This window comes from Sorex araneus, chromosome 4 (assembly GCF_027595985.1).
Source record: "Sorex araneus isolate mSorAra2 chromosome 4, mSorAra2.pri, whole genome shotgun sequence".
In the NCBI taxonomy this organism is placed as follows: Eukaryota; Metazoa; Chordata; class Mammalia; order Eulipotyphla; family Soricidae; genus Sorex; species Sorex araneus.
The window spans coordinates 204,401,971-204,546,149 of NC_073305.1; the positions used below are offsets into that span (position 1 = coordinate 204,401,971).

At 44.0% G+C, this 144,179-nt stretch overlaps 2 protein-coding genes and 1 non-coding gene across 3 annotated transcripts; 1 reads left to right on the top strand and 2 right to left on the bottom strand.

The window, feature by feature from the left end:
- Positions 1–21,370: 21,370 nt before the first annotated feature.
- LOC101546916 (integrin alpha-X) lies at positions 21,371–43,735 on the bottom strand. The gene is made up of 30 exons (XM_012934348.2): positions 43,678–43,735; positions 43,056–43,146; positions 42,268–42,380; positions 41,911–41,981; positions 41,692–41,806; positions 39,124–39,254; positions 38,893–39,038; positions 38,483–38,636; positions 38,064–38,214; positions 37,804–37,877; positions 37,508–37,637; positions 37,279–37,421; positions 36,977–37,117; positions 36,675–36,884; positions 31,651–31,781; positions 31,363–31,520; positions 31,109–31,263; positions 30,344–30,475; positions 29,988–30,061; positions 29,644–29,785; positions 25,878–25,994; positions 25,708–25,787; positions 25,509–25,592; positions 24,059–24,137; positions 23,850–23,957; positions 23,651–23,734; positions 23,354–23,467; positions 23,106–23,207; positions 22,151–22,261; positions 21,371–21,469 (listed from the first exon to the last, which is right to left on the bottom strand). Exons 1-30 carry the CDS (start codon positions 43,733–43,735, stop codon positions 21,371–21,373), a joined length of 3,498 nt encoding a protein of 1,165 aa, XP_012789802.2.
- Positions 43,736–72,855: 29,120 nt separating this feature from the next.
- LOC101550876 (integrin alpha-M) lies at positions 72,856–121,046 on the bottom strand. Its single transcript, XM_004615903.2, has 30 exons — positions 121,001–121,046; positions 120,217–120,322; positions 103,336–103,439; positions 102,935–103,005; positions 102,724–102,841; positions 101,530–101,660; positions 101,015–101,160; positions 100,212–100,365; positions 98,428–98,578; positions 96,442–96,515; positions 92,605–92,734; positions 92,100–92,242; positions 87,189–87,329; positions 86,880–87,089; positions 84,370–84,500; positions 84,112–84,272; positions 81,729–81,883; positions 81,015–81,146; positions 80,780–80,853; positions 80,482–80,623; positions 80,278–80,400; positions 78,875–78,954; positions 77,831–77,914; positions 77,478–77,553; positions 76,773–76,880; positions 76,509–76,592; positions 76,236–76,349; positions 76,058–76,159; positions 75,367–75,477; positions 72,856–74,904 (listed from the first exon to the last, which is right to left on the bottom strand). The coding sequence occupies exons 1-30, from the start codon at positions 121,026–121,028 to the stop codon at positions 74,833–74,835; spliced, it is 3,456 nt and encodes a 1,151-aa protein (XP_004615960.2). The 5' UTR covers positions 121,029–121,046; the 3' UTR covers positions 72,856–74,832.
- On the top strand, positions 87,571–87,708 carry LOC129404636 (small nucleolar RNA SNORA72). The gene has a single exon (XR_008630014.1). It is a non-coding gene; the product is annotated as a small nucleolar RNA SNORA72 (small nucleolar RNA).
- Positions 121,047–144,179: the final 23,133 nt, after the last annotated feature.

Sequence of the window (144,179 nt, forward strand, 5' to 3'; positions counted from 1 at the left end):
TTTTCTGCATCAATAAAATAGAGCTAATAATAAGATTATTATAAAATTATTGCAGAGATACAAGAATCTAACATGTACAATAGAGTCAGCAGCTATTACCATAATCAGTAAGCACAGGGCATTTTTCTAGCTCTGAAATCACTTGCCTTGAGAGTAGTTTGTGCTCGTCATGTGGATGAAGGCATTACTCCCAGCTGTAGGGTATACATGCATGAACAGACCTGCTAATAATCTTAAGGCTGTTAATGGATCCAAGCTGAGTTCCTCACCAGGAACTGCCCCAGTTAAAAGGGAGTTGCCTTGCCCAAGATTATACCTCCTGCTCCTAGAGATAACTTCTTTATTATTTTTTTATTAGTGAATTACCATGAGGTACAGTTACAGACTTACAAACTTCCGTGCTTACACTTCAGTCATACAATGGTCAAGCATCCATCCCTCCACCAGTGCCCATTTTCCATCACCAATGGTCCCAGTATCCCTCCCACCATCCCCACCCCGTTCCCCCTCACTCCACCCCGCCTCTATGGCAGGACATTCTCCTAGGGATAACTTCTGCTCCAACCATACTCCACATGTTCTCCTATCACGGTCCATCATCTCCCTCTCCCAGTCCTACCTTCCTCACCATCTCAGAGGCCCCAGCCCTGAGAACATTCCCCCGTGAGCCTCAGAGTTTGTTTACTGAGAAATGTGATCTAAGACCATAGCTCTATACAAAGATGCCGTCCCTGCCCCTGTGGAGTCCAAACGAGAGGAACAATGACACGATTTCTTACTAGGCAGGGATGTAGCTCGGCCCAGGGATTGTGCCACCAGCACCCACAGCCTGTGCTGCTCCCACAGTGGCAGGAGATCAGGCCAGCACAGTGCTCTGTGATGAGGAGCAGCTTGCCGGACCCACTGAGGTAAAGCTGCCTTTCCTTGCAGCCTACTCTCTCCCCACCGAGCCTGTTCAAGCAGCAAATGTTTCACCCAACACTCAGAAGAAACGCAAGATGGCTTCCCGTCAAGCCTCCTCAGCAAGTAGAAAATCCAGCCACCATACAAAAAGGCCCAGAAAGGCCCAGGTGCTTCCCATTTCTCTTCTTATCTTACACACACACACACAGAGAGAGAGAGAGAGAGAGAGAGAGAGAGAGAGAGAGAGAGAGAGAGAGAGAGAGAGAGCGAGAGAGCACAGGAAGCTTCTGTCTCCACAACTTGAATTTGTGACCATTTTTCACTAAATCAAAAGCCACCCCCATGTCCTCGCTCAGGTCAGGACGGTGGTAAGTTCCTTCCAAATGCCTCTTGAGATTCCTTTTACTGTCTGCAGGCTCCTGACTACCTGAGCACCTCTCAGAAACCAGCCCAGCCTGTCAGGCCAGTTAGGCAGAAGCTGAGGCTCTGGCACTCTCTCTGCACTGGGAACACACCACTCTGGGCCTGTTTCCTCATCTATAAAATGGAAACTATTTCTATTTACCAAGAATCTTGAAAGGGGGCTGGAGCGATAGCACAGTGGGTAGGGTGTTTGCCTTGCATGCAGCCGACCCGGGTTCGATTCCCAGCATCCCATGGTCCCCTGGGCACCGCCAGGAGTAAGTCCTGAGTGCATGAGCCAGGAGTAACCCCTGTGCATTGCCAGGTGTGACCCAAAAACAAACAAACAAAAAGAATCTTGAAAAGATATATATATAGGTGCCAAACACATATATCCACAGTGCCTGGCACTTTTACTTCAACCTGCTTTGTCTGCCCCTGGTTTACATACCTATGTCCCATGTTCATCAGGCATCCCACTTCATAAGCCCTGATGACATATCGGAGCACTCTATATCCCTGTGCTTATGTGACACAGCCCCGCCCCAGCTGCACACACATTTCAGTAGGACATAGTATCACTAAAAGTCCTGACGTTCTTCTCTGTTCTCTCTGTCCACTCAGCTCCAAGCTTTACCTGAGGTATAAAGTCCACCACACCTGGCACCACAGCTTCCCTGGCCCACCCATGCTCAGGAAGCTCTCAGAGGGGGACCCAGCCCGCACATGAGTCCATTATCTTCCCTGTTTATCTCTCCCTCCAAGCCCCATCACCCCGGAAGTGTCCACACAGAAGGGCTGTCTCCAAGGCACCTACCTGGCAGGGTGGTAGGGAATGTCTGGATGATCTACAGCTGGGAGCTAAACAGGAGGCATGAGGCTTCAACATGTATGTTCGCACAGGCTCTGTACATGGTTGGCCCCAAGCCTAGGGGAGAGGGATGTGTGGTCAAGAAAGCCCTCCAGAACACCCCCTCCTCATTCCCTCTAATTCAACCTCATCTCGCCTCTGTTTCTCCCCTCCAGAACCTCCTGGGACCCTGAGAAACTCACCAGGATCCAGGAGCGGTTGGTGGAGACTGCGAGGGACAGACCCAGGGACATGTTTATAGTCTCTGGAGGGACTAAGGAAAGGAACAAAGACAGTTACTTTTACCGGCGCACTCTCATCTAGGAGGAAAGGCTGGGCCCTAAGGAGAAGGTACTGGGGTGAAGGAGAATTGAGAGCCCCGATTCTAAGATGAGTCACTTACTGTATGCAGTGATACAGGCTGACACAGCCAGTGGCCACCACACACTCATACAACTGTCCTGTTTGGTTGACTGCCACCACCTCCAGGGGGGCTCCCACCATGAGTTTGAAAGCAAAACCATAGCATGTCGTCATGGGGAGAGGGGAGAGGGCACTTTGAGTAAGGAAGTATCACCAAGCAATCAGGAAGTGTCAATCTGTGTGGGAAGATATTGGCAGTCGCCACTTCTAAGACTATTCAAACATTAGGATCTGTTTAGCCCACATATGCAGAAAGACTGTGCTGGACTTTTTGTTTGTTTGTGCATACATGCTTGCATGTATGACTTTTTCTAATGACAACAATAACTACTAAAAATAAAAACAGATGGGCTGGAGTGATAGCACAGCGGGTAGGGTGTTTGCAGGTGGCTGACCTGGGTTCAATTCCTAGCATCCCATATGGTCCTGAGTGCAGAGCCAGGAGTGACCCCTGTGCATCGCCGTGTGTGACCTAAAAAGAAAAAAAAACCCAAACAAAAAAATAAAAATAGCATTTCCAGTGTATGTAGATTTTGTTTCTGAACCATAACTCTGAGCCACCTTGAATTGCTTGAGAAATTTTCCTGAAGCTCTAGCTTCCCCTGCCCCCAATTTTATTTTATTTTTATAAAGTTGTTCATAATAACTTATTACATTTAATATTCCAACACCAATCTCAACACCATAACACCTTTCCACCACTATTATTTCAGATTCTCCCACCACCACCCAAATCTGACCCCAAAGCAGGTCCTAAATAATTTATTTTGTATGGCTTGTTATAAATAATGTGTTTTAAATGATCCAAAAAAGTTTCCTTAGAGGAAAGATTGTTGTATCTCACTCTAGAGCCATTAAGCCCTTTTATAAGAGATTATTAACATGTTGTTACATGTTGAGCCTGTGTGCTAATATTTATTTAGTTTTTGGATTGCGATCAATTGCCTTCTATCTTAGCACCCTCAAATGTGGTGTACTGCTCTTGGTACATCAGTGGAATAGAGTTTATGAAATCTTACACGACTGCATTTGCTGCTGCACGCTCCAGGGATTCTAAAATTTTCAATAGGGTGATACAACTGGAGATGACTTTGGGATGCACAAGCATCTCTGTAGCTTGTTACTCTCTTCCAAGATTTATTTGTGAGTCTCTGCATCATGGCCGTTAATGTGAAGCTCTAGCTTTTAAGACAGGGGTGATTCTGCAAATACTTGAACAATTTAAATATAATGTAAATAATTTCAATTTGTACACCTTAAAGGAGTTCTGAGAATCTACATCTATTTCTAAAATTATGCAAATATGAATGTATTTCTAAACTTACTTGAGAAGAGATACATTTTTTAATTTTGGTAAAAACTCCTCATTCAGATAGGAAAATGGAACAAATGCTCATGTATTTTCTTTAATTTGCCAAGTGAAGCTTAGTTAAATGGATACTTAAAAGTTCCTTCTAGAGGCGTGGTGTCCGACATTTTGTGGGTCCGTTGAGAAGGTATGAACTTTGGCGCGGAAAAAAAAAAAATGTGTGCTTTGAACTTGAAACAGCCGCGGGATACAAGGCCAGCCCCAGTCGGGGCCCGTGCTCGGCTCCGGCCGGCGCCCATGCCCCTGCAGAGCCTGTGGATGTGGAACAAGCGGGAACCAGAGACAGCTTTAGGAATTGGGGTTCCAGCAAGTGCTTGCACCCATGTATGGAGACTGTGAACTAACTTTGGCTACTGCTGTTCCCGGAAGAGAAATGATTCATTTTCAAACTTAAATCTTCGCGGACTTAATTACTATAATACAGAAATTGTAAACCGCGTGGCCGCTACCGCGGCTGCGCGACATTTTATCTCTTCATTCTCATCAATGGAAAACTTATTATCAAATATTTCCCTATTAATAGAGCTGTATTCTTAGGGGATAAATTCCAACAAAAATAGTGAGTCTGTTTTGAAACTCTAACAACAATAGTGAGTTATGTGTTGAAATCTGGAATGTAATCAAGGTAAAGAGAAAAGGAAGTGAAATTATCACTCACCTACGGGGTGGGTTGGGGGGTGAGGGGTGGGATGTAATCTGTTTTTTTCTTTTGTTTGTTTGTTTGTCTGTTTTGTTTTTGCTTTTGTTTTTGTTTTTATTGGTAGTGGAATATGGGCACTGGTGAAGGGATGGGTGTTTGAACATTGTATAACTGAGATATAAGCCTGAGAACTTTGTAACTTTCCACTTGGTGATTCAATAAAATAAATTTAAAAAAAAAGTTCCTTCTAGAGGGTCATTGCTCTCTAGAAAGTTGAAATCCCTGTGTATCCTGCACTTGCTGATGAAAACCTAAGTAGATGGTTAGAGAGAGAGAGCCTTTTGGTACTTGCAGCTTAAATGGGTGAACTGTTTTTAGGTTTAGCTGTTTAGCTGTTTTTTGTTGTCTTTTGGGGGTATTTGTTGTTGTTGTTGTTGTTTGATTTGGGGCCACACCAACTGTGCCCAGAGCTTATTCCTGGCTTTGTGCTTGGAGATCACTCCTGATGGGCTCAGGGGACCATGTGGGTTGCTGGTATGATCTTGGGTCAGCCACAAGTCCCCTGCCCACTGTGCTATTTCTCCAGCCCCACAAACATTTAGTTTTAAACTAGTGATCAGCATGTCTTTCTTTACCCCAGTCAGTTCCCGACAATAGGTTCAATCTTTGCAGTTCAGCCAGGAATTGAAATCAGGAGAACCAATTCGTTTATCACTGTATCACTGTCATCCCATTGTTCATCGATTTGCTCGACGAGCACCAGTAACGTCTCCATTGTGAGACTTGTTCTTACTGTTTTGGGCATATAGAATATGTCATAGGTAGCTTGCCAGGCTCTGCTGTGCGGGTGAGATACTCTCAGTAGTTTGCCAAGCTCTCTGGGAGAGACGGAGGAATCAAACCCAGGTCGGCCGCATGCAAGGCAAATGCACCTTACCCACTGTGCTATCACTCCTTAGCAATAAGAATGTCATCCACCATATATCATTTAATTTTTTGGTTAAATGGTTTAGTTATTCATAACCAATCAATAGCTTTATAATCAATTTTTAAAGAAAATGGCCTACATACAAGCAGATGTTGATAGAAACTGTACAGTGACTAGTTTTGGTTTATTTGGTATTTATAACCAGGAGACTGAAGAAACTGGGGACCGAGGGAACTGGAGATTGTCTATACCTGATCGAGGTGATGTTTATTACTGAGCTTATTTACTGCACTTTTACCTTTCCCATTGGTAGGCTTCAACTTATAGGTTAAACTTCAAAACAAAACAAAACTAGCAAAGAGATCACACGGCTACTTCTCCCGGGAGCATAACATGAGGCCCCCATAGCTATGCCACTGGACTCCACTCCAGCTGCTTCACTCGGGGCACCCTAGAGGGGGCTGGTGAGAGCCCTCCCCCTCCCAGGGGATCCAGCCCCAGCAGCTGACCTCCACAACCCAATCACCGCCATGCTCAAGGCCGCTCTCCATACACTCATGCCAAGCTTAACATATGAGTGAATATATTTCTGTTAGTATAGTGGGTAGGGCGTTTGCCTTGCACATCATAAGACACTCCTAACCTATTCTCCATAATTGCCACACCATATTTGATGGGGTACAGACAGTAGGCAACAAATCATCACTGTATCACTGTATCACTGTCATCCCATTGCTCACCAATTTGTTTGAGCGGGCACCAGTAATGTCTCCATTGTGAGACTTGTTACTGTTTTTGGCATATAGAATACACCATGGGTAGCTTACCAGGTTCTGCTGTGGGGGCGAGATATTCTCGGTAGCTTGCCGGGTTCTCTGAGAGGAACAGAGGAATATAACCCAGGTCAGCCAAGTGCAAGGCAAATGCCCTACCCACTGTGCTATCGCTCCAAGCCCCAATCCCTGTCCCAAAACACAACTGAAAGAATATATATATATAAGAAAATACAAAATATATTCTTTCAGTTGTGTTTTGGGACAGAGATTGGGACTTGGAATGGAAACATCTCGAATTTGGTGGTGGGAAGGTGTAATGGTGGTAGGATTGGTTTTTGAATATTAAATGTAATAAAATATTGTGGACTAACTTATAAAATAAAAAAACTAGCAAAATCCTGGTTCTAGGCACTTTCTTATCTTTTTTCTATGTTCCTGGCCTTCCAGGTAGGTGAGAACTAGGAGAGATGGGCGTTTAGAACTTAGTCATTTCTTCTTCTTGGCCCAGCTGAATCTCCCTATGCTCTCAGGCTTCATTGTCCAAATCAGCTTCTCTGAGAAGCCTTGCTAAAATTCCATGCTAAATCTGATTTCCCCCTTCCTATGCCTTCCAGACTTGGTTTAACTTATGTCACACTGTGTCCCTCTCTCTGAGATCTGAGAATGTAATACTCCTGCAGGTTTAAGGGTACTCATGGGACAGAAAGGACTTCACAGGGCAGGTGACCTAAGCCATTGGATATAGGGAAGCAGTGGACACTTATATATCAAGCAACTGAGAACCCTCCCCTCCCCAGGAAGTGGAGACCTAGATAATGCAGGAGGCAAGGCTATGGCTCGCTCTCCCCAGCTTCTCTCTGGTTCCATGGTCTTTACTTACAAAACACAGATACAAAGATTAGTAACTTCAAGAGGGATACTTTGAAACATTATTCCAAGTAAGGGCCCCCCATTTAAGTACAGGACTATGGGTGACTGCTTTGGTCACATGCCATGGAGAGAAGATTAAAGGCCTTCAAGAGGCAGGAACAGGCTGTCCCTCCCCATCTCCCCCCCATCCGGTGACCTGGCTGTCACAGATATCCAGGACATCCTATATTATTCATAACAAGCAATACAAAATGAATTATTTATTATGTGCCTGTGGGGCAGGCTTTAGTGGTGGTGAGAAAATTGGAAATAATGGTGGAGGGAAGGTGTAATGGTGGTGGGACTGATGTTGGAATATAGGATGTAGTTAATTGCCATGAACAACTTTATGAAAATAAAATTTAAAAAATTAAAAATAATAAAGGCCTCCAAGAAAGGACACAAGCTCTGTGCAAAGACACCTTTGTATCTTTGGGTATCAAGGCCCTCGGGGGCGGGGAATGGACAATCTTCTCAAACCAGGCTGCTCTCCTCACAGGTGTGTCACATGGAATCACCTTACTGCAGGCAACTGGAGAGGAGAGAGCCTGCCTGGACCCTCCAAACTGGGCAATGCTCTGTCCAAAGCTGGCTTCTTCCTCTTGGAAGACTGTGGGCTCCTCCACATCCAAGTTGAATCCATGGTAAGAGGAAAGGACCAAGGAGCATGACAGTGGGAAGGGAAGTCAGAGGAGCTTTTTCCTCTGCCCTTCTGGCTTCTAGGAATCTTGTTATCTCCCTCCAGCGATGGTTACCCATATTCCCATGATCTTCCTATGCTTTTCTTGATTTGCCATCTGTATGATTTATCTTTCTAGGCCTCCCTCAGAAGTAGTCAAATCACAATGCAAAGAGATGCTTTGAAAGCAATCCACAGAAATGCTCTCTCAAGAACTCTTCAAAAGTCTTCACCCACAGTCTGATCTTATTCTTGCATTCTCCTGCTATGTTCATCAGAAAAAAGTTCCTTAAAGATAAAGTGACTGTGTAACTTACTGTATCAACTACAATCTTCTGAAAGTGAAAGACACACCATTAATAATTACATCAGAGACATTAGGACTGCTCCAGCTAAAGCAGGGTATATGGTTATCATACTTAAGAACTAAATTTCTTTTTTTTTTTTTTTTGCTTTTTGGGTCACACCCAGCGATGCTCAGGGGTTACTCCTGGCTCTGCACTCAGGAATTACTCCTGGTGGTGCTTGGGGGACCATATGGAAGAATTAAATTTCTGACCCTTATTCACTGCTGGTGGTAATGAAGACTAGGCCAGCCTTTCTGCAAAATAATATTGACACTTCTCAAGAGATTAGAAATTAAACATCCATCTGATCTAGAAATTCCAGGTTTTTTTTATCCTTAGGGTCAAAAAGTTCCACTCAGAAAAGACATTTGCTCTTCTACGCTGATAGAAGCACTATTTACAATAGTCAAAACTTGGAACTAAGCTAAGTGTCCAAGAACAGAACAGATGACTGGATAAAGAAACTATGGTACACACACCCAATGGAATACTATTCAGCTTTAAGAAAAGATAAAATCATGCAATTTTCCATTTATGTGGATGGATCAGGAGAGTATCATGCTGAGTGAAGTTAACCAGAAGGAGAGGAATGACACAGAACTGTCTCTCTCACATGCAGGATATAAAGAAACATGGCAGAGGAATAGCAAATGCCCAAAGGTAACAGAAACTGAGACTTGATCTTCAGCAGGAGGCTCACCACAAGAGAAGAATGGGCAGGGAGTAGGTGGGCACACACTGGGACAATGGTGGAAGGAAGCAGACACTTGGTGGAGGGCCTGGTGCTGAAATGTTTTGTATATGAAACCCTACCGATACCAATAACGGTTTCATAATCTATAATGCTAAAAGTAAAATAAATTTTAACTAACTTTTCAGAGAGTCTCTTGCCCGCACACCTGGCTGTCTTCTCCGGGGCCCCTCAGAGGGGATGGGCTCCAGTTTCCCTCCCCACCCCGACCCAGAGCTCCCAGCGGCCAAAGACCACCAGAACCTAGCTACAGCCATGCTTGAGGCCCCTCTCCACACGTTCGGACAGGCCTCACGCATGAAGGTACCGGCAGAGGAACCCAGGTGTGTGTAATCCCATCAACGGCCAACATCCAGAGACTTAAAAGTGAGCTCCCAGAAGCGCGCGGCCGCCCTACTTCTCCCTCTGGGAGAAACTGGCAAGCTTCTGAGAGTTTCCTGCCCACATGGAACAGCCTTGCAAGCTTCCCATGGTGTATTCGTATGCTAAAGCCAGTAACCAGCTGGATCCCATTCCCCTGACCCTGAAAGAGCCTCTAATGCGGCATCGTTGGGAGGGCCAAGTCAAGAGAGACTTCTAAGATCTCAGGGAAAGGACGAATGGAGAGGTTACTGAGCCCGCTTGAGAAATCAACGATGGACGGGATTTTGTGATTCGTGAAGTTTTCTGATCTACTCATAGACAGAGACTATAATATCCAGACTGGGGACTAAATTTAAAATCCTGTGATTAATTATTTGTAACCGTGTGTTCCATGTCCTCCTCCCTTCTAAGCAGGCTCTAAGAGAACAAAGGAAGATATCTCTTGCAGTCTTTACCCTGTTAGTTGTGCTGTGCGGTGAGAGGAGGTAAGTAATTACCATGCATTGGTGAGAGACCAAGAACTGCAAAGCGAATCATCAGGAAGCATATGGGATTCCAACCCACTCTCCTGACGCTTGGCTAATAATACACATCTCCCATGATGACTAAGCTCCCAAACCACAGAGAAAGACCCTTTATGTTTTAAGGGATTTTTCTGACTTTTCACTCCCATGCAGCCTCTTTTTTTCATCATTTCTATGAGAATCCTCAGTTGTCTCTGTATTGAGAAATCAACTCCAATCTTAAGAAGAGGTAACTTAAAAAAAAAAAAAGAAAAAAAAGAAAAATTTTTTTAAAAAAAGAATAGGTAACTTATTAGAAGGTCAAGGATCTAAGGTCAAGCATATAAACTTCTAAGCTAAGCATCTAACATTAAGCATTTTGTTGTTGTTGTTGTTGTTGTTTTGCTTTTTTTGGGCCAAACCCGGCGATGCACAGGGGTCACTGCTGGCTCTGCACTCAGGAATTACCCCTGGCAATGCTTAGGGGACCATAGGGGATGCTGGGAATCGAACTCAGGTCGGCCAAATGCAAGGCAAACGCCCTACCCGCTGTGCTATCACTCCAGCCCCTAACATCAAGCATTTAAATTAAATTAAACTTCTAAGACTGTCAGACATCTAACATAGGATTTTCCAATATCTAAACCCTGGGGAACTAGGAAGAGACTGGCTGTGTAGAGTTCTGAGTGCTGGACCCTACTGAAATCCACACAAGAGTGCCTCACATCTTATATTTTCCTGACAGTAATTTCTTTAGTTTAAAAGCAGCTTCTATGATCTGACACAGAGATGGATACCAGTGTTCTCAGGCTTAAATGTCTTAGGAGAAAAAGAAGGAGGCAACTGTTATCCCAAGTTCTCTCTTCACCTGTCTCTCCCTTACAGGATTAGTGTGGGTGCTATGTGGATGAAAGAAACCCTGTCCAAGAGGAAAAGTCACAGAAGTCACTGAGGGAAAATTTTGGAGAGACCACCAGGGTCTGGCAAATTGGTCAAGTCTTGACTTTAGAAAGATAAACTGAATAACCTGTGCAAGCTTATCTGAGAGACCACTAATCCCCAGCCTTCTCTAGCAGATGGTGACTTTCCCAAAGTTGCTCCCAGCCCTGAGGGCCCCACTCACCACCCAAGAAGAACATAATTCTGAAGGCCATCACTGAGCAGTGCATTGAAAAAGTAGAGGGCCAGTCAACGAACACTGAAGGGTATTCAGTGCTGGGGAAGAGTTGAAATGACTCAGTCTTAAAGGGTGACAGGAAGGGAAAGTTCTCTATTAATTACACCCCTAATTCAGGAGGCCAAAGACTACTTAGTAAGATCTTTCTTACTCTCCCAACATTACCACAAAGCCAGAGGTATGGCTTTGTTCTCCAGGACCTGGCTACCTTGAAATTTAATCTTTCCCAGCCCTGGAGCCCTACTTGGTAACCCAGGGGATCTGGTAGATCTATGCAGCCTCAAAAAACAGACCGAAACTTAGAGGGAAGTTAAAAACATAGTTTTAGAGGTTCCACTAGGCTCAAGATAGGCAGACCACCACCTCAGCAGGCTACCACATCAGACAGCAGAGTTAAGAGGAGCAGGAAGGAGTCCTTCTTTAAAAAGAAAACCCTGAGGGGCTGGAGTGATAGCACAGTGGGTACGGAGTTTGCCTGGCACCTGGCCGACCCAGGTTCGATTCCCAGCATCCCATATGGTCCACTGAGCACGGCCAGGGGTAATTCCTGAGTGCAGAGCCAAGAGTGACCCCTGAGCATCGCTAGGTGTGACCCAAAAAGCAAAAAAGAAAAGAAAACCCTGAAAGAGGAGGCTGGATAGGGGCTGGAGTGATAGCACAGCGGGTAGGGCATTTGCTTGCACGTGGCTGACCCAGGTTCAATTCCCAGCATCCCATAGGGTCCCCCGAACACCTACAGGAGTAATTCCTGAGTGCATGTACCAGGAATAACCCCTGTCCATCACTGGGTGTGACCCAAAAAGCAAAAAAAAAAAAAAAAGGAGCCTGGATAATCAAACTGGTAATTTTATACAACGTACTTACTAGTCAGCAATAAAAGAGAAATTACAGATCTGTAATGATATGGACATGAGTGGATATCAACTTTCTTCATAGGTGAAAGAAGTCAGACCCCAGAATCTATGTTCATCTAAACAGACAGAGGTAACCTATGATAGTAGAATTAGGATAAGAAAGGGAAATTTTAATATTTGTATTTTAATTTAACACTCAACACTTAACACGCTGTCACTCTAAACTCCTGTTTGTTATAATTACTGTAAAATTAAGTATAAATGAATGTTTCTCAAAATTACAAAAATTATTTGATGTATAAAAGCTCAGAAAAACATTTAGAAGAATAAAATATATGACAAAAGCCTTAACGGTAGCATAAATTAAGAACATATGTGGCATTTAAAACACTTAAGTGTGTATTAAATGTCAAGTACAGGCATAGAATATTTTTCTACACAAAGTCTTGAGTTTACTTGAGATGGGATTAAATGGGAAAACACAAAAATTAGACCCCTGGAAGGGCATTGATGGTACTATTTATAGGAATGGGGCCAAGGCTGTGATTTTTGATTTGGAGACTGAACTGACCATCAAAGCTTTCCCTTTTAGGGCCAGGAGGATTGCCCCATAGCTGGAAGCCTGCTTCATGAGCAGAAGGGAGAAGGCAGATGGAATAGAAAAGGGATCACTAAGAAAATGATGGCTGGAGGAATCAGTTGGGATGGGAGATGTGTACCAAAAGTAGATAATGAACCAAACATGAGGAACTCTCAGTGTCTGTGTTACAAGCCATAATGTCCAAAAGTAGAGAGAGAGTATGGGGAATATTGTCTGCCATGGAGGCAGGGAGAGGGTGAGAAAGGGGGGTTACACCGGGGATATCGGTGGTGGGGAATGTGCACTGGTAGAGGGATGGGTGTTTGGTTATTGTGTGATTGTAACCCAAACATGAAAGCTTGTAACTCTCTCACGGTGATTCAATAAAATTAAAAAAAAATTTCTATAATAAAATAACTGTCATTCTCTTTACTCTTAGTAAATTTTATATTTGCAGGATTTACCTATTTTATTTAAATTTTAAAATGTGTTAGCACAGAATAATTTATCATATTCTAAATTTATATACCTCTAAAGTTTTTGAAAAAAAATTAATTTATAAATTTACCATTGACTTGGGCTGGAGTGATAGCACAGCAGGTAGGGCATTTGCCTTGCATGCGGCCAACCTGGGTTCAATTCCTCTGTCCCTCTTGGAGAGCCTGGCAAGCTACTGAGAGTATCCCGCCCACATGGCAGAGCCTAGCAAGTTACCCGTGGCCTATTCAACATGCCAAAAACAGTAACAAGTCTCACAATAGAGACATTACTGGTGCTCGCTAGAGCAAATTGATGAACAATGGGACGACAGTGCATGTGAAAATGTGAAGACATATCTTATAGGCCAAGACCCAGGATCAGTTAGGAAAAAAGACAAATTTTTCTTACAACCAAAGGCATTGATGCAGGAGTGGTGATGATGTGTCTCCTTTTTCATCCATGGTTCCCAGGTTCATCAATATTTTCATTAGTGAAATACTGAGTAATAACAATGCTCAGACCCAAGAGTTAGAAAACAGAAAAGTTTACTGGAAAGAAGAGAAGCAAACTCCATAACCAGGGAGGAAAGAAGTATAGGACTAAAGTAAATATGGCTCATTTTTCACTCATAGCTCATGGATTCTTCTGTAGCTTCTTTTCTAGGGAATCCACCCTTCTCTGGACAGATACTTAGATTTCTGTACTAGGTGGTGTCTCTGCTTCTTTTCTCAGAGTTCAGGATATGTCAAAGGGATGTAGTCTTCAGGACTTTGAAGAGCTAGGATATCTTTTCTTTATTTTTAAAAAAATTTTTAATGTTTTAAACTTTTTACTGAACCATCATGAGATAAGTTACAAAGCTTTCATGATTGAATTTCAATCATACAATGATCGAACACCCATCCCTCCACCAGTGCACATTTTCCATCACCAATGTGTCCAGTATCTCCCCCCCCGCCATCCCACTCCTCCCCCAGCTTCTATGGCAGACAATTTCCCCCATATTCTCTCTCTACTTTTGGGCATCATGGTTTGTAATACAGGGATATCTTTTCTTAAGTTTTATTATTTCTCAAAATTACATTGCCAAGATCCCTTTACCTATCTAACTACAACAAAGAGGTCAATAGTTTTTACGTAGAACTGACTTACTATTGAAAAGAAATTTGATTCTACAAAAACCTGATAAATTGTATCTTACCATAAGTAGAACAGAAATGTTGTAGGCAGATCAATAGGGAAGCCCTTATAATTTACTTTAGAGGAAATAAAAAATAAAATAAAATAATAAAATTTAAGAAGAGATTTCCTAGCCCTTAGACCACATTTCTTTGAATGCAAATCCTGAGCTCTCTTGCATGCAGAAAGTAGACTATAGACCAAACATGATGGCCATTCAAAACTTGCATTTCAGACCACAACACCCTAAGAGAGAGAGGGTAAAATGAAATGTGCCTGCCACAGAGGTGGGGGGAGGGGGGAGGAATGTAGAGAGGGGATGGGAGGAATACTGGGAACATAGGTGGTGGAGAACAGGCACTGGTGGAGGGATGGGTACTCAATCATTATATGACTGAAACATAAGCACAAAAGTTTGTAAGTCTGTAACTATACCTCATGGTGATTCATTAAAAAATAAAAAAATATTTTAGATCCTGAGCTCTTTGGAGAGGAGAAACTGAAGCACCACCTACACGCACAATCCAAGGCTCTACCCAGAGAAGGGTGGACCCCTCAGAATAGAATCTACAGAAGAATCTCTATCAATAGAACAACAGATAAGATTATAAGCAGACCATAAACAGTGCAAGGCTTTTCTATGATAATGCCCTGATTTAGCACTGTAGCACTGTCGTCCCATTGTTCGTTGATTTGCTCAAGCGGGCACCAGTAATGTCTCCACTGTGAGACTTGTTACTGTTTTTGGCATATCAAATACACCACGGGGAGCTTGTCATGCTCTGCTGTGTGGGCAGGATACTCTCGGTAGCTTGCCGGGCTCTCTGAGAGGGACAGGGGAATCGAACCTAGGTTGGTCGCATGCAAGACAAATGCCCTACCTGCTGTGCTACCGCTCTGTCCCTCGATGCCCTGATTTAGGTCTTTGTATTCAGAAAACACCTGAAAAAAAAAATTGGAGAAATTTTATAAAACCTTTTCCGCAAAGCAACCTGACTGTTCTCATTTGGAGATGTCTCTCGATTGCTTGTCTCTAAGCCTCTTTGCTTGCTTGCTCTTTCAAGCTCCTGTTCTCTCTTAAACAAGTATTCTTTCCTTCTCCCTGGCCACACTGCATCTTTCTGAAAGGTCATAGAACTCACTGGGCACAGAGAGAGGGAGAGGGACAAGTAAAGTGAAGAAACAGGAGGGGTTCACTGGGGTGCGCTCCCAGGCGGACCCTACTGACCTGTAGTGAGGCTGGGGTAGTGCAGAGCCCTGAGAGAGGCTAATGGGATTTTAAGTTGTCTTGGGTGGGAAAGGGAACCTGTGGGAGTGGGAGCTTGATTAAGAAGCATGGAATGCAGCCTGGGGGCTACCAGGCTTGGGACGGGCCATCATCAGGCCATTAAGTCCTGTCTTCAGTGTGGGAGGGGACAGGGTGATCTTTGACGAGGGGAATGTGTGGCTATGTCATCAGCCGGCCATTTGGTCCTGAGCAAACCTTCCACTTTCTAGTAAGTTTTGTTCAGTAAAACTTAATAACTTGATTCTCTATTTCACCTCCTCCTGAAACTGATTTCTTTTCCTGCAAAGAGCGATTCCTCACTCCATCCTGAGTCCATGGCTTCCTGAGAAACTGGGTGTCGGGAGTTAGCTCCCACACCAGGCCAAACAAGTCCATTTTGGGCACAGCTTAAAGATTGCCTCGTGGTCCTGTGGGATGTGAATGTCTGCACCATGTAGGTGCTTGCATCTGACTTTACCAGTCCTAACCCAAGCCACGCATTTCCCTGAGTGTGAACGGGCAAGGTGATGTAGGCAGGTAAACAGAGAAGGCCCCCTCCCAAGGCAATGGCAAAAGCCAACCTTGCAGAAAACAGGAAAAAGAGGAACTAAGGCCTGATAAGACCCTCACCTGATGCCAGCAACAGACCCACAAGAAGCTCCTGCAGGAACAAAAGGCCAGGAAAGGAATTTCAAAGAAGACCATCATCATTCCCAACCCCCCTGGTAACCTCCTTAGACCTCCTTAGGCTTGGACTTTTACCTAAGTAGAAGCCACCTGGGGACAGGTTGGAGAAACCCTATAAAGGTCACCTTGGCTTTTCTGGGATATATTCCCAGCAGTGGTATTGCTGGGTCAAATGGGAGCTCAACCCCTAATTTTTTGAGAATCGTCCATATTGTTTTCCAAAAGGGCTGAACAAGTCGGCATTCCTCACCAGCAGTGTAGAAGGGTCCCTTTCTCCCCACATCCTCTCCAACAGCGGTTGCTTTTGTTCTTTTGGATGTGTGCTAGCCTCTGTGGTGTGAGGTGGTATCTCGTGGTTGTTTTGATCTGCATCTCTCTGATGATTAGTGATGTAGAGCATTTTTTCATGTGCCTTTTGGCCATTCATATCTCTTCCTTGGTAAGGTTTCTGTTCATTTCTTTGCCCCATTTTTTGATGGGGTTGGATGTTTTCTTCTTGTAGAGTTCAACCAGTGCTTTATATACCATTGATATCAACCCCTTATCTGATGGGTATTGTGTAAATATCCTTTCCCATTCTGTAGATAGTCTTTGTATTCTGGTCACTGTATCTTTTGCAGTGCAGAAGCTTTTTTAGTTTAATGTAGTCCCATTTGTTGATCTCTGTTTTTACTAGATTGCTTAGTTCCGTGTCATATTTGAAGAAATGACATCTGCACTTATATGTTCATCGCAGCACTGTTTACAATAGCCAGAATCTGGAAAAAACCTGAGTGCCCTAGAACAGATGACTGGTTGAAGAAACTCTGGTACATCTATACAATGGAATACTACGCAGCTGTTAGAAAAAATGAGGTCATGACGTTTACATATAAGTGGATCAGCATGGAAAGTATCACGCTAAGTGAAATGAGTCAGAAAGAGAGAGACAGATATAGAAAGATTGCACTCATCTGTGGAATATAGAATAATAGACTATAAGACTAACACCCAAGATTAGTAGAAATAAGTACCAGGAGGTTGTCTCCATGGCTTGGAGGCTGGTCTCTCATTCTGGGCAACTCAGAGAAGGGAACACCAAGTAAAATGTGGTCGGAGGTCATGCGGGGGAAGGGTGATGCGTGCCGAATATAGACTAGAGACTGAACACAATGGCCATTCAACACCTTTATTGCAAACTACAACACCTAATCAGAGAGAGAGATCAAAAGGGAATACCCTGCCATAGTGGCAGTGTGGGGTGGGGGGGAGACGGGACTGGGGAGGGTGGGAGAGATGCTGGGTTTACTGGTGGTAGAGAATGAGCACTGGTGAAGGGATGGGTTCTCGAACTTTGTATGGAGGAAACATGAGCACAAAAATGTATAAATCTGTAACTGTACCCTCACATTGATTCACTAATTAAAAATAAATAAATTATTAAAAAAGGTCACCTTGAACAAAGGAAGGGTGCACATATGCTGCCCAAGCCCATGTGCTGCTTGTGCCGACGTGGCCAAACACACATGGTGCCCGAGCACATGTGTCGTCTGAATCTCCCCTCTTGAGATGTGTGCTTTTGTGATTTCATGTCTGATTCCAGGGTATGTGTAGGGGCTCTCTCTGCCCTTAGAGAAGCCCGTGTCCTCTCTTAAACAAGTTACTCTCTCTCTCCCCCTCCACACCTTCAAAAATTTCCAAATAGGGGCTGGCGTGATAGCACAGTGGGTAGGGCATTTGCCTTGCACGTGGCCAACCCAGGTTCGATTTCCAGCATCCCATATGGTCCTCTGAGCACCACCAGGAGTAATTCCTGAGTGCAGAGCCAGGAGTAACCCCTGTGCATTGCCAGGTGTGACCCAAAAAGCAAAAAAAAAAAAAAAAAAAAGGAAAAACTCTCCAAATAAAATCTGTTTTGCTTCTTGCTTGTCTACTCCTGAAATCCTTTCTGTGAGCGAGACAAGAACCCAGTAACCCTGGGTCGCTGGTGGCAGAGGCAGATCAGGAGAAAGTGACTATCTTTCTCCTTCCCAGTCCACATGAGTCACCCCTGGGATCCACTGACATCAAAAGGAGGTAGAGTAGAGAGCTAGAGGCACTCGTTTCTTCATTCTACCCCTCCCACTTCCCCACTTTACCAAGGCACTGGCAACAGAAACATTTTTCTCTCTTATTGACACGGTTAGTATGTTCTCAAATACTTCATGGCTATTCGTAGTCTGCATAAACACAGGAAGCCAGGCAATGCTTTTATCTTCTAGTTCATAAATTAAGGTACTGGTTATGATTCTATATATTTTCCAGAATATGAGAGGCAATATTATTTTAGAAATCAATATTAACTTCAGTGAAAAGGAGCTGTTTACTGTCTTGTTTAAATGATACTAGTCTGCTAGCAGAGTTAGCCAGGAAGTGTCTAGGGAAGTTTAGGATTATTGAGCATCTGGGGTAAGCCCCTGCACTGCACATACAGATATCACATTTCACCAGCCCCACAAGCTGGCCATCAAACCACACCTGGCTTCCACTTTTTCTACCCAGTGTGGGAGATGACCCCTGCCACCTGATTTCTCAGGGAACTATTGACTCCGGCTGGAGGAAAGAATGACTCTTTTCAGGAAAGGAAAGTTAGTCTTGAATCTTACTTAGGTTGGATTCTTCACCTTTCCTTCAGAGAAACGAATTTCAGGAGTAATAGATCTGGAGACCCTGACCAGCTCCGACGGAGGGACAGAGATGAATTAAGTGAAGAAATAGGAGAAGTTTATTTGGGGTGTGCTCCTGGGCAAACCTGACAAGCCACTGATGAGGCTGGAGTAGAACTGCAGCCCCTGGGAGAGACTAAGTGGATTCTTAAGTTGCCTTGGGTAGAAAGGGTGAAAAAGACCAGCGGGAGAGGCACACTTGGTAAGCATGGGATATAGCCTGGGAGCCACCAGGCTTGGGACAGGGTTTGTGCCCTGTCTTTGGTCCCTGAGGGAGCAGGTGATCTTTGATTTCGGGAATGTGTCATTATTTCATCACCTGGCTGCCATTTGGTACCTGAGTGAACCCTACAAGGAGGAGAAGAAAAATGAAGTAAAACAGTTTTATAGAGAGATGATGAAGAAGAAGAGAGATTGGAGGAGGGAGAAATGAAAATAAGACACAAAAGCTAGAAACGTAACACAACAAACTACATTGTCCCCTGAGGGCTTCTGTAGCACGGTCACCAAGACAGGATCATTGTCAGGTAAGGTGCAAGACACAAAACCAAAAGAGGCGCAGTAGCTAGGAAAAAAAATCACTTGCAAAACAATGGACCTGGCACTTTAGACCCTGTTTCATATATAAAAATGTTATATACCATATTTATAAATGAATTTGGGGTCCTAAGGATGGCTGAGCAACAATAATCACGTGCCTTGCCAGCCTGAGACCAAGAGTTCAATCTGTGGTACCACCCACATGTACCAAGCATCGTCCCGCACGCAGCCCTGCTCTCTGGGATTGCTGGCACTGCAGACTGTCCAGTGCACATCAGCAAGTGATGGGAGCCCAGTGTTCCCTTGTAGACATGAACTCCCACCAGCACACAAGTATAGCTCCCCAGGTGGCTTAATGCAAAGTTGGGGGGAGAGAGGCGGCAGTGTGGAGAAGGAAATGTACTGCTTTCCTCTCCATTCACCCCTGTCACCTGGGGAAGTGCCTGGGAAATTTAGGATGAAAGTCTATGAGGAGCTGCTGCAAGGCACAGATGCTCATGTCCCACCAGAGAGAGGTGGCACCACAGTGACCTCTGGAAAGCAGACCTACAACCAAGCAGGTGTGACCACCAGCCATCGCAACCACAAGAAGGTTGGGGGAATATATATATACATATATATATGTACATATATATACACACACATATATGTATATATATTTGCTTAATGATGGCGATTTTAATTATTTGAAGATAAATATATTTGGATCATTATATAGCCTATGCCTTATATAAAAATTAGTTAAAAATGATTCCAAGATCGATGTATAAAAGCTGCACTTTAAAATTCTTAAGGGGGCTGAAACGATAGTACAGTGGGTAGGGTGTTTGCCTTGCACATGGCTGACCTGGGTTCAATCCCCGGCATTCCATATGGCTCCCCGAGCACCACCAGAGTTAATTCCTGAGTGCAGAGCCAGGAGTAACCCCTGAGCATCGTCAGGTGGACCCCCAAAGCAAAAATAAATAAATAAAATAAAATTCTTAAAAAATTTAAAGGACAGTCTTTTAACGTGGCCAGGATTTAATAGTTATTATGCTCAAGGCACAAATAATAATTGTATCAATCAATTGGAATGTATCAAAATTTGATATTTTGTATCAAATCATAATCAATAGAGTGAAATTATGATATAAGCAAAAATGTTCAAAAGTCAATGTATTTGATACAGGGTAATTATCAAAAATATATAAAGAACTTCTATAAGTTAGCACAACAAATAAAAACAGGGAAAATGACATAAACACACATTACTTCTATTTATTTATAATAAATATATGACAAGCACATGGAATAATAATCAAAATCACTAATCACTAGAGATAGTCGTACAACAGCAAACCTGTACTTGACACCAGTAACACCTAAAACTTGATAAGATGGTAAATTTTGTGTTGTATATTTTAAACTTAAAAATAAAATATTAAGTGAACATTTTTCTCCCCGACATTACTTTAAAATGATAATCTACTTACCAATGCTGGAAGCTAAGTTTATAAATTCCAACATGCAGATATTTTATTCCCAATTCAATTTGGGAAATATCTGAAATTCCCAACACAAAACTGATACTTTTACAAGAAATAAAGATGATATAGTGGAACAGAATATTTCATGCTGTGTGCTCCAAAGCTTGCCTTCTACCAATGGAAATAGATTACCAACATCAAGGGGCAGATTTCAGATATTGTCCGTTTGCAAGTAATCACGAGTCACTGAATGTAGAGGAGGGGTTATTTTTCCAGAATAAATTTTAGAAAAATCATCAGTTGCTACTAGAGAAAGGGGGAATTAAACTTAAAGTTATTGTCCATGTATTTCTAGAGAGAAATTAAAAGTCAAATCCTCAGGGGGAGGTGCATCGCAGAAGTTCTGTTCTAAGGTTTCCACAAAGAGTTTTGACAGAAAAAATGACCTTTCTCCAATAGAGCTTTTTTTATAGACACACTTCTTCCTCCCAGAGAAAGAAAGCATCCCGATCCCTATCCTCAATCAAGTGGGGCCTTTCTTCTGACTGACGTGAGACAGTCAGGAAACTTCTCAGGAGACAGAAATCCAAAGGAGACAGAAAGTGCTTTCTTATTGGGTCACTTGGAGATCTGATGTTGCGTTTTCCAGGTTAGTCTGTGCATTTTCTTCCTCCATCATTTCCTTGTAATGGCGTTTGAAGAAACCAAGCTATAACAGAGAAAGAAGAAAATCAGAAGTACTGTAGAAGAAGAAAAAAGGTGGAGGGGAAGGATCACAATTTCAGTAACCCCTCCCAGTTCAAGCATCTTACTGCATATTTCATGCAAATTGTGCCACCTAGACTTAATCCTTATTCTAAGTAAAATCATTTTCAGAATGAGAAACTGAAGCACTTTCCATGCAGCCACAGAATCAGTATTGGTGTCAACATCAAATTCAGGACTATATTTTTATATTGTAACCTGCTGTCAAAGAAAACATGGAGAGGGCCGGAGCGATAGCACAGCGGGTAGGGCGTTTGCCTTGTACGTGGCCGACCCGGGTTCGATCCCCGGCATCCCATATGGCCCCCCAAGCACTGCCAGGAGCAATTCCTGAGTGCAAAGCCAGGTGTAACCCCTGAGCATCGCTGGGTGTGACCCAAAAAGCAAAAAAGAAAAAAGAAAACAATGAGAAGGGTAAGCAAGAGCAGAAAAGAAAGGGCAGAGAACAGAGGAGACCTTAGAATCAAATAGGAAGGCACAGATACAAAAGCCCATTGTGGACAGTTTGATACTACGTGTGACCTCTCTGCACAAGGTGTCTATCATGTGCAGTGACATAGCAAGAATGCTTGCCTGAAGAGCGGGATCAAAGATGGGTGGTGTAGAGTGGGATGAAAACACTCACCTTGTACAGTGCAGCTGTGATGAGAGCCAGCAGCAGCAATCCTCCCACAGAGCTGCCCACGATGAGGGGGATGGGGTTGTAGACCTCAATCTGTTCCAGCACCATCTCCAACTGGAGCAGAGGTCATGACCCCATTAAAAAAATGTCAGGTCCCTTTATATCTCACTCTCTTCCCATAATGGTGTTTGAAGAAACCAAATCATGGGACTGAAGCAATAGCACAGTGATTAGGGCACGTGGCCGACCCAGGTTCAATTCTTCCATCCCTCTCGGAGAGCCTGGCAAGCTACCGAGAGTATCTCACCCGCACAGCAGAACCTGACAAGCTACCTGTAGTGTATTCAATATGCCCAAAATAGTAACAAGTCTCACAATGGAGACGTTACTGGTGCCCATTCGAGCAAATTGATGAGCAATGGGACAACAGTGCTACAGTGCTATTCCCATATAATCCAACCTCGATCTTGCCGCAGCAGCCAGCAGTGAAGAATCCGGGCCAGCCGGCACCACAAGCCGGAGAATGCTCCGGACCCCAGACCGGGCCACAACACCGGGGTGCCAGATGGAGAAGGTGCAGCATCCCCACCTTCTCTAGATGGAGTCCTGGCGACACTGAGCTTCTACTAACAGGGCTCCGGTATGTGGGACTGGGACCATTTCTCCAAACCTTGTGGGGGCCCTGGAACTGGGAGGCTCCATCCCAGCTTCCAGCCCGCCCCTGGCCCCAGAAGTCACGCCCCCATATAATACAACCTCTATCCCACTACTTGTTCCCCATGCCCTGCTCAAGGAGTGAGATGCAGAGGTACTTATGGGCTTAGGGACACCATCCTATCAAAAGATTTTTCATCCTCCCTCCCTCTCAGCTTGTGAGCAGCCCCTAGCCCCAACATTGTAGATTCAGCATCAGTACCCCTCTTTCCAGTGTGGTCACTGCCTACCACACAGTCATTACCTGTGTTTTCAAAAATGGCTCCTGCCCTGGAAACTGGGAATATACAGATCTGTCGAACATGATTTCAGCCACACTCACAACCAAGATCTTTTTCTGTGATATCTGCAAAAGTTAGGAGATGGAGCTAAAAAATAGCCTTGAGGAAATTTCAGAACTTGAGAAATTCCCCGGCTTGAATATGGGCACAAACACCCCAGAAGCCACTGAATCCAGGAGAAGGAATCTGTTATATTGTTGGGTCTACACACCTGGCTGACCCATCCAAAGCTAAGGTTGCCTTTCAGGATGAAGTCAAGTTCCTCCTGGATACCGAAGGAGGGTATGTCACAGTGGAACCTAAGGCAGTTGGCAATGGAGCAATCCTAGGGACACACAAGTAGCACAGGTTAGGAAAATATGGATTTGAAGACAAAAGAGAGTGCTAAATTATCTGATTGGAAGGGAGTAATCACTTCTGAATTCAAGAGGGCTGTGCAAATACCTATCTGAATCAAACCCCGATGTTATATGGCTTAGAGCGGAAGACAATCCTGACCTCTCCTTACCAACACAGGCTTTTTCTGAATTTGGGTCAGGAAGTTGGTCTCTGTAGGTGCTGTTCTCTCTGAAGAGCATCGAAAAGATGAGTTCTGGGGGAAAGACACAGAAAGCAAGCAACTCACTGGGCAAGCAGAAATTCATGAGGGACAGAAGCAATTCAGTTTCAGGGCTTCAGTGGAGAATCCTAGCAGAGTTCATAGGCACCTGGAGTTGAAAGACCTCCGGCTTCATCCACACAGCCATGCGATTCAGTTCGACAGGAACCCAGATGTTGATGCTCACTGCCAGGTCCCTTTGCCCCAGGTTGCTCACCTACAAAGTCTACAGTGAGGATAAAGCCCAGGCAACACAACAATAATCTCTCGCTCCTGGGGTTTAGCCCTCATGCAGTCTCCTGAATCGACATCACTTGCCTGGAACCTATGCTGAACCATGGAGATTTTCTCCTTATCTGAGGCCGAGAAGTTGAGGTACCTGGTGGATTGTTCATGACTGGGGAGAGAAGAGACAAGGGTGGATTTGGAGGAGTTACATGAAGACCTGAAAAGGTTTTGCCTGACCTCTTCGGTTTTGCCTAACAGGACTGTGGCCAATAGGGACATGAGGTGGCCTGGAATGAGGTGAGTGACTTGGGGTGATATGAGAGTTTAAATAATAATTTTGTAATATCATAGTGACTAAATTTTAAAAAATAAAGAATAGAGCTGGAATTCAAATTGGATACAAGGTTCTTGAATAAGCTTCCCATAGAGAATAGACAGGGGTGCAGTGGTATCCCACTTATTATCCCTCTTATATACTGGGATATCGGAAGCCAGGTCTACTCCTCTGTGCCTGTTTTCCTTTAAGGCTTTCATGAGCACTCAGGATGATATCGGGCGTCCATGTGGGACATAACTAAGGATTAGAGAGACTCAGGCTGATCACTGTATCACTGTCATCCCGTTGTTCGTCGATTTACTTGAGCGGGCAGCAGTAATGTCTCTATTCCTCCCAGCCCTGAGATTTTAGCAGCATCTTCTTATTCGTCTTTCCCAATATTGGAGGCTCTTTCAGGGTCAGGGGAATGAGACCTATTGTTACTGATTTTGGCATATCTAATATGCCACTGGTGGCTTGCCAGGCTCTGCCCGTGCAGGCGGGATATTTTCAGTAGCTTGCCGGGCTCTCCAAGAGGTATGTCTGAACTCCATCAAATATGGTGTGGTAATTATGGAAAATAGGTAGGAAGTATCTTATAATACATCACGCGGCTGCAAAGTGGAAGTGCGGTCCAGAATGGAGCATGGTGGCTGTTGGGTAGTGGAGGTCGGCTACTGGGGCTGGGTCCCTTGGGGCAGGGAGGGTTCTCACCCATCCGCCTCTGGGGCGCCCCGGGTGAAAACAGCCTGGCACGGGGTCTAGTCCAGACTCAGACTGATGCTGTTGACAGATCATTTCTTTCTGTCTTTCACAGGCCTCTTTGTGTACAGCTTATCCTCTGCTCCCTTGGCTTTTATGGGTTTGGGACACATAGGTGAGAACCACCCAGTGGCTGGACCCTTCTCTGGCTCAGCATAACTCCTCATGAGGTCAGCTCAGGCCCATGCATTTTGGCCCAGTAGCCAAATCAGCTCTTCATATGGTGGTAAGTCTCACCTCTACCCCTACCTGTTCCACACCATGGGTGCCTGTTCTCTGCTTGAAATTGGAAACAGTACAAATTCTAGGCCATCACTCCTAACTCTGCTTTCTCATCCCTGTATTTCCTAGATATACTTTCTGCTGGGAATAAGAACTGTCTCCCCAAAGAAAAAAATTTTTTTTCTTCTACGAAAATTTTGAGAATAAGAGTGGAACTCGTTTGACATTGCGATGTGGCACCTTCTGATCACCGTGTCGACAGCATACTTCACAGGAATCTTAAGCTGAAAAGTGGTCTTGTTGGTCCTGGGAGTGTTATTCTCACTGGATAATGAGAAGGAAGAAATCCAGTTGGCAAGGGTCTCAGAGAAAGTGATTGGGGGACAAGGGTGGGGAGGGTGGACAAAGAGACACTATTCCTGGGTCTGACCCACCTCACCTGCTTACATTAGCCCTCAAAAGTAGCTGGTGTCCCAGTTTGGCATTGGGAGAAACGTCAAAAGCGGCCATGAAGGTGATCTAATGGAGAGAGAGGAAGTGGAGGATGGCGTTTACTGGTGGGATAAGAGTGGGACGGGGGCATAAGGGATGAACAGAATCAAGGTAGACCTGAGTGTTCTCCTGGAAGATGAAGTGGTTCATGCTGCAGCGGGTGCTCCAGGTGCCCTGGCTTCCAGCTGGGGAACTTTCACATGTCAAGTGTGGGGAGCGTTTGTGGAGCTGATTCTAGGCAAAACCAGAGAAAAATAATGATGAACAGTGACTGATTCAAAAATCAGTACACACATTAAAAAAAATCTGTCAAATTTTTTATACTCTAACAATGAATTACAGAATTAAGAAACCGACCTTATTTATCAAAAAACAAACGACTGGGGCATAAACTTAATAGAGGAGGTGAATCTACTTAAGGCATTGTTAAAATTATATTCATGGATTTGAAGGATTAATGGTTAAAATGACCATGTTGCATAAATCAATTAAAAAATTCAATGACGTTCCCAGAAAATTCCCAATAGGACAAACAATTCTAAAATTTGTATGGAACTCCTTCCAAAAAACTAAAGTAATTCTGAGAGCATAAAAAGAAAAATGGAGATCTCTTAATACCTGATTTCAAATTGTACCTAAAGTTGTTTTTTTAAATAAACAGTTTGGGATTGAAACAAAAACGCATACATAAGTGTAACAGAATCAAAATACCAGAAATAAACCCACACATATATGGACAGTTAATCTGCAAGGGAAGCAAGGTCAAATAATATTAAAAAGAAAGTCTATTCAACAAACAGTGCTATGAAACCTAAACAGCAAAAAGTTAAACTCTTTATTAAAAAAAATTACTCACAAAATTAGCTCAAAAGGATTAAAATATAGACATAAGAACTAAAACCATAAATAAATTAATGAAAGCACAATGAAGGCATTAATAAATATAGATCACAAAGATTCTTTGGAGACTTAATTTCAATAGGAAAGAAATAAAAACAAATAATTAAATAAGACTGCATCAAATGTAATGTGCTTTTTGTTCTTTTTTGTTTGTGGGCCATATGCAGCATTGTTCAGGGCTTATTACTGACTTTGTTCTCAGGAATTATTCTTGGCCATACTGGGGGACCACATGGGATTCCGGGGATCAAGTCTGGGTCAGCGGCGTGCAAGATGAGCACCCTACCAGCTGTACTATTGCTCCAGCTACTAAAAGTGTTTTATACAACTAAAGAAGCCACACTAAAAGATTAAAAGGCAACCTTCCCAGCGTTGAAAGATATTTTCACTGTTTATGACTGATGAGGGGGTGATATAAAAAAATATAAAAGAGCTCACACAACTCAACAACAGAAAGAAAAATTAATATGGGCAAATTAGACACATCTCCAAAGACATACCAATGGCCCACAGGCATATTTTAAAAATCTAACTTTGTTCATTATTAGGGAGGTACAAATCAAACCCACAATGAGATGCTACATCACACCTATGAGAATAACCTTAAGAAGACCCCAAGAAACAACAAGAGTTGGCAAGAGTGTAGAAACAAGGAATCCTCTACAACTGTTATTGAAAATGTAAATTGATATAACCTCTCTGCAAGCAATATGGCAATTTCTTTAAAATAGAATTTCTTTAAAACCAAAATGGAGGGGCCGGACCAAGAACAAACCAGACTGGAGCAGAAGCTTTGCATGCTTGAGGCCCCAAATTTTATTCCTGACACCACATGGCCTTATGATTCCTGAGGACAACTCTTGGTGGTCCTGTGACTCCCAAGCAATGTTGGGCCTAAACGATATCACATCGGTTGACCCTAGAATTGAATTTGACAGGTGATTTCCAGAATTAGCCCCAAGACCTCTGGGCACTGTTTAGAGAAAAATTACTTCAAGAAAAATAAGAAAACTGAAACTATTCCTAGTGCATTCCATTTGAACAATATGAAAACACTAATTTAAAAAGATATATGGAGGGCTAGGGCGACAGTATAGGGGGTCAGACGCTTGTCTTGCATGAAACCAAACTGGGCTTGATCCTTGGCACTTTATGTGGTCTCCTGAGACTCGCCAGGAATGATTCCTGAGCACCAAAGCAGGAACAAACCCCGAGCACTGTCAGATGTGGCCCCAAACAAAACAAAACAAAACAGAAAGATATATATGCACGTTTGGATTCATAGCAGTACTGGTTTCCAATGCATGAAAATAACCTAAACAAATAAGGGCATTGTGCAATTTCCTCAGTGGAATACTACTCAGCAGTTTAGCAGTTTAAAAAAATGAAATTGTGTCCTTTACAACATGGATGGAACTTGAGATTCTATAATAATAAGAAATATCAAGGAGCTGGAGTGATAGCACAGCGGGTAGGGCGTTTGCCTTGCACGAGGCCAACCCTGGTTTGATTCCCAGCACCCCATATGGTCCCCTGAGCACCGCCAGGAGTAATTCCTGAGTGCAGAGCCAAGAGTAACCCCTGTGCATCGCCGGGTGTGACCCAAAAAACAAAAAAAAAATAAAAAGAAATATCAAGAAGTGAAAGACAATCATTAGGTGGTTTCTCTCATGTGTGAAATCAAAATAACCACAGCAAGTTAACCCATAAATCATAACAAAAATCATTCAAATTCTGCAAAATGTACATTGGTTATCCAAAGTGGGAGAGGATGGGTAAGAAAAGAATAAAAGGAGACTATGATGGAAGTGGCACTTGAAGATTGGGGATCAGTTCAGTAAGACTTAAATGTGTTACAGAGCTATGAATCCGTACTCCGTGAGTTATTTACTATTGCAAGTCAATGATATGTCAATAATTTTTAATGTGGCAAAATGTTAATAATTGTTGTATGATGCTTATGATATTTTTGTTTGTTTTTATCTTTTTCAAATGTTTAACATTTTTAACAAAAATTTAAACTTTATTGCTTCTCCTTTATTCTCAATAGTTTTGAGTCTAAATTATATTTTTATCCCACAAATAAATGCAGTCATTCTATATCTGTCCTTCTCCTTCTGACTCATTTCACTCAGCATGATACTCTCCAAGTCTATCCATTAATAGGAAAATTTCACGGCTTCATTTTTCCTAAAAGCTGTGTAGTATTACACTGTGTAGACATACCATAGTTTCTTTATCCATACAATTTCCAAACAACTATCAATTTTAAGTATAAAAAATTATTGGAACACAGTCTCGCTCATTCCATATATTTGATCAAGAACTGCATTCACTCTACCACAGCTGGGTGACACGGGTATAGTAGGCACTGCTTGATTGATAAAGTTGAAGTCTGAACTATCGAACCAGTAAGAACAGCATACCAAACACTGGTATATAGGAACCAATGCATTCAACTACTACTACAAAACAGTGTTGTTAAATATTTGAAAGACATGATGTTCTTTACTTTATAAGGAGAATCAAAGAATTCTAGTCAAGTTTCATCTCTCACATTGGCAGTGTCCTGAGAAGTCAGTAATTTCTGACAGTCATTTCTGATCTTAGAAAGAAATACCCTGAGTTGAGGAGCTGGAGCAATAGCACAGTGGGTAGGGCATTTGCTTTGCAAGCGGCCAACCCAGGTTCAATTCACAGCATCCCATATGGTCCCCTGAGCACCGCCAGGAGTAATTCCTGAGTGCAGAGCCAGGAGTAACCCCTGAGCATGGCCAGGTGTGACCCAAAAAAGCAATAAATAAATAAATAAATAAATAAATAAGAAATACCCTGAGTTGAATACAAGATGAGAGATACAAGCCACAGTCAATGAAACCTTATTTATCCACCCATGATTAGGCCGTAAGTCTGCTTAGAAGAGAGTCTAAGCAATGACAGCCTGAGCACAGAAGTCAGCAGCTTCCTTCCTGAGAGTGAATACCTGGATTCCTTCCACGCGTCGATAAGACAAGTCTGCTGGGTAGAAGAAAGTAATGGCAGTTCCATAGGAGTCCTCGCCATCATTCCATATAGTTACTTTTATGTTTAGTTCCAAATTACTTCCCACCAACAAGGTCTTCAACCTAGGTGTTAGGGTAGAGAGAAGAAGATGATTATGGACTTGGACTAGAAATAGTCTGGGACTGAGATGGTGGGGAAAGGATGGGAACAGGAGGTCTGGTTTATAATCATGAGTAAAAATATTAGGAAGAGCCAGGGGCAGGCCCTCCAGGTTCCAGGCAGGAGCCTGAGGAGCCTGTGAGGGTCTAAGAGAACTGAACTCACCCAGGGAAGTCAAGGGCGATACCAAGGTCATCCTGGCATACATGGTCAGCTCCACAGTTCTTCTCAAAGGGAAGCTAAAAGCAAAGGGAGGGGCTGGAGTGATAGCACAGTGGGTAGGGCATTTGCCTTGCACGCGGCCGACCCGGGTTCAAATCCCAGCATCCCATATGGTCCCCTGAGCACCACCAGGGGTGATTCCTGAGTGCATGAGCCAGGAGTGACCCCTGTGCATTGCTGGGTGTGACCCAAAAAGCAAAAAAAATTAAAAATAAAAAAATAAAAGCAAAGGGAAAGCAGGATTTTCCTCCTCAAGACCTGGAATTTATCCCATCCTCCCCTCCAACTGAAGGACTCACAGAGGCCATGAAATATCTTGGTTCATCCATGGCCAATACAGGCCGGAGGTTTCTGTGAGAAGTGATGGGCTTCCCTTCCAAGGAGAAGTTGAGACGCAGGATAATGGGGGTCACTGAGTCTTCCACACAGCCCTTCCAGAGGACAAATGGACATTGAAGAGAGCAGGTAGCTGAGGACACCCCATCGTAGTCATTAGTATTATCCTATTTCCTTGCTGTAAAACAATACTCCCCTGTGCCCCGTAACTGCTCACTTCTCCCATTCCTCCAGTTGTACTAAGCAGAATCTCTGCTGTCATCTTCCTTGAAAACCCCTCTTCCAGCTTCCTAAATAGCCCTCTCATTCTCTTTGGCTCCTCTCCACCTTCACTTGCTCCAAAAGGCTCTCTCTGCTCTTCTCCCTATGTTTATCTTTCTTCAAGGCACCCATGTTACTTGGCATGTACTGTCTAGGAGCTTGAGTGATTTAAATCTTCCTCTAACTCCTTCTTGGGGATGCCTATTTTGTCCCTACTCTGTCCCCAGGGCCTCAGGTAGGTTCTTTCTCTGAGAATGAGCTTAATGTAAGAATTACAGCTGTACTTGGCTGCCATCCTTTTCTTAATCACTCATCAAGCCAACAAGTGTTATTAAGTACCTCCTTCATGCAAAGAACCAAGCTGGGTTGAGCCACGGCAAGAACCAGCACATCCCAGTCTTTCCTCACTCACATGCTGTTAGCCTCAGAATCCCCTCAACCCTCAGGACTTTTTTGAGTGTGCTCACCAGGAGAAGCAACTTCTGGACCTCACAGTGACGCCCTAATCCAAGAACTTGCACACGAGTGAGATTCCGCGTCTTTGTCTCCTCAAAGATGGCACGGGGATTCAGACGGCCAGGGTCCAGGGTCAAGTCAAAGCTCACAGAGCTTTGGAGGTTACCTAGAGCAGAAAATGGGGAACAAAGAGTCAAGAACTCCTCAAGTTGGCAAGGAGTAAGATAAGATACAAGAGTTCTGGGTCAGAGAGTAGAGGACTCACCTAGCTGACTCTTGGGACTTTGGTAAATTTCAAGGCAGACATTAGCTTCCCCTAGTGTCTGGACAGGGGCCATTTGCTCCTGACACTCAGATACAGATCTTGGAATCTCAGGAGGGTTGATGAAAATTTTTGGCAACACCCTGAGCACAGGTCTTGTCCTGTGGACAGAACACTGAGCTGATGACAGGCCCCCGGTATAGGGAGGATAAACAGGGAAGTGGAAGAGATTTGTGTGTCTGAATCAGAGCAAGGACTGTCTGAGGAGCTTCTGAGAAGGGCTGTTCTCACCTGAGCAGCAGTGCATGTCCCCGGGCCCCCACAGCCAGGTCATTTAGTCCATCCTGGCTTAGGTCCTGACCTCCACTGAGTGATTGTCCAAAATACTGGAGTTGGGAGGAGATCTGAGAGCTGGCAATCCGCTGGCCAGAGAAAAAAGGGAGAACTGGGTTGGAGATGAGGTAAATAAATAGTAAATAAACATAAGAGGACCAGGTAAGTAGAAATGTAGGAAAGACTTAAGGTGTCACAGGGACTGGCACACATTCAAAAGAACAAAAGCAACAAGTGCTGGTGTGGATGTGGGGGAAAAGGGACGCTCTTTCACTGTTGGTGGGAATGCCAACTGGTCCAGCCTTTCTGGAAAACAATATGGACAGTCCTTCAAAAACTAGAAATTGAGCTTCTAACTCCACAATACCACTTTTGGGAATATATCCTGAGGGTACAAAAAGGCACAGTAGAAATGACATCTGTACCTATGTGTTCATTACAGCATAATGAATATTACAGCATGTGTTCACAATACCCAAGATCTGGAAACAACCAAAGTGCCCAAGAACAGACGACTGGTTAAAGAAACTTTGGTTTCTTTAAATCTACATGTAGACAATAGAATACTGTGCAGCTGTTAAGAGAGAGGAAGTCATGAAATTTGATTGTAAGTGGATAGACATGTAGAGAATCATGCTAAGTGAAATGAGTCAGAAAGAAAGGGACAGATATAGAAGGACTGCACTCATTTGTGGAGTACAGAATAACATCACATGAGAGTGACACCCAAGGACAGTAGATACAAGAGCCAGGAAGATTGCTCCATAGTTGGAAGCCTGCCTCATGAGCGGGGTGGGGGGTATGCGTACTGAAAGTAGAGAATGGACCAAACATGATAACTTCTCAGTATCTGTATTACAAACCATAATGCCCAAAAGTAGAGAGAGAGTATGGGGAATATTGTCTGCCATGGAGGCAGTGGGAGTGTGGAAAGGGGAGGGTATACTGGGGATATTGGTGGTGGGGAATGTGCACTGGTAGAGGGATGGGTGTTCAATCATTGTGTAATTGTAATTCAAACATAAAAGCTTGTAACTATATCTCACAGTGATTCAATAAAATAAAATGAAATAATTTTTCAAAAAAAGAAAAAGAAAAGACTTCAGGTGTCTCTAGGGAAACAAATGTCTCCAGGGAGTGCCTAAAAATAGGTGAGAATGAGGAAATGATGACTAGAGAAAGTAGAATTTTCCTAAGACTACAGAAATGGAAATGGGAAGTGGGGTGGAAATTGATCTCTTGACCCAAGTTTCCTTCTTTCATTCATATCAGGTGCCTCGGGTTCTAGTTCTGACTTCTCCACTTACAAAGAGAGGGCTTCCATTTATGAGTCAAGATTAAATTCTTCGGTGCCATTCTATATTCCCCTTAGATGAGGATAAAATGTATCTCACAGAGGAATTACGAGAACTTAGTTGATCCATGGGGTTCTTGAAAGAGTACCTGGTGCATATCATAAGCTACACTGCTCAATGATTACAATGATAGGAAAGGCCTCAGAGCTCATTCAGTTCCACCTCTTATTTTGCAGACAATGCCACAGCCACAAAGTCTTGAAGAGACCTACAGCAGACATGAAATAGGATTCCCTGGCTGTAAGCCCAAGGCTCCTTTCTACTCCCCCCTTGTCCTCTTTAGAACAAAAAGAAACCAAGCCAAGAAGTGGAATGGCTGTACCCAAATCCAGGATCCACCTTCCTGGGTCTCACCTCCTCTGTGCCCCTATCATGACCCATCTCTGGGTCGATCAAACATTAAGAATAGAAATGAAGAATAAATATTAATAGAAACACTAAGTAATAAAGGAGAAAATGTCAATGACTGAGGGAGTCTACGAAGGAAGAAGAGTGGAAATAACACCAACACAGTCAAGTGTGCAGGAAAGTCGATCTCAACACATTGGTGTGTGGCCCAGCAGCAAGGTGGGAGGGCAGGGTGAGCCCTTCCCTGCCAAGGAACTGGTGAAACCATTTTGAAGGAAGGAAAATCATGATGGACAGCAAATCTGGAAAAACTTCCTCATTGAGTCAGGCCTTCCAGGCATAATCAAGTGTCACCTGTCATCAAAGGTCTATGTGCCTGTGCCACTGAGCCACATGACAATAGATCTTATGATTCTCAACAAGAATTTCCCCTTCTTCTTAAGTTCTTTATAATCCCTTCACAGTTGTTACCTGTTTTCATAATAGCCGATTGTAGCAATAGACACCTATTATATATGGCAGGCACATAATTATGTGTATGCTACATGGGTGTTAGATGTAAATAGATATATGTTTTATACATGCATTCCTATGTACTAGCTCATCCCATCCTTGCAATGGTGGATGGTTAGGAGTGTTTAGGATTGGTTCTATTGTAATCACCATTTTACATGAGGAGGAACTGAACAGAGATAGGTGAAAAATGACCAATGTCACAGTACTGGCAAGTGACAGAACTGTAGACATTTCCTGTTTCTGTAGACATTCTTTTTCCAACAACTTTTTCAAGATATAATTTACATTCAAACCCTTTTAAAGTGTACAACTTGGGCTAGAGTGATATTACAGCAGGTAAGATGCCTGCCTTGCAGATAGCAGATCTAGGTTCAATCTCTGGTACTACATGTGGTCCTTCAAGTGCACATAGAGATTGAGAACATAGCAGAGATTAAGGCCTGAGAACACTGTCAGGCGTGACCCCCCCAAAACAATCTGCCTGCACTCAAATCCAATCTTAGCCTGATTTCTCTCTCTAGAATTTAGTTTCGTCATTCCAGCGCTGTGGAATCAAGCAATCTACTGTGACCAGCTTCTTTCACCTAATAGGATGTGTTCAAGCTCATCATGTTGTTGGTTATGTCACTACTTCAGTTTATTTTAAGCATAATAACATTCTATCTTATGAAATTCCACATATATTTATGTATTCATAGATTGATGAGCATTTGATTGTCTTCACATTTTGGTTATTGTGAATAATATTCACACTTAACTTTTGGAATGGCAGCTTTGGGGGAGCATTTGGGGAAGCATTGATTTTTGGCCCTGGTGTTACCCAGGAGTTATTCTTGGATCTATACTCAGGAGTGATATCTGGCAGTTCTCAAGGGACCATAAGTGGTTCTAGGACTTCAAATCTCATTGGAAGACAAACACCTTAACCCCTGTACATCTCATTGTTTCCATTGGGTCCATTATTAACTTTTTATTTGATCTATGCTTTCAGTTTCCATGGGTAATTACATCCTACTCTTAGAATTGTAATTGCTGGGTCATCAGTAACTCTGTATTAAGCCTTTGAGGAATGCTACGCTGTTTTCCAAAGTTACAGCCACATTTGAAATACTCCCCTGGTGTATGGAGATGACAAATCTTCCACATTCTTTCTAACAGGTGTTAAGATCTGTCTTTTTTTTCTATCCTTCCAGTGAGTAAGACAACTAACTGATCATCTTTCCACATGTACCTTGATCCCCTGTATATCATTTTGGAGAAATGTCTTTTCAAACGCACGTATGAGGGTTTTGTGACCGAAATCTCCAGGCTCTCATGGAGTTGGAATGGGTGACCTCCCCCCATCTCTTTGTTTTTCTGGGAGTCTGGTAGTCATGCCCATAAACTGCTTCATATAAGTTCATTAATGGCCATGATCCATAGATTCACAAATAAATCTCGAAAGAGAGCAACAGACTGCAGAGATAACTCAGATCCCAAAGTCACCACCCAGTTAAAATTTTAACTTCAGCTCTAGCACCCTATTTAAAACTTTAGTTCCTGGAGTGACAGCTCATACTCTAGTCTCTGATATACCAAGAGTAGTACAACACATTTGATGGGGTGTAAAGTAGAAGGCAACCTATTTCAATCCTATGTAAAATATACAAATATATACATATATGAATATATACTATATATGCACACAAGGGTCAACCCATAACAATATGTTAGTAATCTCTTATACAAAGGTTTAATGGCTCCAGGGTGAGATTCAACAATCTTCACACACTTTCCTCTACGGAAATTTTTTTGGATCATTTTAGTGGATTATTCATAGCAAGCAATACAAAGTAAATTGTCTAGAACCTGCTTTGGGGCAGGTTTGGGTGGTGGTGGGAAAATTTGAAATAATGATGGTGAGATGGTGTAATGGTGTTGGGATTAGTGTTGGAATATTGAATGCAAAAAATTATTGTGAACAGCTTTATAAAAATAAAATTTTTTAAAAAATTTCTTTTCAGATAGGGTGTTTGCCTTGCACACGGCCGAACCGGGTTCAATTCCTCCGCCCCTCTCGGAGAGCTTGGCAAGCTACCGAGAGTATCCTGTCCGCACGGCAGAGCCTGGCAAGCTACCCGTGGCATATTCTATATGCCAAAAACAGTAACAAGTCTCACAATGGAGACGTTACTGGTGCCCACTTGAGCAAATCCATGAGCAACGGGATGACAGTGATACAGTGATGTCTTTTCAGATCATGTGCCTGGTTTGTCACTGGGGCTTCCTTTACTTTTGACAAGAAATGAATTTCTGCCTAGATGGGCATTTGGCAGTTTACTTACAGAAGACGGGAATGAAGAAAGCCACATCACTTTCAAGGAGAAAAAAAGTGGGCCACAAGGTCTACATTGTTCCTTATCCATTATACATCTGGACAAGGCAAGTCATTTCTTTTCTTCGTTTATCTGCTCTCACTTGTTTCACTTCATCTATAAAGTGGCTTTGATAATACCAGACCTAAGTACCTCAAAAAGTTGCAGGTGGATTAAACACGTAATGGGAAACCCACTTTTCTACTAAATTCTCATACAAAGCAGGATACATACCCGTCAATGTTTCCTTTTCTCAAACAAAAATCAATGATTTTTCTTGCTGCCTACTTTACCAGTGTCACTTTACCGAAGGACGTTTGTGAGGGAGAGGAAAAGTTTTCAAGTGGCCATGTGGAAGACACGAGAAGCAAGAAAAGGTTGTAGTGGCGGCATCTGTGACCACACTCACCTGGCTGTGGGAGGGGCTGATGCCCAGGTCGGGGGTTCCATGAAACAGGTAGACAGCACCCCTGTTCTCCTGCTCTCCTGGGGCTCCGATGGCCACATCCATTAGCTTGTCCCCATTCACGTCCCCCAGCACTGTCAGGGCTGCCCCAAAACGGCCCCAGGGATGACCTTGAACCCCTTGGAGAATTTCCTCACAGTGCCACCTAGCCCCCTGATAAACAAAACGTGTCAGCCTTCACCCAGGCAACCCTGTCCCCCTGCCCCCCAACCCACCCCCACAGCCCAGACCTCTTCGCTACTTACCCACTGATGCAAAGGGCACACAGACACCTGCCCCCCTCGGGTCTGCTCATAGTAGTGGGGGGCCCCGATGAGGACCAGGTCGGTGCTGCCATCTCTGTTCACATCCACAGAGCAGAGGGAGGCCCCAAAGTAGGAGCCAATCTAGAAGGAAGAGGCTGGTGTCAGCCCGCCTTCCCCTGCCAAGGGGCACCCCTTCTGGGCCAGGTACTTCCTCTCCTCAGCACCAAGTTTCAGACGCCCCTCATCTCCTCCCTCATCACCTCTGCAGACCCCAACCACCTTCATGTTCCATCACACCTGACCTGGGTCCCTGTGACTTCCTTATTCAGTGTCCATTGCCCTGCCACCTTGGTGAAGATGACAACCTTCCCGGTATGCTGGTAGCGGGGAGCCCCCAGGACAAGGTTCTGCATCCCCTTCCAAAGGGCCAGCTCAGTGGAGTAACCTGAGGGGATCAATAGCTAGAGTAACCCGAGGGGAGCACCAAGTGCTCCCACCTCCCACTCGTCACCCTTCACAGCCTTTCCTCACCCAGGTAAGAGTCCCTCATGTCCACATTTCCCCGAGACATGTTGATGAAGGTGGGCCTCATGCTTGAAGGGTAAAAAAAGGCACCTCCAGACCAGCTGAAGCTCCCTACAGCCCCCAGGACTGGTCCTTCCTGAAAGGAAAAAAATTTCTGGATGAGCAATCGGGGGTGAAAAGCAGAGATTTTGTTCCAAATAAAGGCCTGCCACTGGCTCCACTCACTCACCTGTGCCCACCATTCCTCCCCTCCTCCCTTATTCTACTCATCCTTCTTCAGTTGTTGAAAAGTCCCAACTCACAGGCGTGATCATAGCACTGAAGCCCTCCTGAGACATCTCAAATTCAAAGGAACTGCTGCTTGTGGTTTGTGTACCTGGGGGAAGGCATGTCATTAGCTGTGTGACAGAGATAAGCGCTGCCTCAACTCTCAGGGGATCTACTACTGGAGACAAATACCCAAAGGGAGGTGTTGGTGTCCACGAACAAAAACCACTCTATGGGTGGGGGTTAGAAACGAATTGCTTCTAATCTGAAACAATTAGTCCCATCTCTGACGTACCCTCAATAGCAAAGATCTTCTCTTTCAGTTGATTCTGAATATCTTTCAAAGCATCAAAGTTCTCCACTTGAAATATATGTTCATTAGAGGGCTCTGACGCAATGGCCTCTAATTCTTGGCGTGAAGATCTTCTTCTAAAAGCAGATCCCACCTGCCATCAAACCAACTGAGTGAAAATAATTATAAACCCATCTGCAATTCCACTAATTCTTCATGCTGATAGTCCTCCCATAGCCCAGAAACTCCCACAGGCAAGCAAAAGAGCTTCAAGAGCACCATGGAAAGGAGGATACGGATCAAGCAGTGTTTCCATCCTGAAGGTAGTAGAAGCTGAGGACCTGGCATTCTGTCTTTGAAATGGAAGATGTCCTAAGGAAAATCAAGGGAAGAAAATGATGAAGGGCACCCCCACATCTTACCCCAACTGCATAGCGAACAATGCCCTCTGCCTCCGCCTGGGGGATGACATCCTCATAGTTCAGAGAATCAAGCTCTTTCCTCCCATCAGTGATGACGATGAGGATCTTGGAGGCATCCTTTCGGGCCCCATTTGAAGCAGTGAACAAACGTTGTCTATCAGGAAAGAAGAAAATTCAGAGGTCTGTGAACAGAGCTGTTGCTAGCAGCTGATGCTTTAGGGAGAATGCAGTGCCGCTCCTGGTCCAGGGGCCCCTTGTTCCACCATCCCCTATCCCACATGGCCCTCAGCATGGCAAGGAGACTGCAGGCCAAACAGAAGTTCCTATAGGTCTGTTTCTTGTGGAGACAAATGTACCCTCCAAAAGACCCAGAAGTTTTAGGGAAGTAGCTGGTAAAAATCAACACTCACGTGACCCTTTGAATGGCTGTAGCCGTGTAAGTGTAGCCTCTCAGCTGCCAAACCTTGTCCAGAAGTTTTATTGGGTCTGACTCCTTTGTGAATTCCTTGAAAGTGAAGTGCACACGGAACTCATTGGAGAACTGCATCAAAGAGAACTGTGGAGAGACCACATAGGATTGCATAAGGATGCTTCACCAGAATTCCGTGCCCACCTCTCATCCACCACCACCCAAAGTTCACCTGAGAGCTGGGTCTTGGGAACTGCATCATCACAGACTTCACAAATATCAACATCTTGCGAAAATTGTCAGAGTTGATGCTGCCTGAACCATCAATCAGGAACACAATGTCTTGCTCTTGCCTGGGGCACTCTAGGAAAGGAGGTGGCCCTCGTAAGCCCAGGGACCTCAGCCTCTAGTCTCCAAGAGCTCAGGGCTTCCCTAAATCCTGCCAGGAGCAGAACCATTGATCTTCTGGAGTCTCTAAGGAGGCTCCGTCTCTGACTCAACTGCTCACACCACACAGCCAGACTGGTTGATGAAGAACAAAGGATGTTCCTCCAGTCCAGGTGGGGCCTCTCTAGAAGCTGAGGTCTACCTCTATTACAGGGGCCCTTCCCCAAAGTCCTCCCTCACCTCTCCCCCATTATCCACATCCAGCATGAGAGGACCATACTCTCACCCTGGTTATGTCCATTCTTGTTGAATAATCCCAAACTGTCCTTTCACTCAACATCTGTGATGGGGCCCCAGCCAGCAGCCACACTGGGCTATTCTCAGCTTCAGTGTGACCCCACAGGGTCTCCAAAGAGTCAGAAAGAGCAGATTCAGTTTCAACCCTAACTCCCATCTTCCCCTTTCTGTCCTGAAGGACTCTTAACAGAGATAGTGGTGCCCTGAGTGGTGAGGTCTTGAGGCTCTGGAAATAACCCTCCATTCAGTGACCACATATCAGTTTCCAAGAGGGTCTGAGAACATGAGACCGAGGAGGGGCCTCAGTCAGCTGTGGCTGGGTTTGAAAAGCTCACCGTTCATGTCCTTATCTCCCATCCTTCTCAGCACTAGGGAATCCAGGCCCCATGCCTCAACATGCACACACATGTACATATACACATATATCAAATCCACATATGTACACACAACCATAAATATACAAGTGCATGCATACATAAACAACATACCTAATATATGCATGTGTTCACATAGACCTAGCACACTTGTGTGCTTCCATGCAAATATATTCTCTTGTAGAACCCTACACACATGTACATGAATGCAATTGCATATGTACATACACATGTATACATGCAGTCATGCTTATACATAGATACATATAGATAGATGGGTGTGCGTAGATGCATGTGTGTGTGCATACACTCATACATACACAAAAACACAGACACATGCAGATACACACTCTCTCTTCTCAGACTGTTTGCATCATCACCACCGTTCCCATCTGCTGCACAAATCATTTGGGTAGCCCAGGAAGTGCTGAGTGAAAATATATCCCCCTCTCTCAGAATAACTAGCGACCAGCACTGATTAAGCACTACGCAAATCACTACCCTGCTCTGAACCACGAGATGTCCTCTCTGCGCAGGGAGTGCCACTGCTTCCATCTGATGAACCAAGAAGCTTATGGTTGGAGTGGTAAGGTGACAGGAAAGTCCTGCCATGGATGGTGATGGGGCAGGGTGCCAAAGTACAGTGTGTCCTCAACCCAGGTTTAAAACCTCTCAAACAAGCAGTTAATATTTTCCCAGATCCTTTTTATATTCATTCGGCTCCAGTGTACCCCCAGTCAGATATACATGGACTTCTTAAAGCACCAGGAAAGCACAGAGACTGGAACACATCCAAATGAACAAGAAAAACCTGTTCTGGCACAGATTCAGGGAGAAAGGTACTCTCATTCAATGCTGGGAATGCCAGCTGGTCCAGTCTTTTTGGGAAACAATATGGACATTCCTCAGAAAACTAGAAATTGAGCTCCCATATGACCGGGCAATACCACTTCTGGGAATATACACTGGGAGTCAAAAAACAGAGCAGAAACACCATCTGCACATCGATGTTCATTGCAGCACTATTCACAATAGCCAGAATCTGGAAACAACCTGAGTGTCCAAGAACAGACAAATGGATAAGAAATCATGGTATGTTTATACAATGGAATATTACACAGCTATTAGGAAAATGAAGCCATGACATTTGCCTATAAATGGATGGACATGGAGAGTATTATGCTGAGTGAATGAGGCAGAAGGAGAGGGATAGATATAGCATTTATTTATGGGATATTTAAAAAATAGTATAAGACTAATATCCAAGGCCAGGGAAAACAGGGCCAGGAGGACTAGTCAGTGGTTGGATATTACCACAAGTGTGTGGGGTGGGGGCAGAGGGTAGATAAGATAGAGGAAAGTACATAGAGCAGCAATACTTGTAAATAATCACTCTGGACAAGAACTGAGCATTGAAAGTAGGTAAAAGGATATACATGATAACCTTTCAGCATCTGTATCGCAATCTATAAAGCCTAAAATGAGAGAGAGAGAGAGAGAGAGAAGAAAGGTGCCAGCCATAGAAGCAGACTGGGGTGGAGGGAATGAAGGGGTGGGAGGGGAACTGGGAACATTGACGCTGGGAAGTTACACTGGCGGAGGGATGGATGTTGGAGCATTGTATGACTGAACCCAATCATGAACAACTTTGTAACTGTATATCTCACAATGATTCAATTAAAAATAAATAAAAAAATAAATAAATACAATTTATAAAGCACAGGGTAGCCCTGAACACTTACCCTGTAGGTCACTGGGGAGCATCTTGACTGTTGAGAAGTCAGACTTCATCAGGAAGCAGAGCCCAGTTAAGTACAAGTTCTCCCTACAAGCCTGGTGCACCGTAGGGCCACAGGCCTGGGGACAGAGGGGTTTCTTGAAGCTCCTGCCTCTGCCCTACCCTTTCACCTACACCCCAAACCCAGAAGACCAAACACCCCATGTTTCAAGATAAAACTCACCAGCAGCTGAGAAGATCTGGTGGCAGCTGCCAGGGATAAGCCCAGAGACATGTTCACAGCTTCCTGGGGGACTGAGGGGACAAATGTGCACATGTCCCCTTAGTATGAGGGAGTCTGTGTAAGATCTGGTCAGGGTCTAGGAGACAAGGAGTCCTTACAGAAAAGGGGGCTTTCGGGTCTTCATGGAGCTATAGGAAAAGGGGATTCAGGTCTGTGATGGGGGAGGCTTTCGGTGGGTTAGGAAGTCTGTCTACAAGGATAACTGAAACTGGGAAGATAGGAAGGGGAATTTCCTGTGGTTCCCAAAGTACTCAGAGCAAGGGTCTAGATCTGGGTCCCAGGACACCTGTGACTCACCCTGGAGGAGAATTTGTCTACAAGTGGCCCTGAGGTAGTCACACCTGTAGAGGCCACCCGTGTGGTTGGCAGCAGTTATCTCCTGGGGGGCTCCCACCATCAGATCAGAAGCCCTGCAATCAAAAACATGGAAGTTGGTAGCGATTGCCACTTCAGTCAGTCTGTACCTTTGTCTCCTCGTCTGTCAAGTGCATTGTTATCTTCATGGATATCTTATCTTAAACGGGTAACAATGTAAGTTCTGCATGGGAGGGACTTTTGCCTGTTTTGTTCTCTGGTGGGGGCATATAGTAGGTGCTTAATAAATGTTTATTGAATGGTTGATTCCAACCTCATATCATTGCAGTGAGGACTAAGTCAGTGCTGGGCGTTTGGTGCACAGTAAATGTTAGCATCTGGGGCTGGAGCAATAGCACAGCAGGTAAGGAGTTTGCCTTGCACGCGGCTGACCTGGGTTCAATCCCCAGCATCCCATAGGGTCCCCCAAGCATCACCAGGAGTAATTCCTGCGTGCAGAGCCAGGAGTAACGCCTGAGCATTGCCGGGTGTGACAAAAAGCAATAAATAAATAAATAAATAAACAAACAAACAAACAAATGTTAGAAGCTGCCCTATTAGTAACAGGGAAGCACCTGCTCTCTGTCCAACTCTCCTGAGCTTTTGGAAATGGCCACATCAGACAGGGAGGAAGCCCAGGGCTACAGGGCAGGGTGGGGGTATCACAAAATCCTGTGCAGGGAGCCAGAGACCTGACCCCCTGCCCCAGTCTTCACCTGGGGTAAGTAGACTGAACCACACTGTGTCCAAATCCAGGCCTGTCCATGCGGAAGATTGTTGGCTGCTCCGTGTCCAAGTTAAAGCAGAAAGAAGAAGTCAAAACTTTGAGAAAGGAGACGAGAGACTCTTAGTCTTCCTCTTGCTTCAGCTCCTAGTTTGAACCATCTCCCCGAGCCCTCACTCTCCCCTCCAGACCCAGTGCGGCAGTATCTCATGGTCTCCCAAGAACTATCCTGCTTCTCTCCTTGAAATGTTCCAGTGACTGTTCTACACTCATTAGCAAGTATTTGTTCTCCATTTCTGTAGGAAACACCCAAATTTCAAAGACATTCCTTCCCCTTCCCTAATCCAATGGTTCCTAGAAAGGAGAGTTCAGGAAAAACTAGGGATCACAGGGATGCTGGAACTGAGCACAAGTTCATTTGTCCTGCCTGGTGAGAATCTCTGAATTGTCAGTCTTCTAGTATTTCCTTCAGCACCCAATGAATTCCCCCAGCTCTGTTCCTCGATATCCTCTGTTTTTGGAATCCAAAGATTAAGCAACTCCAACCCCTTCTCCTAAAGTAAGTTCATATGATGCTTTCTCTGTTCTGTTCCTCTCTGGCCCCCTTACCCCCCAGGATCCCAGCTTACCCATCAACAGGAGGGGGGAAATCCCGGTCACGATGACAGGAATGGCAGACATGGGCATGTTAGCTTCTGAGACACCAGACAACAGCTGTAGAGACTAAGATGGAGAGGGAGCTTGTGAGACAAGAGGTGGCCGAGTGGCCAGAGGGAAGTGTTCAGTATGACTCAGAGGTGCAGGGTGAAGAACGCAGCTAAAAACAAGCATTTGCTGTTTGGGGGCCCACACAGCCCACATACACCCACCCACTTCCCAACCAGAGGTGACAAGATTACTCCTCTGACCTAGACTTGAATGTTACCAAGAAAAATGTAGTCACAAAACTTGCTTACAAATGGACGGACATGGAGAGTATCATGCTGAGAAGAATGAGTCAGAAGGAGAGGGACGGACATAGAATGATTGCACTTGATTGTGGGATGTTACAAAACATAGCATGAGACTAATACCCAAGAACAATAGAAACAAGGGCCAGGAGGACTGGTCCAAGGTTGGAAGCTTGCCACAAATTGTGGAGGGCAGTTAGGATAGAGAAGGGACCACAGTGACAATGATAGTTAGAAATGATCACTCTGGACAAGAGCTGAGTGCTGAAAGTAGGTAAAGTGATGGGGCTGGAGCGATAGCACAGCGGGTAGGGTGTTTGCCTTGCACGCAGCTGGCCCGGGTTCGATTCCCAGTGTTCCATATGGTCCCCTGAGCACCACCAGGGGTAATTTCTGAGTGCATGAGCCAGGAGTAACCCCTGTACATCACCGGGTGTGACCCAAAAAAGAGAAAAAAAAAGTGATATACATGATAACCTTTCAGTACTTGTAATGCAAACTATAAAGCCCAAAAGAAGAGAGAGAGAATGAGAGAGAGAGAGTAAAGAAAATTGCCTGCCACAGGCTGTAAAGGGGAGAGGGTTGGTGGGAGGTAAACTGGGGACATTGGTGGTGGGGAATGTACTCTGGTAAAGAGACTGGTGTTGGAACATTGTATGACTGAAATCCAATCATAAACAAAATTTGTAGCTGTTTATCTCACAGTGATTCAATTAAAAACATAAACATGAGGGGCCGGATCGATAGCACAGCGGGTAGGGCGTTCGCCTTGCACATGGCCAACCCGGGTTCAACCCCCGGCATCCCATGTGGTCCCCCAAGCACCGCCAGGAGTAATTCCTGAGTGCAAAGCCAGTAGTAACCCCTGAGTATCGCTGGGTGTGACCCAAAAAGCAAAAAAAAATAATAAGTAAATAAAAATAAACATGAAAAGGCAAGACTTGGATGTACAAAACCTCCTGACCTGATCCACCTCTACCAGCTTCCATCTTTTACTGGCAGAAGGTTCTCCATGACTTTGGAAGTTTGGTTTATCTGGGTACAGGGAAAGGACAGGTGCTAAGGTGTCATGGAGAGCACTCATGGAGACACTCAGGGTAGGAAGCTTTCACTTTAGACCTAGGAATCTCTGGGCCAAGGAATCTGGCAATAGGCCCTGGAGAAGTCCAATCTGGGTCCTTGCTTATTTGTTTGTTATTTACTCAGCTGGTTTTGGCATATGAATACGCCACAGGGAGTTTGCCAGGCACTCCCATGCGGGCAGGAAACTCTCGGTAGCTTGCCAGGTTCTCAGAGAGGAAGAACTAGGCTATAAGATGTCATGCAGCTGCGAAGCCCCTAATGCAGCACCATTGGGAAGGACAAATATAGAGAGGTTTCTAAAATCCCAGGGCTAGGACAAATGGAGACGTTACTGAGACCGCTCGAGAAAACTGATGATCAACGGGATTGACAATCAACGGGAGGAGGAGGAGGAGGAGGAGGATAATGATGATGTTGATGATGATGATGATGATGATGATGATGATGATGATGATGATGATGATGATTTACTCAGCAAGCCTAATCTGAGGCTCATGACCTCTGTGAGCAAAGGATGATAACTGAAGACTCGAGGTCCAGTCTGGGGTTTGTTGGAGAAAGCAAGTGCACAGACATTGAGAGTTTGCTGGGAGAAGACAAGTCCGGTAAGTAGAGTAGCTTATTCAATCTGTGAAGGTAGGGATCATGGGACACTTGAGCTGAGTTTTAAAGACTACTGACTCTAGGGGAGTGTGTTTCAGAAAGGGAAGCCAAATGTAGAAGAGGCATAGCACAGGAGAACTTGTGGTGAAATGCGATGAGAAGTGGCAAGGCACAAGAGATGATATCAGGGCTGCGTGCTGTGTGGGAGGAAAAGAAGGGGAAATGAGTGCCAGGTCCCGGAAACCCCCCGCCACACTGATTCTAGTCTGAGGGTGGGGGAGAGCACTGCAGAGAACTGGGAAGACTGCAGTCTTTAAATGCGCACTCTAGAAAGCTACAGAGAAGGACATAGTTGCTTTGGTTACTAGTTGGGAGATAATTCAAGATACAGAGGATGGGTGCTGGGACAAGTAAATGGCCGTGAAGCTGACTTTCATCAGGAGAGGGCAAGTGGTGGCCCCCGAGCTAGAGAATAATGGGTGAAGGGAAAGGGGGTGAAATAGGCCAGCTGTAGTACTGAGTAATGCAAATGATCTGTTAAACAACTTGCACTCTCAATCATTCTGTGTCTGTTTCCTCACCTTCAAAATGGGGCAAATACATAGATCCAAGCAACAGACTCAGCAAAACTGAAAATATGAGATCTAAGCTGCAACCACTGAAACTTTGTAATGTGCCTGTCAAGTTGACAGGCAGGGATGGGGTGGAGGTCCTTGCATTTGTGGGACTCTGGTAATAACTATGCTGCCCAGGAGCAACTGGACCTGAAGTGGATCTTGGGGAGATGCCAGTGACGACGTAGAGAGCTTGACTAGCCCACGAGGCCCTGAGCTCAATCCCTGACCTGCAATGGTCCTACTGCGTGGTGTAGCCCTGATGGTCCTGGGGACCCCCAAGCACAACATTATGGGGTTAGGTTGAGCACAGGTTATCATGCCTCCTGACGGGCAAGGCCCTTAGTTAATAAAAGAAGAGGAAATAACAAAGAGGAAGGAGGAATAGCCCAGATTCTGGAGAAAAAGAATAGATGAGTAAGCCAGAAGAATCTGGGAGGCTCAGATGCGCTGATTTTAGAAACAGGGGGAAAATGATCACTGTAGGAGTGAAATGCAAACACAAAAGCTCATAAGTGTGTAACGGTACATCACAGTGATTCTCTAATAAAAAAATTTTAAAAAAAAGAAAGAAACTGGGAGTTGCCTCCAAGGCACTTTGAATCCTGGCCTTCTTTTCCGCTTTCTTCAGACTAGGGTTTCACGGTTGGTGACGGAGGTGAGAATACTGGAAAGCCAGAGAGAGCACTCTGTGGGCTGCATCATGCTTTGTACATAGAAGGTGCGAGCTTTGAGCTTCTGAGTAAGATCAAGAACAACCCTCAAGCACAGGGTGAGGAGTAGCCCCTACGCATCAAAGGGAGTGACCCCCAAAACAAAACAAAAGAGTACTGAGTGAAGGAGACACGCAGCTCTCTTTTTCTCTTAACCTACCTCAACGATACTTCAGACTTAGTCAAGGTAAATTCTAAGCAGAGAAATGACACCTCACATTTTAGCAGGACCCTCTCATGAAATGGTAAGGAGGTATGCGAACAATTTCTGGTGACAGTTAGCTCAGGTGTACAGAGCTGACAGTTAGGTGCCCGGTCCCTACCCAGTAATGTTCAGTAATGCACTGCACGATTGAAGATGAAACTTGGGACCTCGCAAATGCAAGGTGTGCTCTCTATTTTTTTAAAGAATTTTTTTCAATTTTCCCTTTACCCTTTATATAAACACTGTGATTTACAAAGTTGTTCATGATGATTTGTTACAGATATTCAGTATTCCAACACCAATTCCACCACCATTATACCTTCCCTCAACCATTGCCTCCAATTTTCCCAACTACCCCTTAAGGCTACCTTCATAGCAGGCCCTTAGTAATTTACTTAACATTGCTTGTTATCAATAATTTGCAAAGAGAATGATAAAAAAATGTTTCTTTAGGAGAGAGTTAGTGAAGATTGTTGCATCTCACCTTGAAGCCATTAAAGCCTTGTATAAGAGATTACTAAAATGTTGTTACAGGTTAAGCCTTCTGTGTTTATATTTAGTTAATCAAGTTTAGTACCCTTCTATGTTACATCCCATCCAATCTGGTGTGCTACTACTAGTTTATCAGTGTTTTAGAGTTTGTAGCATTTGTGGTCATGAAAGTCCAGAATTTCAACGGATAATATATGTTTATATTATATAAACATACTTTATATGCTTATATTGTATATATATATGTTTAACTGGGTGGTGACCTTGGGGGTCTGTGTGACTGCTGGGGCGTCCAAAAGTACAAGGAGATGGCAGCAGGGAGTGGCGGGGGGTAGGTGGAAGTAACCCATCCTGACCCGGTGAAAGCCTGGAGATTTCAGCCACAAAACCCACATCCTTGGGTTTTTCAACAGATTAATTTTGTGAATGAGGTTCATCCTGAGCAGTGGAGCATGAAGGCTCTCTTTGGGTAGGCCCTGGGCTGACCCACCCCCATCTGCAAGGCATGCTCTCAAGCTCTTTGAGTTATCACCACAACCCCAACAACTCAACCCAACATCTCACCTTTTTTTTAAAACTTCCTTAACACCAGTTCTTTTTTTGTAAAAGGCACCATTATTTTTTTTTTATTTTATTGAATCACCGTGAGATAGTTACAAGCTTTCATGTCTGGGTTATAATCACACAATGATCCAACACCCATCCCTCCACCAGTGCACATTCCCCACCACCAATATCCCGGGTATACCCCCCTTTCCCACCCTCTCCCTGCCTCTATGGCAGACAATATTCCCCATACTCTCTCTCTACTTTTGGGCATTATGAAAAGGCACCATTATTGAAAGGCATTGTTAATGATAGGGTTGTTTCTAGGACATAAGACAAACATGGAAAAGATGCAAGTCTCAAAGAGATCACAGTCAATATTATTTGTTCACTAGCCTGTTTTTATTTTGTTCTTAATGACTTATTATTTTATTTTGAACCACTCCTGGTTGTGCTCAAGGATTGCTCCTGGTTCTGTGCTCAGGGGGCAGTCCTGGTGGGCTTGGAAAACAATGTGAAGTCTTAGGGATTGAATGGGAGTCAGCCCCATGCCAAATAGGTGTCTTCCCACTGTACCATCTCTCCAATATTCTCTAATACTACCTCAACAATATTTGGGTGGGGGGGGGAGCTTTTTGGATCAAACCTGGTGATGCTCAGCGGTTACTCCAGGCTCTGCACTCAGGAATCACTCGTGGTGGTGCACAGGGCATGGTACGGGTTGCCAGGGATCGAACCCAGGTCAGCTGCATGCAAGGCAAATCCCCTATCACTCTGGCCCCTATTTTTTAAATCATAAGCTTTTCCTGACAGTAGAAACCTGTCACCTGAGAGAGGAAGTTATTAGCTCTGCTATGGTGAATTTCAGAAGGAGATGCTTAAAAAACAATAATAAATGGAATACCTAGATGGGATTGTGTAGGGACTGTGAGCTTCTTCGGTATAGGAATGATGTGCTTCTAAGCCCTGCATGCCTGGCACTCAGCACAATGCTAACACATAGCATCTAGTCAGGACTCAGCACATAAACCAAATTAAAGAACGTTAACTGTTACTCCTCACATGGGAAAAGTTTTCTTCATATACAATAGCACAGCGGGTAGGACATTTGTCTTGCACGCAGCCAACCCGGGTTTGATTCCTCCTTCTCTCTTGGAGAGTCCGGCAAGCTACTGAGAGTATCCCGCCCCCACAGCAAAGCCTGGCAAACTACCCGTGGCATATTCTATATGCCAAAAACAGTAGCGAGTCTCACAATGGAGATGTTACAGGTGCCTGCTCAAGCAAATCGATGAACAATGGGAGGACAAGTGTGACAGTGCTACAGTGCTACAGATACAGTGGTTACACAGGATACAGTAGTGCCAATCTCTATTAGCATCACACAGAGCTAAGTTATGCGCCTAGGAAACAGTATTCACTGCTATTGTTCCTGCAGTGGTTATAGTTAAAAGCAGGGAGTTTACCTATATTAGACACCCTGTCACTGTCACTATCATCCTGTTGCTCATTGATTTGCTCAAGCGGGCACCAGTAATGTCTCGTTGTGAGACTGGTTGTTACTGTTTTTGGCATATCGAATACACCACGGGTAGCTTGCCAGGCTCTGCCATGTGGTCAAGATACCCTCAGTAGTTTGCCAGGCTCTTTAAGAGGAGCAGAGGAATCGAACCCAGGTCAGCCGTGTGCAAGGCGAATGTTCTACCCACTGCACTATGGCTCCAGCCCATTAGACTCCATAATGATTAATGATTTAACAATCAGTCTGAGTGAAGAATAAAAGGTGACTCTCTCTCCCTCCCTCCCTCTCTCTCTCTCTCTCTCTCTCTATCTATCTATCTATCTATCTATCTCTATCTCTATCTGTCTCTGTGTGTCTCTGCCTGTCTTTCTGTCTGTCTTTCTGTTTGTCTCTCTCTCTCTCTCTCTCTCTCTCTCTCTCTCTCTCTCTCTGTTTTCTTCTTTATGCTTTTGGGGTTTTGTTTGTCTGTTATTTTGTGCACCACACCCAGGGGTGCTCAGGGCTTACTTCTGATTCTGCATGCAAGGATCACTCCTGGTAGGACTCAGGGAACTACATGTGGTTCTGGGGTATGAATCCAGACTGGCTGCATGCAAGGCAAGCACCCTAGCTTCTGTTCTATGGCTCTGGTCCCAAAATGTAACCATCTTGATGAAAGTTCATTGAGAGAAGATTCTTTTGTCTTTTTAACTTTTTTATTGAATCGCTGTGAGATAGATCCTTAAAAAGCTGCTCATGATTTCAGTCATACAGTGTTCCAACACCCACCCCTCCACCAATGTACATTTCCCAGCACCAGTGTCCCCAGGTTCCCTCCTATCACCCCCCACCCCCTACCTCCTGCCTGCTTCTATGGCAGGTGCTTCTCTTCTCTGAAAGAATATCCTAATTCTTGTTTTCTAAAAAAGTGAAATAAAATAAAATACTGCTACTTGCTACTACTGTAAAGCAAGTGTCATGTCATTGGTCCGTTGAGCATCTACCAGCACAGCGCAAGCGTGATAGTCAGATCGAAGAAAGAAATCCCAGGGTTTAAAAAGATTTTTATAAAGGTTATAAAGAAAAGAAAAGAAGGGGCTGGAGAGATAGTACAGCAGGTAGGGTACTTGCCTTGCATGTGGCCAACCCTGGTTCAGTCCCTGGAGCAAACCCTGAGCACTTCTGGGTGTGGCCAAAAAGAAAACAAAATGACCTAATGGTCCAGAGAGTAATTTGGAATAGCTGTCATTCTCCTAGAAGTATAGTCTGAGGCTAGAAGTTGGAGGCTACCAACATATTGAAGGAGACTTTCAGGAGAAGGGGCGAAAGGCAGCACACTGGAGAGAGGAAAGAAACTAAGTGATGGGCCAGAGAGATGGGATTCTTGTGAAGATACTTACCTTGCTGTGGTCAACCTGGGTTCAATCCCCAACACCCCACACAGTCCCCCAAGCCTTGCCTGGAGTCATCCCTGAGCTCAGAGCCCTGAGAACAGTCCGTGTGGCCCCAAAACAAAAACAAATGAAAAACAGAAGAAAAAAAATAAATTATACTGAACTTATATTGTCACTGGGAAAAGATTTATTTCTGAGTTTATGGATCCTTGTATTATATGAAAGATTTACATTCAAAACTCCATAGGCTCATGAAGTTATAGTTTATTTTACAGTAGAAGTAAATGGTTCTAGGTCCTTCCCAATGTCCATATCTTTCTTTACCCATGTATGGTGTTATCATCCCAAAGTATAAATTCCCTGTCCTGTCTACTTGCTTCCAGTTCCTGTTGTCCTAACTCTGGTCTGCTCTGTACATGATCCAGGCTGTGGTTGGAACCCTGGAATCCTGTCATCGGTGCCCCTTGCTGAAACTTGCTATTCTTTAATCTGTTGCTGTTGCCACAACTAAAGAACTGCCAGGTGTGGCGCTAAAACTGAAAATAATAAAAATAATAATAATAATAATAATAATAATTCTTATTCTTTGGGCCAGAGCGATAGTACAATGTGTAAGCCACTTGCCTGTAATGCAGCAAAAGTACGTCTAATCTCCAGCACCACATATGGTTTCCTGAGCCTCTCCGGAAGTGAACCACAAGCAGAGAGCTAGGAATAAGTTCGAGGACTAGGTATGGTCCAAAGGTCAAAGAAGAAGAAACAAAAAGAGCCAAGAGGTTTCCTGTTCCCCACTCCTTTTTTGGTTCCCCTGCTAAAGCCACATGCACGTAGGTGAGAACTTCTGCTGTCCTGAGAGCTGCTTGAGTTTTCACATAAGGTGCAAAGAGGAAGTCGCCTGGCCAGAGTTCCCCTTGTATTATGATTGCCCACCCTAAGTCATTTCTTCTTTTTTTTTTCTTTTTGGGTCACACCCAGTGATACACACGGGTTACTCCTGGCTCTGCACTCAGGAATTACTCCTGGTGGTGCTCGGGGGACCATATGGAATACTGGAATCAAACCTGGGTTGGCCGCTTGCAAGGCAAATGCCCCACCCGCTGTGCTATCGCTCCAGCTGCACCTCTAGTCATTTCTATTGTTTATTTATTTTTTTAAAGTTTTGTTATTATTTTTATTATTACAAAACAAGATTTTTAATACAGCTTTTTTGTATGACAGCAGAAACAAATTAACATATCTGTGTGTATGAATTCTGGGTTTATAAAATTCAGTCCCTTAAATATGTACAAGTTATATAGACTACAAATACTTTGATAAAATTGCATTTAGTAAGATTCTCAAGAATGTATATTCAAATTGGTTTTTTTTACTTATATTTTATTTTATTGAATCACCGTGAAAAAAATACAAAGCTTTCAGGTTCAAGTCTCAGTCATATAATGCTTGAACCCCCATCCCTTCACCAGTGCACATGTTCCACCACCAAGAACCCCAAAATACCCCCATCCCACTCAGCCCCCACCTAAGTAGCTAATGATCTTCACTTTATTCTCTCTATACTTTGAATACATTCAATATTTCAATAGAGAACTCACTATTATTGTTTGGAATTTTCCCCCAACAATCAGGCCTGCTGAAAAGGCATCATTTAGTAATTTCTTTTCTTTTATTTTTTGTGTGTAATAACTTTATATATTTGATAATGATTAATACTACTACAACCCATATACTTTATTTATTTTTATTTTATTGAATCACCATGTGGAAGGTTACAAAGTTCTCAGGGTTATGTCTCAGTTATACAATATTCAAATACCCTTCCCTTCACCAGTGCCCATATTCCACCAACAACAACCCCAGTATACCTCCCGTCCCCTCCCACCCCCCAGCCCCCGCCCACGTGAGTGATAAATTTCACTTCGTTTTCTCTTTACCTTGATTACATTCCATGTTTCAACACAAAACTCACTATTGTTGTTGGAGCTTTCCCCCAAAAAAAGACAGTCCTACTGCCAAGGAAGCATTTGATAATTAGTTTTCCATTGCTGAGAATGAAGAGACATTAAGTCCCGCTGTTCCAAGTACATAGCTCTTTTTTTCCCCCTCCTTCCCGCGCCACCAAGTTCATGCCTGCTTAGTAATCCTCATAATATGATTGACCCCACGCTGCCCAACAAAGAGAAAAAAAAAACGAGAAAGAGGGTTATTTCCCGTCCTCAACCAGCGTGGGGCTATGGCTTAGTTGACAGTCTAGCAGCATGTCTGCAAGCAGTTTCTGGGACCAAAAGTAGTCTAGTTGGATTCCGAATTCTGGTAGATCAGCAGCTAGGTGGCTGCACAAAAGTGTGGCTACCCGGGTGGAATTTCAGTGTAGCATGCGCTGGTATCGGCCCCCGCTTGAGACTGCCCAAGTGTCCCGCTGTTCCAAGTACATAATAATTTTTTTCCCTTTTACCCCCTTCCCACGCCACCAAGTTCGTGCCTGCTTAATAGACATCATAATATGGCTGATGCCACGCTGCATTTCTTCCCCAGAAAGGAAGAGATCCTAGAAAGAAGGATATTTCTTCTCCTCAGCCGGCGTGGAGTTATGGCTTAGTTCACAGTCTAGAGAGATGACTTCTACTTTGATTACCTTCAATATTTCAACAAAAGACTCACTATTCTTATTTGGATTTTCCCCCCAATGTCTGACCTGCTAAAAAGAAACCATTTCATATTGCTGGCAATTAGGAGATATTAGGTCGAGCGGCCATTGCTGTAGCCGCGCGGTTTTGGATTTCTGTAGGAAGTCCAGGGAAAATTCTGCCAGAAATTACATCACTGCTAGCTTTTACTCCCCTTTTGTGGTGCTCATAAGATGGAAAAGCCTAGAGAGAGAGAAAGACCCTTTCCCGTTGTCTGGGATAAACTTTCAGTTCACAGTCTGGAGGTATTTCAGTGGGTTGCTGGTGTCCAAAGTAGTTCATTTGGGCCCCGCGATCTTGCTCGAGCAGCAGCAGCAGCGGAAAAAAGCTAATAATATCTTTTCATTGCTGAGAATGAAGACTCTATGAACTTTGATTTTGGATTTCTGATATTTTAACTCAGTTAACAGTCTAGATGCATTTCTGTAAGAAGCCACTCTGGGTGCCAAAATGGTTAGAAGACCTCTGGGATCAAAGTCTTTAGGAGCAGAGGGTCTGTTTCGCGCTCAGCAGCTCTGGATCTTATCTGGGCCGAGGGCATGCCGGTAACGCGCGCTTCCCATGATCGCTTATGAGCCACAAAACTGCAAAAATCATACCTCTGGGTTGGGAGTCTTAGAGGGTGGCTTTCGCCACATGGATATTCCTGCTGCCACCATTTTCCGCGCAGAAAAACTCTATTGTTTATTTAACTGGCTGTCTTTTCGGTGGGCAAGATTTTAAAGGACCAAATAAATTAATTAGGTTATTCTAATCACTCTTCCTCACTCCAATTCTATGTTAATGGTATGAGGAAACCTTTAAAGCAGGAAAAGACCGCAAAATGTGTTACAATTAGAGATCTCTCGTGTTATTATTTCTTTTTTTTTAATTTATAGTTTTTATTTTTTATTATAGTCAACCTCTGTGAAGTAGAATTTTGCACGAAGGAGACAGAGGTCCGATCCCGTTTGGAATTTTGGGACAACAGCGACATCGGTCAGGCAAAACCTTCAATTGAATATGATGTGGTCAATTTCATTGTGGAACTGTCCACCGTCTCCTTCGTGCAAAATTCTGCTTCACAGAGCGGGGAGAAAGGTCTGCAAAATTTTAGTCTAAGAAGGCAATTCCCAGAATGACTACCAACTGGGAGCTCTTGGCACTATTGCAGCAACGTGGGAAGATGCCATCCTTGACAACGTCGACGAGGAATACGATCGACTGGTTCAGCACCTCCATGTCTGTGCGAAGAATGCCGAGAGTGAGAAAGCCACAAACAGAGGCCTGTCTTCGGAAACTCTCGAGCTCATTCATCAACGTGGTTTGGTGCAAGCCTCGGGCAACCACAAGCTAACGTCCAAGCTCGCAAAGCTGTGCAGGGATGCGATAAAGAAAGACCTCAAAGACAGAAGAGCAGCAGTGTTGGCCAATGTGGCAGAAGCTGGGAAAAGTATTCGCAACGCTCGCCTGTCCTTCACCAACTACAAGACCAAGATGACTGCCCTCCAACGTCCTGATGGATCTATCACATCCTCCAGAAAGGCAATGGAGAGGATTATTCATGACTTCTACTCGGATCTCTTTGAAGCCATGTCCACCTGCCCACATACCAAATTCCGAAGGATGGATATATCATTCCCAACGTCCTCCCTTCCGAAATCCGACATGCCATTTCGTTGGTAATGATGCATACAGCACCTGGTCTGGACAAGGTCAGACCTGAACACCTGAAGAATCTGCCGCCAGTACTCATCAATACACTGGCTTGACTCTTTACATGCTACCTGTCTGAATGCAAGGTTCCATCTCAGTGGAAAATCAGTAGGACCGTTCTGTTGTACAAGAAGGGAGACATCCACAACATCAGCAACCATCGCCCAATCTGCTTGCTGTCTGTCGTCTACAAGTTTTTCACTCGTGTCATCCTGAATAGAATAGGCAGAACGCTAGACCAAGAATAACCATGCGAGCAAGCCAGGTTCCAAAGGGGATTCAGCATGATAGACCATATCCACACAGTGACCAAACTCATTGAAGTTTCTCGAGAGTTCAAGATGCCGCTCTGTCTAACATTCATTGACTTAAAGAAGGCCTTTGATTCTGTTGAGACTGAAGTGGTCATCGAAGCCCTGGCCAAACAGGATGTTCAAACTCAGTATATCAAAATCCTCCACGAGCTGTATTGTGGATTCACCACCAGGATCTCACCACTCTACAAGGAAGTGATCATTGATGTCAAGAGAGGGGTGCGGCAGGGTGATACCATTTCACCGAAACTCTTCAATGCCACCCTCGAGAACATCATGCAACGACGGGAATGGGAAGGAATGGGAGTGAAGATAGACAGTTGGCAATTACACCACCTCCGCTTCGCTGATGACATTGTTCTCATAACGACAAACATTAGCCAAGCAGCACAAATGCTGGCCGACTTCGACCAGGAGTGTGGAAAGGTCGGATTGCAGCTGAATCTCAACAAAACAATGCTCATGAGAAACAAACTAGTCCCTGAAGCTCCATTTGCTCTAAATGGAACAAACATCTTCGAATGCAGCAGCTATGTGTACCAGGGTCGAGAAATCAACATGAGAAACGACTTGGCGCCAGAACTGCACAGGAGGAGGAGAGCAGCATGGAATGCCTTCAAGAGTGTCGAAGAAGTGGTTAAGAGGACAAAGAACCTCCAACTCCGGGCACATCTTTTCAATTCCACCGTTCTTCCTGCACTAACATATGCCTCAGAGACCTGGGCCCTACGCAAACAGAATGAGAATGCTATTCGGGTATCCCAAAGAGGAATCGAAAGAGCTATGCTAGGAGTATAACATCTCACTCAAGTGAGAGAAGGAATCCGGAGTTCTGACCTCCGTCAACGGTCAAGAATCAGAGACGCTGTCTCGTTTGCCAAGTCATCAAAAATCAGATGGGCCAGTCATGTAATGCGATTCAGAAATGACCATTAAACTAGAGCTGTTACCGACTGGATTCCACAGGATGTCAGAAGACCTCGTGGCCGCCCACCAAGTAGATGGTCAGATTTCTTCATCAGATCCCTGAATTAATGATTTGAGGCTCTTCCTGTTCCTGGAGCAAGCAGATATCACTGGGCTGCACTAGCACGCGACAGGGACAAATGGCAACGTTAATGGCTGGCGCCCACTCGAGCAAATCGAAGATCAACGGGAAGACAAGTGATACAAATGATACAGTCAATCTTATCCACAGAAATAAACTAGAATTGTAAGGACAGAAAACATAACAAATACCATTTACATGATACCCAAGACTAAATACCTACTAATTTCCTAAACCTTATTTAGGAAACTGTTGAGATAAGCTTAGAGGCATTTTCTTTTTCTTTTTTAAATTTCTTTTTACGTGTTATTATTTCTTTCATGTTATTACCTCCACTCACTGAGCTTGGTAGGCCTTCACGCATCTCCCCCATTGTGTTTGCTGTGCTCCTGCTATGCCGAGGGTTAATTTATACTTAGTCCTGCTAGGAGTCTCTGAGTGATTAGGCTGAGTGTTGCTCATTTCCTTTCCATTACCTGTCTCCACCCTGTGACAGGAAGCAGAAGTGTGGAAAGGGTAAAGTGTGATGAATAGCACTGCTGGTTGTGGAGATGTGTTTGGGGACCTGTCGAGATGGTGATGGCTGGGAGAGAGCTGCTGGATCCAGATGAAAGGGGGAGGAAAATCTGCTTCCAGTTCCCAAAAGACTCCAGAAAATTTAGCGGCAGAGTCACACTCAACTAACATCCCTCATCTTCCAGGTGAGGATCAGGCCAAGGGTCTGAGGTATGGAGGTAGGCCTCCTGGCATCTCCATTTATTTATTAATTTCTTTATATCACAGTAGCTAGACCTAAGAATTGTGGAAATTCATGTAGACCCCTCCCCTCCCCAAAATAAGAATAGACAAAGACTGTTCATTCAGAGCTAACAAGAAAGTCGCTACTATCACTTATATTGTGGCAGAGACTCAAAAACACGGAAGAGGTGGAAAGAGAAAAGAGAAAATGTTTCAGATGGCCCTGACTTGAAGCTGCTGACCGGGGGAAGCTGCGAACTGTTTGATAAAAGAGGTTCATCCTGTGGTTGGCTAGGAGCAACACTGGGTTCCCAGTTTGCCCTATCATGAAATTTAGAACAAAATTTAGGAAAGCTATGGATCATTAGTGAAGTCCTAGACACAAAGCTTTGTGATAGCCTTATTCACAAACTTCTTGACATAGAGTTCTGACTCCTCCAATTCCAGCTTATCAATTTCCTGAAGAGGTTACTATAATGGTTAGTTTTCCTGGGATAGTTATCCTGGTTGTAGATCAGAGATTTGTTTCTGCACTATTGTCTCTGCATTTAGATGATCAGGATTTAGAAAGTGAGATACTATATAGTCCTGAAGAAGTACATGCTTTTAGAGCTCTGTTGTTTGGCAGAGGGTACAAAGAGATGTTGGTGAGAAGGCATTAAAGACTATCTTCTTTCTCACATATGCACTTTTGGTAACCTCTCGTTCTCTGTTGGATTTTGCTCTTCTGTAAATCCTAAGAAATGTTCTCGTTCGTTGTATTTTTTTTTTTTGCTCTTGGGTCACACCCAACGATGCACAGGGCTTACTCCTGGCTCATGCACTCAGGAATTACTCCTGGCAGTGCTCATGGGACCTTATGGGATGCTGGGAATCGAACCTGGGTTGACCGCGTGCAAAGCAAACACCCTACCCGCTGTGCTATCGCTCCAGCCTCAATTCACTGTATGTTTAATATCAAATCAGATACAGTTGTGGACAGAGGGAGAAAGAACAAACACCAGGCCCTCTGGAAAGACTTATGTAGGTTATCATGAAGATCCTAGACATGGACGCTGTTTAATCACATTATCTCATATTTTTATAAGGAACAGACCATCAACCCCAGGATTTATTAACCACTAGTGCCTGCCCAGAGTGCCTTAGACAGAACTGCTTTCTGCTTTGTCCATGACTATAAATTTCCTCTAACTTACTTTCCCAGCTGATCCTTAACATAAATGTCTAACCCAAACTTGAGAATAAGACTGATTTTCTTTTGTTTGTTTTGGGACCACACCCAGTGGAGCTCCTGGTGAGAGTTCACCCCTGCTGGTGCTCTGGGGACCACATAGCATGCTGGAGATTGAGCCTAGGTCAGCCACTTGGTAGGCAGTGCCCGACCTTCTGTACTCTCTCTCTGGTCCCCTAGAATAAGATCAATTTTTTTTTTGTTTTGTTTTGAGACCACACCCAGCGGTACTCAGGGCTTACTACCAAATCCGCACTCAGAGATCACTCCTGGCTTGGCTCAAGGAACCGTAGGGATGCTGGGGATCGAACCCAGATGAGTCACATACAAGGCAAGCGCCCTACCCCTTGTACTGTTGCTCCAGCCCCTAAAATTGTTTTTGAGGACAAGAAATTCACCAGATTCTCAGATCACTAACACCCACAATACTCTTTTTTTTCCATCAACCCTTTTCTCTTGAGTGATTAGCCTTTGAGCAGAAAGCACCATAACTTAAGTTTGGTAACAGAGAGTAAACTGAGAAGCACAAGTGTATTCATTTATTCATTCATTTACTTAACATATATATTCAACAATTGCTTGTTCCCTGTTGCGGATAGTATCTAGGGTATCCTTCCCAGAAGGAATCTACTGTCTCCAAGAAACACTGTTTACTTTGGCAACAAAGAGAGCTGAGCTCTTCTCAGTCAGAAAAGTCTGGAGGAAGTGACACTCAAACTGAAACAGGGGGTGAAGGAAGGAAAACAGGAAGTGAGCTGTGGGCAAAGGGTTTGGCAGGAGCACAGGCAGAGATGAGAGGAAATAGAGAGGATCAAATAGATGCTTATCTGTCTCCCTTGGGTCATATTTAGGCTGATATTCCAGTATCATTGCTAAGTACCTCCCTTTTACTTTTAAAGGGATCCGTGTTGGTTAAGTATCTTAAATTTGATAAGTATGAACTTTATATTTTTTCAGTTGAATTTTTTTTTTGTTTTACTGAATCACTTTGAGATATACAATTACAAAGTTGTTCTTTATTAAGTTTCAGCCATAAAAGGTTCTAACACCCATTCCTTCACCAGTGCACATTTCCCACATGTCCCCAGTGTCCTTCCCGCCTGCCTCACCCCCTCATCCCTATAGCCTGACTTGGTGACACTTTACCTTCTCTGTCTCTCTGTCTCTGTCTCTGCCTCTGTCTGTCTCTCTCTCTCTCTCTCTCTCTCTCTCTCACACACACACACACCACAATTCAGTCAAAACCTAAAGTTTTTTTTTAAGCTGTCAAACAATTATTTAATTTCACAGTGTTACTGTCAACCCGTTGCTCATCGATTTGTTCAAGCAGGCACCAGAAACGTCTCTCATTGTGAGACTTATTGTTACTGTTTTTGGCATATCGAATATGCCACGGGTAGCTTGCCAGGCTCTGCCATGCAGGCGCAATACTCTGGGTAGCTTGCCGGGCTCTCTGAGAGAGGCAGAGAATTTCACAATACATCAGGGATTTTTTTTTTAATTTTTAAATGAAACACCGTGAGATAGAATTACAGACTTACACACTTTCGTGATTATGTTTCAGTCATACAATGGTTGAGTACCCATCCCTCCACCAGTGCCCATTCTCCACCACCAATATCCCAGTATCCCTCCCGCCACCCCCATCCCCACCCCACACCACCCCTCTGTGGCAGGCATATTCCATTTCACTCTCTCTCCTTTTTTCAAAACCTAAAGGTTTTAAGGAATATTGGCTTTATGGGTTAACACAGGTCCAGTCAACTTGATTGTGTTCATATTCAATCTGGTCTAGGTGGCTCTCTCATCCCTAGTCAGGGTGGTTCAGCATAATTTGTGGAAGACTCCTCAAGACCTATTACGGGGTGTTGCTCCTTCTCTGAGCCACTGTTGGGTACTTTCCAGGCTGTTTTGGTGAATAGTCATTCTTTCTTGGCTTAACATGAGAATATCCTGTCATGAGATAACTTAAGCAAGAAGTTATACGGTGTAGGTCAAGGGTTGGATGACTTCAGACAAATTCCCTCTAAAGGAAGTCCAATTTTCTTTTTATAAGTTGGCTGTATTTTTTACAGAAAAATAATTTCAAGAGAAGATAAATGATGAAGTAAGATAGTTTTATTTAGAAAAACAGAGCCAAGTTGGTAGAGAAGGGTTCTTTGTGAATCAACAGGAACCAGGTTGAAAATTCAACAAACACATGAATAAATGACAACAAAACAGAAATGACAAAGGAGACTGAAAGTGGCCCCACAGAAGAAACGTGAGGTAGTAACTAGAAAATATCTCTGATTTCTCTAAGGAAACTTTTTTGGATCATCTTAAGCAGATTATCCATAACATGCAATACAAAGTAAATTATTATGTTCTGCTTTGGGGGCAGGTTTTTGGTTGAGATCGGGGTGGAATAAGCAGAAATAAGGTGGTGGGAAGGTGTAATGGTGGTGGGGTTGGTGTTGTAAGATTGAATGTAATCAATTATTGTGAAAAACATTGTAAAAATAAAATAAAAATTTAAAAATACCTGAGACAGTTTCCAATGTAAAGTCAGTTACACAGTAAAGTAGCACAAATGGTCAGTAACATGATTGAGGGAGGGACAAAGAAGATTGAAGCAGGGGCTGGAGCGATAGCACAGCGGGGAGGGCGTTTGCCTTGCACGAGTTTCAATTCCCAGCATCCCATCGGGTCCCCTGTGTACCACCAGGAGTAATTCCTGAGTGCAGAGCCAGGAGTAACCCTAGTGCATCACTTGGTGTGACCAAAATTGAAAAGAAAAATTAAAAAAAAAAAAAAGATTGAAGCAGTGATTGTAGCAAAAACTGCAAGCTATACATTCACCCACACAAGGACTGAGTTGTGACCCCGCCAGGTCCAGCAGGACACCAGATCAGAGCAGGCGGGGAAGAAACATTTCTCTCTCCGGGCTGAGGGAGCAGGCAAATGACAACAGGCAAAGACAAACGCAGTGTTAGAGGTTGGCAGATCTCTGCCCAGGGTGGGGGGTGGGGGGAGAGGCACGGAGAAACAAAAGAACAAAACCAAGACAACTCTTTCTGCAAATGCACGGGGTTTATTCAAGCCAATATAGCTATATTGGAACCTTCAACTGTGCCTGAATAGCAAAGCTGAAGGCCCCGAACTCAAAAAGCAAGCTGTTTTTATACCCTTTTGGGGGAGAAAAGGGAAAATCACACATATTGCATCAAAGGGAATCACACATATTAGACCAAAGGAAATTACAGCTATTAGATCAAAGGAAATCACACCTATGGATCAAAGGGGATCACACATAGGTCACTTAATTTGCTTATCTCAACATTTGTTGACTGCTAACTGTTTCCCTGCAAATGTTTGCTTACGTTTCCAGGGCAGTTTGTTGGCCCATTTGGTGACAGTTTCCTGCCCAGCGGTAGGTCGCGAAAACACCTTTCAAAGCAGCCAAGCAATTACAAAGGCAAATTTAACCCTTAACCTGCCCTCCTCTTCAGCAGTACCCATTCTGCGGAACCCCATCTCAGGGCAGATGTCTGCTAGCTCCAGAATAAGTAAATTCTGAGGGGGAAAGAAGGTTGGTACTAGCTGCACATACCCAAGGACTGAAGCAACAGGGTGAAGGTGAGGTGCTCCGAACTCAGGATCTGGTGCTTATTTGTACCAAGAAGTCTCAGCAAGGGTCAGATGCAGCATAATCATCACCAAAGACTCTAAGTGGAATTGGTGAACCTTAATCACAGATTGCTTACCCAAGTCTGCACAAAACTAGACCCTCCCCACTCCCCCTCACTGCCCAAAGGACACAAAAACATGAAGGAACACACAAAATCTTTATGGGTGAAGACAATTGTCCAGAAGAATGCCCCAGCACCCACCAGCTCTATAACTCTCAAATGAAAACTTCAAGGCAGCCATGACATGACTTTAACAATTTGAGGATAATGATAAATAAGGCCTCCAAGAAAGAAAGTGTGAAAGATGCTATGAAAAACTATAATCTAGGGGCTGGAGTGATAGCACAGCGGGTAGGGCGTTTTCCTTTCATGCGGCCAGCCCGGGATCGATTCCCAGTATCCCATGTGGTCCCCTGAGCACCGCCTAGGAGTAATTCCTGAGTATAAAGCCAAGAGTAACCCCTGTGCATCGCCAGACGTGACCCAAAAAGAAAAGAAAAGAAAAAGAAAAACTATAATCCAAGACTCACAGACTATGTACTCCGGAGTGGCCATTTGACTCCCAGTCAGGATTGCACCCTGCCTGCCAAGTGGATAAGGAAGGAAAGGTTGCAAGCCATCCCGGCTCAGGTCTGCCCAGTTCCAGTCCCAGAAAATCGAGGAATTTCACTGGCGTTGGATCAGGGCCCTGCGTTGTGCTCAAGAACACCATTTTGCACCCCAGGTCAAGACTGCACCCCGCCAGCAAAGAGCACAGCCCTTCCGTTTCTCTCTGCAGCCGCACATGTCTCCACCTTTCCATAACTCACCATAAACATACAAAGGCATCCTAACTGTATGCACCTAATCACTCAAAAACTCACAAGAAATAACTGCAAACTGCAAACATCACAATAGGAAAGCAATGCAGAATCCCACCAGGATTGGTGAGTGAAAATGCTAGCCTGGAATGACTCAACCAGTAATAACAAGCTAAAAAATCTCCCTGATAAGGAATTGAAAGAGGAATTATAGAGAATGTATAAGAAACTCAAAGAAACAATGGGACAGACTGTCAATTAAACACTAGCAGAAGTGAGGAAACTATAAAACATACATGATAACTGATCATTATCATATTGTGATCTGAAAAACTTGATAGGTGAAGTGAAAGACTCACGGGAAGGCCTCAGCAGCAAAGTAACAGCAGTGGAGGACAGAATCAGTGAGCTCCAAGATAAGTTGCCAAAAAGAGCAGAAGATGGTAAAAAGCCTCAAAGTAAACCAACAGATGACAAGAGAATTTGGGGATGAATTCAAGAGGTACAACCTAAGAATCGTCCAGGTCTCAGGGGGCAGTAATACAACCATGATGAAGAAGTAATAGTGGCTGAGATGTTCCAGAGCTAAATAGTGCATGCACTCAGATCCAGGATGCCCAGAATTTACCAACTAAAAGAAATCCAAGTAAAAATACTCCAAGACACATCTTAATCAGAGTAACAAAAAACATAGATAAAGATAAAATACTGAAAGCAGCAATATCAAAGAAAGAAATCATAGACAAAGGAGCTTCCTTAAGAATTACAGCTAGTATAAGTGAAATGAGTCAGAAAGAGAGAGACAGACATAGAAAGATTGCACTCATCTGTGGAATATAGAATAGTAGACTAGGAGACTAACACCCAAGAATAGTAGAAATAAGTACCAGGAAGTTGACTCCATGGCTTGGAGGCTGGTCTCTCATTCTGGGCAACTCAGAGAAGGGAACACCAAGTAAAATGTGGTCGGAAGTCATGCGGGGGAAGGGTGATGCGTGCAGAATGTAGACTAGAGACTGAACACAATGGCCACTCAACACCTTTATTGCAAACCACAACACCTAATCAGAGAGAGAGAGAACAAAAGGGAATACCCTGCCATAGTGGCAGTGTGGGGTGGGGGGGGGAGACGGGACTGGGGAGGGTGGGAGAGATGCTGGGTTTACTGGTGGTAGAGGATGGGCACTGGTGAAGGGATGGGTTCTCGAACTTTGTATGGGGGAAACATGAGCACAATAATGTATAATTCATTTCAATTCTTAATGTAATTTTATTAGATCAATAAAGTCCAGATTGAAAAAAAGAATTACAGCTAGTAGATGTGAAGGGACACACTGCCCCCCAACTCTCCTGAATTTGACTACTGGGTCTAGGAAATAAGTGGGCACAGGCAGATTCACTGGGAATAGGCACATGCTTAAACGTTAATTTTTAATACCAGGCTCTGGGGTGTAACAGGTGAGCAGGAGATGTTCAACCTATAAATATTTAAAAATGAGGACCAAATTCTGGCTATTGTAAACCATGCTTCAATGAACATATAAGTTCAGATGTCATTTCTACTATATTTTTTGCATAGTCGAAAGAAAGGGATAGACATAGAAAGATTGCACTCATTTGTGGAATATAAAGTAATAGAGGAGGGGGGCGTTCCCGGCACGCCTTCCGCCCAGAGATGACCCAGAGCCGCGGCACAAGCAGACCCTCCGCGCCTAAAGACTGTGATCCTGAGGTCTCCTAACTCATTTTGGCACCAGAGCGGATTCTTGCAGCCATGCATTTTGACTGTGAACTGAGCTAAAATATTAGAAACCCAAAACCGCGCGGCCTTCATTCTCAACAATGAAAGGAAATTATTAGATGATGCCTATTCAGCAGGCCTGATTGTTGGGGAAAATTTCCAATCAATAATAGTGAGTTCTGTATGGAAATATGGAATGTACTCAAAGTTTATAGAGAATAAAGGGAATATCATTAGCTACTTAGATGGGGGGTGGGGTGGGAGGGGGGTGTATTGGGGTTCTTGGTGGTGGAACATGTGCACTGGTGAAGGGATGGAGGTTTAATCAGTATTTGACTGTGACTTAAACCTGAAAGCTTTGTAATTTTTTTCATTCTTTTTTTCACGGTGATTCAATAAAATATTTCTTTAAAAAATAAAAAAATAAAGTAATAGAATGGGAGACTGGCACTCAAGAACAGTAGAGATAAGTACCAGGAGGATTACTCCACAGCTTAGAAGCCTGCCTTGCATGCTGGGGGAAAAAACAGCTCAGATAGAGAAGGGACCACCAAGTAAATGGTGCGAGGAGGGCCCGTTCAGGATGGGAGATGCGGGCTGAAAGTAGACTATAGACTGAACATGATGGCCACTTAATACCTCTACTGCAAACCACAACACCCAAAAGGAGAGAGAGAGCAAAAGGGAATGCCCTGCCACAGAGGCGGGGTGGGGTGGGGGGGATGGGGTCGGGGTGGTGGGAGGGATGCTGGGACCATTGGTGGTGGAAAATGGCACTGGTGGAGGGATGGGCACTCGATCACTGTATGGCTAAAATGCAAGCACAAAAGTTTGTAAGTCTGTAACTGTACCTCACGATGATTCACTAACAAAAAAATTTTTAAATAATAATAAACGGCAACTAAAAAAATTATGACCCAAAAAATAAAAGAATTACAGCTAACTTAACAGACTAAGAGTGATTATTTTCAACTACCATTGTCATAGTGGTCCCTTCCCTATCCTAACTGCCCTCATATAACCCCCTCCCACTTTTGGCAAGCTTCCAGTCCTCCTGACCCTTGTTTATGTCTTTGGGCATTAATTTCTTAATATTTTTTTCATACCCCGTAAATGAGTGTGATCATTCTCTCTGTCCTTCTTCTGACTCACTTCACTCAGCATGATACTCTCTGTGTCCATCCATGTATAAGCAAATTTCATAACTTTATTTTTCCTAATGGCTGCAGAGTATTCCATTGTGTAGATGGTTTCTTTAACCAGTCATCTGCTCTCGGGCACTCTGGTTATTCCCAGATTCTGGTTATTGTGAATAATGCTGCAATGAACATAGAAGTACAGATGGTATTTCTGCTGTGTGTTTTGGGGCCTCCCAAATATATTCCCAGAAGTTTTATTTCTGGGTCATTTGGAAGCTCAGTTTCTAGCTTTTTGAGAAATGCCCATTTTGTTTTCCAAATAGGCTGGACTAGTTGACATTCCCACCAACACTGAAGGAGAGTCTCTTTCTCCTCAAATCCACACCAGCACTGGTTGCTCTTGTTCTTTTGGATGTGTGACAGTCTCTGTGGTGTGAGATGATATCTCATTATTGTTTTGGTTTGCATCTCCCTGATTATTAGTGATGTAGAGCATTTTTTATGTATCTTTTGGCCATTTGTATTTCTTCTTTGAGGAAATTTCTATTCATTTCTTCTCCCCATCACCTTCATCAATTTCAAACTGTACTACAAAGCATGGAATTGGTTATAATAAATAAATAAATAAATAAGCATGATATTGGAATAAAGACAGACCTACAGATTAATAGAACAGAATTGAATTCCCTGGCACCAATTCTCAAATATATGATCACCTAATCTTTGATAAAAAAGCAGAAAATATGAAATGGAGCAAGAAAAACCTTTTAAACAAGTGGTGCTGAGAAAACTAGACAGCTACGTGCAAAAAAAAAAAAAAAACACCTCAGACCTCTTTCTAACACCAGGCACAAAAATCAGATCAAAATGGATTAAAGACCTCAATATCAGACCTGAATCTTTAAGTTACATGGACGAAAATGTGGGCAGAACCCTCCATGACATTGAAGCTAAAGGTATTTTCTAAAATGAAACACCACTGACCAAGCAAGTGGAAGCAAAGATAAACAAACGGGACTACTTTAAACTAAGAAGCTTCTGCACCTCAAAAGAAACAGTGACCAAGATACAAAAACATCCCACAGCTTTGGAACAGTGATTTGCCCAATATCCATCTGATAAGGGGTTAATATCAAAGATATTTAAGGCACTGGTAGAACTTTACAAAAAACAACATCCAAATCCATCTTTGAACTAACTGATTTGTTCTCTGGCTATTAATCGTTCCCAGTATTCCTTGATTTTTTAAAAATGTTTCTTTGAAATACATTACCTGCATTTCAAAAGAAAACCTGAGGGCTAATTTAGCCCAAAGATTGCCAGCTAAAAATCTCTTTTTATAGGGGCTGGAGCAATAGCACAGCAGGCATGGCATTTGCCTTGCATGTGGCCAACCCGGGTTCGAATCCCAGCATCCCATATGGTCCCTTGAGTACCTCCAGGAGTAATTCCTGAGTGCAGAGCCAGGAGTAACCCCTGTGCATCACTGGGTGTGACCCAAAAAGCAAAAAAATATCTCTTTTTATAAAATTATTTTAGCTATAATTCACCTGCTAGATTCTGATGGTCTTCAGCCGTCGGGAGCTCTGCTCGGGGTGGGGAGGGAAGCTGGAGCCCATCCCCTCTGAGGGGCCCCGGGGAAGACAGCCAGGTGTGCGGGCAAGAGACTCTCTGCCACCGGAACCTAGCTACAGCCATGCTCAAGGCCCCTCTCCACACATTCGAATAAGCCTCACGCATAAAGGTACCGGCAGAGGAACCCAGGTGTGTGTGATCCCATCAACGGCCAACATCCAGAGACTTAAAAGTGAGCTCCCAGAGGCACGCAGCCGCAAAGCAGCCGCGTGATATCTTGTAGCCTACTTCTCCCTCTGGGAGAAACCGGCAAGCTCCTGAGAGTTTCCTGCCCACATGGGACAGCCTTGCAAGCTTCCCATGGTGTTTTCATATGCTAAATCCAATAATAAGCTGGATCCCATTCCCCTGACCCTGAAAGAGCCTCCAGTATGACATCATTGGGAGGACCAAATCAAGAGAGACTTCTAAGATCTCAGGGAAAGGAAGAATGGAGAGGTTATTGAGCCTGCTCAAGAAATCAGTGATTAACGGGATTTTGTGATCATGATTGTGATAATTCACCTGATTAAGAGCTAAGGCTTTAATATAATTAGTGATGCTTATGAGCTTTTCTGGGCAGGGAGAGAGTCACACATCATGGCATATCTCTGGGTAAACTCTCAGGATAGAAAAAAAGATGTATTTATAATCTATTCCTCTGCCTCATGGATCTCCAGGAGAAATGGTTCCGTTTATTTTTCTATCAGATAAATCTGCCACCAGCAGGGATGAAATAAGGGTCTCCTGGCCATGGTGTTCCTTGTAGAGAAATCCAAGTGGGCACATGAGAAAGATTCTAGAGATGGAGACCACACGGCCAAAGCTTGACCATAGGACACACTTGTATCTCCTCCCTTCAGACACAAGGGATATTGTGAGATTTCTTAAGTAGGAGGATAAAGTTCTGGAGTCGGGTGGTATTGCCATCAAGAGCTTTCAGGCTTTACCACAATACAGGTCTTTTTGTTTGTTTGGTTTTGGTTTTTTGGTTTTTTTTTTTCTTTTTTTGCTTTTTAGGTCACACCTGGCAATGCACAGGGGTTACTCCTGGCTCTGCACTCAGGAATTACTCCTGGCGGTGCTCAGGGGACCATACAGGATGCTGGGGATTGAACCCCAGTTGGCCAAATACAAGGAAAACGCCCTACCCGCTGTGCTATTGCTCCAGCCCCACCACAATACAATTTCTAAGGCTCAGTAGAAAAACAAAACTTTTAGGAAGATTGTGGTATTTGTTACAATACAGGGACAACTGCTCTACCAGGCCTCAGAATACCAAGGATACAGATGACTTTGGTGAAGTGGGGAGAGTAGAGGCAAGAGCCTCAAGAAAATGTCCTACCAACTTTCTCTTCCTCCACCTCAGTCACCCAGAGTAGTGCCCGAGAGGGTCAGCACCAATAAAGTCTGCCTGGAGCACTCGCACAACATGGACGGATGCTCGCATCCCGCCAGTCCCACTAGGCTATTGTCATACTGTGCGTAAGTTCCACTTGACTACGTAGCGCAGAGATGAACCCTTACTACCCAATTCCTTGGGGAACTGTAGAACTCAGACTGGAGAGAGAACTTGTTCTTTGTAGGAAGGAAAAGTTAGTGCTCACCTCTGCCCCAATCAAAAAAAAATTCAGGTAAAGCTAGTGCTGACCTCTGCTCAGGTCCATCGCCTACCCTCACAGAAAAGACTTCCAGGAATGAGAGGTTTAGTGAAGAGACTTAAATTTATTTGGGAACCAAAGGGAGAGGAAGAAGCTACGCACTCAAAGAGTTTTCCAGAGTAAAGAGAGTAGCAAAGAAAGGTAAGGAGAAAAGTAGACCGTGCCTACTCTCAAAGAAGCGTTCATTCATTCTTCTTCCATCCCACTGGTCAGAACCTGTTACATGGCCAATAGTGACAGCAAAGGAGATTGGAAAATGTGCTCTTTACCTGGGTGACTCTATTTGTTATCCGCTGAAGCATAACAAATTACTACAAAATACAGCGGGTTGGGGTTGGAGCGATAGCACAGCGGGTAGGGCGTTTGCCTTGCACGCAGCCGACCCGGGTTTGATTCCCAGCATTCCATGTGGTCCCCCCAGCACCGCAAGGAGGAATTCCTGACTGCATGAGCCAAGAGTAACCCCTGTGCATCACCGGGTGTGACCCAAAAAGAAAAAATATATATATTATAGCGGGTTGAAACATTATCGGCTAGAGCTCAGGGAGCTCAAGTGTGTCCAATGGGGCTGGTCCTTCTCCAGTCTGCTAGGTAGGTGCTGGCAAGAGACCCCAAAGTTCTGTGGTAGACAAACATAGAAACTGCAATACTTCAGCGCCACATTTCAGAACTCAGACAACACTTGTCCCGTGACATTAAAATCAAGAGAGTTATATCAAAATATTCAATTATTAAAAAGTAAAATAAATAAAATCAAGAGGTTAGGGAAATAGGAGGTGCAGGATATCACATGCAAAAGAGTGAGAGGCAACAAGACACTGTTCATTGGGGTTCATAATGATAACTCTAGGCCATGGTGATCCTGATAAGACCCTTTTCTAAAGTAAGAAAGGGAGGAGGGATGCTGAAGGAGTATGCCTTATTCTGAAGCAAGGACTCCGTAAAATAAAACATGGGCAGACTTGGCTGGGTTCAGTTGCTTTTAACTAGAGATTTATTGTCCGGTTTATCAGTAACTTTATGGTCACAGTAAGGTAATTTGTCACTAGAAATGATTTACTTTGTAACCCATCAAAACAATCCTATCAGGCTGAATTCAGCACAAACTCCCGGCCTAAAGACACCAACGAAGTCTCGAAGCCCACGGGACCTTAAGTGCCCAGCCAAGGTCAGGAGAATCCAACTACTGGCACTTCCCCTTGGGTTATTTAAGTGGAGATAGTGAGGTCTTCTTCTATCTTTCAACTTAAGGAAGGAAAAGGACATTTTCAATGAACTTTAATGTCAGGAGAGGAAATTGTGTAGGATCATTTATAGGTGCTGTGTTGTGGCTCCCCAGAGACACAAGTCGTTGTCGCATTATCATTGTACCTTTTTAATGTAGATGCCTCGCTGTGGCTTACAAACACTAATGCCAGATTCCTATTGCACTTCTACACTTACCTTTACTACGTCCGTCTGCTAGAAATCTCCTGTCCCTTCCATTGCTGGACCCTCCCTCCTCCCCAACGCCCTCCCTTTTCCATTTCTTGAGCTACACAGGGGCTGGAGTGATAGCACAGCGGTTGGGCGTTCACTTTTCACGCGGCCGACCCGAGTTCGATTCCTCTGCCCCTCTCGGAGAGCCCCGGCACGCTACCGAGAGTATTGAGCCCGCTCGGCAGAGCCTGGCAAGCTACCCGTGCGTATTGGATATGCCAAAAACAGTAACAATAAGTCTCTCAATGAGAGGCGTTACTGGTGCCCGCTCGAACAGATCGATGAGCAATGGGATAACAGTGACAGTGCAGAGCTACACAGACTGATGCCTGAGAGTTATCATCCTATCTCCATCCCAACAGTACATGATGAACCATGTGGTGCTGATGATCAAACTTGGGCCTCACACATACAAAGCGTGTGCTCAGTCCTTAGAACTCTTCCTCCACCCAGGCCCCCTATTCTTATCATATCTGGAACAGACATCCAACATGGTTTCTTTATTGCAATGAATTCCCCCAAAATGGTCATTTTGTTAACAAACATCTCAGAAATGTCAATAGTTCATCTAGTATAACAACAGCATAACAGTCACCCTCTCCCCGCACCCTTCTCCTGCCTGTTGGGCCACGTCTGTGAGACCATCAGGACAGTGGAAGGGTCTGACCTGGTGGGCTATGAATCCCATCTCCATTCCCTTCCTCCATGAATAACCTTGACAATTGGTTGGCTCTTTTTAAATCTCATTTTTTGATGAGTGAAATACTATTAGCTAGGCAGTGATGATCACCCAGCAAGACTGATGCGAGAATTAGGAGGGCTCTGTGGGCAGGGCAGACCAGATGGGCAGAAGTCTAGGAGAAGGACACTGTGAGTCCTCTACTTCCCTGGGAGAATGCCTCCCGGAAACAAGTCTCCCTCTCCTAGGGATGCCTACTGGACGCACCTCTCAAGCTTACCTGCACAAATCCCAGGAACAAGTGTCAGCGTGGCCCTTCTGGGGTTACGGGGGGGCCTTGTCAGCGGCTGGACTCACCAGCCAAGCTTCCTGCTAGCAGGTTCCTTCTCTGGCCAGGAGATCCCATTCTGTCCCCACGCAAGGCAGACAAAAGTGCCGCAAATTGAATGCCCTCCGCCCCGGTAAGAGCATCCCTCCGGCAGAAGCCTATGGACGAGGTGGGCACATACCCGAGCTGCTCGTCTCCTCCACTGCACACGCTGAGGTGGGCGTCTGTCTCCCGGATTTCTCAATGAACTGTGTTCTCTGGAGGCACACAGTGGTGCCTCCGGACCCTCCCACCCTTTCTCTTCCTTTTTGCAGTTTCCATCCCTCCCCTACTTGTACTTCCTGAGGCTGCTCTTCTCTTTTTTAGTTTTATGTTGTTCCTGTGGGCTGGAGCGATAGCACAGCGGGTAGGGCTTTTGCCTTGCATGTGGCTGACCCGGGTTTGATTCCTCTGTCCCTCTCAGAGAGCCTGGCACGCTACTGAAAGTATCCCACCTGCACGGCAGAGCCTGGCAAGCTCCCCGTGGTGTATCTGATATGCCAAAAACAGTAACAACAAGTCTCACAACGGAGATGTTACTGATGTCCACTCGAGCAAATCGATGAGCAATGGGACGACAGTGATATAGTTGTTACTGTTGTTCATTTGGACTAGGAGGGGCACATTGCCGGGCTGGAGGCTAATCCCAGATCAGAGCTTACTCCTGGTAGTGTTTAGAGGAACCAGACAGTGGCAGAGATCAAACTCAGAGCGCCTCATTGGAAAGCCACGTGCCTAAGTGCTGGGACTGATCTTTAATAAACTTATTTCACACAGACTTCTAGGGTTATATCATGAAAATTATCCTTAAACTTACAACAATATATATATTTAATTTAATTTGCCATTTTAATAGCCAAAAGTTGTGAGGAGTATAGTAAAATGAGACATAACATTATGACGCAGTATTAAGAAGTGAAAAGTAGGGGCTGGAGTGATAGCACAGCGGGGAGGGCATTTGCCTTGCACGCGGCCGACCCGGGTTCAAATCCCAGCATCCCATATGGTCCCCTGAGCACTGCCAGGAGTGATTCCTGATTGCAGAGCCAGGAGTAACCCCTGTGCATCGCCGGGTGTGACCCAAAAAGCAAAAAAAAAAAAAAAAGAAAAGAAAAGAAAGAAAGAAATGAAAAGTACTAATGTGTTCATGTGAGGCAATTTCTGCACTTGATGAGGAAAGAAAGAGGTATCACAGCATAAATGCATAAATAGTAAATATTACCACTTGGCTAAACAGGGATGTGTGTGTGTGTGTTTGCACGGGCCTAGACTGTGAAGGAGACAACAAAGACACACAGCCTTGCCCGACTGCCCTTTGAGAAGGACCCAGAGATTCATGGGGGTGGAATGGAAGGGAGGGTTCGCCACACCCCAACATGTTTTTTATTTTTATACTATGAACCTATTTTTTCATTAAAAAAAGAAGAAGAGAGCCGGGGCCGGTGCTCGGCTCCGGCCGAGTTTCGGCCCGGGTGGCCATGCCTCTGCACAGCCGGTGGATGTGGAACGAGCGGGAACCAGAGACAGCTTTAGGATTTGGGGTTTCAGCGAGTGCTTGCACCCATGTATGGAGACTGTGAACTAAGCTTTTGCTACATGCTGTTCCAGGAAGGGAAATGATTCATTTTCCAACTTAAATCTCCGCGGACTTAATTACTATAATACAGAAATTGTAAACTGTGCGGCCGCTACTGCGGCAGCGCGACATTTTATCTCTTCATTCTCATCAGTGAAAACTTATTATCAAATATTTCCTTGTTAATAGAGCTGTATTCTTGGGGGATAAATTCCAACAAAAATAGTGAGTCTGTTTTGAAACTCTAACAACAATAGTGAGTTGTGTGTTGAAATCTGGAATGTAATCAAGGTAAAGAGAAAAGGAAGTGAAATTATCACTCACGCACGGGGTGGGGGGTTGGGGGGTGAGGTGTGGGATGTATACTGTTTTTTTGTTTGTTTGTTTTTGTTTTTGGTTTTTTTTTGTTTTTATTGGTGGTGGAATATGGGCACTGGTGAAGGGATGGGTGTTTGAGCATTGTATAACTGAGATATAAGCCTGAGAACTTTGTAACTTTCCACTTGGTGACTCAATAAAATAAATTTTAAAAAAATAATAAAATAAAAAATAAAAAGAAGAAGAAGAAGAATGCTGGGGCTGGAGCGATAGCACAGCGGGTAGGGCATTTGCCTTGCACACGGCTGACCCAGGTTCAATTCCCAGCATCCCAGAGGGTCCCCTGAGCACCGCCAGGAGTGATTCCTGAGTGCAGAGCCAGGAGTAACCCCTGTGTATCGCCGGGTGTGACCCAAAAAGAGAGAAAAAAAAAAAGAACGCTATAGCGCGGAATGGTCTGGTCAGGGTTTCGCCAGCTGCCCAGCTCCTGGTTCTAGCTGCTGCTCCACGCAGGCTCTGTTCAGCCGCAGAGACTCCTGCAGCTCCACTCACTCGCCCACAGAGGGAGCTCTCGCCTTCTTCGTCAGGAAGAGGAGCTGTTTCTACTGACAGCTTCTGTCAAGAGTGGGAGAAACGGCCAAAGGCACCTTCACCCCAACTCAAGGAAGTGCCAGTAAGTCCCCTCTGCCTGAGACGTTTGGTGCAGGCACTTGTAACTGTGCCAGAGATAATACACACACACACACACACACACACACACACACACACACACACACACACACCACACACCACACACCCATGAAGCCCCAAGCAGGTCTCGCAGGTCTTTTCTGAGAGAGATGCCACCTCCTCAGTCTTCTAATGTTCACGTCCATCCAGCGCTCGCAGGCCTGCAGGCTCCTAACTAAAATCCGGCGTGCTGCCCTTACTGAGGTGGGGCAGCTTCGGGGCCAGCTTCATTCATCATGTCCTTGTACTGTCTCTTGAAGAAGCCGAGCTGTGGGGGCAGAGACAGAGGAATAAGGGCCACCAAAGCCAGGGAGCGGGCAAGAGTCATGAAACCAGGAATGGAGGACAGTGAATCAAGAGACGCAAAGAATAATGTGATGGGGAGAAAAGAGACAAGGCGGGGAGTGGAGTGGGGAGGGAGATGGCATCAGTCTCGGAGCCAGCAAAGAAAAAGAATAGACAGGAAGTGGGGGTGGGGTGGGGGTGACAGGAGAGGAGAGAGGAAAGGGAAGGAGGGAATAAGTGGTGACTTGTCAGAATTCCATAAATTCATCCGGTTGCCTTCATAAAATGGGTGTTAGCAGTTTCACTGTCAACTGAAGAAACTCAGGCATAAAGAGGCTCTTTCCCAAGACCCCATAGCCTTGCTGGAATCTAACCCGTGAGAAATCCGCTGAGCAGGAAGCGCAGAAGAGAGTGGGGAGCACACAGGGAGGGCCGCCAGAACTACCTTGTACAGTCCAGCAGTGATGAGGGCCAGGAGCACCAGACCCCCCACTGAGCTGCCCACGATAAGTGGAACAGGGTCGTGCACTTCGTACGGCTCTACTTTGGTCTGTATCTGGGGGAAAGAGAGAGAGGAGATGCATCAGGGAACACAGACTCAGAACTGGGGAGAGGGGTGCATTCCAGTTGGACCTCAGACACTCCCTGAACTCAAAACTAATGCCTCATAGTTCTGAGTTATGGGAAGAGAGACCAGTTGAGGCCTTTCTGATGCACTCCTGGCCTCTCAGTCATCTGACTGCCCACATGCTTCTCAGTCCTCACTGCGTCTCTTCCCTCAGGACATCGGCAGGAAGTGCTACACTAAGCAGAGTGCCCCGGGTCACCAGACCCCCACTAGCCATAGGAATGAGGTTCTAGGGCTGGAGCAATAGCACAGCGGGTAGGGTGTTTGCTTTGCACACAGCTGACCCGGGTTCGATTCCCAGCATCCCATATGGTCCCCCGAGCACCGCCAGGAGTGATTCCTGAGTGCATGAGACAGGAGTAACCCCTGTGCATCGCCGGGTGTGACCCAAAATCATAACTCCCCATGACCCCCTACTCCAGTCCTCACCATAAACCCTCACACTTGCACGTGTCCAGCCTCCCGCTTTTCCTTCCAATATCTCCTCTGTGTCCAGCTCGTTACCTACCTGGGTCTTCACAAATGCTTCCTGTCCTGCATGCAGGGCAAAGGAGGATTCATCAAAGGAAATCTCCGCCGTGCTCACAAGCTGTAGGTAGCCGTGCGAAGTCTGCGGAAGAGAGAGCGTGGAGCTGGGCCTCCATCCAGAAGCGTCACCCGTGCGCACTCAGACACAGGGGCGTTACCTTGATATACCAGTCAAACAAGAGGCTGCCATTGAGAGTGACGGTAAATTCTTCCTGGACGCCGAAGGACTGGATGTCACACTGGATTCTGCGGCAGACAGCAATGGAGCAGTTCTGGGGAAGCGGGGAGAGGGGAGAGAGCTGGAGAGCTGGAGATGCAAGCAGCCCAAGACTCGGGTGCTCAGACAGCCCTGGGCAGCCGGACGCGCACTGCGCCAGCTCTGCCTTTGGCCCTGTAGGTTGGGGGGCGGGGGGGAATCAGGATTGTCTCACCAGCACTGGGGTCTTTTTAAGCGCTGCCAAAAAGTCAGAGTGAGGCGGGGCACTCTGCTTAGTGTAGCACTTCCTGCCGATGTCCTGAGGAAAGAGACACAGTGAGGACCGAGAAGCATGTGGGCAGTCAGATGGCCTGGAGAGGCCCAGGAGCGCATCAGAAAGGCCTCAAAAACCCAACAATGGAGAAAGACAGAGCTTTGGGGAAAGAATAGGCTGTGGAGGGGACAGCTGGGTCCCCCTCCTCAGACCTACAGGTCTTACCGGGGAGAAGGTGACCTGGAGGTTTTCCCACACAGTTTCCTGGTCCAGCTCAACAGGGACCCAGAAGATAACACTGACGGGGAGGCTCCGATGGCCCAGATTGTTGAACTGCAAAGGACAAGGGAAAACCATCAGGATCTCACCAGACCCCCACTAGCCATAGGAATGACGTCGTAGGGCTGGAGTGATAGCACAGCGGGTATAGCGTTTGTCTTGCACGCAGCCGACCCGGATTCGATTCCCAGCATCCCATGTGGTCCACCAAGCACAGCCAGGAGTAATTCCTGAGTGCACGAGACAGGAGTAACTCCTGTGCATCATCGGGTGTGACCCAAAAAGAATAAAAAAAAGAATGAGATTGTTTGAGTGCAGCCCTCCTGCATAAGGACTCCTACCCGCGCATCCACCTCTTGGTGCCTTGGGCAGTCAAAAGCCAGGCAGGCTGGTCTCAGGCTGGCTCTTCTTCCCATGAGACCATGACACATTTTGTTAGTTACTCTGAACCCTGGTAGTGCCTTCATCACAGAGTTATTACGAAGAAAAAGTAAGTTGTGTGCAATTACACGTGTGTCTGTAAGTGACCCTGGCGAGGGTGAGCACCAACAGCGCAGGGCACTCGGGAGGCCCCGGGTGTGTGTTTCCCACGCTCCTCGCTGGATTCCCATCACGTTCATCTCCCTCTCAAGCCTCCTTTTATTTCCTCACCTGGTATCGATGCGTTATGAACTCGCTTGTTATCTCTGAAGCGGTAAAGTTGAAATATTTAGTGGAGGCTTCGTGGCTGTGAAGAGGGAAAAGAGGCAAGAGGTGACGGGACAGCAGTGGTGTCCCGGAAGAGGTTCCTGGGCAGTCCGCAGAAGGAGGAGCAGAACAGGGTGTGGGGTTAATTTGTGTCAGACCCACAGTGTGTGCCAATTTGGCCCACACATGCCAAACCACATACCGGCACCTGGTACACACGAGGATTCAAGCACACATGGACAGACTCACGGACACAAGAGCTCACAAACCATGCCAAACTGAGGGAGGAGGACTGGGTGGAATCTCAGAAGTCCCACCTGGTGACCACCAGGTAGACGGCATATTTCACAGGCAGTGCCAGCTGGAATTCCGTTTTGTTGGTCCTGGGCATGTTGTTTTCACTGAAGGGAAACAGAAGGTTCTTGTCAGATCTTAAGAATTAAAATTCAGGGGCTGGCGTAATAGCACAGCGGTAGGGCATTTGCCTTGCATGCAGCGGACCCAGGTTCGATTCCCAGCATCCCATATGGTCCCCCAAGCACCACCAGGAGTAATTCCTGCGTGCAGAACCAGGAGTAACCCCCCTGAGTATTGCTGGGTGTGACCCAAAAAGAAAAAGAAAGAAAGAATTAAGATTCAGACTTTCCTTCTCCTCGTCTGCTTCCCTCACCTGCAACCAGTCACCAAGTTCTGTACCTCTGCTGCTTACACACTGCTCTCTCCCCTCTGTCTCTGCATAGCCCAACTCAGCCAGCTCACCTGGACCTTCTTCTCACGGGTTTCCAAATTTCAGCCTGACCCACTCTTTTTCCCAGCCCGCCTGAAGTGATTGTTCCAGCAGGAAAACATGACCGTGTCTCTCAAGTGAAGTGACTAATGTCCTAGTGGTTCTCATCAGTCATCTCATAATATCGCCTATGGCTAATCAATTCCCCAAAACTCGTCACAGGCCACTCTTAAATTTACCCCAACCCCCAGGCTTTGCTAAGTATACACTTCTTCCTTTCTGTCTTCATAACCATTTTTATCCCATGCCTTTGCTTGACTAAATTCTGGACTAAACATTTCTCTCCAGGAACTTTTCTGAACTTTTCTGCTCAGAGGAACACTGACTATAGCTTATTTTACACTGTACTGTAATCTCCAGGTTTCCTGTCTTCCTTTGCACAAAGCTATAACTCTCTGTGGGCTGTAGCCACAGCTGTCCATATCTGTCTCATAAAATATGGTAAATGAATGAATGACTGGGCTGAAAGTAGGAACAGAGGAATGACAGCTAAGGTCCACCCTGGACAGGAATTTAGGGCCTCAAAGGGGAGAGTGCCTGAAGATGAGGTGGGTTAACGTCAGACACAGTTCACCTGGTCACGTTGGCCTTAAGAAGAAGTCTTTTTCCGAGGGAAGCATCAGAGTCCACATCAAATGTAATGTTAAAGATGACCTGGAGTTGAAGAGTGAACAGACAGGTGACAAGAGAATAAGAGAAGAAACAGCCCAGGGGCTGGAGCGATAGCAAAGCGGGTAGGACGTTTGCTTTGCACACGGCCGACCCGGGTTCAAATCCCAGCATCCCATATGGTCCCCTGAGCACTGACAGGAGTGATTCCTGAGTGCAGAGCCAGGAGTAACCCCTGCGCATCGCTGGGTATGATCCAAAAACCAAAAAAAAAAAAAAAAAAAGAAAGAACTAGCCCAAATGTCCATCAACTGCAGAATAGATGGTTAAAATATGGAACTATGTCCTGCCTAGATCACCCTTGATCCCAGTGTTTAGAGAGGAGAAAGAGAGAAGGGAAGAAATCAAGGGGGAAAGAAGAGATCAGGAGTACTGGCTGAGCCGGCATCCGGGCTTCATCATACTGGTGATGGAGAGTGGCACAGCCATACATCCGAAACCCAAACTCAACAACACCGAAAGCATGAGATCTGAGCTACAACCACTGGAACTCTGTAGTGTACCTGTCAAGCTGACAGGCAGGGATGGGCAGGGCTTGGGGTGGGGAGGGAATATGAGAAAACTAGTGGAGGGAAGTTGACACTGTGGTGGGAAAGGTATTGAAATATTATATGCCTAAAATTCAGCTGTCAATAACTTTGTAAATCACAGTTCTTTAATATATATATACATATACATATGATGCATATTTACAGCACAATATTTAACAGTAAAAAGAAATAAAACACTGGCATAGCTGTAACATAGATGGCCTGGAAAATATCATGCTAAGTCTAGAGTCCAGTATCAAAGAATCACATACATATGTCTCTATTTACATGAAATGTCCAGAATAAGCAGATTCAGTGAGAAAATAGCTTAATGGTTTCCAAGGTTTAGGAACAGGGAACACTCAAAGATTATGACTAAGGAAAGAGGGGTATTTTCTTGGAGTAATAAAATATTCTAAAGGAGCATGATGATGAAAGTAAAACTCTGTGAGCATACTTTAAATTCTAAAGCATCTGGCATATAATAATATCTCAATAAAGTTATTTTTTCAAAGAAAGGAGACTCGGGGGCTGGAGTGATAGCACAGCGGGTAGGGCGTTTGCCTTGAATGTGGCCAACCCGGGTTCAAATCCCAGCATCCCATATGGTCCCCTGAGCACACCAGGAGTAATTCCTGAGTGTAGAACCAGGAGTAACCCCTGTGCATCACTGGGTGTGACACAAAAAGAAAAAAAAAGAAAAGAAAAGAAAGGAGACTCTCCTTTTCAAAAAGAAGTCAGATGCCGAAGGAGAAAAAGAGGAGTCAATGGTTCCAACCTCTGAGTTGTCCGGGAAGATGGGGTTGTTGATGATGCAACTGCTGCTCTTCCAGGCCTCGGACTCCTCAGCGGAGACACCAGACTCACAGGTCAGGCGCCAGGATCGCAGTGAGCGTGGATTCTAGGGGCAAGGGAGGTCACATTAACCGCCGGCCGTGGAGCAGGGAAAACACTATTAGAAGGCGCCTGTGGCCGTGGCTACCTGGGCTCCTGACACCATCCGATAGGACAATCCAGGTGGGTAGAAGAAGGTGACCTGAGTCCTGTAGGAATCTTCACCGTCGTTTCTCACAGTCACCGTCACGTTGATGTCCCGGGAGCCACCTACTACCAGAGCAGTCAGGCTGTGTGAAGGACAAGTGATGAGATATTACAGGCTTCCCTCGGAAACCTCTGGGGGGTGGGAGGGAGGGGTGGACACTTGGAGAGAGTGTCCAATCCTGGCCCGGGGGGAAGAGAGTGCCAGGTTAGTGGGGTCGCTATGAGGAAGAGACACTCACTCCCTGAAACTGAAGGTGATACTGAGGTCATCCTGGCAGATGCTGTCATTGCCACAATTCTTCTCAAAGGGAAACTAAGAGGAGAGAGGACAAAATCAAAAGAAACCATGAAGCAAGGTTAAGTGAAACAAAATATGAAAGTAAAATTCCCGTGAGAAGAAGTAAAATGAACTTGAATCATCTTGGCCTCAGGTCCTTTCCATGTCCCTGCAGGACCCCCAGTTCTGGGACTCACCAAGGCTATGAAGAGTCTCTGGGCATCCAGAGCCAGCACTGTCCGGACGTTCCCAAAGGAAGTCAAGGGCTTCCCCGTCAGGGAAAAGTTGAGGCGCAGGGCAATAGGGGTCACCGAGTCTTCCACACAATTCTGAGGGAGAATAAGCGTTTGGTGGTCTGTCACTCAATACCCCCATTTCAAACCACAACACCCAAAAGGAAAGAGAGATATCAAATTGGAATGCCCCACCACAGAGGCGGGGTGGGGTGGGGGGGTGGGATTGGGGGGGCGGGAGGGATACTGGGTTCATGGGTGGCGGAGAATGGACACTGGTGGAGGGATGGGCTCTTAAACATTGCATGAGGGAAAAACAAGCATGAAAATGTGTGAATCTGTAACTGTACCCTCACTGTGACTCACTAATTAAAAAATAAATAAATTTAAAAAAAAAAAGAGTTTCGGGGCTGGAGCGATAGCACAGCGGGTAGGGCGTTTGCCTTGCATGCGGCTCGACCTGGGTTCGATTCCCAGCATCCCATATGGTCCCCTGAGCACCGCCAGGAGTCATTCCTGAGTGCAAAGCCAGGAGTGGCCCCTGTGCATCACCAGGTGACCCAAAAAGCAAAAAAAAAAGAGTTTGATGGTCTGCCCTTCTTATTTTTCCATGCCCTCCCCCTGCCCCCACCCCCATCAGGCTTGGCAATCCCAGAGGTATGGTCCGCCTCTGCTCACCGGCAACTGTAGCCTCAGCGTTTCACACTTCTGATTCAGCCCCAAGGTCTGCGTCTGTCGGTACGTGTTGTTCTTCGTCTTCTCAAAGACAGCCCTGGGAAACGGGCGACTGGGGTCCAGAGCCAAGTCATAGACGAGGATGCTCTGGAGGTTGCCTGGAGGGGTCGAGCAGCAAGAGGAGGAGGGGGCCCGCTTTGTAATTAGGCAGGCAGGAGGCTGAGACGCAGCCCCTCTGCTACCCAGCTGTGTGACATCGGGCTTGTTGTCAGCTGACCTCTCTGAGTACCAGTTCCTTACGTCTTCATTAAAAGTATTGATTGTACTTTGCCAATGGTAAAAATGAAATGAAATTATATCTAGAAGGCATTTTGCACGGTGTCTGCCCATCTCAATTGCTCTGTAAATTATATTCTATTATAAAATAAAGTATTTTTTCTCTCTGTTTTCATTTTTTTGTCTCTTGTATATTTCATCGTTTATATTCTGTGTGTTAATCTGGGTACTTTATTTATTTATTTATTTATTTATTTATTTATTTGCTTTTCGGGTCACACCCAGAGATGCACAAGGGTTATTCCTGGCTCTGCACTCAGGAATTACCCCTGGCAGTGCTCAGGGAATCAAACCTGGGTCGGCCGCATGCAAGGCAAACGCCCTACCCGCTGTGCTATCGCTCCAGCCCCAATCTGGGTATTTTAAATTGCTTTAGTAGCTAAGTCACTATGTCTCTGGCCTGTTTCTAATCTGCAGCTAAGTTTATTTGTTGAATTTTTTATTTCAGTGAGGGTAGATTTTAAATGGTACAATTTCTTCTTGACTATTTTATGAATTCCTTTTTCTGCTTCTGTCTGTCTTCTTATTTGAAGCCATTAACTATGAATATTTATAAACGTTCTGACAATTCTAATCTCTGAACCACTTATAAATCTATTTATTTTATCTACTATTTGTCTTGGCTACAGATCTCAATTTTGAGCGCGACCTTGTTTACTCACTCCTTTCTCAAACCAGCACTGAAAAGACCCTAAATGTCAATTCTAGCACACTAGGTGTTGCTTTCTCCTGAACTTCTTAAAGTAATGAGCTGAACACACACTTCTCAGAAGTCAGCCAATAACTTGAGAGGAATATCTGAGTAAGCTTGGGGGCATCTTACCTATCAATAAGATTTTTACTTACAGAATATAATTTTATCCATAATCCTGTTTCTCTCTAATGCAACTCTTACTATTCTCCACCTCCAAACAAAATGCTACAGTTTGAGAATAGAGATAAAGGGGAAATCAGTTGTAATAAAGTGCATGTCTGAATGTTTTGTGCATTTGTATGCACCTTCATCAGCTCAATCTCCCCTTGTAATCAGCTATCTGATGTTTAGTTAAAAGAAGAAAAGAAGGACCAAAGAGATAGTACAGCAGGTAAAGCGTTTGCCTTGCACATGGCCCATGTGGGTTTGATCCCCAGCAAAACATATGGTCCCCCGAGCACTGCCAGGAGTGATCTCTGTGCACAGAGCCAGGAGTAAGCCCTAAACACAGCTGGCTTTGTCAAAAAAGAGTTAAACTTTTTAAAAAATAAAATAAAAGGAGTAGGAAATAAAGGAGTAGGAAGAAGAGGAAGAAGATGAGGAAGGAGGAGGAAGAGGAAGAAGTGGAGGAGAGGAGGAGGTGAAGGAGGAAGAGAAGGAGAATGAGGAGGAGAAGGAGAGGAAGAAGGAGAATGAGGAGGAGAAGGAGAGGAAGAAGAGAAGGAAGAGGAGGAGAAAGAGGAGGAGGAGGGGGAGGAGGAGCAGGAGGAGGAGGAGGAGGAGGAGGAGGAGGAGGAGAGAGAAGAAGAAGAAGAAGAAGAAGAAGAAGAAGAAGAAGAAGAAGAAGAAGAAGAAGAAGAAGAAGAAGAAGAAGAAGAAAGAAAGAAAGAAAGAAAGAAAGAAAGAAAGAAAGAAAGAAAGAAAGAAAGAAAGAAAGAAAGAAAGAAAGAAAGAAAGAAAGAAAGAAAGAAAGAAAGAAAGAAAGAAGAAAGAAGGAAGGAAAGAAAGAGAGAGAGAAAGAAAGAAGGAAGGAAGGAAGGAAAGAGAGAGAGAGAGAAAGAAAGAAAGAAAGAAAGAAAGAAAGAAAGAAAGAAAGAAAGAAGAAAGAAAGAAAGAAAGAAAGAAAGAAAAGAAAGAAAGAAAGAAAGAAAGAAAGAAAGAAAGAAAGAAAGAAAGAAAGAAAGAAAGAAAGAAAGAAAGAAAGAAAGAAAGAAAGAAAGAAGAAGGAAAGAAAGAAAGGAAGAAAGGAAGGAAGGAAGAAAGAAAGAAAGAAACTGGCTTTGGCTTTGAGAACTGGGATGACAACTCTGGGTCCCCATTCATGCATACAGTTTTAGTTTCTTAACCCAACCTCACCTCCCAGTCTGTCCTGTGTTTTCTTCCGGACTTGGAGGCAGACTCTGGCCTCCCCAGCAATCTGGTCTCTCACTTCTTGTTCACCACACTCAAATGCTTTCCTTACCACTTCCCTAGGTGTGAACTCCATGGTTACTTGGACTCTCACAACTGGTTGGGACCTGAAGGAACACCAAAGAGTCATCAGGATTCCACAGTCATCCGTGAAGTTGCTTTTTAAAGGGCATCTACCTACTGTGCTCCAAAAGAGGTTCTCACCTGAGCAGCAGTGCGTATCCCTGAGCCCCAGCAGACAGATCCATCAGTCCATCCATTGTGAGGTCCTGGCCCCCACTTAGTGATTGCCCAAAATACTGGAGTTTTGGAGAGAAGTCAGAGCCTGTGATTCGCTGAGGGATAAAAGGAGGAAGGATAAATGGAAAGAATAGAAACCTTTGGGACACCATCACCCAGGATAACCCTAGGAAAGGTGGTCCCAACTGAGTTTGGTCCATGGCACCACATGGTTGCCAGAAATAAGCCCTGATCACAGACCCAGGAAAAAGCACTTCCAGGTATGACCCAAAAGCGAAATGCAAATATATATATATATATATATATATATATATATATGTGTGTGTGTGTGTGTGTGTGTGTGTGTGTGTGTGTTAAAATGTACATGGTAGGGACCAAAGAGGTAGCACAGGGTTAAGGTGCTTGCCTTGCATACAGCCAATCCTACCTTGATCCCCAACACTACAGACAGTCCAAAGCACCACCAGGAGTGCTATCTAAGCACAGAGCTCTGAGTAGCACCTGAGAACTTCCAGGCATCCCCCCTAAAACACCTCTCCAAAAGTGTTAACTGTAGAATCTGTATCACTATATCACTGTCATCCTGTTGTTCGTCGATTTACTCGAGCGGGCACCAGTAACAACTCTATTACACTCAGCCCTGAGATTTTAGCAGCCTCCTTATGTCTTTCCCAGCAATTGGAGGCTCTTTCAGGGGAATGAGACCTATCGTCACTGTTTTGGGCATATTGAATACACCACGGGTAGCTTGCCAGGCTCTGCCTTGCAGAACTATAGAATCTAGACTATAAATATTTGATGTCCACTATAGAGTTTATTCACTATGATGCAAATTTGAAGTTTTTCAAAATAAAATGTTAAGATAACTCTGCTAATGCCTGAGTAGACCAAACCAAACTGATTAGATCCAAACTTCAATGTTCTTTTTTAAAAAAAAAAAAAACTGTTGATTTTAAATTGTTCAATGGTTTGAACTTATAAGGTGAGGAATTGGTAGGAGCCTTATGGGGAACGGAGACAAAAGACACAGGGGAAATGTGATACTGGAGAAAAGCTGGAGTCCGAATTTCGTTTCTCCCCAGTTGAGCATTTTTTTTCTTTTCCCTTCTACTTTCTAATCAGCCTTTCCAAAAAGAAAAATGCTGGAGTCAGCAGCTAGAAGAGAGAAGAGTGAACTCCATCCTCTAGGGAACCAGAGAGGAAACCTGTTGTGGTGATCAGAATATTAAGTGATCAACCTTTCAGCATCAGTTACAGGACTCACAGGATTCAGTGCAAAGAAATCAGACTTCATTCATTCAAAAATTATTAAGATGGGGGCTGGAGCGATAGCACAGCGGGTAGGGCATTTGCCTTGCACGTGGCCAACCCAGGTTCAATCCCCAGCATCCCATGTGGTCCCCTGAGCACCGCCAGGAGTAATTCCTGAGTGCAGAGCCAGAAGTAACCCCTGTGCTTCGCTGGGTAAGACCCAAAACTCAATATATATACACACATACATATATATATATATATATATATATATATATTAAGATGGCAAGAGAAAGCGAGCCTTGTGGGAGTGCTTGTCTCAGGCACATGAAGCACGCATCCTGGCAGGGTGTCACTATGAGTCTCCTGCCAAGTGAGACTTTCATGCTCAAAGGAAAATCAAGGGGGTGGAGCAATAGTTCCGCAAGTAACGTGCCTGCCTTGCACGTGGCCTACCCAGGTTTGACCCCCAGCATCCCGAGCACTGCCAGGAGTGAGGCCTGAGTTAAATTCAGGAATAACCCCAGGTCTTCTCTGGTATGGCAAAATTTTTATAAAAGGAAAATCACGACCATGGTTCACCCTACAGAGACTGACATTCAAAATAAAGGAATGACTACATCCCAGCACGTTAGCACTGACTACCTCTGAACTTTCATCTCCTCTGTGAAAGTGCAGACAATGATGCCCCTGAGCTCTTTAGAGAATCCATCTATAATTGAGGAGTCTGAAGAATTTGTGACGTGCCGTGTTGTTGAGAAGGTCCATTTTTATTTGTTGGTGTAATTTGGATATGTTTTGTTTGGAGGTCACACTCAGCAGTGCTCAGGGAGTTTTATGGTGTTAGGGATCTAAGCCACAACCCTGCATGCAAAACATGTGCTCCAACTTTTGGGGTGATCTCCCAGCCCTAAAGTTCTGTAAGAGAGTGTCAGTAGAATTCATCAGGCCACTGCAGGATATATATATATATAATTATTATTATTATTATCATTATTTTGCTTTTTTGGTCACACCCGGTGGTGCACAGGGGCTACTCCTGGTTCTGTACTCAGGAATTACTCCTGGTGGTGCTCAGGGGACCACATGGGATGCTGGGGATCGAACCCGGGTTGGCCACGTGCAAGGCAAACGCCCTACCCGCTGTGCTATTGCTCCAGCCCTGTGGGATATATTTTTAGAAGGGAATGTTGTTATGGCAGATTAATGATGGGAGAGCTTACCTGACTGTAGGTGGGGTTTATGTTTAGGTTCGTGGTTCCATGAAATACATAGACAGCACCCTGGTTCTCCTCTTCTCCTGGGGCCCCAATGGCCACATCCATCAATTTGTCCCCATTCACGTCCCCCAGCACTGTCAGAGCTGCACCAAAACGGCTCCAGGGGTGGCCCTGCACCCCTCGGAGAATTTCCTCACACTGCCACCTAGCCCTCTGAGAAACAAGAAGTGTCAGCCTCCACCCAGGCAACACTGTCCACTCCCCCCCCCCCATGCCCAGACCCCATCCACTCCAAGTCCTGCAGTCACTCACCCCCCGGGGCAAGGGGCACACAGACACCTGCCCCCCTCGGGTCTGCTCATAGTAGTGGGGGGCCCCGATGAGGACCAGGTCGCTGCTGCCATCTCTGTTCACATCCACAGAGCAGAGGGAGGCCCCAAAGTAGGAGCCGACCTGAAAGAGGAAAAAGGAAAGGTCGGGTTTACATACTCCTGTCTACCTAAGACAGGATGTGGGGGGGCCCCTATTCCTGTGAAATAAAAGCAAGCCTGGGAGGGGGGGCCTTGAAGACAGGTATAATAATTTTATGATAAAGTTTCGTTTGATTGTGCTTCTGGAAGGGCATATGATAGAGTTGACGGGGAGTGGGTGAGGATCTACCCCAAATGGCATTCAGAGACACGACTAAGGCTGCATGTGAATATTCTCACTGTTCTGATTTTGTCATAATCAGGACAGGCCAAACTTTTACATAATAATAAGATCATGCATGTGTCCCCAGACCTAGTTCTTTACCTACCTAGATCTGGTCTTAGAAATGCTGGCGATTTTTTTTTTTAAGGTAGCAAAGAAATTCAATTGGAAGATGCATAGCAAAAAGCATGGAAGTGCAGAGAGGACATCTTTTCAATACACTGGAAATCTTTAGCAGTGTTTTGTGGTTTTTTTTTAAGCTGGCTATCTGACTAATAAGGTATCAACTAACTTGGATTAAAAAGTTGGGTTGTGCTGGAAAGATAGTACAGGTTCGATCCCAGTAGCAGTAGTTCATCTCACGCGCGCACACACACACACACACACACACACTCACACACAATCACTACTGCCTGTAGTGATCTTTGAGAGCAGAGCCAGGAGTAAGCCTTGAGCACTGCTGGGTGTGACCCAAAAACCAAAATTTAACAACTAACTGGCTTGGGTCAGAGAGATAGTACGTAAGGTAAGGTGCTTGTTTTGTACATGGTTGATCTAGGTTCAATCCCCAATACCAGATACGGTCTCTCAAGCACCACCAGGAGTGATTCCTGAGCACAAAAACCAGGAGTAAATGCTGAACACAGTCAGGTGAGGCCCCCAAAACCTAAATAAATAAATAGTAAAATAACTGACGACGTGACCCAATGATCAAGTGCATACCTTGTGTGCATGAAACGTGAGTTCAATCGCTGGCACATCAAAATTAATGCACTGTAGCACTGTCATCGATTTTCTCGAACGGGCACCAGTAATGTCTCCATTGTGAGACTTGTTGTTAGTGTTTTTGGCATATCAAATACGCCATGGTAGCTTGCCAGGTTCTGCTGTGAGGGTGGGATACTCTCAGTAGCTTGCCAGGCTCTCTGAGAGGGACCCAAGGAATCGAACCCGGGTCGGACACATGCAAGGCAAACGCCCTACCCTATGTGCTATCACTCCTCCGTCCCGATTAAAAATGACTATTGTGTGTCGGAGAAATAGTGCAGGGGATATGGAAAACGGTGATCCAAATATGACTAGGAGTGATCCCTGAGCACAGAACCATGAGTAACCACTTAGCATTCTGGGTGTGACCCAATAGCAACAAAAGAGTTTACTTTGAGGTGGGGGTGGGCTGGAGCCATGGTACAGCGGGCAAAGCATTTGCCTTGCACACAGCTGATCCCAGTTCAATCCCCAGCATCCCATATGGTCCCCCAAACCCACTAGAAGTAATTCCTCCGTGTAGAACCACGAGCACTGCTGGGCTGAATCACTGGCACCAAATATGGTCCTGTAGGCATCGTCAAGGAGTAAGTCCCGAGTGAGTGAGTGAGTGAGTGAGTGAGTGAGTGAGTGAGTGAGTGAGTGAGTGAGTGAGTGAGTGAGTGCGTGCAGAGCCAGGAGTAAGCTCTGAGCAAGTGCTGGACATGTTCAAATTTAAAAAGAAAAAAAAAAGTAAAAAAGTTAACTTCATCAAAAAATGGAGAGGAGAGGAACAGAAACTTACTCATAGAAGACATACTAGGAAAATTAGGAAAAGAACCACAAATGACGTGCACACTTATGCATCACTGGAGCTTGACACATACACTGCTACACGAGAGTACCGGACATCTGACAATGGCCAAACACAAAGACGACAGGAGACCAGGAATGGATTTCGCATAACCAGCCAAAAAAAAAAAACTTTAGTGCTAAAAACAAAGCAAAACCAGTTACCACTAATCTTAAGAAGATAAATATTGTGAATGATGAAAATTAAACAGAGTAAATAAAGTTTTTGTAGACATACAAAAGGAACTTCCACATTTCTCAAAAGGCCTTTAACTTGAACCTCTGCAGAAACAGCTGATTCCTCAGCAGTATCATGAAAATGAGCCAGTTAATGTTGATCAGACTATAAAGTTAATGGTTCAGTTGTAATATAACACTGGCAATGCATCAAATTCCCCGCCCTCACCCCGAAGACCAATAATTAAATGTTTTATCTTTAAAAAATGAATTCTAAAGAAAATGGAAGGCAGAAGATAGTAAAAAATTAGAATGGAAATCAATGATGTAGAGAAAATAAGAAAACAATAAAAAGGGTTAACGAAACTAGGAGTTGGTTCTTGAAAGAGGAAACCATTCTCCAGGCAACGGAAGGCAATAGAATCTTCAAAAACAAAATGACCACAGTGGCAAAACAAAAACAAAACAAGTGAAACTAAATCAAATTAAAACTCTTGTAAGCCACACCCACCTCCTACCGCCACTGCCACGTTGACTCACCTACCGTTCCCTACTCTTCCTATTCCCAACTAAATCTTAGAGGAGATATATGTCAAGTAGCCAATATTCATTGACACACCAGCACCAGCCCCTATGGCTAAAAACTCCCTGGTGCCCTATGGAGGAAGGTGGTCCAAGAGCCTGTCCTGCTGAAGCCCCCGGCAGCCACACCCACCCCCCACTGCTGCAGTCATGGCAAGGGCTCAACTCCACCACTTCACAAATATTCTCTACAGATATGTAAAACTGAGAATAATTTCAGGTACTCAGCTGCCCAATCCAATCCGAGCAGGCTCTTGCGCCCAGATCCCCCATTTTCCAGTAGCTGGGGGGTCACACCTACCCAGGGACTGCCCCTGGCACCGTGTAATCCCACCAATGGCCAACATCCAGAGTCTTAAAACCAAGCTCCTGGACATCTTATAGCCTATTTCTCCCTCTGGGAGAACCTGGCAAGCTACCGAGAGTTTCCTGCCCACATGGGAGAGCCTCGCAAACTTCCCATGGTGTATTCATATGTCAAAAGCAGTAACAATGATGGGTCTCATTCCCCTGACCCTAAAAGAGCTTCCAATGCGGCATCGTTGGGAAGGACGAGTAAAGAGAGGCTTCTAAAATCTCAGGGCTAGGACCAATAGAGACGTTACTGAGACCGCTCGAGAAATTCGACGATCAATGGGATGATGATGATGATGATGATGATGATGATGATGACAGCTGCCCAAGTTGAGATCTCTGGTGTCTTCCTGGGGTCAGAGTGGGTAACCTCCCAGCAACCCTTCCTACACTTCTGGAGGGTGGTGTCATGCGCACTTCCCCAAACAGCCCTGCCAAGTCAACTCATTGACTCAGACCACAGATTCTTAAGTTTCTGGACTGTGTGGCACCTCCTAATTTCTCAATAGTGAAATTTCAGTAGGAACACTTCAAATTAGATGGTAAATTAACATAGAAGCTAGCCAAACACAATAAATAAAAACAATAATACAAAAGGTTCAACTAGCAACAAACAGCTTGATAAATTCTTAGACAAGGACTTAACAACCCTGTGATCAGATATAACAATTTTTTTTTGCTTTTTGGGTCACACCCGGCGATGCTCAGGAGTTACTCCTGGCTCTGCACTCAGGAATCACTCCTGGCAGTGCTCGGGGGACCATATGGGATACTGGGAATCGAACCCGGGTTGGCCCCATGCAAGGTAAACACCCTACCCCTACCCACTGTGCTATTGCTCCAGCCCTGCCTTTGGACTACTTAAACAAAATACCCAGTGCACTTTTGCAGGACAGGAATTAATACAGGAGGTAGGGTACCTGTCTGGCACACAGCAATTGCCCTGGCACCACCTATGTTCTCCCCAGCCCTGCAAAAAGTGATCTCTGTGCAAATCCACTGGGAAAGCCCTGAGAACCATGGGTTCTGACCCCCAAACCACACACACACACACACACACACACACACATGCACACACAAATGCTTTTGCAGTGGTGATTCAAAACATTGAACTGCTGGAACTGCTCAGGGAGCAACTGGGAGCTTAGCTGGAGCAGGTGCTAGGGGTCTTCTGAAGTGGCTTCTCTGACTTCATAAGCTGCTGAATCATGGTGAAGTTCAAAGTCTTAGGGAAGGGACCAAAGCATATAGAGAGAACAGGGGATGGATAGAGGGCATCCCAGGGAAGCAGATATTACCAAGAAATATGGAACCATTTTAGTATGTTAACTACTAATCTGATTGTTAGGTTCTGGTCAGTTATTTCTTTGAATACCGACAGACTCTAGAGTACCTGATTGTTATTCATTATTGTAGGATACTGGGCTGGAGAAAGAGCACAGCAGGTAGGGCGTTTGCCTTGCACGAGGCCGACCCCAGTTCAATTCCTCCATCCCTCTTGGAGAGCCCAGAAAGCTACTGAGAGTATCCCACCAGCACAGCAGAGCCTGGCAAGCTCCCCGTGGTGTACTCAATATGCCAAAAACAGTAAAGAACAAGTCTCACAATGGAGACTCTACTGGTGCCCACTCGAGCAAATTGATGAGCAACGGGATGACAGTGATACAGTGATTGTAGAATAAGTGAGAATACAACCTACTCAAATGCAAAGCTGTGATTTTACAGAACTCTGTCGTGGCGCCTGGCAGTGCACGTCCTGGAATCTGTTTCCATGATTCCTATGTTTGTACACTCATGTTCCACATGTTCTGCACTCACCTGTTTGCCTTCGATTGAAGAGTGGGTCTGCCAGGTACCAGCATCCTTTCTGAACATCACCACCAGGCCAATATGCTGATATCTGGGTGCCCCCAGAATCAGGCTTTGCACCTGGTTCCGCAAGATAACTTCAGCAGCGTAACCTGAAAATGGCAGTCAAAGAGAAGTTCCTTCCCTCACACACCCTGCCTCCTCTAGCAAACCTATAAGGTCAGGACAGCCCAAGCTTGGGAGTGTGAAGCAACTGCACTTTCTTAACATAGTTAAAATCAAATTTTGAAATTTCTTCCTTTAAAGCAATTGCAAGAACAGGGGTCAGGGATGTGGTTCAGCAGCAGATAAATGTTGTGCATGAGTAAGTCCCTCAGTTCAATCCCTAGAACCCAAAAGAAAAAAGTTATCCAAAGCACCTTCCTATGAAAGATTCGATTGATGTCTGCCAGACACACTGGTAAAACGCTACACCCTGACTCATTCTTAGAATAACCCTGCCCTCCCCACTTACCCAAGTAAGCATCATTCATGTCTGAGTCTATCCTGGTTGTGTTGATGAAGTTGGCTGTATCTTTTGACGTGTACAGAAAGGCTCCACCAGCCCAGTCAAAGCTCCCCACAGCAGCCAGCAAGGGACCAGTCTAGGAAATGGGGCAAACTATAATTTGGCAATATGAGCTTCAGTGACATCTTTAACAAAACTCTAACAAAAATGCTATTTTTCTCAGAAAGAGAGCAAGCAATCCTATAATATGTATAGAACCACGCAAAAATATTTTTTAAATAGCCAAAACAATCTGGAGAGAGAAGAACAAAGTTAGAGGTATCACATGTTCTGACCTCGAGCTATATTACAAAGCTATAGTAATCAAAAAAATATATGGCATTGGCATAAAAGCAGACATATGGATCAACAGAACAGAACAGAAAGTCCATAAATAAAGTCATACTTGTTGAGGTGAGAGCAACAGCACAGCAGGTAGGGTGTACAATAGAGCAGCCAACCCAAGTTCAGATTTTGGCACCCCATATTGTCCCCCCAAGTCCTCAAGTCCCAACAGGAGTGAGCCCTGAGGACAGAGCCAAGAGTAAGCCTTGAGCACCACTGTGTATGGCAAAAATAAATAAATAAATAAATAAATAAATAAATAAAAATAAAGACAAGCCTGTGTAGTCGATTGATTTACGACAAAGAAGTCAAGAATATACAGTGGGGGAATGACAGTATTTTTCAATCAATCATGTTGAACAACCAAAATCAGTAGAATGAAATAAGACCACGCTACCTTCTACCAAAATAAATAAAAATAAATTGAGGGGGGCGGGGAGAGAGGTTGGGCCACATCAGGTGGTGCTCAGGGCTTACTCCTAGATCTACACTCAGGAATCACTCCTGGCAGTGCTCAGAGACCATAGGACATGTCAGGGATCGAAGCCAGGTGAGTCGCAAGCAAGGCAAGCACCTTCCCCACTGAACTACCACTCTGATCCCTGAAAATAATTTATTTTATTTTATTTTATTTTATTTATGTATTGCTTTTTGGGTCATACCTGGCGATGCACAGGGGTTACTCCTGGCTCATGCACTCAGGAATTTCTCCTGGCGGTGCTCAAGGGACCATATGGGATGCTGGGAATTGAACCCGGGTCGGCCGTGTACAAGGCAAACACCCTACCAGCTGTACTATCACTCCAGCCCCCAACTTTTTTTTAAACAAAAATTTTTATTATCACAAATTCAAAATGGGTAAAGCTAAAACCATAACACTCAAAAATATGTAAAGAGCCAATAAATACCTTGACATCACTCTTGGTGATTTTTTTTGACTTGACAACAAAGTCAACAAAAAAGAAAAGTGAGGCTACATCATATTAAAAAACTTCTGCACATCCAAGAAAACTATCAACAAAATGAAAAAGTAACCTATAGAATGGCAACAAATTAGAAATCATATACCTGAAAAGAGGTTAATTTCAAAATATACATATAAACTTAATAACAAAATGTATCTAATTGAACATGGGTTCTAATTGAACAGGAATTTTTTTAAAGTAGATATACAGATGGTCAAAACATGTGAAAAGGCATACAGGGGCTGGAGAGATAGCACAGTGGGTAGGGTATTTGCCTTGCATGCGGCCGACCTGGGTTCGATTCCCAGCATCCCATCTGAGATGCAAATTCCCAATCTGAGATGCAAATTAGTCACAATGTGAAAATAGCAAACAACAAAAAGTTGCTAAGGGAATCATCTTGAAAAGTTCTCATCAGAGCCGGGGCCTGTGCTCGGCTCCGGCCGGCCGGGTTTTCGGCCCCGGCGCCCATGCCCCTGCAGAGCCGGTGGATGTGGAACAAGCGGGAACCAGAGACAGCTTTAGGAATTGGGGTTCCAGCAAGTGCTTGCACCCATGTATGGAGACTGTGAACTAAGCTTTTGCCCCACGCCGGCTAACGGAGGAAATAACCTTCCTTCTTGGTCTCTCTCCCCTCCGGGAGAAGGCGTGGTGTCCGACATTTTGTGGGTCCGTTGAGAAGGTATGAACTTTGGCGCGGAAAAAAAAAAAAAAATGTGTGTGCTTTGAACTTGAAACAGCTGCGGGATACAGGGCCAGCCCCAGTCGGGGCCGCGCGGCCGCTACCGCGGCCGCGAAACATTTTATCTCTTCATTCACATCAATGGAAAACTTATTATCAAATATTTCCCTATTAATAGAGCTGTATTATTAGGGGATAAATTCCAACAAGAATAGTGAGTCTGTTTTGAAACTCTAAGAACAATAGTGAGTTATGTGTTGAAATCTGGAATGTAATCAAGGTAAAGAGAAAAGGAAGTGAAATTATCACTCACCTATGGGGTGGGTTGGGGGGTGAGGGGTGGTCTGTATACTGTTTTTTCTTTTGTTTGTTTGTCTGTTTTGTTTTTGCTTTTGTTTTTGTTTATATTGGTGGTGGAATATGGGCACTGGTTAAGGGATGGGTGTTTGAGCATTGTGTAACTGAGATATTAGCCTGAGAAGTTTGTAACTTTCCACTTGGTGATTCAATAAAATAAAAAAAAATAAATAAATAAAAGAATCTACTTCAAAAAAAAAAAAAAAGAAAAGTTCTCATCAGAATGGCAGATATCAGAAAGACTGGAACTTAGTCCTATACTGAGGTCCTCTCTGCTGGAGAGTTTCTTTTTCTTTCCTATCTACTTTCAAGATTGGAAATAATTAGTGTTGGCAGGTATGTGGTAAGAAAGGACCCTCATTGGTTCAACTTTTATGGAAAGCAGTATGGAGATTTCTCAAAAATGTAAAAGTACAATTCCCGTATGAACCATAAATTCTACTTCTCTGCCCCAATCCCCAAAACATTCAAAAACTAACTCGGAAGGACATACACGCACCCACGTTCACTGCATCATGTAGGATAATAGCCAGGATATGGGAACAAACCAAATGCACAACTTTGGACAAATTGAGAAATTGTGAGATAGATGGATAGATAATATATGTACATAATGGAATATTGTGTAGGTGTAAGAGAATTTTAGATCATGCAGTTTTCTGCAACGTAAATGGAACTGAAGGATATCAATTGAAGGATATCAAGTTAAATAAAAGAAGCCAAGGGAAGAAAGGCAAATATCAGGTTGCCTCACTCATCTGTGAAATATCACTGTCACTGTCACTGTCATCACGTTGCTCATCGATTTGCTTGAACAGGCACCAGTAATGTCTCCATTGTGAGACTTGTCACTGGTTTTTGTGGCATATCGAATACACCACGGGTGTATATATAGAGTCGAAATAAGAGTACACAGTACTGAACAATTACAAAGCCCTGGCGCTGGGATACAGAACCATTTATCAAATATTGCAGAAAGGGAGAAGAGGGGAAAGAGGTCAGACTAGAAGAGACAGAGGGACAGTGGTGGAGTGTTATGGGCACCTTGGTGGTGGTGGAGAGTAGTGAGTTTCTATATCAAAGTCATGAACTTTAACACTATGGTAACTTCCTAAAGTATCATAAATTCTAAAAATAAATAAAAATACTTTTTAAAGTTCCCATCACAGATTTATTTTTTAAAAAAAAACCTTTTGTGATGGATGTCAGCTAGATTTACTCTAGTGACAATTAACAATATAAGCATATGTCAAATATTATGCTGTATAACCTGAAGCTAATATTATGTGTTCGCTATGCCTCGATTTTTTTTTAATTCCAGGATTGACAAGGAAGAAAGAACCATGGTGCCCTCAAGAAGTGCCCCTCACGCCAATCATTGCAGAGAAAAGCTCCCACACTCTTGGTCCCCTTCTTTCTTTTCCTCCCTCCCAATTTTAATGAAGGCCCACTTACAGAGGTGATGGCAGCACTGAAGCCTTCCTGGGACATCTCAAACTCAAAGGAGCTGGTGGTTCCTGTCTGAGTGCCTGTCGAGTGAGAAATGTTTTACATTAAAGGAAGCAGAAGAAAAAGACTGGCAACTGGGATTCAAAGGCCAGACTAAAGCAGGTTCAGAGAGAAACTATGTTGAGCTAGAGACTAGAAATCACAAGTCCCTTTTATTTATTTACTAGCAGAGTGGGGATCAAACCTAGGACAGTGCATCCAAGGTAAGAGCTCCATCACTGAGCCACATCCACACTATTTCCCTTAATTCCCCTTCCTTTCTTTTTTTTAAATTTTATTGAATAACTATGAGATAGTTATAAGCTTTTATGTTTGGGTTACAATCACACAATGACCAAACACCCATCCCTCCACCAGTGCACATTCCCCACCACCAATATCCCCGGTATACTCCCCTCTTTCCCACCTTCCCCCTGCCTCCATGGCAGACAATATTCCCCATACTCTCTCTCTACTTTTGGGCATTATAGCTTGCAACACAGACACTGAGAGGTCATCATGTTTGGTCCATTATCTACTTTTGGCACGCATCTCCCATCCCGACTGATTCCTCCAGCCATCATTTTCTTAGTGATCCCTTCTCTATTCCATCTGCCTTCTCCCCTCTGCTCATGAAGCAGGCTTCCAGCTATGGGACAATCCTCCTGGCCCTTGTATCTACTGTCCTTGGGTGTCAGCCTCATGTGATGTTATTCTATACTCCACAAATAAGTGTAGTCCTTCTATGTCTGTCCCTCTCTTTGTGACTCATTTCACTTAGCATGATATTCCCATGTCTATCCATTTATAAGCAAATTTCATGACTTCAACTCTCCTAACTCCCCTTCCTTTCTCTTTGTTGTGTTGCAATAAGCAGAGGTTCAGACACACTTGGTTGCCATACTTGCACACATGACAGAAGTCACACCTGTTTTAATTGTCGTGCTCACATAATTTTGGTCACAGTGATGATCAGGGTCACACACTTTGTTCCAATATTCACTTGAGCTTGGTCGTGGTGCACCAGAAATATGGAGCGAGGGATTCCCAACCAACAAAACCACTGGATGACACTTGGGAATGTGAAGCAGGCCAGGCATTGAATGTGTGACTTTACTGGCCTTTTGGGTCACAAGACAGGCAACTTTGTCACTAAATCATTTAAGGTCCCACATTCCACGTATGTCTGTTTTCTCTCTCTTTTTTTTTGACCTGGGAACCAGTGATTGGAACTTCACATATACAAGGCATGAGTTTCACCACTGAGTCTACATGTCCTTTTTCAAGAGATGATGGTTCAACAAGCATTTTTTTACCCAAGTGGAAATGTGATCCTAAAGTATATAATCATCCAACTTTTCAAGAGAAGCCAAAAACACAGATTGTATATAAAACGTCCCCCAGTTTTGGGGCAGGAGCGATAGCACAGAGGGTAGGGCATTTGCCTTGCATGTGACTGACCTGGGTTCGATTCCTAGCATCCCTTATGGTCCCCTGGGCACCGCCAGGAGTAATTCCTGAGTGCAAAGCCAGGAACAACCCCTGTGCATTGCCAGGTGTGACCCAAAATGCAAAAAAAAAAAACTTCCCCAGTTTTTAAATTGTTTTGTTTGGCAAACATTAATGAGAGCATCAACTATCTACTAGGCAGTCTACTAAACACTAGGGTACAGCAGAGATCAGACAAAAATGTCAGCAATACATCCAACTTTCAGGGGGAAACATTGTGAAATTTAGCTCCCATTCCTCCAATTTTTGAACCACACAAAGACTCTAAAAAATAGAGCGAAAAATCTAGATCCTTCCATTTCAAAGGAATTACTCAGAAGGAGCTTGAGGATGTAAAAGATTTGATGCCGAGGGTCAAGAGAGCCTAGTATCTGGAGAAAATACATGTTTTGAGGCAAGTGGCTGCTTCTGAAGATGCTCCCAAAATGCAGGACCCAAGCTCACCCTCTATTGCAAAGATTTTTTCCTGAAGCTGGTTCTGAATAGTCTTCAGAGCCTCAAAGTTGTTCACCCGAAACACATGATCACGAGCAGGCTTGGAGGCAATAGTATTAAGCTCTTCACGGGAACTATCACTGTTGAAAGCATCGCCAACCTATTGCCAAGGAAGAGAGACCAAATTTTGGATAGCAGTCTCATCCACCAAAGAAAATTCTGTAGGAAATAAATACACAACTATATTTAACAAGTGAGGGAACGCACCAGGAGGTCCTATAGACAGGGGTACCAAGTAAGTAGAACTTACTTAATGACCTGTAAGTAGAACTTACTTACTTGTAATCATCTGTACATGGAACAGATCATTCTCTTCAGAGAGCCACTGGGGGCTGAACTCCAGCCCTTTGGCTGTGCCCTGCCTGCTGGTATAGGGTTGATATCTACCCAGTGTAGGGGAACTTTTTTTATTAAGGTGTTTCCTCTTTTTAAACAATGCACCTATTGTATACAGTGGTAGTCTATGTGGATTATTCCAATATTGTATGCTTTCTTATACCTAAGCCCTTTCCTCAAAACTTTGTGAGGCCGTGACTGGAGTGACAGGTCCAGCGGGTAGGGTGCTTGCCTTGCACACCCGGGTTTGATTCCCAGCATCCCATATGGTCCCCTTGAGCACCGCCAGGAGTAACTCCTGAGTGCAGAGCCAGGAGTGACCCCTGTGCATTGCTGGGTGTGACCCAAAAAAGCCAAACAACAACAACAACAAAAACACCTTGGTGAGGCCTTCTCATTTTTTCGAGTAATCTTTCTCTCATAGTAACTGGATTCAACCACGGGTCTTGTTTTGGTCCCTGATGCTTTTGAATGTAATGTAAAGAAAGGCTGGGATATTTCTTGGACATTTTCCTTTCTTCTTTTGTTTCTCTATCTTAACTATGAGAGCCTGTCAAGTCTGGCTCACTCGGGGATGAGTCACAGAGAGTAGAAGAATCCAGTCGTCCCAGTTGTTCCTGCCGTTCCAGTCAGGCAGGCAGACATAACTGAGAACCTTTAAAAATAAAGTGAGCCGGGCCAGAATTAGCACAGGGGCCATCCCAACAGCAGCTGATTACAAATGCAGGAATGAGCCCAGCTGGGAGCAGAAAACTTGTACAACTAGGGGCTGAAGTGATAGCACAGTGGGTAGGGTGTTTGCCTTGCATGCGGCCAACCCAGGTTCGAATCCCAGCATCCCATATGGTCCCCTGAGCTCCGCCAGGAGTAATTCCTGAGTGTAGAACCAGGAGTAACCCCTGTGCATCGCCGGGTGTGACCCAAAAAACAAAAAAGAAAAAAAAAAGAAAACTTGCACAACTAAACTATAGACTCACTTATTTTTACACCATTTATTTTGGGGGTTTTTTTGTTTGTTTGGTTTTTGTTTTGCTTTTTGGTTCATACCTGGCAATGCACATGGGGTTACTCCTGGCTCTGCACTCAGGAATCTCCCCTGACAGTGCTCATATAGGATGCTGGGAATCGAACCTGGGTCGGCTGCGTGGAAGGCAAACGCCCTACCCACTGTACTATTGCTCCAGCCCCTTAACTTTTTTTGTTTGGTTGGTTTTTTACACCATTTATTTTGTGATAGTTATTCAACAGTGTATGTTAATAGGAAACCAGTTCAGTATATGGGCTACAAGTGACTTTTGCCCCACTTGGAATATGTTAACATTTGTATATAGAATAGGTATTGGATGCAAGCAGAAATTCTCCCCAGAAGGACCCAGCCAAAGGGTAACATTTCCTACCCCAATGACGTAGCGTATGATCTTCTGACTGTCTGCCTCAGGAATGACATCCCTATACTCCAAGGGATCTTTGTATTTTTCTCCATCTGTGATGACAACTAAGATCTTAATGGCTTTCTCCCGGGCTCCACTGCTGCTATGAAATAGTTCTCTTCTGTCCACGGAAAAGGAGGGACAAAATCAAATGTCAAAAGAGAGCAAAAATGAACACGCGGGCAGAAACATCAGCAAACACAAACGCTACTGTCTGGAAGTAGCCTGGGCTCCCCTAAAACCTACAAAGTTAGCAGGAGATGGGAGAAAAGTGGAGGGAAAGAGGGCTTTATTGCCTTATGACAAGTTGGGACTTTTTTCAACTAATTATTATAGCTTTCAAGTTTAAAATAAAAAAAATTTTTAAACAAGTCACCATGAAACCTCTCCTATTTAATGCAATGGCTATCCTCACCATGAAAGAGAGAAATATCAGACGAAATTTCCTAAAACAGGAAGTAAAGTCTCCTTAGTACTTAAAACCTTCAGTGGATCGCCAATGGTTTTTCTCTTCCTATCACAGGCCTGATCTCAAATTATTATATTCCTATCTTTCCTGCAGTCTCCTCCCCTCCCTTTCCCCCTTTAGCTATGATTTCTTTGTTCAAAAACATACACACATCATTCCTCTTCCACACTTTCATTCAAGCTATTCCCTCCCCCTGGAAACATCCTTGACACCACCCATCTTAACAATTGTCCTTATTCAAAATCCAGAGGAAATATGTCACCTCCACCTTCCGTCCTAAGCGAACAAAGAAAGAGCTTACACCACTTTGCGGATCCCTGTGGCTGTGTGTGTCCATCCAAACAGTTGTCTTATTGGCCTCACCAGTGATACGGGATCAGGATTATCCCTGAATTTTTCAAAGGTGAAATGAGTCTTGAATTTTTCAGAATACTGCATCAAAGAGAACTAGAAATAGGACACCAGCGTTACTCTAGGAATGGGACCTGTTCTCCCCTTCACCTTCTCTCGATAAGCCCTACTTGAATCTGAGCAGACTCCAGTTTCAATATTCTGCACTGTCCCCCCAGTCCTTCTGATTCACCAGGATAGAGCTCTCCATCAGCTCCCACTTCCCCATTCATCCTGCCAACTGAGAGAGCATGTAGGTTCATCTCTCAGTCAGAGCTCCATTCTTTAGAAAAGACTGACAGAGCCGGAAGGAGGATTATGAAAGAAAACCGATTTAGCAATATAGTAAAATGAAGTAGGAGGAAAAAGCAGTGGCCTGCTTAGTCGTGTATTTGCCAACCACATATCCTGCCCATTGATCCTCACCAAGGTATTGGACTTTTTAAGTTGAACCATTACAGTTGAGACAAACTCCTTCATCTGCTGAAAGTCGCTTGTTTTGATGCTACCAGAGCCATCAATCAGGAAGGCTATGTCACTCTCCTGTTGAGGGCACTCTAGGCAAAGAGAAAAGAATTAGAAACCTCCCAATGCACTTTTTTGCATATCAGCTCTCTGTTGAGCAACGAGAAGATTAGGTAAAGGGGTATGTGTTGAGACACTATGCCTGACACCCAATCATGAAGAACTTTGTCATTTCACAGGACTAAATTGAAATTGAATCAGTAAATAAATTAAAAATATGCAAGCGAAATAAGAATCTGGGATGAGTAAATGGGGTTAATTCTACCCCGTGAGTCAAGGAAAGTTCAGAGCTGACTCATGAAAAAAGGCGAACAATTTTTCAGAAACACCAAGGGAGAGTAAATCACAACAAAAAATAATAGCACATATAAAGGTCGGGTATATGTCTTCCTGCCTCAGCACCAATCCTGACTCCACTTTCTACCCATCCTTCACTCTGCTCTGCAGCCTGGAAGTCCCTACATGGACCACATCAACCCTCTCAACCCTCTGTCCTCTGACTTCAAGTTGGACTTGGCCAACCAATGAGCAGTCTAACGGGAGATAGGAGGAAGGGTGGAGACTGAGATTAGATTATCTTCTCTTCAACTCCCTCCCTGTGAAGTTGTTTGGGGCCAAATATATCCTCAACAACAACAACAACAACAAAAAAAACACAGCTGGAACTCTTGAGAAGTCGGGTGCCATGTGCCTCTCCCTCCTGGGATCTGTTGACTTCTCCCTCTCCTCACCTTTTCAACCTGAGGGTGGTAACAGCTCTGCAGCTGTTTGCCCTGAGTTCTAGAAACTTCCCTCAGAATTGCCTTGTGCCCTATCACACCCTTATTCCCCAGAACTACCCTGCCCCACAGTCCAATTTCACTTTTGTCAAAGTACAGGGAAGCCAGAAGAGAATCTACCTCAAGGCTAGGGTGATAGTAGAACGGGTAAGGTGCTTGCCCTACTTGCAACCCACCTGCATGCGACCAACCTGGATTTGATCCCCAGCACCCCATATGGTCTCCTGAGTCCCACCAGGAGTGATGCCTGAGTACAGAACCAGGAGCAAAGTCTTGAGCACCATGGCCCAACACCAAAAGTAAAAAGTCAACCTACCTCTTAGAACCTGTGGGTATCTCTGAGGATTCTGTGATAAAGAGGATCCAAACAGAAAGCAGAAGCCATTCACGTAGGTGTTCTCCTTGCAGACTTGGTGCACGGTGGGGCCACAGGCCTGAGAGAAAGGATGCCAATGGAGGGTTTTCACCCTGTTTTTACCATCTGTACCCGCTACCCAGATCAGAAAAACTGGTCAAAGAAAACTCACCAACAGCTGAAAAGGATTGGTAGAAGCTGCCAGGGACAGACCCAAGGACATGTTCACAGCCTCTGGGGGCACTAAAGAGAAAGATACAAGGCCATGCACAGAAGGATTAAAGGGACTGTGTAAGAGCTAGGAAGAGGTCACCTTAACCTTGAGAGACAAAGTTCAGTAAGTCAAGAGGGCACTTAGGCCATGGAAAAGGAACACGGAGAAGGAATCTATGGGTGCCTGGGGTAGACTCTGGACACAGTGAGAACTGAGAGCTTGACCTTGGCCCCATACTTCCAACCTCCAGGACAAAGGTCAAGTCTAGCAAATTTAGATCCAAGCAAAGATCAAATATTGGTCCTGAGTCCGGACTGGGAGAGTTTAGGGGGGTGGGGGCGACTCAGACAGTTACTCACCCTGAAAGTGAATTGGAGCACATGTGCCCGTGCTATAGTCACACTGATAGAGGCCACCTCTTTGGTTGGCAGCAGTTATCTCTAGGGGGGCTCCCACCACCAACCTGAAGAGAGAGGTAGGAACAGATCATTGCAGTCATGAGAAAACTCTGACATGTATTGTCCTACAGGTCATGTAAGTTTTCCCACCCCAAGGGAAAAAAAGGAAAACTGACCCTCACATAGATTCATCAGTTCCCAAAGAAAAAAAAGACTCAACAAAGCAAAGAATGGGGATTTCTTTTAAGTTTTTTTTTTAAGTTTTGACCCTAAAAAAAGAGACTCAAACGTAACTTGAAAATGTATAAATTTGAGGCCAGAGTCATAGCTCATCAGCAGATCATTTTCTTTGTATGTGTGAAACCCTGAGTTCAATCTCCAGAATTACAAAAATAGAAATAGCAAAATCTAAATTCTAGACTCCAGGGCTGGAGCAATAGCACAGCGGGTAGGGCGTTTCCCTTGCATGCAGCCGACCCAAGTTCGATTCCCAGCATCCCATATGGCCCCCTGAGCACTGCCAAAGGTAATTCCTGAGTGCAGAGCCAGGAGTAACCCCTGTGCATCACCAGGTGTGACCCACAAAGCAAAAAAATAATAATAATAAATTCTAGACTCTATGTGATCCAGTGATTTGGGTATTTATCTGGATATTTATCTGGGTATTTATCAAAAATACAAAACCATACAAAAAGTGGTATCCAATCAGGTATTTATTACAGAATTACTTACAATAGATGCACTATGTAAATAACCCAAAGTTATTTGATAGATGGTTAAAGAAGATGTGGATATAAGAGGCTTCTGGAAATGGCAGAATGAGCACTAGTAGGCAAAAATTTCTGCTAATGTATAACCAGAAATCGACTACATATCATAGATTAAATTTCATCAGCTAAGATAACCAGGTTTGTCTTAGAGACACATGTATTTATACATCTAAGGGTGGGCAACCGTGGCAGAGAGTTGGATAGGGCATTAACTAGTGAAGATATTCACACCACAGCGTGAAGCATCCACCATGTGGCTGGCCTGATACTTCTGGGCAGAGTAAAGTAATATTCCATAAAAGCAGCAACCGCTGGCCCTCGCGTACTTCCAGAAGCCTCAGAAATCACATCCACATCCCACAGCTACCACCATGTGAATTCATCAGCCCAGCTTCCCAGATCTTGGAGGAGATGCAAGCCAAGCTGCTAAAATTCACAGGTACACCGGTCTTCCAGCTAACATTCTGGGTCACCCTTGGGAGCTGAGTAGGCCAAGTCCCCACCCTGCCAAAGCCCTGGCAACCATACCCACAACCCACAGCTGCCACCATGTCAATGGTCCAACTCTACTGCCTCACAACTGATCTCTGCAGAGATGCCAAACTGACAAAAACTCCAGGTACACTGTTTTCCAGGATGAAAATATGAAGTAGGGCCTCCCCTTACCCCTTCATACTCCTGGAAATCCCAGAAAACGCACTCACATTTCACAGCTGCCTCCATGTAAACTCACTGTCCGGGTCTATATATCCTGGCATTCCTAGAGCACACAACCGTGTACATCGCCCTGTGACACCTTCAAATTCCACAATACTGATGTCCCAGTAAGAGCACACCAAATCAGATGGGAAAGGTGCATAGACACCAACTAAGCTGGATTAACAAAACATTAACACAGAAGGCTCAGCTAGTGACAAAAAGTGTAGTAAACCCTCAGCCAATGATTTACTGACTCCATCATGAGATATGACAATTTCCACAAATTTTCTTTTACTGAAGTTTTTTTTTGTTTGGTTGGATTTTTTGGTTTTTTTTTTTTCTTTTTGGGTCATACCCAGCGTTGTTCAGAGGTTACTCCTGGCTCTGCACTCAGGAATGACTCCTGGCTGTGCTTGGGGGACCATATGGGATGCCGGGGATCAAACCCAGATCAGCCGCGTGCAAGGCAAATGCCCTACCCACTGTGCTATCACTCCAGCCCCTTACTGAAGTATTTTTATATATAATTTCATTAGCCATTTCGCTGTAACAAAAAATTTAAAATGAATCATTTTGTATTTGCTGAGGAGGCAGGCTTGAGGAGTGGGTGGGAAATGGGGGACAACTAGTGGAGGAAAGGTCACACTAGTGGTGGGATTGGTGTTGGAACATTGAATGTCCCTAAGAACTGTATTATAAACAACTTTGTAAACCATGCTATTTAAGAAAAAAAAATGGATCCTCTCCACCCTCAATCCCTAGAACTCAGTCCAGCTCTCATCTCCAAGTAAAAAAAATTTAAGTGAAAAAGGAAAAAAAAAAATTTAAGCAGTGGGCCGGAGCGATAATACAGCGGGTAGGGCATTTGTCTTGCATGTGGCCAACCGGGTTTGATCCCCGGCATCCCCTATGGTCTCCCCAGCACCACCAGGAGTGATTCCTGAGTGCAGAGCCAGAAGTAATGCCCTGAGCATCGCTGGATGTGACCAAAAAAAGCAAAAAAAAAAAAAATGTAAGTAGTGCCCTCTGGATGGAGGTGGGTGGGGAGCTGACTCACCAAAAGTGCGGTGAAGGAATAAGCACTAACTTTCTCAGAGAAGACATACAGATGGATAAAAGGTATATAAAAAATGCTCTGTGTCACTTATCATCAGAGAAATCAAATCAAAACAATAAGGAGATATTACCTCATGCCAGTAAGACTGGCACACAGCACAAAGAGCAGAAACAGCCAGTGTTGGCATGGATGTGGTTGGGGGAGAACCTCATTGACTGCTCATGGGAACGTTAACTCATTCAACTTTTTTGGAAACCAATACATACACCGTAGGATAACATAGCCTCAGGTAGATTAGGTTTATTGGGCTGTATCCATCACAGTGCTCCCTTTCCTCTGTGTTTATTTGTAACTTCTTTGTGTTCTGTTGACTTGTAAATATTGTTTTTCTCTTCTCTTTGAGTCCTTTGTATAGTTTATTCAGAGCCATGTCCTTTTGTATGGGCACAGGAAGACTGTAGTAAATGCTATACTTTTGTAACCTGGGAGTCATTTGACTCTACTTGATATTTTCTTCCTGGGCATCTGTTCTCTCGACCTAAGCTCAGCTGCCCTTATTTCCTAGCACCCTCAAAGGCAGGGTACCGACGAGGGAGAGGATGGAACCAGGGCAAGCGGTGAGTTGTGTGCTACTCTGGCATCGAGATGGACCTGGGCAAAGTGCCTAATGCTTAACGATAAGTTAAGAGCTTGGTCATGGACAAATGCTGTTATGATCCAAAAAGTAATAACTAGATTCGGACCTGCTAGGGTTAGGAATGATTAATCTGGCCTGAGCACTGTCGTCTGAGTCTGTGGCAAGATGTTCCCAGAAGAGCTGCCCTACAAGCCTCAATGTATCTCTTACTGTGTCCATACAAAAATAAGTAGCATTAGGATGTTGATGGAGTTATTGGACTGAAGAAAGGAGAAAAACACCTTGAGGTATTTTGTCTGCGGGCAGTCAGGAAGGACTTTGGAATACCTCCAAGTGGTGTTTCCTTGGACCCTGGTAGACCCTCAGGAAGGGCTTTCTTATGTTGATTTTGCTGGGTGTAGCTGGGACCCAGAGAGACAAGAAATGGAGGAGAGACTAGTGAAGGAAAAGGAGAAGAATGCAGAGAGCTGGGAGGGAGGAATGAGGGGCTAGGAGAGAAAGGACACGGGAATGAGAAGCAGTGTGAGACTAGAATAGGGGGCTCAGAGAGATTGGAACAGGCGCGTGGAGAGAATGGAAAAACGGCAACTGATCAATCAACCGGCTTGACCCTTGTTTCCTCTTTAGTCTGCCTCATGGCCTGGGCCACCCCGGCTGGGCGAGCAGCCAAGGACCTACCACCCCCTCCCACCCCGAGCCCAGGCGTGGCAGATGGGGAGAGTCTCGGGGCTCTCCCCCGGCCACCCCTGGCAGATGTTTTTCACAATACACTTCCCAAAAAGCTAGGAATTGAGCTTCCATATGAGCAGCAATTCTACTTTTAGATATCTATGCCAAACATCCAAAAACTCTAATCACAAAAACATTTGCAGTCCTATGTTCATTGAAGCTTTTATTCACTATAGTTGTTGTTGTTCTTTGCTGTTTTTTGCTTTTTGGGTCACACCCAGCAATACACAGGGGTTACTCCTGGCTTTGCACTCAGGAATTACTCCTGGTGATGCTTAGGGTACCTTCTGGGATGCTGGGAATCAAACTCCAGTAGGCCGCATGCAAGACAAATGCCCTACCCGATGTGCTATCGCTCCAGCCATTATTCACTACAGTTAAAATCTGTAAAATAGAATGCGTGGAAAACTTAAATGTATGGAATTTGGTTTTTGTTTGATTTTTTTCATTTGTCCACATAGCACCCACCATTGCTCTGCATGTATAAAAACATTGTTCTTTCAAAAAGTACCCTGACAGAAAATGTCAGAGATTCCATGTGTCAATCAGTCATATTTTTTGCCTTTATCTTATACATCCCATTATTTATTTGAAAATAAAGTATATTTCTATAAGGAGAAAAAAAATATGGTTAAAAGTAACTATAGTTAAAAGTGCCCAAGACATAGAAGGACTGTACTCATTTGTGGAGTATAGAATAACATCACATGAAGCTGACACACAAGGACAGAAGATACAAGAGCCAGGGGGATTGCCCCATAGCTGAAAGCCTGCTTCATGAGTGGAGGGGAGAAGGTAGATGGAATAGAGAAGGGATCACTAAGAAAATGATGGCTGAAGGAATCAGTCCGGATGGGAGATGAGTGTCGAAATTAGATAATGGACCAAACATGATGACTTCTCAGTGTCTGTGTTGCAAGCCATAATGCCCAAAAGTGGAGAGAGAGTATGGGGAATATTGTCTGCCATGGAGGCAGGGGGAGGGTGGCAAAAGGGGAGTTATATCGGGGGTATTGGTGGTGGGGAATGATCAAGCACTGGTGGAGGGATGAGTGCTTGATCATTGTGTGATTGTAACCCAAACATGAAAGCTTATAACTATCTCACAGTGATTCAATAAGATATAAATAAATAAATAAATAAATAAATAAAAAGTGTCCAAGAACAGATAACTGGATAAAGAAACTATGTTGTATAGAATGGAATATTACTCGGCCATAAGACAAAATCATGCAGTTTTCCACCATGTGAATGTAACTTCAGGGTATCATGCTGAATGAAGTCAGTTAGAAGAGAGTAGTTGCTATCATGTGTGAGGTATAAAGAAGCATGGTTGGGGAATAACAAAAGGTCAAAAGCAACAAAATCTAAGAACTGATCTATAGAACTGTGCTTACCCTGGGAGAGATGTGGAGATCCTGGGTAGGGAGGTGTTGAGATGGGGGTGGGGGGCATGTCCATGAGAGAATAACAGAGGGAAACAGACGAGTGAGAGTGGGGTGTTGAAATATTGTATTCATGAAACCTATTATTGACAGTTTTGTAAAATTGCAATCATGATGACTAATTTTTTTAATTAAGAACTATAAAAGCACAGAGTGTTTCACCAGAAATTGGATTTTTAATTTGTTTATTTTTAATTTTCTGGAACACGTTCCAGAAAGGTGTTCATTGCTAGGGAACCTGCCTTCCGTGTATAAAGCCATAAGTTAGATCTCTGTACCATTCCACATCACTGAGTTGTTGTATCCCCAGGTTTACATACAGATGTGCAACTCTTGACACACTAAAAATGTACAAGTCATCATCATCATCATCATCATCATCATCCCGTTGATTGTCAATTTTCTGGAGCGGTCTCAGTAACATCTCCATTCACCCTACCCCTGAGATTTTAGAAGCCTCTCTTTACTCGTCCTTCCCAACGGTGTCGTGTTGGAGGCTCTTTCAGGGTCAGGGGAATGAGACCCATCATTGTTACTGGTTTTGGCATATGAATACGCTACGGGGAGCTTGCCAGGCTCTCCCATGCGGGTGCAAGTACCACAAACAATACTATGGTCCCCAGCACACTGCAATAATGACAACAACAAAGGGGAGGGAGATGGAAAAGCACAAAATCCATTTGAATGTTTTTCCACTGAATAAACTAGAAAACTTTGGTTCTGTAGGATATAAATAGATACATGGATATATTTAGGTTTATTATTCCAAACAGAGAGTGCCTGAGCACACATATGTATCTTGGGTGTAGCCCCATTATCAGATTTCATTGAAAGAATAAATATTAGAAGTATGGGATTAAGAGAGAAAAAGAAAACGTGAGACCGTATTCAAGTAAGTAATGGTCAAAAACTCCTCAAACCTAAGAAAAAAACTACCCACTCCTGTCCAAATAATCTGTAAAATCAGCCAAATTTTCAAATCCAAAATAAATTATCACAAGATGCATAATGTTAAATTATGAAGTGAGTGATAAAGGGATAAGATTGAAGGCTGCTGATGAAGGGAAGAGTAATGCTGGAGTCAGAGAGACGATAAGCCAGTAAGTATTTGCCTTGGCCACAGCCAACCCAGGTTTGATACTATACAGTCCCCTGATCATAACCAGGAGTGATCCCTGAGCACACTGCCAGGAGTAAGTCCTGAATACTGCTGAGTGTGGTCCCCAAAAACAAACAGGAAAAGTAATGTTAAAAGAGACCTCTATAGGGGTTGGAGTGATAGTACAGCGGGTAGGGTGTTTGCCTTGCATGAGGGTCAATTCCCAGCAACCTATATGGTCCCCCGAGCACTGTCAGAACTAATTCCCAAGTCTAGAGCCAGGAATAACCCCTGAGCATCACTGGTGTGACCCAAAAAGAAAAACATAATAATAAAATAAATAAATAAAAAGTGTTACTACACTACAAATATTAATTGAGACAGAGAGAGAGATAGAGAGAAAGAGAGAGAAGTGCCTCTATCAGACTTTCATCAGACTTGGCAGCAGAAACCTTATAAGCTAGAAGAGAGTGAAATGACACATTCACATTGCTACATGACGAAAACTTCTAGCATACTTTCCGCCCCCAAAAAACTGTCATTCAAATATGATGGATAAATAAAAGCTTTTACAGACATACAAAAGTTAATAGCATTTGCTACCACCAGACCCATTGTTTGTTTTGTTTGGTGTTTTTATTAATTTGTTTTGAGGCTATTCCCATCAATGCTCAAGGCTACTCCCATCTCTGCGCTCAAAAGTTACTTCAGCACTTGGGGTCCTTGTGGTTACAGAGATGAAAGATATGTGCCCACAAAAAAAAAATTCTTAGCCCAAAAATTCTTTTGACCCCATCAGCCCATCAGACTTGTACAAGAATTCTTCTATATGAAAAAAAAAACAACAAAAGAACAAAAACCTTGGTGATAAATTGCAATACAATAGTAGAAAAAAGTCAACAGTGATATAAGACAATAACAAACTATAAAAGAGGAAGAACATATATGGCATAGTCAAATGACAATGAGTCAATATGAATATACATAAAAGTGATTATGCCGAAGTAGCAAGTTTTATAAAAATCTCATAGTAACCATAAAACAAAACATAAAACAAAGACATTTAATTTTAAAAAATAAAGAAATGGAGACAATCACCAGGGAAAAACTCTGTATGAAAAGGCATACAGAAAACCAGGGGGGTACAAGGAGGGTATAGATATTTGACTACATAACAACCAGAAAACGACAGATGAACTAGAAATAAGTAAGCCTAATTTTGAAAATTCTGAACTCCTCAATCAAAAAATACGTAGCACTTCCTGTTTCCCCAAATAGCTAAAACTATTAGGGGAAAGGAAATGGGAGGCATTACTTTCCCCAACTTCGAACTGCCCTACAGCCAACATGGTGGTGCCCAGCGGTGCCCACCTGCTCGTCCTCAGACAGTCATATCAATGAGGTTGTGTGGGACCCAAGAGGTCAGCTTAGAGTCAACCTTGGGGGCAGCAGAGACCGCTGAAGCTTTCTAACAGGGGACATCGTGCCTAGAAAACAGACCCAGGGAACTGCAAAAACACTCCCCCTTCCCCCCGCCAAGGTGCCCCCAGCATCTGGGCTAGAGAGGTTCCCCCAAACTGTACTACAAAGCGATAGTAATTAAAACAGCATGGTATTGACATAAAAACAGACTATCAGATAAACAAAATGGAGTTGAACATCCTGAAACAGACCCTCAGGTGTATGACCAGTTAATCTTTAATAAAGAAGAAAAGGATATGAAGTAGAACAAGGAAAGCCTCTTCAACAACTGGCACTGGGAAAACTGGTCAGCTACATGCAAAAAATAAACTCACACCTCTTTCTAGTGCCATGTGTAAAAGTCAAATCAATGGATTAAGGACATTGATATCAGACCTGAATCCATAAGGTACATAGAGAAAAATGTAAGCGAAACTCTTCATGACATTGAAGTTGAAAGTTTCTTTAAGGGGACTGGAGTGATAGTACAGCAGGTAGGGCATTTGCCTTGCATGCAGCCAACCCGGGTTTGATTCCCAGCATCCCATATGGTACCCCCCGCAGCACCGCCAGGAGTAATTTCTGAGTGCAAAGCCAGGAGTAACCCCTGTGCATCGCCGTGTGTGACCCAAAAAGAAAAAAAAAAGTTTCTTTAAGAACGAAAAACCACTGACCAAGCAAGTAGAAGCAAAGATACAGAAATGGGACCACATTAAACTAAGAAGCTTCTGCATCTCAAAGGAAACAATGAACAGGATACAAAGACAGACGATAGAATGGGAAAAAAATATTTATTCAACACCTATCTAATGAGGGGTTAATATCCAGGATATATAAGGTACTGGTAGAATTTACAAGAAAAATTAAATCCAACCCCATCAAAACAATGGGAAGAAATGAACAGAAACTTCCTCAAAGAAGAAATACAAATGGCCAAAAGGCACATGAAAAAAATGCTCTATCCCAGAAAGAGGGAAATTGTCTGTCAAGAGGCAGGGGAAGGGTAGAATGGGATGGCAGGGAGGGGGAGATTGGTGATGGGAATGTACACTAGTGGAGTAACATTGGTGGTAGAACGGGGACATTAGTGGTGGAAAATGTACACTGGTGGAGGGACAGGTGTTCGATCACTGTATGACTGAAACTCAAATATGAAAGCTTTGTAAGTGTAGCTCAATTGAGTGATTCAATTGAAAAAATAATAAAATAAAATAAAAAAGAAAAGAAGAATTGCTCTACCCCATTAATCATCAGGGAGATGCAAATCTAAACAATAATAAGATATCATCTCGCACCAAAGAGACTAACATACATAAAATAGAACAAAAGCAAACAGTGCTACAGAGATGTGGGGAGAACGGGGCTCTTCTTCATTTCTGGTGGGAATGCCAACTGATCTGGCCTTTTAAAAAAATAATTTGGGGAGCTGGAGCAGTAGTACAGTAGGTAGGGTGCTTGCCTTGCACGCGGCTGACACAGGTTCGATTCCCAGCATCCCATATAGTCCCCCAAGCACTGCCAGGAGTAATTCCTGAGTGCAAGGATGGGAACCACACCCTGTGCATTGCTGGATGTGACCCAAAAAGCAAAATAAATAAATAAATAATTTGAAATAATATGAACATTCCTCAAAAAACTAGAAATGAGCTTCCATATGACCCAGCAAATACCACTCCTGGGAATATACCCTACGGGCCCAAAAACACAATGCAAAAAAGATATCTACAGCACTATTCATAATTGCCAGAATCTGAAAACAATCCAAGTGCCAGAGAACAGATAAGTGGATAAAGAAATCATGGTACAGTTACACGATGCAGCCATTAGGAAAACTAAAGTTGTGAAATTTGCTTATACGTGGAGAATATCATGCTGAGTACAATGAGTCTGCCAGAGCGGGACAGACAGAGAATGATCACACTCAGGGCTGGAGCAATAGCACAGCGGGCAGGGCTTTTGCCTTGTACTTTGCCAACCCAGGTTCGATTCCCAGCATCCCATATGGTTCCCAGAGCACCACCAGGAGTAATTCCTGAGTGCAGAGCCAGGAGTAACCCCTGTGCATTGCCAGGTGTGAGCCAGAGGGGGAAAAAAAATAATGATCGCACTCATTTGAGCAATAATTTTTTTTAAAAAATAGTACAATACTAATACCCAAAGACAGGAGGAACAAGGGCCAGCAGGACTCATCAATGGTTTGTAGCTTGTCACAAGTTGGAGGGAGGCCGGGGGGGGCAGGGTGCAGTTTGGACAAAGAAGGGACCACTATGACAATGATAATTGGAAATGATCACTCTGGACAAGAACTTAGTGCTGAAAGGTAAAGTGACATACATGATAACCTTCTGGGAACAGTGCCTAAAAGAAACGAGGGAGAGGGGCTGGAGCAGCAGGTAGGGCGTTTGCCTTGCACGCGGCCGACCAGGGTTCGAATCCCAGCATCCCATATGGTCCCCTGAGCACCGCCAGAAGTAATTCCTGAGGGTAGAACCAGGAGTAACCCCTGTGCATCTCTGGGTGTGACCCAAAAAGCAAAAAAAAAAAAAGAAAGAAAGAAATGAGGGGGAGAGAGAGAGAGAGGGAAGAAAAGCATCTGCCATAGAGGCAGGCTTGTGTGGGAGCAGGTGGGAGGGAAACTGGGAACATATGTAGGGAAACATACACTGATGAGGAATGAGTGTTAAACATTGTATGACTTAAACCCATTTATGAACAACTTTGTAACTGTAGATCTCATAGTGATTCCATTTTTTTAAATGACCCAAAACCACCACCACCACCACCACCAACAACAACAACAACAACAAAAAGACACAAAGCAGTTTGGGTGGATTTAAAAACTGCAGCTTATACGTTTTTATCCTGGAGTACCAGTGCCGGGACAGGGACCAAATCCATGACCTCACAAATGCAAGACAAGTATTCGACCACTGAGCTACGTCACTGGCCCCTAAGAAACAATAGACACCTAAGAATTAAAGAATGAGGAACAAATAAATAAAACTTAAAAAGAGGAGAAAATCAAAGCTACAAGTCATAGAAGAAAAAGAAATGTTTTAATTAAAGTGAAGCTAAATGAAATAGAAGCTATAGGATGGTATAGAACATCAGTGAAACCAACACTCCGAAGAACTGGTTCTTTGAAAGAATCAACACCATTGTTAACCACACACCACTCATCAAGAAGAAAAGAAAACCCCTTCTCAGAGAAAGCAGAAATGAGACTATGAGTATGGTTTAGAAGGCAGGAGCTTGGGGCTGGAGCGATAGCACCGCAGGTAGGGCATTTGCCTTACACGTGGCAGACCTGGGTTCAATTCTCAGCATCCCATATGGTCCCCTGAGCACCGCCAGGAGTAATTCCTAAGTGCATGAGTCAGGAGTAAACTCTGTGCATCACCAGGTGTGACCCAAAAAACAAACAAAAAAAAAAAAAAAGCAGGAACTCGTGCTTTAAATGTCTGAGTCTCGAGTTTTATGCCCAAAACTACCAAGTTCTCCCAAGAATCACCAGGAGTGATCCCTGAACCCAAGCTCAGTGTAGCCTGAGTACCACAGAGTTGAAACAAAAAAACAGAGCTGGAGCAGTAATACAGCTGGACCCAGACTGGCCTGTGTTCCTTCCCTGGCACCCCATAGTCCCCAAACACTACCACGACTGATTCAGGATTAAGCCCTGAGCACAACTAGGTGTGACCCAAAAACAAAACCCAAATTAAAAATGTAAAATTTTTAAAAACTAATGTTGCTGGAACAACTGGACAACCACATGCAAAAAAATGGGCGTAGACCTTGACCTGACACCATGCACAAAAGTCAGATCAAAATGGATTAAAGACCTCAACATTAGACCACAAACCATAAGGTACATTGAAGACAAGGTCGGCAAAACCCTCCACGATATTGAAGATAAAGGTATCTTCAAAGGTGACACAGAACTAAGCAATCTAGTAAAAACAGAGATCAACAAATGGGACTACATTAAACTAAAAAACTTCTGCACCGCAAAAGATACAGTGACCAGAATCCAAAGACTATCCACAGAATGGGAAAGGATATTTACACAATACCCATCAGATAAGGGATTGATATCAATGGTATATAAAGCACTCTACAAGAAGAAAACATCCAACCCCATCAAAAAATGGGGCGAAGAAATGAACAGAAACTTTACCAAAGAAGAAATACGAATGGTCAAAAGGCACATGAAAAAGTGCTCTACATCACTAATCATCAGAGAGATGCAGATCAAAACAACCACAAGATACCACCTCACACCACAGAGACTAGCGCACATCCAAAAGAACAAAAGCAACCGCTGTTGGAGAGGATGTGGCGAGAAAGGGACCCTTCTACACTGCTGGTGGGAATGCCGACTGGTTCAGCCCTTCTGGAAAACAATATGGACGATTCTCAAAAAATTAGAAATTGAGCTCCCATTTGACCCAGCAATACCACTGCTGGGAATATATCCCAGAGAGGCAAAAAAGTATAATCGAAATGGCATATGCACATGTATGTTCATCACAGCACTGTTTACAATAGCCAGAATCTGGAAAAAACCCGAATGCCCTAGAACGGATGACTGGTTGAGGAAACTTTGGTACATCTATACAATGGAATACTATGCAGCTGTTAGAAAAAAGGAGGTCACAAATTTTTTATTTAAGTGGATCGGCATGAAAAGTTTCATGCTAAGTGAAATGAGTCAGAAAGAGAGAGACAGACATAGAAAAATTGCACTCATCTATGACATATAGAATAACAGAGTGGGAGACTAACACCCAAGAATTGTAGAAACAACTACCAGGAGGTTGACTCCATGGCTAGGAGGCTGGCCTCACATTCTGGGGAAAGGGCAACTCAGAGAAGGGATCACCAACTATAATGTAGTCGAAGGCCATGTGGGAGAAGGGAGTTGCGGGCTGAATGAGGGCTAGAGACTGAGCACAGTGGCCACTCAACACCTTTATTGCAAACCACAATAGCTAATTAGAAGGAGAGAACAGAAGGAAATGCCCTGCCACAGTGACAGGGTGGGGTGGGGGGAGATGGGATTGGGGAGGATGGGAGGGATGCTGGGTTTACTGGTGGTGGAGTATGGGCACCGGTGAAGGGATGGGTTCCCTAACTTTGTATGGGGGAAGCATAAGCACAGATGTGTATAAATCCGTAACTGTACCCTCATGGTGATTCATTAATTAAAAATAAATAAATTTATTTTAAAAAAATAATAAAAATAAATTTTTAATAAATAGTTCACAAATGCTATATACATTTTAATGCACATAAAATGAACAATCTCAAAGACATAGGCAAAAATTTTCGAAATTTACCACCTTCCAGGACTGAAATAGGAAGAAAGAGATGACTTGAACAGACAGTAGCAAGTACAGAAATTGAAAGAGTAGCCAAAAAGCCAAAAGCCTCCTTGAGGAACAGGAGTCCTGGACCAGATGGTTTGGGGGTGGGGATAAGGGTTGGGTTGGTTTTCTTTTTAAGGCACCACAGACTACAAATATGTTTATGTTAACGTTTTCTGTATAAGACATTCCAGCCTCACATCTGCCAGCAGTGTCTTTTTCCAGCACCATTGTCCCAGTGTCCCCTGCTGCCTTCAGTTTAGCCCCTTCTCCCCCCTCCCCCCAAACGATGGGAAGCTTCCTACTAAAGACCAGTTTTGTTTCTGTTGCTTTTGGGCATTTGTTGTTTCCCTCCTATGCTTCTTCACATGCTTCATATGAGCGAGACCATCCTGTGTCTGTCTGTCCCTCTCCTTCAGACGGACTTCACTCAACATGATACTCTCCAGCTCAATCCACATGGCAGCAAGTTGGCTGATTTTACCAGATGACTTCATGAATTTTGCAAGACTTCCAAACTAGAAAAGGGGTAAACACCCCCAGATACAGTCAATGCAACAAAGACCACTGGAATTTTCAAATCGCAAAAGGAGAGCATTAAAAAAAAGAAAACTACAGAGCAGCAGTATCTCTGATTACTATAGATGCCACAATCCCCAAAAATATTTTGGCAAATTGAATATAGTAACACAAGAGATTCAATCATCATCCCTAAGGAAGGTTGACTCCAGAAAAGCAAAGATCATTCTATAAATGTACATCAATTAATATGATAGAATACATTAATATAAAGAAAGATAAATATCGCATGATGATATTAATATATGTCAAGAAAGTTGTGGGTCTCACAGACGGGAATGGGTGTGTGACCCTTGTCATCACAACAATGAAGGGAAGAAGAAAATTTGCCAATTTCCACTCTGGTGAAGCCTATGTTCTCTCTTTAACATGTACTTCTCTCTTTCTCTTCCCTCATATCTTTCTAAATACGTTGCAATAAAAGCTATCTTGCTGCATACACACACACACACACACACACACACACACACACACGACAAAATCTGGGCCAGAGCAACAGAGTGCTTGCCTTGCATGTTGCCAATATAAGTTTAATTCCTTTCCACCCCAAAAGGTCCCTGAGCACAGAGCCAGGAGTAAGCCCTGAGCACAGTTGGACGTGACCTCATAAATAAAATTAAAAATAAATTAATTCATTAAATCTTACAGAATCTATTAAAATGACCTATGCCATGATTTTTTTTTTATCTAGGAATTCTAGCAAAGGAAATGAGGAGCAAGGCACCAGAGGAGACCTACAAACCATTACTTGCTAAAGGTAGATACAATCCAATTGGCTTTAGCAATCTGATGACCTCTTCTGGGGGTGTCCGGAGAGATAATACAGGGGATAGAGCACTTGCCTTGCATGTGGATGTCCCAGATTTGATTCTCAGGACCCAAACTCGCCAGGAATGATCCCTGAGCTCAGAGTCAAGAAGAAGCCCTGAGCAGCAATGGGTGTGGCCCAAAAACTAAAAAGGGAAAAAAGGCCCTCATCTTCATGAGGCATAACCATTCTGCTAGCAGATACAATGCAGGGCAGGTCACGGTATAGTACAGAGGGAGAGAAGAAGGAATGTGTGGAGGTTGAGGATGCTGCCCTTGACATGAAGTTTGCTGCTGCTGCTGCTGTGGCCGCAGATTAGATCAGGAATCCACCTACAGAGACAGACCTAGTTAGCTGTGAAGTAAAGCTGTAACGGCCAGAGAGATAGTACAATGCATATGGCATTTGCCTTACAGATAACGCACCCGAGTTCATACTCAGCACCCCAAATGGTCCGCCGAGCACCATGAGAAGTGATCCCAGAGCACAGAACCAGGAGTAAGCCCTGAGTAGCATCTGGTGTGGCCCAAAAAAACAAAACAAATAAATAAATAACAAAGCTCTAACACTGAAGACTCCTAGTGGTTGGCACTCTAGCTTTACACACTGTTCACAAGAAACTGTTGCTAGTCACATCCGCTGCAACATTAGCTCTGTGTTTACTTGCAAATCTACAAGATGGCAGCATTGTTCAAGTACTAATAGTTTAAAATTTATCAAATGTTTGTGAATACAAGGTTTAACAATTGAATTTGACCAACGCATAAAGAAGAGTGAGTAAATTCTTTACATACTTCACCAGCAAATAACCAGTCTATTAAGGACAAAAATGGAGGAGGGGTGGGCGGGGAATAGAGCAAAGTGAACTTTTCCCAGAAAGGTAACATTATTCCATAGCACTGTAGCAATGTCACACTGTTGTCCTGTTGTTCATGGATTTGCTCGAGCGGGCACCAGTAATGTCTCCATTGTGAGACTTGTTACTGTTTTTGGTATATCGAATGCACCATGGGTACTTTGCCAGGCTCTGCCGTGCAGGTGGGATACTCTCAGTAGTTTGCTGGGCTCTCGGAGAGGGATGGAGGAATCGAACCCGGGTCAGCCGCATGCAAGGCAAATGCCCTACCCGCTGTGCTATCACTCCAGTCCAACATTATTCCATAAGTATTACTTTTGTAAAGAAAAATAATGGCTTTGCAAACCGTGCAGTCACTACTGTCGTCTCTTGACTCAGACATCAGAGCTCCAAAGCAACCATCCAAGATCAATGAATGAACTGGGAGCTGTGGGGAAGTGGCTCTGAAGCATGTGAAACATATTACAAAACGGGCAGCAGGTCACGATCTGACGATACAAAGTATGGTGGCACAGATGTCGAGAAACTCTAGAGGAATATTAAACACAGAATCTCAAGAAAACCAAAACCATTTACCAGGGATTCTCTCAAGATGGGGAAAGAGTGAGGAGAAGTTTTGCTAACACTCTTTTGTATTATTTGAATGGAGAAGCTTGCAGCTCATATTATCAACGAAGGGAAGGGTCTACAAGGATGGGAAGAACCCAATGAAGGTGCCGGAGCGATAGCACAGCGGGTAGGGCGTTTGCCTTGCACGCGGCCGACCCAGGTTCCATCCCCGGCATCCCATATGGTCCCCCAAGCACTGCCAGGGGTAATTCCTGTGCATTGCTGGGTGTGACTCAAAAAGCAAATAAATAAATAAATAAATAAATAAATAAATAAATAAATAAATAAATAAATAAAGAACCCAATGAACTGTGGTGGATGGAAGAGCTGTACTTCAGTGGGGAGTGTGGTAAACAGGTGTGAAACTATACCCCTAACACATCTGATAAGCCAACTTTACCTTTTTTTTTTAATTTTTAAAAAGAGCCCTATAGGGGGTTGGAGCGATAGTACAGTGGGTAGGGCATTTGCCTTGCAAGCGGCCGACCCGGGTTCGATTCCCAGCACCCCATATGGTCCCCCGAGCACTGCCAGGGGTGATTCCTGAGTGCAGAGCCAGAAGTAACCCCTGAGCATCGCTGGGTGTGAACCCCCCCAAAAAAAGCAAAAAAAAAAAAAACACCTATAGCTTTCTTGCTTATTCAAAAAATAAAACAAGGAAATTCCCTTTCTTTCCATATGTCTTCGAGGGAGAGCAGGTGAGAGAGAAAACACCGATTGCAGCTCTTACCTGGATCCCTGGAACTGGACCAAGCTCTGCCCAAAGCCCTTGGCATTCTCTTGGAAGATCACTGCATTTTCAGTGTCCAGGTTGAACCCATTACATAAGGCCAAGGCTAGATGGAGAACAAAAGGGAGTGAGAGTCAGGAGAGCAGAATAGAAAAGCTCGCCCTCCTGCTGGAAGCTGCTTTGTGCTGGGACTCAGTCTGGTATGGAAATGTCCCATATGCCTAGATCCAGCCCATAACCTCCATAACCTTGGCTAGGAGTGGACACAGTTTTTCTATAAATAGTAAATATTTTAGGCTTTTGCAGCCCAAAAGACCATCAAGCATATTTACTCTATTTGTAGTTATGCAGAGAGAAGATTCAGATCCACACATTTTTTTTCATTAAAAGAACTTAAAGGGGGGCTGGAGCGATAGCACAGCGGGTAGGGCGTTTGCCTTGCACACGGCCGACCTGGGTTCGATTCCCGGCATCCCATATGGTCCCCTGAGCACCGCCAGGAGTAATTCCCGGGTGCAGAGCCAGGAGTAACCCCTGAGCATTGCCGGGTGTGACCCAAAAGGGAAAAAAAAAGAATTTAGATAAAATATTGGAATACAACTTCTCATCCCATTTAATCATCTCTACTTTCTACTTTCTGCTTCTTGAAATCTCATTCTTTATCAGCCTCCTTGATATCACCCTAGTATAATTCCTAATCGTCCACACACTTTCTCCTCACTCATTCATACGAAGGTTTCCCTTTTCTTCACAGGACCAACCCCCCACCCTGACCTTGACATACCTGTTAATAGAAGGACTATGCAAGTCATCGCTGGAAGAAGCAGGGACCAGACTGCACACACCACTCAGTCACTTCAAGAAAGTCACCAAAAGTAGGAAAAAAAAAAAAAGAGAACTATGAGGCAGAAGTTGGGTAAAGTCTCAAAGGAAGAAGGCGGGTCTTCAGTGAGCACACAATCCTACGTGATCTTTCTACTGCTCTACAACAGCCTGTTCCCTCTTCCTCTCCAGTTTGCTGGCCCCAACCACTTATCATTTGTCACCTCAGTGTTTCTTAGTCAAACCACTATGAAAATAAAGATGACCAGAGAGATAGCTCAGAGTTAAAATGTGTGCATGGTAACAAACAAACAAAAAGACAGGGGCCCGAGAGATAGTACAGCAAGTAGGGCATTTGCCTGGCGTGCAGTTGACCCTAGTTTGATCCCCAGCAACCCATCTGGTCCCCCAAGCACTGCCAATAGTAATTCCTGTATGCAGAGCCATTAGTAATTCCTGAGTATCACTGGGTGTGGCCAAAAAAAAATAGCTAGCAGAATGAACATAGGGCCTGCCTCCAGAACAGGTGTTCTAAACATTAATATAGGCCAAGTGTGTGGGAGCTTTAAAAACACTTTGCAAAATATCCTTCCCTTCTGCCAATAGCTATGGCTCTAAACCCTTTAGTCAGAGCTGTTCTCATTTGCAATAGTCACTATGGAAAACTCAAGCACAAAGATGTATTTTTTTTTTTGCTTTTTGGGGTCACACCCAGTGATGCACAGGGGTCACTCCTGGCTCTGCACTCAGAAATTACCCCTGGCAGTGGTGCTCGGGGGACCATATGGGATGCTGGGAATCAAACCAGGGTTGACTGCATGCAAGACAAACACCCTACCTGCTGTGCTATAGCTCCAGTCCCACAAAGATGTATCTTAAGCAATGAAGATACATTGTAGCAAAACACCAGTAGGTGATTTTCTTGTTTTCTGAATGCAAATAGAGACAAAATGAAAACAAAACTCCAGGTCCAGTAGATAGTGCAGAGGTTCAATCCCTACACCACACGGTCCCCTCAGTCTCACCAGGTACAGCCCTGGAGGACCCCAGCAGCACTAGTGTGGCCCAAGGATCACGGTGATGCATGGCCCATGGAGAGCACAATATCTCCAGGATTTTTTTTTCTTTTTGGGTCACACCTGGTTGTAGGATGGCATTACTTTGTCCTCTCCCTCCTTGCCATGAGTAGCTTGTCCTGGTTTTTCCCGGAGTTTAGGCTTACCCCAGTCACACCCATCAAGGTGTTCCCGAATCTCTCAGATCCCTTTGTTTAGCTATAATCACTTCTCTATGCTCTCTTCCCCAAAACAGTTAATCCACGGCTTTCCCTTAATCTGACTCTGCTAATTTGTAAGGTCAGACCTTCCTAGGACACTGAATATTATAACATTGCCTTTCTCCCCTCTTTATGCCTTTTGAATAATTTACTTTAAAGCTATGTCTTTTTTTGTATAGACACAAGAAGACAATATTATGTTTTTGTAACTTGGGATTTAATTGGCCTCGAATATTATTCCCTCCCGGGCATCTGCTTTCTCCACTTAAGCCTCAGTTGCCCTCAGTTCCTAGCAGCCTAAAAGCAGGGTCCCGATGAGGGACAGGACGGATCCAGGGCAAGTGGTGAGTTATGTGCTACCCTGGCATCGAGATGGGCCTGGCCAAAATGCCTATTTCTTAACTATAAGTTAAGAGCTTGATCATAGACAAATGCTGTCATGATCCAAAAGTAATGATGAGACTAGGACCCTGCTAGGGATAGGAAAGACTGATCTGGCCTGAGCACTGTAGTCTGAGATTGAGATGGCCCCAGGAGAGCAATTCTATAAGTTTTAGTGCATCTCTTATTGTGTCCATACAAAATGATTAATATTATGAGTGCTTATATGTTTGCTGGATGAGGAGAAGAGAAACACACTCATGGGACTCCACCCTTGGAGGATCCACCTGCTGAAAGAGAATCAGTCCTAGGAGAAGCATCCCCTAAGGGAAAGGGACCTTACCCCTATTCATTGTGACCACACCTATGTGTACACCCCAACCCCCTCATGCTGGGGGGATTTAACTAGGCTGTAAGAGTGGGTGGGGAGCCCAGATCCATAGATCCAGAGAGAGATCCAGAGCCGGGAGAGAAGCAGAGAGAGAGAATGAAATAAACTGATCGAGCAACCAGTTTGGCCTTCTTCCTTCCGTTCCCTGCCCTCGACCGACAGCACACACAGCGGTTCCAGGGCACCAAACTCGGGCGGTGAGACAGCCCGCGAGTGCGCGAGCCCCTCGGCGAGCCTTAGTTTTTTACACCTGGTGTTGCACAGGGGTTACTCCTGCCTCTGTACTCAAGAATTACCCCTGGTGGTGCTCAGGGGACCATATGGGATGCTGGGAATCGAACTCGAATCGGCCACGTGCAAGGCAAACGCCCTACCGGCTATGCTATCACTCCAGCCCCTCTCCAGGATCTTGAACTGAACTGACTGCCTGGTTGGCCAGGAGAGCCCCCAACAGCTCCTGAGCACTATTTAGAAACATGGGAGTCCCCACAAAAAAAAAATAAAACAAAACAGAGAAAAGGTAGCGCAAGAATTAGAAGGTTTGCCTTGCAGGAGATCAATCCCAGTTTGATCCCAGCACTGCACACAGTCTCCTGAACACCACTGGCGTCACTCTTGAGCACAAAGCCAGGAATAACCTCTACTGCAATTTTCCCAAAAACAAAACCAAAAAAAGAAAACGAATAAAAAAAAAACTGTCACTGTTTCCAGTCACTGTCATTCCGTTGCTCATCGATTTGTTCGAGCGGGCACCAGTAATGTCTCTCATTGTGAGACTTATTGTTACTGTTTTTGGCATATCAAATACGCCACGGGTAGCTTGCCAGGCTCTGCCGTGCGGGCGCGATACTCTCGGTAGCTTGCCGGGCTCTCCGAGATCGGCGGAGGAATTGAACATGGGTTGGCCGCGTGAAAGGTGAACGCCCTTCCGCTGTGCTATCGCTCCAGCCAAAAACAAAACAAAACAAAACAAAAGAGAAATCCAGTATACCAAAACATGTGATTCATAAAAGCTATGCTAAGGGAGAAATTTATGGCTATGGCTACTAAAAAATTTAAATTGTGGGGACACCAGTTAGGAAAGACTAGAAACCACTATGACAATGATAATCGAAAACGATCACTCTGGACAAGAACTGAGTACTGAAAAAAGTGATATTCAAGATAGATTTTTAGTAACAGTACTGCAAATCATAGTGCATAAAAGTAGAGGGGGAAGAGAGAGAGAAAAGAAAAGTGTCTGTCATAGAGGCAGGCTGGAGGGGTGGGGACAAGGGGGAAACTGGGAACATTGGTGGAGCAAAACATACAGGAAGGGGTATTGGAACATTGTATGACTGAAATACAATCATGAACAACTTTGTAACCATGCATCTCAGTTTGTATGGAATAACTGTATTCAATTTAAAGTTTTTTAATAAAAGTAAATAAAACAGCATCATCCTAAAAAAATAGTTAAAGATCTTTATAGATCTGACATTTTGTGGGTCCTTTGAGCAGGTACGAGTGTTTGAGCATTGTATAACTGAGACATAAGCCTGAGAACTTTGTAACTTTCCACATGGTGATTCAATAAAATAAATTAAACAATAAATAAATAAATAAATAAATATCTTTATGTATATAAAACCTAGTTTTATAATGTAATGATCTAGATCATGAATTTCCAATTATGGATTTCTGAATCAATATGGATTTTTTTAATTCATATTGTGGATGTCTGAATTAGTGATATAGGCTAATTATGCTTCAGAAACAAACAAGAGCAAAATTTCAATATCTATTATTTGTTATATTAGAGCAATAGCACAGCGGTTGGGCATTCGCCTTTCACACGGTCAACCCGAGTTCGATTCCTCTGCCCCTCTTGGAGAGCCCGGCAAGCTATCAAGAGTATCGAGCCCTTGCGGCAGAGCCTGGCAAGCTACTCGTGCATATTGGATATGCCAAAAACAGTAACAATAAGTCTCTCAATGAGAGATGTTACTAGTGCCCACTCGAACAAATCAATGAGCAAAGGGATGACAGTGACAGACAGTGAATATTATGTTATTTGTTATATTATATCTCAGCAAAGAATGCCGAGAGTGGGAAAGCTACAAACAGATGCCTGTCTTTGGAAACTCTCAAGCTCATTCGCCAACATGGTTTGGCATGAGCCTCAGGCAACCACAAGCTAACGTCTGAGCTCACAAAGCTGTATAGAGAAGCGATAAAGAAAGACCTCAAAGACAGAAGAGCAGTAGTGTTGGCCCATGCGACAGAAGCCAGGAAAAGTATTCGCAATGCTTGCCTGTCCTTCGCCAAGTACAAGATCAAGATGACTGCCCTCCAACGTCCTGATGGATCTATCACATCTTCCAGAAGGGCAATGGAGAGGATTATCCACGACTTCTACTTGGATCTCTTCAACAGCCATGTCCACCTGCCCACATACCAAATTCCAAAAGATGGATATGTCGTTCCCAACATCCTCCCTTCCGAAATCCGACATGCCATAACATCGGTAAAAGATGAGTACAGCACCTGGTCCAGACAAGGTCAGACCCGAACACCTGAAGAATCTGCCGCCAGTACTCAAGTCAATACACTGGCTCAGCTCTTCACACACTACCAGTCCGTATGCAAGGTTCCGTCCCAATGGAAAACCAGCAGGACCATCCTGGTGTACAAGAAGGAAGACATCTACGACATTGGCAAATATCCCCTAATCTGCCTGTTGTCCATTGTCTACAAGTTGTTCACTCAAGTTATCCTGAATAGAATAGGCAGAAAACTGGACGAAAGACAACCATACGAGCAAGCTGGGTTCCGAAAAGGATTCAGCATGATAGACCATATCCACACAGTGACCAATCTCATTGAAGTTTCTCGAGAGTTCAAGATGCCGCTCTGTATGATATTCATCGATTTAAAGAAGGCCTTTGATTCTGTTGAGACTGAAGCGGTCATCGAAACCCTAGCCAAACAAGGCATTCAAACTCAGTACATCAAGATCTTCCACAAACTGTATCACGGATTCACCATCAGGATCTCACCATTCTACAAGAAAGTGATCATTGACAAAAAGAGAGGGGTTCGGCAGGGTGAAACGCCTTCAAGAATGTTGAAGAAGTGGTTAAGAGGACAAAGAACCTCTGGCTCTGGGCACATCTTTTTGACTCCTGCACTAACATACACCTCAGAGACCTGGGCCCTACGAAAACAGGATGAGAACGCTATTCGGGTCTCCCAAAGAGGAATGGAAAGAGCTATGCTGGAAGTATCATGTTTCACTCAAGTGAGAGAAGGAATCCAGAGTTCCAACCTCCCTCGACCATCAAGAATCAAGGACGCTGTCTCATTTGCTAAGGCATCAAAAATCAGATGGGCCGGACATGTAATGCGAGTCAGAGACAACCGCTGGACTAGAATTGTTACTGACTGGATTCCACAGGACATCAAAAGACCGCGTGGCCGCCCACCTACAAGATGGTCAGACTTCTTCGTCAAAACCCTGAATGAACGGTTTGAGGCTCTTCATGTTCCTGGAGCGAGCAGATACCATTGGGCTACACTAGCATGTGACAGGGACGAGTGGAGACGTTACTGGTGCCCACTTGAGCAAATCGAAGATCAACGGATGACAAGTGATACAAGTGATAATATAACAAAATTTTGTTTCTTTTTTTTTCTTTTTGGGTTTCACCCAGCGATGCTCAGGGGTTACTCCTGGCTTTGCACTCATGAATTACTCCTGGCAGTGCTTGGGGGACCATATGGGATGCCGGGGATTGAACCCGGGTCGGCCACGTGCAAGGCAAACACTCTACCCGCTGTGCTATCGCTCTGACCTAAAAGTTTATTTCTTGTTGACTGAAAATTCAATACAGTTTTGAGAGACTCTCTTCCATATTTTTATCAGAAATCCAATTTACTTATACAACACCCATGTTTCAAATCAATACGTGCCTCCATGATCACCACGGTAACGAGGAAAAGCATGACGAACCAGGCAGGGTTTTTTAACAGTCCTACCTGAAAATAACACACACCACTTTTGCTCACGCTTCATTCACTGTCACTGTCATCCTGTTGCTCATCAATTTGCTCCAGTGGGCGCCAGTAATATCTCCATTGTGAAACTTGTTACTGTTTTTGGTGTATCGAATAGGCAGCTAAGTATGCAAAGCTACAGAGTCAACAACACTGAAAACATGAGTCCAAACAACAACAACCAAACTTAAGAATGTGTAGTCAAGGTGACAAGGGTGGGAGATGAGGGGGGAGGGAACCTGGGGACACTGGTAGAGGGAAGTAGTTGACACTAGTGATAGGATTGGTGCTGGAATCTTGTATGCCTGGAACTCAAGCATTAATAAGTTTGTAAATCACAGTGCCTGGATTAATTTTTTTAAAAAGAGGAATCTTCTTAACAGTATTATAAGTCACAATGCTTAAAATAGAAACAAACTATTTTACTTCTTCTTTTTTAGGTCACAGCTGGGAATGCACAGGGGTCACTCCTGGCTCTGCACTCAGGAATTACCCCTAGTAGTGCTCAGGGGACCATATGGGATGCTGGGAATCGAACCCGGGTCGGCCACGTGCAAGGTAAATGTCCTACCCACTGCGCTGTCACTCCAACCCCGAAACAAAATATTTTAAAGAGCAATATTCTTATACATCTCCATCTGAGCTCTTGGACTGTGCTGTCGATGAGTCCCAATATCTTTTTGTTGTTTTTTGCTTTACTTTTAAATTTTGTTATTAATTGAAGTTCTGTATTTTGCAATAATACTATTAATGACAGTCCTCCATACACATGATTGCAACACTATCACTAGTGTACCCGCCTCCCCCGCCAGAGGACCCCAACCCCCCTCCTTTCAACTCTCCACCATTAACTCAGTCTGTGAATCAGTTCTCCTATTGCCTTCTGTTCTTCGTTGCTATCTTGCTGTGTATCTTTAAATGCCAGAGATGAGAGAGATCATTCTGCATTTATCCCTTCCGACTGACTTCATTCAGCACAGTATCTCCTAGTTGCATCCATGTCGCAGCAAATTGCATGTTTTTGTTCTTTCTTAGAACCACATAACATTCCACAACTACTTGATCCATTCACCCGCAGTTGTGAACCCCAATGTTTTAAAAGGAATATTTCTATCTAAGCAATTCATATCTTTTTTTTTCAATAAAAATAAAAGCTTGAAATAGTTGCTTACTTTATTTTTCCTGTATTTTCAGTTTATAAGATGCATAAGCAATTCATATCTTAATGGTGAACTTGAACCATTCAGTGAACTGTGTTGCAAACGTGTATGCTGTCATTCAGACTTTCATTCATGAAGCACGGGCAGAGTAAAATTAGCATAATCCTTCAGGGTCCTCGTATTTTCGAATGGCGAACGTGCACTGACATCACCTTAAAATAGCCAGCTTCGGGGCAGGAGCAATAGCACAGTGGGTAGGACGTTTGCCTTGCACGCGGTTGACCCGGGTTCTAATCCCAACATCCCTTATGGTCCCCTGAGCACTGCCAGGGGTAATTCCTGAGTGAAGAGCCAGACCCCAAAAATAAATAAATAAATAAATAAAATTAAATAGCCAGCTGCCTTGTCCCCTCACAAGAGCAACAAGAGTGTCAACACAGGACATTGTGTTTGAGGCCCGGTTTAAAGTCAGTTTGTGAACACTGACTTATCCCCCGCTATGACCTTCTGCAACAGTTTTCTTCTGTCTATTCACACTGACAATACGGACATGACATGACATGGACGTGAAAGTCTCTGTCCATCCACACCGACAATAAGCTGTTCAGTGCAGCTGACTTTGTCAAAGTAATTGACTGGATCTTCTGGATAAGCTGCTGCTGTTTCCCCATCAGCACTCGATTTACCACACATTTCACAGGACGGAGACAGTTTCTTCCTTCACACTTCATTAACCACCATCTGCTAACTTCAGGCTTCTGCCGTTTGAAGAGTTAGTACCTTTCTCTGGACTCAGCTTCCATTAAAAGAATATTGTGACAGGCTTAACTTTTTCTTTTTTTGACTGTGTGAAGGGGAGACTGAAAGGGCGGAACCAAAAGTTTAGGGGCTTTTAGAAGTTCGGTTTTTTTTGGTTGTTTTTTGGTTTAGGGGTTTTTTTTTTTGTTTATTTGTTTGGGGGTGTTTTTGCTGATTCAACTGTGTCATTCCATAAGTACACTGAACTTTCCACCAAGGCCCAAAAGCCTTGCCGTGGATTGCAAACAGGAGCAACAGGCTAGAGTCCAAAAGGAATATAGTTAAAGATGACTGAGTGCTTGCTCCGGGTACTGCTGCTGTCACTGCTTTTTCTCGTTTCTGTAACAATGTTTGCTTTGCTGTGCTCGCGTGAAGTTACCTTGTGCCAGAATGTGGACCCAGCGAACAAAACAAATTTTTGTAGGTGCTTAAGAAAGGGTTTGGGGGTGCTGGAGTGATAGTAAGAGCAGATAGGGCATTTGCCTTACATGCAGCCAACCTGGGTTCAATCCCCAGCATCTCATATGGTCCCTCAGGCACTGCCAGGAGTAATTCCTGAGTGCAGAGCCAGGAGTAACCCCTGAGCATCAATGAACCAAAAAGAAGAAAGAAAAAAAAAAACGCTTGGGGACCAGGATGAGACTTTTCCTAATAAAATCCCAGTGTTTCTGCTGTGAGGCCACTGCTCGTGCCTACCAAGAGAGCCTGCCAACTACTGTCAATAAAGGCAAAATTTTATTTTTGGCTTCTGGTGGTCTTTTGATCATGACCCCACAACAACCGTATTCCGGGGTCACTCCCAGCGGTGCTCAGGGGACCATGAGGGGATCAAACCCAGCCCTCCTGCATGCAAAACATGCACTCCAGCCTCTTGAGTTACTTTCCAACCCGTGGTTTAATTATCACTCCAGAGCAATCAAACTTCCTATCACCAATAAAACTGCTTCACTTTATTACCATTCATGTATTTCCTAAAGTAGCTCCTTTAATTTCTTTCAAGAACTTTTTCTTTGGGGCAGAGTTGTGACATAGCAGATGAGGCAGATAGGCTGGCATTGCACATGGCCAATCCAATTCAATCCCCAGCACTCCACTTGGTCTTCCTAGCCCCGGCAAGAATACAGAGCCAATATAGTCCCTGAGTATAGAACCAGGAGCAAGCTTGAACAACTTGCAGAGATGGCCCAAAATAACAAAAATTTTTTAAAGTGTTTCTCTTGCATCCACAGCTTAGTTAGCTGTTAAACTCCAGAGATTTAGCTTTGATCACTCTGAGCTTTCCTTGCACCTTTCTCTTTTGAGTTAGAATTTCAAGCTTTAGATTCAACATAAGACTGTGCCACAATCCCTTTTATATGAACAACTTAGAAGCATAAGGTCCTTACAACATACAATATAAGGTTATAGGAGGTTATAAGGTTCTTACAACAACTTACAACATAAGGTTATAGGAATAACCTTACTACTACTGTAGTAAGGTTATTAATTGGTCTAATTTCAATATTACTATCCCTCAGGTCATAGGGACACTTGAAGCAAGAGTAGAGACTGTTTGGCAAAGGTCAAGGACATAGCTCAGCAGATTAAATGCATGCTGGCATCCAAGGTTCTATATCTTCTTCACCATATAGCCAACCAGGTATTGGGTGCAGTACCTGGACTAGTAACAACAAAAACAACCCAAAGATGGGTAGGTAGAACACATGCACTTATCAATTTAGTTTGCAGACTTATATGGGTGTAGTTTGTGGCACCATAAAAAAATAGCAGTAGGGGTCAAAGAAATAGTAAAGTGAGTAAGGTGCTTGCTTCACATGTAATTGATCTGGATTTGATTCACCAGCACCCCATACGGTTCTCTGAGAAGCTCCAGAAATTATCCCTGAGCCCAGAACCAGAAGTAAAGGCCTGAATTAAGTCAAAATTTTTAATTAAAACAAAGGAATAGCCTTTTGCCTTTTCGTGTAAACGGCCAAAAGGCATATGAAAAAAAATGCTCTACTTTGCATCAAGGAGATGCAAATCAAAACAAGAATGAGATATCATCTCATACCACAGAGACTGGCAAATGTCAAAAAAAGAACAAAAACAACCAGTGCTGGTACAAATGCGGGGAGAAGGGATTCTCATTCATTGTTGGTGGAAACGCCAACTGGTCCAGCCTTTCTGGAAAACAATATGGACATTCCTCAAAAATCTAGAAATTGTACTTTGATATCACCCAGCAATACCACTTCTGGGAATATACCGTAGGGGCCCAAAAACGCACAGCAGGAATGCCATCTGCATTTGTATGTTCATTGCAGCACAATTCATAAAGGCCAGAATCTGGAAACAACCCAAGTGCCCAAGAACAGACAACCGGATGACGAAACTACAGTAAATCTATACCATGGAATACCATACCATGATTTCAGGAAAAATGAAATCATAAACTCATGTCCAATCATAAATGGATGGACATGAACAGCATCGTGCTGAGTGAAAAGAATCAGAGAGATAGCAACAGACATAGAATGATTGCACTCATTTGTGGGATATAAAAAAACACACACACATTTTGAGACTAATACCCAAGGTCAGTAGGAACAAGGGCCAAGAGGGCTGGTCCATGGTTGCCACAAGTTGGGAGGGATGGGGGCTGGGGAGGGAAGTTAGCATAGAGAAGGGACCACTACTGCAAGAACATTTGGAAATGAGCACTCTGGACAAGAACTGAGTGCTGAAAGTGGCAAAGGGAAAAATCTTGACAACTTTTCAGTACCTGTAGCACAAACCATAATGTCAAAAGAAGAAAGAGTGAGAGTGAGTAAGAGAGAGAGAGAAAGAGAGAGAGAGAGAGAGAGAGCAGTGCCTCCCTAAGGAAGGCTGGTTGGGAGGGAACTTAGGGACATTGGTGCTGGGAAATGTACACTGGTGAAGGGACAGGTGCTTATATCTCACAATGATTCAATAAAAATAAATAATAAATAAATAATTTTTTTAAAAAAGAATAGCAATAGAATGTTATATCACACTGGTCACAGAACATCACAACAGATAAGCAAAGGTTGCAATATTGCAAGAATTACCACAATGTGACTCAGAGACATGAAGTAAGCACATGATTTTGGAAAATGATGTCAATAGCAAGTGTCCCTCCCCCACCCCACCCCATATTTCCAGAAGCCCCAGCAACCACACCCACTTCCCACAGCCACCGCCTTGTCAACTCCTGGCCCAGTTTTAGAGATTCTGAAGTTCAGGACCACAGGGTCACATAGGTGGCCCAGCGACACCTCCAAATTCCACAGACTGACATTCCAGTAGGAGCACAACAAATTAGATGGAGAAGTAACATGGAACCCAACTAAATTCAAGAAACATAAACAAGTAACACAGAACCCTCAACAAACAGCTTAATTAAACGTCAGACAAGAACTAATGACCCCATGATGAAATACAACAATTTTCACAAATAATTTTTAGTGAAGCATTTTTTATAATTTTATTAGTCACTTAGTTGTAATGAGCAATATAAAATAAATTATTATGTGCTAAGGGTACAGGTTTATGGGATGGTTGGGGGAATGGGGACAATGGTGAAGAGAAGGTGGGATTATCTCTTGGTGGGATTATTGTTGAAACATTGAAAGCCCATAACAACTATATTATGAACAACTTTGTAAAGCACGGTATTTAAATTGAAACTTTTTAAATTAAAAAAAAAAGAAAATGATGCAGGGTTGACACAAATGTTCAGTTAGTAAAAGAAAAAAGGTAGTAGTATCTGTGTATGCAATATAATAAGGTATAGATCGATACATTATATATGCTTACAGTTAAAATTTTTTGTTTGGAATTTTGAAGGCAGTGCGTAGGGTACCATAAATGGTGCTGGGAATTCGAACTGGGATCAGAAGAGTATAAGGTAAGCACATTATCTCCTGTACTACCTCTCCAGCTCTGTATTTTAAACATTTTCAAAGCTTATTTTTAAGTTATTAACTTAATCTTCTAAATTATTAACTTTCTATATTTGTCAAATTTTAATGTGCATCTATTCTCCACTGAAGCTAATGCAAAACATATTTTCGTGGATGCGATTATTTTCTCTTTGAATCTGAGTACGTCTGGATGCTCACAACCCACATCCCAACTCTGTAGGTACAAGTTTAAACCTATGTCAAAAGGAAGAATTGTTCTGATTGCCTCCCTAATAGCCAAAATGATGACCAACAATGTTATATGATCCTAACTCTATATTTTCTACTTGAGGCAAAGTCAAAAGGCAAACAAGTGTTCATTTGCAGGGTGTATGAAAATTGAGACTATTAACTGATGATTGTTAGGATTCTGCATTACTAATTCAACTCAGAATAACCAATTTTCTATTTTAACATACAGGGAAAACATCATCCATATACCATAAAGCTATAAAACACCTAGACATAAATCACTGTAGCACTGTCATCCCGTTGTTCATCCATTTGCTCAAGCAGGCATCAGTAGCATCTCCATTGTGAGATTTGTTGTTACAGTATACATAAATCAAACATCAAATATACAAAATATATATTTTTAGGTTTAAAATGTTAATTTTCCTGGTATTAGAGAGACAGAACAGGGACTAAGGTGCTTATCTTGCATGTTGCCAACCCCAGTTGAAATCCCAGTACCACGTAGCCTCAAAAGCACCAATAGGAGTGATCCTTTAGGCACAGAGCCAGGGTGTGATTTTTAAAAAAAAGTACAATGGGTAGGGCATTTGCCTTGCAAGCCCTACATTTTATATTTAGGATTCAATCCCTGGCATCCCTTATGGCCCCCTGAGCACCACCAGGAGTGATTCTTGAGTGCAGAGCCAGGAGTAGCCCCTGAGCATCGCCAGGTTTGCCCCCAAAATAAACAAACAAGCAAACAAAAACTCACAAAAACAGAATGACTAGGCATCACATGCTAAGGATGTGAGTTCTGAGCCAGAGAGATAATAGAGTGGGTAAAGTACTTGATTCCCAGCATCACATATGATCCCTGAGCACAGCCAGCAGTGCTACCTGGGCACAGCATCAGAAATAACTCATAAGCACCATGAGGTATGGCCAAAAAAGAATAAAAGACACCAGCCAGTAATTCAGCATCATCTCACCCAATGCATTTTATTACAAAATTTAATAAGCTGTTCTAAAATTCACCCGGAGGGCCAGAGAGGTAGTACAGTGGGTAGAGTACTTGTCTTGCACGCAGCTAACCCAGGTTCAATTCCTGGCATCCCATATAGTCCCCCAAGAACCATCAGGTATGATCCCTGAGCACAAAGTCAAGTTACTATCCCTGTGCATCACCACACATGCCCCCCACACCCCACCAAAACACACTCAAAAAAAATTTTTTTGACCTGTGGAAGAAAACACATAATATGATCTAGACATGGTCTAGAAACCTATAAAACATCTTAGTAAATCATATTATTCCAAAACCATATTATTCCAAATCATATTATTTCAAAGACAATGCCACATCATGGGCCAGTTAACCTCTCTGTCCCAAGAAGATCACAGGCCTTCTGCTAAAACACAGAGAAGCTAAAGTTTCACAGCCTTTGCCTGTGTAAGGTTGATTACAGGGCAAGAACCTCCAAGTACTGCCACTCTCTCTGAAGTCCTTCCCCTGACTTCTCAGGCTTGAAGCAGAAGTAGCTCAGGACCTGCCCTGAGCAAGACAGAGAACTCAGCAGTGATTTCTGGAATAGGACGGGAAGGAAGTTGAACAGGAAGAGAACAAGAGCATCACAAACTCTGTAATATGAATTTTTCTGCTTTTAGGAAGTAAGGGGTGAGGCAAAATGCAAGAGGGGACAGTCCCTCCTCAGCTTCATAAGACAGGAGAAAGTCATTTTGGCAATTCTAAACTTGCAATTTTTCAGTTTCTGAGAGGTTGAGTCAGGTCAGAAAGTCACCATAATTGTGTTTGTTTGAAGCAATACAAAACAAATTATTTTAAGATCTGCTTTGGGGACAGGATTGGGTGGTGGTTGGAAAAATTCGAAATAATGATGGTGATAGGGTATAACGGTGGTAGGATTGTTGTTAGAATATTGAATGTAGGGGCTGGAGCAATAGCACAGCGGGTAGGGCATTTGCCTTGCACGCGGCCGACCTGGGTTCGATTCCCAGCATCCCATATGGTCCCCTGAGCACCGTCAGGGGTAATTCCTGAGTGCAGAGCCAGGAGTGACCCCTGTGCATTACCGGGTGTGCCCCAAAAAGCAAAAAAAAAAAGAATATTGAATGTAATAAACTATTGTGAACAACATTATACAAATAAAATAAAACAATTTTTTAAAAAAGAATTCAAAGTAAAAAAAAAATTGTGTTTGTTTGGGAGCATACCCAGGGTTGCTCTAGAATCACTTTTGGTGCAGCTCATAGGACCTTATGGGTGCCAGGGATCAAACCGGGGTAGGCCACATGCAAGGCAAACACCCAACTCGCTGTGCTTTGTCTTCGACTGTATTAGCTATATACGCACTACTGCTACAATATTAAAGAAAATAAGAAAAAGAAACACACAGTGCCACCTCATCTTATATGGGTTTTTTTGCACTCACTCCAGCACAGATATTATTTGCAATAGGTTTAATTTTGTGTCATGGTTCTGCCATATAACTTTCAGCATAAATACTTCACGTCAGTTTCAGGATTTATCATTTTATTTTACTTTTTTATAGTCTTAGTCTGTTTTCTCCTTCTTCTACGTTCATGTATACCACTATTCCCCAAAATGGACAATATTGGCCCCCAGAGAGTGAATTAGAGCGATCCAGGAAAGGGATAGTAACCCCAGGTTTAATTGGGGGTGATTTCTATTTGTTGACTTAAAGAAGGTCTATTTTTCAGGGGTACACTGAGCAATTTATTTTCTGAAGAGGGTAGTAAGCCAAAAAGTTTGGAAACTTCTATTGCAGACCCTTACCATCCACCTACCCATTCACCTACCACCCACCTATCTACTTGTCCATCTTTCATCAATTCATCAAACATAATCAAGGGATCCCAGGATCATGCCTCAAAGAACTCAAGTGTCACTGGGGTACACCCAGAGTGCTAAAAGTAAACCATGTGTGCCTTCATCAAAATTAATGATCAAGGGGCTGGAGAGATAGCACAGCGGGTAGGGCGTTTGCCTTGCACGCGGCCGACCCGGGTTCAAATCCCAGCATCCCATATGGTCCCCTGAGCACGGCCAGGGGTAATTCCTGAGTGCAGAGCCAGGAGTAACCCCTGTGCATTGCCAGGTGTGACCCAAAAAGAAAAAAAAAAAAAGACAAAATTAATGATCAAAAACAGTGCCTTCATCTACAAGAAATTTTCCCCACCCTTTGAGCTTTCTTCCCAGCTTTATCCATCTACTTCAAAAGAATGTGCTGAAATAGGTTCTTCCCCTAAGTCTATAGTTATCACCTGCTCTAAATTGAGCCCTTGCCTCAGTGACTACGTCATACACAGTATACCATATTCCTTTTTCATGACAATCACTGTCACTGTCACTGTTATCCCGTTGCTCATCGATTTGTTCGAGCAGGCACCAGTAACATCTCTCATTGTGAGACTTATTGTTACTGTTTTTGGCATATCCAATACGCCACGGGTAGCTTGCCAGGCTCTGCCATGCGGGTGGGATACTCTCAGTAGCTTGCTAGGTTCTCCGAGAGGGGCGGGGGGAATCGAACACGGGTCAGCCGCCCTACCGCTGTGCTATGGCTCCAGCCCCCAAATGACAATATGAAAATTAAAAATATTATAATGGGTGTCACATTATTAATGTACCTGACTTGAGTTTCAAGCACTTTAGGACTCAGAATATTTTGAGGGGAAGTCAAAATAAGCCATGACTGGGGCTCAGTGCTTAGTTACCCTTTATAGCATTCCAGAGAACAAGTGGTACTAGGAATCAAACCTAGGTCTCCAGCACATAAAGCGTGTGCTCCAGTCCAAAAGTCATCTCCCTAACTCAAGAACTACCATTTTAGCAGATATAAAAGTATTCCACTAAGGGCTAAAGAGATAGTCACTGTCACTGCTCATTGATTTGCTCGAGCGGGCACCAATAACGTCTCTATTGTGAGACTTATTGTTATTGTTTTTGGCATATTGAATACGCCATGGGTAGCTTGCCAGGCTCTGCTGTGCGGGCGGGATACTCTCAGTAGCTTGCCGGGCTCTTCAAGAGGGCCAGGGGAATTGAACACGGGTCAGCCGCATGCAAGGCAAATGCCCTACCGCTGTGCTATCACTCAGCCCAAAAGAGATAGTATAGGAGTCAAAGTGCTTACCTTGAATACTGCCTATCTTGGTTCAGTTCCTTATACCACATGGTTCCCTGAGTATGGCGCCTGAGCACTACCAGATATGACCCAAAACACACACACACACACACACACACACACACACAATTTTTTCCACTAAGTTGAGGTGGTTTATTTACTTATTTATTTCTTTCTTTTGGATGGCAGCACACTGGGAAGTGCTCAAGGCTTACTCCTGATTCTACATTCAAGGATTACTCATGGCATGCTCAGGGGACCACAGGGGTGACAGGGACCAAGGCAATATAAAAGCATGTGCTCCAGTCCAACAAGCCAGCTCCCTAACTCAAGACTTAGCATTTGGGGGCTGGAGCAATAGCACAGCGGGTAGGGCATTTGCCTTGCACGAAGCTGACCCAGGTTCGATTCCCAGCATCCCATATGGTCCCCTGAGCACCGCCAGGAGTAATGCCTGAGTGCATGAGCCAGGAGTAACCCCTGAGCATCGCTGGGTGTGACCCAAAAAGCCAAAAAAAAAAAAAAGACTTAGCATTTTAACAGATATGAAAGGCAAATGTTCTACTCCCTGTACTATCACTTCGGCTCCTAAATTGAAAAGTTTTAGTGCTTTGCTTGTTCAAGTAACAATGCATAAAATAATGTTTCACATATAACTTTGCCTCTTTCCTCTGTTTTTGTGATTGTTGCTATTGTTGTTGTTGGACTTTTTTTGCTTTGAATAGCAGGGACTGAGGAAGGGAGGATGAGGAAGTTAGTGTAGTTTTCATTTTGTTTGGGATGTCAAAAATAGAAGCCCTTGATCTATAACTGCACTGCATCCCCAACACTCTGGGTGTTCGATTTGTTGTTTTGCTTTTTGGTTGTTGTTGTTTTTGTTTCAAGATAAATGACTGGAGAAATTAGATGTGTACTTCAGGTACTTTCCATACTTACTACCAGATGATTATCCAAATGGATTGCGTCCCATGCATTCTGTTCTTTTTTTTTTTTTTAAATGGAGAGCATTGAAAGGAGGGGAAGCAGAATTTTATTTTATTATTTTTTATTTTTTTTTATTTTATTTTTTTTGCTTTTTTGGGTCACACCCAGCGATGCTCAGGGGTTACTCCTGGCTTTGCACTCAGGAATTACTCCTGGCGGTGCTTGGGGGACCATATGGGATGCCGGGGATCGAACCCGGGTGGGCCGCGTGCAAGGCAAACGCCCTACCCGCTGTGCTATCGCTCCGGCCCCCATGCATTCTGTTCTTGAGCCAACATTTGCAAAGTGCAATACAGTCAGAACTCATGTTATATATTTCATCTCAACTACCCTGGTAGACTGGTGTGCTTTCCACCACTTGCCTGGGAAAGATATTTTTGCAGGTTACTTGCCTCATCTTCTGTAACCCTCTCCAATCTACGGGGTAGGGGGGAGTTGTCTACAGGCTTCCCAGGGCTACCTTACAGCAAGGAGTGACCATGCTGACAAACTAGATGATACTGGGAAATCCCTGGTAGACAGAGGAGTTTGCATATCCCCTTCCTGGACCTTCTTTCTAGAATCCTCAGGTAAGACCTGGAACAAACCAAGTTATGAAATAGAGGAAACAGGAAGGAAATGGAGTTCGTTCCCAGAGAGTCACACGGAACAGAGAAGTGGATTGTGAGCCCTGGAGCAACCTGAGTTCTGGGTTCACACAGAAATTTGGGCAGGTCTCTTTTCTGCACAATCAAGCTGTTCTCATGTTAGGGTTCTGGGTCTCCGACTGAAGACAAGGGCAATGCAGAAATGCAATCAGCAAGTTTATTAAGCTGGTTAGCCAGGGTCATGCACACACACACACACACACACACACACACACACACAGCAACATGCCGGTCCCATGTGCGAGGCTAGGCCCTGACCCAGGGTTACTTATATAGGCCCATGTTGGCCGTTACAGCGAAAGCATGAAAGCCGGCGCATTCCTTAGCTCATAATTCGACATGCCTCTCCCTCCAATCCCATTAGGCCCATCTGCTTGTCCAGCCTATAGATTTACAGGTCATAATTGCATAAGCACCTGCACGGGTCCGAGGGCTGAGCCCGGCCTGGGAGACTATCTGTTTAGATTATACCCTTATATGGTCGTAGCTCAGGAGCCCGCACATTCCTCTTGGAGCAAGCAGACAGCAGAGGCCTGAGTGGAAAATAAATGGTTTTCATTGTCTTTGGCCCTGCCCAGGGCAGTTCTGCCCTAACACTCACAGTTTCTATTCCATGTTGATGGCATCAAGGGATCAGAAAAATCATAGGTTTTATTTTCCCAAGACCATAGGAGAAAGGGTGGAGATCCACTGATCACTGTTCAGATCAGTGTGGAAGATGAAGTAGCCTGTAAGTGGAACATCCTAATGTCCTGACTTGAGGGGTCGGGGCTATAGTTCAGCGGGTATGGTGTTTGCCTTGCACACAGCTGATCCGGTTCGATCCTGGCATCCCATATGGTCCGCAAAGCACCGTCGGGGTAATTCCTGAGTGCAGAACCAGGAGTAGCCCCTGAGCATTGCTGAGTGTGACCCAAAAGAAAAAAAAATCCCTGCCTTTCTGTAATGCCAATTTATACCCTTCCACAAAACCTCCCTAGAGGGGCTGGAGCGATAGTACCACTAGCACTAGCAGATAGGACATTTGCCAGAGTCCCACCAACCCCAGTAGGTGGCTAGCAAGCCACATTTGAGGTCTTCTTGGTCTCCTCCGCACAGAAGTTAATCCCTACCCACCCTCGATTTCTCCAGGGAGCCATGGGCTCAGGCTGCAGTGAGAAATTGCTCTTGCAGGAAAGGAAAGTCAGTTCTAGGCTTTATCCCAGGCCTTCAAGGTCTTTGTCCTACCTCACAAAAAAGAATTTCAAGAGGAGACAAACAGTGAAGTAGGAACAGATTTTTGTTTAGAGGTTTTTGAGGAAGGGGAAGGAAGAAGGAAAAGGAGAGTAATGCACTCAAGAGAGAGCCCAGAATTCTCCAGAGATGGAGAGAGAGCTCCATACACATCTCAAGAGGGTAGATGCAAGTTACGTGGATGCAAGCAGCACAGGGGCTCAGGCAGCTTATGTGCAAGTTTCATTTGGTCAAGGTGGCTTATATACGGTTTTTCCTAAGCTGCCCCGTAGAGTTGGGGGTGGTAGATGGTATTCTTGAAATTTCTTTCCTGACTTTTGTTCCTGCTGGAGCGTCTCTCAGAGAGGGGTCCAGCCTTCTCTAGGTCTGTTGGTGCCAGGTGAAGTTGTTTTTTTTTTTTTGGGGGGGGGGCCACACTTGGTGATGCTCAGGGGTTACTCCTGGTTCTGCATTCAGAAATTAACTCTTGGCGGTGCTCAGGGGACCATATGGGTTGCTAGGGATTGAACCCAGGTCAGCTGTATGCAAGGCAAATGCCCTACCCATTGTACTATTGCTCCAGCCCTAGCCAGGTGAAGTCTTATCAGGCTTTAGTTCATGTGTCTGCTAGGTGGGCTTTTTGCGGCATTAGGCTACTTGTTTTATTACTTCCTAGGAATTCCATTTCCATAGGGGTCTTTTCTTGTCTACCTGCCTACATCAGTTCCAAAAAATCTTTTGCTCTCAAGAACAAACAAGTCACAGGTAGAAAAGTAAGATAGGGGCTGGATCGATAGCACAGCGGGTAGGGTGTTTGCATTGCACGCAGCCGACCCGGGTTCTAATCCCAGCATCAACCCCTAAGCATCGCCGGGTGTGACCCAAAAACCAAAAAAAAAAAAAGTAAGATAATCATTGCAATAAAGATTTGTGCCAATAATGTGGCCAAAAGATGCATGGCTGAGTCACAGAAAGAGGGGATGGAGGAGAGAAGGTGGCCGATGCTTTACAATTCTCAGAAAGGAGGAACAGCAGCTTTTAGACATTTCCTGCTCATAAGCAGAACAAAAGAGGAAGCACAGTTTTAAAGGGGGCCCATCATGTAGAACTAGGAAAGGCATGAACTGGGTGTGAATTTTCAGAATTTTAATAATGAAAGTTATTTTGGGGATAAATAACAAGAAGTTCTCTGAGGTAAGTTACAGAAACCAACAATGTCTAATTGGATAATAGAAGGGAAAGATGAAAGATTTTCTAGAAAAAGAGAAGAAACTTTAGTTTATAGAAATGGGCGGGGCTGGAGTGATAGCACAGCGGGTAGGGCGTTTGCCTTGCACGTGGCCGACCCGGGTTCGAATCCCAGCATCCCATATGGTCCCCTGAGCACCGCCAGGGGTGATTCCTGAGTGCATGAGCCAGGAGTGACCCCTGTGCATCGCCGGGTGTGACCCAAAAAGCAAAAAAAAAAAAAAAAAAAAGAAATGGGCACTGGTTCATCTAAATAAGGTAATATTAACAGATATATTAATCTGGGGAATAAAAGCTTTCAGATATAGAATAGTTTTTTTGGACCACTTCCTGCAGTGCTCAGAGAACAGAGTAGTGCCAGGGATTGAACCCAGATCTTCTGCATGCAAAGTAACTGAGCTATTTCCCCAAGCCCCAGAATATGTAAAGTATATTTTACAAAAAGCATTAAAATTATATGCCATAAAGGTGTAGCAATGATATATGTTCTATTTTTAATACATAAATAGAAAATATAAAAAATAAAACTAATTTTGAAACCTGAACTTTTTTAACATAAGACAATTATTAGAAGTATAATAGCACATTGTGGGGGTGGGTGTTTGTTTGTTATTATTTAATTTTGTTTGGGGCCCATTCTGGCAGTGCTCAGGGATTACTCCTTGCTCTACACTCACAGATCATTTCTGAATGGATTCAGGAGACCATATGGGATGCTGCGGATCAAACCTATGTAGACCGCATGCAAGTCCTGCTGTACTACCTCTCCAACCTCAATGCATTGTGTTTTAAAATAATAATTTAAAAAAATTTTTTTAATTTGATGTGCCACGCATATTGAACTTGAGCTGACGCTGCTTCAATCCCCTGGGTCTGGGAACAGGTTTGTGGAAAGGAAGAAACAAGAGAGCAGAAGAATCAGGCTGAAATGGGGTTCACTGGAAAAGAGTGTTCCTGGGTGGATCTCACAAGCCTCCAGAGAGGCTAATGGAATCAAGCCAACCTGCGTTTTAGGATGGATTTGTAGAGATGTCAAGGAGGTCTGGGATACAGGGGATGAATGCACGGTTAGCTCAGAACCAGAGCCTGTTTCTTCCCGGTGGGGAGTGGGGACGAGGGGTTGGTTGGCTAGCCCTGAGGTTGGGGAAGGCAATCTTTTGTGGGTTCCAGGGATTCCAGCAAATGAGAAATGTCCCAGAGCCAGAGCGGTGGTTTTACAAACTGCATATGCGGATTTCAAAGCATCCTACCCAACACTGGGCACAGGCTGAGTGTAGAGCCAGGAGTGGCCCCGAATCACCACCAAGGTACGCCCAAATCAACATCTGTGGTGAGGGGTGGGGGGTGGGGGGATAGACACAGTTCAAGTCTAAAGGTTGAACTCTCTCCTAACATAATTCATAAAGACCGTGAATGGGAAGAACAATAGATTTCAGCTTTTCCAAAGCAAGCAGAACTGCCCATAATGCCCTACTCTGTTTGCCCAACTGATTTCAATGGGAATGGGGAGGTGAAGGGAGCAGTAGCCTTGAAAGAGAAGGCTTCTGCCCTCCTCATCCACTTCCAGCAATCTGGGGAAGTGCCTGGGGTGTGGGCAGGGCTGGGGTCTAGTGTCTGAACCTGATTTCAGAGTGCTGACATCAACCCCACAGAATAGCGGGTTAAGCTACAGCTTTGATCTCCACAGGGACCTGCCTTCTCAGAGAATTGTGATCTCAGGCTGCAGGGAGGAGTTTCTCATTGCAGCGTTGGGGCATTTCTCATTGCTGGAATCCCTTGCTCTTACAAGAAAGGAAGGTCAGGGGCTGAAGGAAGGTCAGGGGCTGAAGATAACAGATAAAGCATTTAGATTGTATGCAATCTAAGGAAGCTCAGTTTCCCTTTGCCAGTGAGAGAGGAAGCCACAGATTCTTTTTTTTTTTTTTTTGGTTTTCACTCATATTTAATATCTCATCTAAAGAAAATAAATCCTAGTGTACACATATTGCATGTTAAATCTCATAGGTCAATCCTATATCTGGTAAAGATGAGGGTAATTAGGATGTAAAAAGAAAAGTAATATACTTTCTACTAATCTAGTCAAGGATTGTATTTTGAATCAAGATTTGCATGGCAAACAGGGAACACATCTATACAGCAGTTTACTTTTTCGTTTCATAGCCACAATGAAATTCCAGAACATAATTTTGGGCTAAGTTCCTAATATCATGTATTCAGTCCAACCCTTGTGGAATAAGCATCTTTCTAAACTTGATCCAGCACAAAGAAAACAGATAACTAAAGGGAAGATTTTAAATACTGAGAAGTTATGCTGTCATTTAATCCAAGAGGGTGCCTTTGAATTTGCAAAGCTTCTACCTGTAGATATCTCTGATTCAGTTAATTGATTGCACCAAAACCCACAGGCACTCTTCTTAGAATGAACACTAAATTATGTGGAACTCAAAATTATCAGTTTCCTTGGGGAATCCACAGTTTTCTTTTTTACTCAGATACTTATTCATGGAACATACCTTTTGGATAATACTTTAATCCAGTAAGAGATTTTAAATATTGGCATGATACTATACATTATATTTGATCCCTAATAAGGGACAGAAACTTGGTAAATATTTGTGGTCAAAAATATTTTCTAATTCTATCTTCAACTACATGGTCTAAAAAATTCCTCTTTCAATATAATAGCCAATTGGTTTCTTTTTTA

Excerpts from the sequence above, each read along its gene's own strand:
- LOC101546916 (XM_012934348.2), bottom strand. The coding sequence starts at position 43,735 with ATGCCCATGTCTGCCATTCCTGTCATCGTGACCGGGATTTCCCCCCTC. Across the intron at positions 41,807-41,910 it reads CCAGATCTTCTCAGCTGCTG|GCCTGTGGCCCTACGGTGCA; the intron begins GTGAGTTTTATC and ends CTCTGTCCCCAG. Across the intron at positions 24,138-25,508 it reads GTCGACACGGTGATCAGAAG|TCATGAACAATCCACCAGGT; the intron begins GTGCCACATCGC and ends TTCTCTCCCCAG.
- LOC101550876 (XM_004615903.2), bottom strand. The coding sequence starts at position 121,028 with ATGACTTGCATAGTCCTTCTATTAACAG. Across the intron at positions 120,323-121,000 it reads CATAGTCCTTCTATTAACAG|CCTTGGCCTTATGTAATGGG; the intron begins GTATGTCAAGGT and ends TTCTCCATCTAG. Across the intron at positions 80,624-80,779 it reads ATCACCTTCAGTTTCAGGGA|CCTGACTGCTCTGGTAGTAG; the intron begins GTGAGTGTCTCT and ends TCCTTCACACAG.